Raw genomic sequence first — 121896 nt, 5'->3', positions numbered from 1 at the left:
ACTCAGCGCTTCTAACTTCTACGCTCTGAGTTGTTATAAACCATATTTTATATTTTTTGAAAATAAGATTAAATTATAGTTAGTTATACCTTTTTATTTCAGAGACATCTAGCTATCCCAGATTGAACTACTGAAACAGTGCTGTTTCAAGTTTCAAGTGTTTCAACCACAGAATTTCAACCCATTATTTCAACAATCTAGATATTTTGTGCGTATAAAATTCAAATTAAAACTGATAGAGGCCGTTTTCGTTTTTCTGAAGTAAGAGAAGGGCTCGACCAAATCAATTTTTTCGTGTATTCTCTCCATAAGAAACTTCCTTGAGCGTTAACAAGAACGTCAAAAAAATTAACAAAAAATATTAAAATAGTGATTTAACTTTTTGTCTCCATTTCATTTCTGATGCATTTGTCCAAATGATACTGAACTATCTTTCACTGGTATACCTAGTAAGGCAGTCTGTAGGCTGTAAGTTAAGTTAACAGTATCTTCAAAGAAACAACATACCTCCATTTTTTGCTCTCGAATTGAAAGGGCTTCTCTAAAAAAATGTGATTTATCAATAACGGAGTCAGAACAGGGGCTAGTAACATGTAGCATAGTCATAGAGTGATTACGAAAATCGATATAATATACTGTACAATTCATGATATCATCTGGTTAGTGAAGACTAAAAAGTACCACGTTTCTTCATGTTATATTTTTAGTTTTGAATCTACGATATTTGCAGAAGCGAGTGTGTGTCAGTGGAGCGCGGCCGTGAGACGGTCAGTGTGCCTAGTGCGAGTTTTCATCGAGTACGAAACGTTACTATCGCGTTTGCGTCACAGCCGAATTAGTATGGGAAATCGAACAGCGCCCCTAGCGGACGTATGGGGAAGCTTTGATTCCCCATACAAATTTCGCTGTGACGCAGACGCGATAGTACCTAACGTTTCGTACTCGATGAAAACTCGCACTAGGCACACAGATAAACAAACAAAATCACGGATGAGATGCTTTAGAAACAACCATTTTTTATAGGCACTACAAGGTTACAAATTAACTAGGGAACACGTCTTGTAAATAGAAACTTGGTATTTATTTGCTTAATAATTATAAATAAAAAATCACACATTTTATAAGCAACAAGACATTTTTAGATGGCAATAAAACATTTTCTTTAAATTATTTGAAGTACTTTCTCTTAACAACATAATATCTATTACAGAAATATTTTTTATCAACAAACATTTAGTCATTCAAGACCCAGTAGGTACTATATATTAAACGAAACACAAAATAATACATTATTAAGGTTATAATAGTGTTACCATACTGTACACAACTGCGTTACGCACTGGAGTCTATTTTCGGCTCAATGCTAGGTGAAGTCACAGCGGTTCTCAAACTTACGAACAATACTTCGACGTTGTCGTAGTAATAATAAAAAAGTAAATGAAACGTGATGTATTTCACTTTAAACTAAGCAGGTTTTTAACTTATATAAATTAACCGGATTTATAGTAAATGGAAGCCAATAAAAGTGATGAATGGTTCATAATATTTTATTTTATTTATTTATTTGGTTTACCAACGTTTCTTTACATCACAGATAAAACATCAAAGTTAAAATACAATTTTATATGATCAATGTAAAAAAACACTTATAAGTAAACACAGCATGCGTAAAGTAAGTTTAAAAGTATAGGTACAATGAATGAATCAACTAAAAGTATTAAGTATCTTAAACAATGAAAAAATTATAATATATATTATGCACTTATCTATTCTAATCGTTAAAAAGTGAATTAAAAATTTTGCGGAGTTTGTTGGGGGAATCTGTGAATATTATATGTTTTAAGATAATATAACTGGCCCTGCATCCGTACCTTTACGGTTTACCTATATATTTTTTTACATTTGTTTGCAAGGTCCAGGTGATCATGACAAAATATGAATAATTGAAGTTATTGGAGATCCGATAATTCATATAAAATGCGATTAAATTTATAAACCTACTAAAATGAGTTCTGCTCTTAATCTGCGATTATAATATAGCTGTGCATAACTTGTAAAATATCTATAATTTTGTTTATTTTATGTATAAATATTCAAAGAAATTAAAAAGTTAAAATAACTACAATATAAAACTTACTTTAGCCTCGCTTGATGCCGAGCGAAGATATAATGAACGGCTACTACAGAATTATTTAAATACTCTCCTAAAAATAAACCCTTTCAGTATCGAGAAAAACACAAATAACATTGATCGCTGGCTAGCACCAGACAATTTTAATATGCAATTAAGATAACTTATTCATCAGACTTCGTCAGTGTTCTCGCAAGGAATTCAGATTAATATACAGATCATTATACTTTAACGGCCTATTTTAACTCCATCTTAGATCACTGATAAGTAAATCTTATTAAGATATTCTTTGCACACACTACTTTTCTTGTAATACTAGTACATATCCTAACTTTACACCTGGCTAGCAAAATTTATTCTTAGGTACGAAATACATTATCATCATCACAACATAGTATAAAACAAAGTCGCTTTCTCTGTCCCTATGTCCCTTTGTATGCTTAAATCTTTAAAACTACGCGACAGATTTTGATACGGTTTTTTAATAGATAGAGTGATTCAAGAGGAAGGTTTTAGAATATTATTTATTAGGTTATAGACAAAGCGGGGGAAGCCGCGGGCGGTAGGCTAGTTTTGACTTAAAATTTGGACGAAAGCATAATATAACGTAAATGAGCTAAATTTGTTATGTTCACTTTCTCCAGTGATAGTTTAATAGCCTCATTGAATAAACAATATAAGGAGATTCTAAACTGTAATCTTAATATCTTCTTCACATCTTATATGCGTACCTAATTTAATTAGAGGTCAAACATGACTAGGCTACCATAAAACATATGTACATACATATTTCTATGCTAATTTAGATTTTATTACATAGCCATTAAAGTTCAAGAACATCCTTAATGATATTCATCAAACGTCCTAAATTAAGTGCGGGAAGTGAATTAAATAAGTACCCTTTAATAGCTCGATGATATTATGATAAGGCAGCCCACATGCTACTCGCACGCATCCTATATAAAACTGCGTACTCATAAGATGCATTATATTATTTATAAACTAGCTTCCGCCCGCGACTCCGTCCGCGCGGATGTCGGTCTTCGCGTGGATGGTTTATTTCTCCATTTTGAGTAACTCTGACAATGACATCTTATAAATATCTATTGTACCCAAATACGGCTAGGCCTATAATAATACGCAACGTGTGTTCGCAGTTCTACAGAACAACGTCTATGGATAAAACTAAAAATTAAGATTAATTTTTTTCTACGTATTTTTCCAGGATAAAAAGTATCCTATTTTACGCCCAGGATAATAAGGTATAATTATACCAAGTTTCATCGAAATCTAACCGTTAGTTTTCACGTGATGCCTTCACATACAGACAGACAGACAGACAGACAGACAAATTTTTTTTTAATCACATATTTGGGTTTGGTATCGATCCAGTAACACCCCCTGGTATTTATTTTTTCAATATTTTCAATGTACAGAATTGACCCTTCTACAGATTTATTATATGTATAGATAATGCAATTTAATGCACACTTGAATTAAGTCAATGGTATATTATACTTACAAACTTGCATCTAAGACTTTACAATCGAATTTATTGTATAGTATTCTCTTTGTCTTGAAAGTAAAACAGTTAACAAATGTTTTATCAAATTGAACAAAAAGATTGACAAATTGTACCTTATTATTTATTAATATATTCAAAGGAATTTTTAACAATAGTATTAAATCAAAAGGGGAATACTAAGTTTAATCAATTATTAGATTTAATTTGATATAGGAAAAGAAAATTCAATTATCCAACATGTGAGCACCCGCCCTACAAGTTTGAGATTCAGTGTACAAACGCATCAACGCGGGCGCAGTCACGATGCGCGCGCCGCCCGGCTCCGCGGGTCTCATGCTCCTCGCCATCTATACACCCCTGGTACTCGCCACTCAGGACACGGGGTATTACGCTGAAGACGGTTACCATGACGACGTGCTTGACGTGTGAGTTTTCAGCACAGTGATCGTGAAGTGCTTTTAACAAAAGTTGTGACAGAGGAAATTAAAAAAAAAAGTTAACCCTATAGAAAAATTAGTGTACCTATGTAAAAGTCAGGTAATCTAGGAATGGGTATAGGAGCTTAACTTTAATGACGTCACGCCACAGATAACATTTTGTGTAAAATACCTAAATATAAAAAATCGCATGTAATAAGTTGTACATTATTTTGTGATAACGAGTTTTTATTTAGTGCAACGTGCATTTTCAGTGATAATAGTTGAGGTCATTGGGCTTTTGTTTATCATTAAACTTTGAAATCATTTGTTAATTAATATCAACGAAAATATAGACATAAATTTATAGTCTTTCTTGTCTGTTTTCATTCAAGGTTTTAAAAACATGATCAAAAAGATAATCAGAAACAACTTCGTACCTTTTGCAAAACTGAAAAATTACAACATTTCGTGTGTAAAAGATTAACTTTGTTTCAAGATAAGTATTCTGTACCTACTGATTGGATTGAACGGGATTATAGGTACCTACCTACTCCTCTTTATTTGAACTCCAGCTGTATGTCCTATAATCACTGAATCACTGACATTAGATAATAATTATTACAACTATTACTTATTGGGTGGCTGATGGTGATCCCCATATTCCCCATCCCGTCGCGTCCCCATCATAGGTCAATTAATTGATACTTCGTAAGAATTATAACACATCTGAAACATTATCAAAGTGTTTACATTTTTACTGTAATAATATGGTCTGACATCCTGGCTGTAGTTAAAATGATATTCCGATATAAAGCCGAACCCAAATCAGGTTATATAGAAACAAGTAGATATAATAAGATTATAGGCGTAGGTAGTAGATAAAATATGTAATCACTAGCTGTGCCCGGTGCCCCGCAGTTTCACCCGCATTGCTCAGCTCCTGTAGGTCTTAGCGTCGTGATATATATAGCGTACAACCTTCCACGATAAAATATAGGCTATCTAACACCGAAAGAATTTTAATAGGACCATTAGTTCCTGAGATTAGCGCGTTCAAACGAAGAAAAAAACAAACTCTTCAGCTTAATAATAATATTAAATAAGTATAGATATCAAAAATTGTTACAATTTATACCCTTCAATAATATTGCTATAGTAATTCGCTGACTAGAGTTAGTAAAAGTCACCAGTCTCCACACTTGTTCTATCCAATGTAATGTGTTTTTACAGTTACGCCTCTTCCTATTACATTTTCTGTTTAAAACACAAATCGTTAAATTAATTTAATATACCATCTAATCCAGATGCCGATGTCATTTCCTCCCTTCGTAGGTAATTACTTCATATTATATTACTATGTGCGTCAGAGCGTAATATTTTATTAGCACCCAAATCTTCAAGATCATTTTAAATTGACAACTTTTCCCTTTACAGTACCGTCAGTACTCAGTACATTTATAATATATTATATATACTTATTTTTTATAGGCTGCAATAAAATTTTGAAAGACTTGATCATCTTGTTTCCGTCGTATACCTACCTCGAAATCCTAAACTTGTTATAACTTTATATTTCAGTAAACAATTGTCTGAGTGTCAATCTAGGTTATATTTCCTTATTTCAAAAGAAAATAAAAAATTTCAATGCATTCTGCAAGATTCACTAAGAGCAAGGCGTCCCTGATCCACAATTAACTATTTCTGCTCCATGTAAAAATACACTCTTAGTCATATTCTTTCTGTATTTTGATTGATGTCTCAGCGTCGTAATTTCCTTATCTATAAGTAATACATAATTATCATTTTCTCAAGCAGGAAAGACTTTCTCATCCGGTGACATCTTTAATGTATCTTACTAATATAATAACTAATGACTGATACTTAGGTCTTAATAAAACAGTTAAGGATGCCAACATCTTCTCTAACTTTTTATTTTTAAGGCGTTCGTTATTTATATCTAAAACTTAAATCAACATATATGTTTTTATAATAAAATAAAAACAGCAAGATTAATGTAGCAGCAGTGCAGTGTCTTGAAAAGTATTTTAGATTGATTGCAGTGGAGGTACTCCAACCAAAGTGAATCACTACATAGTATAAAACAAAGTCGCTTTCTCTGTCCCTATGTCCCTTTGAAACTACGCAGCGGATTTTGATGCGTTTTTTTTTAAATATAGTATAGATTGATTCAAGAGGTAGGTTTTAGTATATAATTTATTAGGTTTTAGACAAAGCGGGCGAAGCCGCGGGCGGTAAGCTAGTGAATAATAAAAGAAAATACTTAGGTATAAAGATTCTAAACGCAATAGTTTTGTTGAAAATTGAGGTATCTAATAATATAAGTAATCTGTGCAGTGTGCTATTGATTAGCGAGGGCAGAGTTGTGTTTGTTCAATTGATTAGTCACCTTCAGTAATTACACTGAAGTTTGTACCTATTTCTGACAAAAGCTTTTAATCAGACATAGGCGTAGCATATTATAGCAAACTAGCTTACCGGCCGCGGCTTCACCCGCTTTGTCTAAAACCTAATAAATTGTATACTAAAACCTTCCTCTTGAATCACTCTATCTATTAAAAAACCGCATCAAAATCCGTTGCGTAGTTTTAAAGATTTAAGCATACAAAGGGATATAGGGACGGAAAAGGCGACTTTGTTTTACTATGTAGTGAAGCGATACTAACGTAAAATTTTCGAAATTATTTTTTATGCTATCAACATACCTCGATAATAACTGATAACTACACGGAGATCATAACTGTCCGGAAGTAAATTAAGAGAACCGTTGTATAATGATGGACGTTATGAGTTGCATAACGCCATGGACTTCGGGGAAGCGAGATCAAAGTGTTATTTATATCCTTACTGGCTATACGAATATAGTTTATACTTTATAACAGGGCATTGTATGCAGACCGCCATCATAATTACTCTCACTCCAATTCACTGCAGTGCAGGTCGTTGAACCCTTGCACTTGTTTTACCATCTTTGGTATTGTTTTTAAAACTTGCAAGGGTCTTGGCAATCGCGTAAATGTTATGTGGGCCTGTATTGTGAACTTAGTATAGGCAGTAAGTTCAGTTTTTTAAGAATTTGACAAAATCAAATTATATTTAAATAACAGAGGAAACATATTAGGTACATTTTATACATTCGTATTAAATATTAAACCGTTAATTATTATGCTAACCCAAGCTGGAACAAATCCATGAAATTCAGAATCAAGAAAATCGATCTAATCGTTCTTGAATTAGGTAGATTATCTATAAATAGGAAATCATTGATTTTTTTCTATTGCAATAGTACTATTTTGTTTTACCAGGAAAAATATTACTTAAATTAACTATTTTGGCACAAATATATTAAAGTCCAAAAGTTAAATGGAATTACTCTGTCCTGATAAGTGGAACTGATGATTTCATATGAATTCGTTCTCGTAATTATGATAAGATAAAACTACGTCATTGTATGCGCGTTGTATATAATATTGTACTTTGTATACATAGTAAACTACTTACAGTCTTACACACTACTATGAATGATGAGTATAGTCTTTTAACAAATAAGCTGTAAATCCAGTCTATATCTCGACAGATTTAGTCTTAGCACAGATAATAATAAAGATAATAACCCCGCAGGGCACCTTGTGGCGAGGTGTCTGGGAGTAGCGACCCCGCGGGAACCGAGCGCTCCCGGGGGAGGTCCCTGTCCTCACCTCTGGGCTGTCCCGGTGGCAGTTCGGAGTGAACAATGACGAGGTTCAGGATCCCCTACCTCTGGCTTGCCTTTGTTGGCCGTCCAGAGTGGAGCCGCTAGAGCTATATGCTCGGGGGCGGAAGTGTCTAATGGCGTAATAGCGGGGAAACCCGCTCCGGGCCCGCGGGCCCGCGATGGTGAAACCGATGCCGCACCTCTCTACACCCCCAGCCGTTCAGCTGATGTTGCCCCCTTGTTGCCATTATCGGTAACCTCTTTGGGAGCCCATCGACCGAACTGGCGAGTCACCGTCTGCCATAATTTTCAATTTTTAATATTGAAAAGGCAGACGTCCATAGTCCCCATAGACCCAATATACCAGTCCATCTAACACCCCCTTCCATAACCCAGTTTTATTCATTTCCATTTTTCTGCAATAGTCCTACATTGGCCGCGGACTGCCCAGGGCTGTATCTCTGTAGTGCAGCCATGGGCAGGCTGCGGCTGGTGTCCCACAACACAAAAGGGCCTCTGCGTGTTGGACCTGTGTCCCCACGTAAGCCTTCCAAATGACCGGATATCATCCTTACGGCGATACCCGTGTATTATGGAAAGATAATAAACTTTTTTTTTCTAATTTTATTTATGGACTGAGTCAATATAATAAACTGGTTTGTATATTATGATGTCCTTAGTTATTTAAGGAGTTAAGTTCTGCGACCCATTATTTGCCAATAAGATGATGATGAACACGAAAATAATATATTAATTTTCATTAACATTTTGTTATTTTTATATCCGATGGTGCTTTTTATAGGGATTTTAATAATGGTACATATACAATAAATAAATTGGAACATGTAATTGCCAATGTCCATACCACGTTGAATACACCGGTTCTCGTCCGATCACCGAAGTTAAGCAACGTCGGGCGCGGTCAGTACTTGGATGGGTGACCGCCTGGGAACACCGCGTGATGTTGGCTTTTTGCTTTTTTACTGTATTTTATATTAATTTTTGTTCAATCGTTTTTCATTAGCTTTATCTTTTCTTATTATTCACTTTCTACATAAGTTCCAGGTACCTACTAAAATAAGCAATCCTATTGATTATTCCAGATGAACGGATTACGGACAGAAGGACAGACAAACAAAAAATATATTAAAAGGCTATTCTGTAAAACACAGTACACGTTTAAGAAAACCCATTTAAATAACTGACACATACCTACTTGAATTTGCTAAAAAGTAAAAACGTTCTTATATTTATTTTCTCTCAAAAAACTCTTGACCCCTTGCTACCATTTAATTTAAGAACCATGTCTATAAAATATCCTAACAATTAAAATAATCTTCATACTTTATGTTGCAGGATTGACAAAAGTGCAGAATGTCCTACTGACCGAGTCCTTCGATCGCGAGAGACTTGCAGGGTTGGCGGCGCTGATGTCCAGTGCATACAACTGCATTGCTGCGAAACGCACAATTATATCGCTGGCCGGTGAGAAATCATATTTTTTTTACTTGTAGTAATATTCTAATATTCAGTAGTCAATATTGAAACTGCGTCGGATCGCTGAACGACATTTGAACATCGTGCATAATTTAAAAAAAAATGATGAAAAGTTTTTTACAAATTATACATTACAACTTCAACTTATTTGGTGCAGACTCTGTGATTATTTATACATAGGACCGCTTAATTAATTTAAAAAAAAAATTCATTCTGTATCGCAATTGAGCAAATTGAAGTGAATAACCATATTTCCGGCTTCCCGGTTTAATTTAAAGTGCTTTTTGAAAATTTTTGGCATTTTAGCAACTTTAGGTAGGAACCGCGATACTTCTCATGATGTATAATATAGTAGTTTCAATAGTACTTAGTATATTTCTTCCAGATGTGTCCCAAAAACCGTGAACCCTTGTAGCTTGCGGCTGTGCGAACAGGCGTGTGAGGTGAAAGAGGACCGTATGTGGTGCACCTGCTACCAGGGGTTCAGCTTCAGCGAGGACCATTATAGGAGGAAGACGCAGCCCTATTGTATAGGTGGGTTATATATTTTGTTATATTTAATTCATACGTGTAAAAGATACGGACAATGGACATAATATTTGTTATCTAGAGGTGTCTAGAGATATTTTTGAAATTAGTGAAAAAATTCAGAACAAATTTGTGTAACACAAAACGTTCCCTAATTTTACATAAGAATATACCTAATAATTATAATAGATAATTATGCAAGATCTTTGTAAATTATAACGAACTGGCTGAGCCGACACGTTGTCTTCACATTTTATTAGTTTTATTTTAGTCGCATTTTTTTTTTGAGTTTTTCTATCGTAAGATCCTTCTCCTAACAATAACTAACACATCAAAATAAGAATTATCGAAATCGGTCCAGCCGTTCACACATAATGCCGCGTGACCAAGGGAAATAGGCATTCATTTTTATAGAGATTATTAAGATTATGTAGGTACATCACCAAAAAATATGATACAAAATTTCATTCAAGTAATCGCCAACGTCCATACCACGTTGAATACACCGGTTCTCGTCCGATCACCGAAGTTAAGCAACGTCGGGCGCGGTCAGTACTTGGATGGGTGACCGCCTGGGAACACCGCGTGATGTTGGCTTTTTGCATTTTTTTTTAATTTATTAAAACCTCGTATTCATTTTATTTAGGATTAAAAGAAATCAGTATTTGGCAATTTATTATTTTTATTTGTTTTTTTTTCAGACATAAACGAGTGTTTAGATAACAATGGTGGGTGCGACCAGAAGTGCGTCAACGACCCTGGTGGCCACCACTGCGAGTGTGTGCCGCCCTTTACCATCGCTGATGACGGCAGGAAGTGCATCCGCCCTGTGGTTACTGTGCCGGTGAGATATTATAATAAGGCTTCTAGAGAATATAGGAAAGAAAGAAAGGAATTTATTATTATTAACAACTTTATCATTATAGTTTACTCATTGTTTTCTTCTTACAAAACAACTGATTTCAATTGAAATTGAAGAAATTCATATTATAATCTAATTCATCGACATTATCAAGTTATAGTTGCTCAAAAATACTGAAAAAATTGAATGTCTTCTGCGGTATGAGGTCCCATTCTCTCTTCAACTGTTCGTAACGTTGTTGTTTCATGATCCAATCCAACACAAAAATATTGTTTTCATTCGAATTCAGTACTCCCTGAGTAGAACTTAACTGCTTTATAATGTCAGCTGTTAGTGTTACTAGTGATACTTCCTACTAATATTATAAATGCGAAAGTTTGTGAGGATGGATGTGTGTGTATGTGTGTATGTTTGTTACTCTTTCACGCAAATACTACTGTCTACTGAACCGATTACAATGAAATTTAGCACACATATAGAGGGTAACTTGGATTAACACGATAGGTTTTATCCCGGAAATCCCACGGGAACGGTCTCGGAACTATGCGGACTTTTCTTTGAAAACGAAAAAGCTAGTAATGTAATATATTATGGTGTTAGTAAATTATTGTAATGAACTAATGAATGCTTAGGAGCCGCTGCCGCTCGTCCGCGCGGCATCGCGTTGCTACGCGCCGATTGTAGTTAGTTATTATAATAATATTATCTGTGAAGGAATATTTCCAGGAGCCGTTGCCGCTCGTCCGCGCGGCGTCGCGTTGCTACGCGCCGTGCGACACCGTGTCGTGGCTCTCCCGCAAGGTGAAGCTGCTGAGTGACCAGCTGCACTCCACGCAGGCGGCGCTCAAGAAGCTGTTAGATAGCCCCGCGCTGAAGGGGGAAGGTGGGTTTAGGAAGGAATTGAGCAATTCCATTAGTAATACTAAGTAGTATATTATTATTAGTCTGTGGTAATACTAATATAGGTACCTAATACTGTAACTACTTTACAACACGCAGTCTTTAGCAAATAAATATTAATTTATTTAATGTAGGGGAAAGTGGTCACCATTCGTACGCGGGGCACATTCGTACAGTCAGTATAACAGAAATACTAAACGGCGCACAAACACGCCTTTGCCTGTGTGCGTAGACATATCGGTCGCCATGTTGCTAGCGGATTGACGCGCCACTCATACTACGGAGCATGAGCTGATAAGACGTGACGCATTTTCGCGCGCGGTGTGTAAAATTTTTACGTAAACTTCGTTGGAAATTGTAAGTAGAATTGTTATGTTTTTGATAAAATGGTGATGGTTCATTAATGATAACATTGTTTATTTTGAGCTTTAATTGTTATATTTATAAAAACAAATTGGAATTTGTATAAAGCTTTATTTTAATTTTGTGTAAAGGCGTGGGGTGCATTCGGACACCCAGACAGGGGGCACATTCGTACGCGTACGAATGCTTCAAAGTTGAAAATAGCGTTGAATAATTGGCGCATGTCGAATCCTGGCAAAACAATCAACATTTATAATATTCCTAAACTGGTAAAACTTGCATATTTTGAATCATTCACCGCAAAAAATATTACAAGTGGATTTGAAAAGCCAGGTATATGGCCGTTCAATGAAATGGCCTTCAGCGATGAAGATTTTGCTCCCATTAATGTAAAGAATTTAAAAGAATAGAACAGGAAAGGAAAGCCAGAGCCAAAGCAGTGAAACGTAGTTTAAAGGAACTTAATTCAGAACAAAAGAAAAAGAAAGCTAAGAAAATAGAAAGCAAAGATGATTCAAGTGAATCTGAAGGATCGCAATTTAGCTTGCGGGAGAGTTCAACATCTCCAGTTGATTTAGAAATGGACGAAGAGACTGATGATCGTAGTATCAATAACTATTTAAATGTGACACCAGAGAAAATCAAAGATAATTGTTATGTTTTGGTAAAATTTGAAAAAAAGACTTCTATTGTCTCTTGTCTCTATTATGTCGGAAAAGTTCTCTGTCATTATTCGGATACAGAGATGATATAAGTTATCTTCGGAAGAAACCGGGATTGTCATGGTCCTTCATTTTCCCTGATATAGAAGACATACATACTGTGTATATCAGCGATGTCGCCATGATTCTCCCTGATCCTCAACCACGAACGGGCTTACACTTTACAGTGAATTTAAATAAATATGTATAATATGCAATAAGTTCCAAAGAACGCATTTTAAGTTTAAATTGTCAAAGACTGTACAACGGTGTTATCCAATGATTGCAAACACCTCATTTTGACTGATTGTAAAGCGTCGATTGATTGTAAATCGTGTAAACTAAGGATGAACAATTTTATTTTTTGTTATTTTTCTAAAGAAAGATTTATCGACTATGAGTCAAGTCACAAGTAATTAAGTTAGTTCTTTGATAAATTAATATTTTTATAATAAATAATAAAAAAATTCACATCTTTAATTGGCTTTTTAATTTCCTGTATGAATCTACCCCATGCCGTATGAAGGTACCCCACCTACTGTACGAACGTACCCCGTACGTGGGGTACGTTCGTACAAATATCTTATCATTGATAAATGGCTATAACCCTTTAACCTTTTGACATATAAGTTCAGAACTTTTTTTATAACAAACTACAATATATTTGGTATACTTAGGTACATTAACTAGATAAATTCGACAATTAATCATAAAGTAAAAAAATAATATCTAAAAACTGTACGAATGGTAACCACTTCCCCCTACTTAATATATTAAATTGTCTTATATTAATAAAAATAAATATCTTCGGCAAACGACTTATCAATAGTAGAAACTAGAAACATTGTTAGAAAAACTAAAATAATAAAATGCGTTTTAAAATTTGTCAGAAAAAAAGGTATAGTTGATCGCAAATATTATGAAAGTCGTAAAAAAGCAGATTTCCAAATAATACATAAATTTTATTAAAAAAATAATCAAAAAGCCAACATCACGCGGTGTTCCCAGGCGGTCACCCATCCAAGTACTGACCGCGCCCGACGTTGCTTAACTTCGGTGATCGGACGAGAACCGGTGTATTCAACGTGGTATGGACGTTGGCGATAGTTGTAGAGAAAATGTTGAACCAAAGTTTCATGAATCACTGATAACGTTGCTGATAACTTATTCAATACTTTTTACATCCACACCAATTAACTTTTGTATTTTTTAACCCTAGAATACTAAACATCGCCTGACAGGCCGCGTGTGGTCAGTTTTTTCCGATTATTTCAAGTACGCATCCGCGAAGCATATTGTGCTTTCACGCCAATTCGGTATTCTCCGAGCCGCAGTAGCCAACGCAAGCGGGCCAGGCTCGGATGCTTTGTTTACGAAATATAAAGCACTCAGTCGCTTGGGAGGCGATCATTAGTATTTACGGTAAGTTTAATTTTTGGTAACTATTTTTTGTTTTGCGATTTTTTTAGCATGTAGCTATGTTATAACTTTCGAAATGTTTATTTTATTTTTAGATGGATCTCAACGACGAACAAATAGCCGATTTTTTACTAAATGAGAACTCTGACAGTGAAACTGAGGACCACCTGGAAATGGATCCTTATGACTCTGACGATGCGTGGCAGATCCTTCTTTCGTCGAATTTCGACGGGAAAAAGACTTAGAAAATATTGTACTAGATGACCAGAACCCCTGAACATATAATTACTAGTGATGCAACGAATACTACTTTTACGAATACGAATACGAATACGAATACGAATATCAAACCTACTATTCGGCGAATACGAATACGAATACGAATATCTAGCCTTGGTAATAAAAGACTTATTTATTTAATGAATGTTTACTCTTCTAATAATTAAAATTTACAATAGGCAAATTTTTATTTAAAAAACATAACATTCGTAGATTTTCTGGTTTTAGGCGATTTTTTTCAGTCTGGATGTTTCCAGGCGTTGAAAAAAGTCTTTCCGAAGCGACTGTACATGGCTTCAGTGAAAAATATTGTTGGGCGAGTTTTTTCTGACTGGAAAATGGACATCTTCTCGCCAAAAGGCCAGTGGATCAGCAGTCTCTGAACACGTCATATTTTTTCGCTCGATTTTTAAATTTGTAGTAAATAGAGTTGCGTAAAAAAATATTCGTTTTAAAAATTCGTATATTCGCCGAATACGAATATTCGGTAAATGTCTACTATTCGGCGAATACGAATATTCGTATTCGTATTCGTTGCATCACTAATAATTACATAGCCAGAACATAACAATAAAAATTACTGCTTGGAACATCGCTCTCCAAACTGCAGTTCCTGTGACAAAAAATATATCTGAGTTCAAATTAGTTTTTAGACAAAACTGTAATGTTGCCATAAGTTTTATTAAGATTTTTAAGAAGTTTATAAACTCAATAGTATAATGATGCCAAAAAAAAATAAGATGTAGAAGATTTTTTTTGTTTTAAGACTGTTCAAAGACTGTTATATTATAATAAAAAATGTTAATGACTTTAAGGTTTTAGTAAAAATTTTATTTTAAAGAAGAATGGTTCAGTTTAGTTTTTGCAAAGGTAGAGGTTTGCCTATTAATTTAGGTTACCTTTATAAATAAAAATAAGGAAAACTGATATAATTTACATATATTACACAGTTTTATATAAAAAGTAGCCTCCGGAGCGATCATTAGTATTAAGCTGTAGTAAATTTATATTAGTATTCTAGGGTTAAAGAACAGTCATGTTATCTTTTCCTATGTATTTAAGAATGCAAGCATTTCTATACATTAATAGTCAATACCTAGATTAGCAAATGGCACGATGATGATGAAAACAGCAACCAGAGTTTCTTGCCCGCTCTTCTTGTATTTAATAATTTTAATTTGCAGATATGATGCTGATCCAAAAGTTGTGAAATTGTCTGTAAATGTAATTTAAAGAGAAGTAGTATTATTTAGAGAGTAGTATTTGTATACGTAGTATATTATTATTAGTCTGTGGTAGTATTATTTAGAGCTGAGTAGCGACCCTTTTTAGCACCACACTGATTAGGAATAAGTTCTATTTTTTTTTCTTTTTTAATTTGTTGCTTTTGTTTTGTGTTTATTTTTTTTTCCTTTTATTATGTGTGTGGTGTTGAATAAACTTTTCTTCTTCTTCTTCTTCTTCTTCTAAAGACGTATTACTGAATTTATATATACATATATTAACATGAATTATTTACTAAAAATATTACTTACTTAGGTACTTTATTTTCAGGAGACGATCGCTTCGCGGAGGGCACGTATGCATATAGAGTGCTGGACGCCACGGCGCCGCTAGAGGGCGGCTACTGTAGGTGCGAGAGAGGGCCCAGGGTAAGGAAATTAATATTAAAATATAATGAAAAATGTATCACATACATCATCTACACAAATATGCGCTATTTGAAATGAATTACTCACTTCACCAGCAGAAAGTAAGTATGTACAATCATTTCTGAGAGACGTAGGCAATAATATTTTGTTTTGAATTATCCTCGGCTGACCCAACCGGAGCCGGGAGGCAGAACGAACTATTAGCGACTAGTCGTAAATAAAACGTTACAATATTTCACATTTATTTTAAGATAAAGTACAAGTATTATCAAGTCGGATACTTAATAGATAATTAAGTAGCCAATATGTTAAAAACGTCGTTTGGTAAAATAAATTAATAAATAAAATCTATGAATACAATCTATAGTTAAAGTCTTGCATTTCTTCAGGGTCCACCAGGGCCGCCAGGTATGGAGGGACCGAAAGGCGACACCGGGCCCCGAGGGCCGCGCGGGTCGAGAGGCCCCAACGGCTCTATGGACCTGATGCTGCTTCTGCTGGCTGATGTTAGACATGACATACGGAATTTGGAAGCACGAGTTTACAAGAATGGGGAAAAGTAATGAGTTTATTGTTTGCAATATTTAAAAACTAAAATACTTTTTTATGTAATGCACATCATATACTTTTCGTTAAAACACCGTCTTGCGCCAAAGATTCTCAATTTTCTAATAAATAATTATTAAATGATTTATTAGTGATACAATTTCTTTACAAATTATGATAGTTAACTTATATGTTAGGTAGTTACTTTATTCAATTAAAAAAAAACGGGAAAAGCCAAATTCGCTTTTTCAATTATTTTAAAATCTCTTAACGAAAAACAATGGAACCACAACTTATCCTACTTAGACCAGATTATCATTTAATCTACACGATTCATTTAATATCTGATTTCAGGCCAGAACGCTTCAACCTGCAAAAAGCATGGCGTGAACAGAAGAAGCAAGAAAAGCTGCAGCGCGGGAACAGTACGCGGCAAGAGCTGGAGGCCTACACCGCGCCGCCCGTCGAGGGGCCAGAGGAAGTGGAGATTAATACGCATGGTAAGTTAACTGTTATTATAAATGCATTTTGTTACTCATAATTACATAATATTATGCAGGGCTAGATTTAATTTTCCTATTGTGTAGAAATTTGATAGCAAATATTTTTTGTTTGATGGTTAATGCCTCGATTAATCCTAGTGTTAATCCGTCACTGTCGTCATATTTTTCACAATATTATAAATAATAGATGGCACTGAATGCGTGTCCCATATTACCACGTACTTAGGGTATAAAATACATAGTACATAATACATCTAATATATATTATAAAGGCGAAAGTTTGTATGAATGTATGAATGTTTGTTACTCTTTCACGTAAAAACTACTGAACCGATTACAATGAAATTTAGCACACATATAGAGGGTAACTTGGATTAACACATAGGATAGTTTTTATCCCGGAAATCCCACGGGAACGGGAACTATGCGGGTTTTCCTTTGCAAACGCGGGCGATGTCGCGGGAGGAAATCTAGTACATATATTATAATTGTGAAAAAAGCGTGGGGCGCCTTTCAAGAGCTGATTAAATACATGGCACCCCACGCTTTTTATGTATTGGTTATTTATTTTTTTATTTATTTATTTATTAATACTTTATTGCTCTTAAAAATTACAAATTGAGACTTAATCTAGGATACATTGTAACAAACGGCGGCCTTATCGCTAAATAGCGATTTCTTCCAGACAACCGGTTGTACAGAGAGAAATTAAATAAAGGATAGGAGTAGTTGTACAGAGAGTAATTAAATAAAGGATAGATAGTTATTGTTTAATTCCTAGAGTAGGTAATAATTATATTTTACTTTTTGGTGGTAGCTGTACCTACATATCCATCTTCAAAGCGTGTTTTTTAGTTTTTAAAAATATATATTTGTTATTTTCAGGCTTAACTGGTGAAATAACGCACGACACTACCACAGACTACTCATTCGCAAAGACCACCAACCCAGAAGTGACTGAACTCATAGAAATGGACGAGAAACTGCGTCAGTTCAGAAAACTCGCTGAGACTACTGCGGGTGATGACGACGTGGACACCGACTATGATTATAGCTTCTATTGATTGGAAATATATTACAGTTTTTGTTAAATTTCGTTTTATTTTTAATTTTAGCTACCTATAGTTTATGCGCTGCGTAATATTCATTGGTTAAATATTTATAGGAAAAGTTTGAAACGTTAAGTAGGTAGTAGGTTTAGTTTTGCAATTTTTTTTAAATGTAAGATACTTCATTCTATTGTTCCAATATTCAGCATTGGATAAATAAATTTTCAGCAACTTTATCAGTGACTAGCTTTCCGCCGGCGGCTCCGCCCGCGGTTTCAAAGAAACACTCGCATAGTTCCCGTTCCCGTGGAATTTCCGGGATAAAACCTACCCTATATTACTCGTGGATAATGTAGCTTTCGAATCGGTCCAGTAGTTTATGAGCCTATTTATTACAATCAAACAAACAAACAAAGTTTTCCTCTTTATAATTTATATTACCTAGTGTAGATGTAGATTAATATTTTAGTGTAGATTCATGAAAGTTTCGTTCAAAATTTTTATCAAAGCTATCGCCAACGTCCATACCACGTTGAATACACCGGTTCTCGTCCGATCACCGAAGTTAAGCAACGTCGGGCGCGGTCAGTACTTGGATGGGTGACCGCCTGGGAACACCGCGTGATGTTGGCTTTTTGCCGTTTTTTAATGTAAATTTTACGTATAATTTAATATTCATCTTGTGACATAATATTATTAGTTTATCAATCAATAACACAATATTACAGTAAATATGAAATTAGCACAGATCTAGATAATAGTTTAGGTCTAGGACTTTGAAAATTACTAAATATATTTAAGTACCACAGCTTATATAATATTTATTCTTTATCTGTACATAACAAGCTACAGAATGAATTAATTTTAATATTTTTACGTGGATACCTTTTGATATTTTTATCAGGTGAAGCTTATTAATTTTATAAATAAAACACACACTTCCGATAATACAATTTATTACATAGTTACATACAAACTACCCTACATTTAGCTAGCCACAGAGGGTTGGTATTGCGCAGTGAGACGCTTCAGTTCGTTCAGTTTGACGTTGTACTCGCGCGCGAACGGGTGTTCTGGGTGCGTGTCTAATAACTGCGCTATATAGCGGGATGATACCTGCAAATATAATTAAGGGGGGTTAGGCGGTCAGCGAAAATTCAGCTATTCGGTCCTGATGTAAGCGGTGAGGGGGTCCGCGTTTAGTATGGAATCAACGTGCTCGAAACTAAAAATCGTAAGCGCCATTCACATTTTTATCAAAAAGTGAATGAAAATATTTAGTATTTTCTAAATCTAAAACAGTCACGAAATCGACAAGGTAAATTATATATAATGATATATAATACCTATGTAGTTGTGATTTTATACGAATTATTATCGTAAAATACGGTTGTAATGAGCATTTATATGATACTAGATTTCCGCCCGCGGCTTCGCCCGCGTTTGCAAAGGAAAACCCGCATAGTTCCCGTTCCCGTGGGATTTCCGGGATAAAAACTATCCTATGTGTTAATCCAAGTTACCCTCTATATGTGTGCTAAATTTCATTGTAATCGGTTCAGTAGTTTTTACGTGAAAGAGTAACAAACATCCATACATCCATACTTACAAACTTTCGCCTTTATAATAGTATTAAGATTTCAGAGGTAACTTCAGGATTTTTTTTATCGAGCAAAATTTTTCCAATCGTGTTTTGGAAACAGTCATCCCATCACACATACGTTCTGTAATACATATTAAAAAAACTTCAATGTTTTCAATTATAGCTCATAGAAAACAGTCCATTTTGCCGTGTTCACCTACTAAGGCCCCTTAATAAAATTAACCTACCATTTACTAATACATACAAATTGCATATTTAAAAAAAGAGCGTGTGCTTCGCAGCACACGTGTCAGAAGTGAGACTTCTTTGGAAAAATTCAAAGATACCAATCGTCGCCTTACTCCATGACGTGACGGTATTGCCATGACGCGACCTTGAAATTTTGATCTCAACGCACTTTTCTTAAGTGCAGCAAAATTTCACTTAAAAAAAAAATTCAAGGCCAGTTAAAGGGCTTTAAGGCGGTTAAACCCGAAGAGGAAAGGGAGGGAAAAAAGTATGTATTTCTAGAACTTATGTGATATTCGAATACATATGGCATAAGCTCTAAAAATTCATACTTTTTTCATTGCCAAATATCATCAATAATCATTAAAAAGATCAGCCTTTAAACAAGCTCACTACTCTGCTATTTATTTAAAAATTATCACAATAATTTATGATTGTTTTTATTATTAATCCTTACATGCGTTCACCACTTATTATAATATTAGTATCATACAAAGAGAAATATAAATCTTATATATCTCATATTTCATACTACCTCTGGTGGTTTAGAGCTGTGTGCAGCGCTGACAGCCAGTCCCAGAAGCAGCTCCGGTTGTTGCGGGCAGCGGGCTTGTGCCTCTATTAACATTTGTTCAGCTTCCTCCCACATGCCTGAAAATAAATTATATTACTATTACATACCTACAAACACGGTATTACCACAAAACAATGTAAACACAGTCTAACTTTAAACAGGGATCTGTTAGTTTAATAGTTGTCTACATGAAATACGACAAACCAGATTAAAGCGAACCTGCGCTGAAAGTTAAACCCTGTCTAAAGTTTTAAGACAGAAAGTTTTCATTTGCAGGTAGAATAAAACCACTCGATGGCAGTTGTAAAAAAATACATCTTTATGTATTTCTCAATCAAATGCGTTAGCAACACATTTCCTTAATATTTTTAAAGTGAACATTTAGTTGTATATTGTATAACTACATACATTGAGCACTTTTTGGTAGGGGAAGATGTTATACGCTCGCGTCATTGACTTATATGTTTTCACTTCTATCTCTAGTCCTTTGACTACTTCCTTATTTTATCTATTTCATTATTTTCTACTATATAAGTCGGGTTTTCCTTTCTGACGCTATAACTCCAGAACGCACGAACCGATTTCCACGGTTTTGCATTCGTTGAAAAGGTCTCGGGCTCTGTGAGATTTATAGCAAAGAAAAGGTGTCTCAACGAGGTGGTAGCGAAACGGAGTAAGCTGGGTTTGCTAGTCTTCTATAATTCTATATAATAAAAACGAATCGCCAAGTGTGTAGCTAAGCGCGAAACGGCTAAATCGATTTCTTTTATTCTTTTTATATAACATTCCTCGAATTACGAGGATGGTTCTTATGGACACATGTACCACAGGAAAAGCCGGGGAGGACAGCTAGTTTTTAAATAAAACTAACTAACCTCTAGAAGCAGCAGCGGCCGCGCCCACAGCGGCTGGTCCGGCTCCAAGCGCTCCGAGCCTCTCCGCTAGCTCCATAATACTGTAGTGAGCGTCTTGCACTCCGGGACCACCCTGGAAATTAAAAATTATGATTAATATCTAATCAATCATTTATTTGTACTAATCATTTATTTATACTAATATTATAAAGCTGAAGAGTTTGTTTGTTTGTTTGAACAGACTAATCTCAGGAAGGCTAAATAGGCTATATTATGTAACAAAGACCAACAGGAGCGGAGCAATGCGGGTAAAACCGCGGGGCACAGTTAGTTAATAATAACCAATATACACAATCAAAAAAAAACGGAAACTTGTGCTTGTATGTCATTTTCAAAATTGTAATCAAAAGAAACAAATATCAAATCATAATCAAGTTTATAACTTTATGCTGTATTCACAAAACGTAACAGTAACATCTCAAGCTAGCTTTCAAAATAAAATCAATCATAACGGCATGAATTAAAGACAGATTTACGAAGCACTGAATCTGGATGGACTTTTTATCACGCATAGTGCATCTAGATTCTAGTTAATCGATCTCATTAATTTTAATATGTTAGTTTCACATAAAAGAAGTAGATTAGTTAGGTATACACATAAAGTTTCGGTAGTACGGTACTAGTACGGTTCTTAATTGTACCAATCATAATACAATTAAGTACCATACTAATTAATATGCTCATTGTATTAAAGCTAGGCACAATACCTATAGAATGTTGAAACATTTGTGTATACATTGCAAAACGCAAATTAATATAATTTGTTACTACCAAGCAATTATTTTCAGATAGCCTGTATTTACTTTCATTAAATTGTCCTAAAGAGCTAATTTATCTAAAAGTACCTGTGACAAATTCAGCCAAGCCTGTGCCAGCTGCGTCAAAGTGCCATCGTCTTCAATATCTTGCAACAACTTCAGTTGTTTGCGAGCTAGGTCCGGTCTGTTCATAGCGAGGAGACATTGTAGTGTGAACGCTCGTAGCTCGAGGGACTCGGCTCCGTGGAGGATCCTGGAATAGATATCAATTTTATGTACTTTCTTAGACTCGGAGCTCCTTGAAACTTGGCTCTGAGGAGTATCCTGGAAACGTTTTCTATGTAATGTAGTGTTGTAAAGGCTATATGATACTACTACACTACACTACCATAGTGTAGTGCCAAGATAGACAGAGTTCTGAATGTGAATAAAGAGTTTATGCACATAAATATGTATTTAAAATTACACCATTAATAATATGTTACCCATATCCATTATCCATCTTTATACAGTTTATGACTTACTTGAGTGCTGCCTCATAGTTGTCCTCATGGTAGTAAATAGTGGCGGCCACAATCAGGAATATGTCATTTGCCAGTTCTGTGCCCTTGGCCACCTGAAATGTACAAACAAGCTTAATAATTGAAAAATTCACTACAAAATAGTCCATTTTATATTCTGTACAGTAATTATACCATGTTTTTTACTAACAAATAAAAAATTCATCATTCTTAAAACCAGGAAAATTAAAAAAGTTGTCCATCATATTTTTAATAATGGTTTGCATCATAGATAGTAGTATTGCAATAACTATGACTTCATAAAAGTAAATTGAACATAAATATATCTTATTGCATCATTACTTTCATAACATCAATTTTTTTTATTTTCTTTAATAGTGATCTACTATTGTTTTATTTATTGTAAAAGCAATGTATACCCTAGCATCAACATCAGCAACAATAGCCGGTTTATTGGCACCCGGAGACAGGTAATCAACCAACGTCTTCAGCGGCTGCAGCAGAGGGTCCGCAGTCTTCAGCTCTTGCAGAACAATCCGGAAGTTCCCTTGCGCTATATATGAGCGGTACAGGAATGTGTCTCGCTGTAGTGCTATTAGTGGGGAGGAGGGCTGGAAATAGGTGGAAATTATTTATATTAATGTTTTGAAATTATGTAAGTAATTCTTTGTAAACAGACAACAAACCATACATTTTAAAGTGAGACACAGAAACAATTTATTTAAAAGTAAAACAGACATTTAATAAAAATTGTCAAATAGTAATTTAAAATCCAACAGAGAAAAGAAACTAGAAAGAAGACATTAAGGTGCATAAAATATGATACTTTAGAACATAATGCTTGTAAGCTATAATTTCTAATTGGATTGTTCACATTGGAACATTTGGTTTGATTCCATAAAACACAATCCTTATGAAACTCAATATAATATGTAGATTTATATAAATTTATAAAGAATAGAAAAAATTCGATCACGAGGCGGGACTCGGACCCGCATCCTTCGCGCCATTCCGGGGCGGATGCCTAACCAACTCAGCTACTCGTGACCCGCCTGAGTACATTCTGTTTATAAATACATATTCGCCTTTATGTTAACTAAAACATTAGGTTGTTTAGAGATATGTTGTTTAGATAAGAGATATTATGAGGATTAGCCCTCAAGTATTTTATTAAATACACATGTTTTTTACTAGGGAACAATATTAATAAAGAACAATAATTGTACTTAGGCGTTACCTATGATAAAATAATTTAAAAACATAACATCAGCCTGACTGAAATGTCAACACGTCATCGGCGTTCAATACATGAAAATAACTCTGTTATAGAACGCTTTACACATGGAATTGAATAGTTTTAGTAATACTTACATTCACATTTTGTGCCTCGTTAATGGCTTGTTGATAATTTCCAACATAAAATGCATTTTTCACATCGAAAAGTTCATCAACATCCTGCTGACGTGCCATCTTGACAAGTTTTTAATTAATTCTGAGTTCTGACATTGACAGTTATTTTGAGCTGTTTATCTGATGATTGAGTTTTCGTTTGAAAATTCATCGTGCATAATATGTATCAATACAACAAGATTATTTACATATCATTTATTTTTTTTATTATTAAAATGGGTACATATTCATTTATTATTTTTTAAAATTAAAATAAAATGGGTAGTCAATTCGTGCAAGCCATAAAAATATTATAATTGAATAAAATATTCATCATAAAATATTAAGCAATCCTTTATGTAATGTTATTTCTTTTTATTTAATCTAGAATATAGATGAAAAAGGTGAATTTATTATGCATTATCAAACTGCTACCTATTGAGTTTTTCACTCTTAAATTATTAATTTTACGAGTGTAGCAAAAATACAAATATTTCGAATCATCATGCATATCCCGTATGGTCTAGTGGCTAGGATACCTGGCTTTCACCCAGGAGGCTCGGGTTCGATTCCCGGTACGGGAAATCCCTTTTTATTTCTTTGTTTATTTTTATTTCATTTAATTTGATGAGCATTGTATATTTTTTTAGCTGTTTATTTTACGTTTTTATAATCACATAAAATAATAATATAGTTACTTCGTTTATTTTCGTATTTTGTTTTTTTACTATTGTAATTAGGGATGCGCCGAATACCGAATACATATTCGGTATTCGGCATATTCGGCATCTTTTTCACTATTCGTATTCGGCCGAATTATTCGGTTTAGGTGCCGAATATATTCGGTATGAGTATTTCTACTTTCTTGGCTATAGAACGAAATAAATAACTTCATATTATGAATGATTTATGTCATACTATACACAAGTCAAAGAAATCCTATGAAGAATGATTGAACCTAAGGTATACAGGGTGTAATCGTTAAGTGTGCACAGGCGATTATTCCGTAACTATAACAGATATCAAAAAACCTTAAACTGATATTGAAAGTACTATACCTATAACCTAATGAGTAAAAAGACAATAATAATTTTTTAAAAATAAAACGAGAAATATCCAAAAATGTTACATGAAACGCTCCCATACATTGTCCCATACAATGTTCGAGACGACATCCTCGATTTGGAATACCATTGTATTCCACATCGAGCTCTATTTACAGTCTCTAAATGAACTTTCATTAAAATTTGCGAAATAATTATAGCACAAAATCAAATAACAAAGCAAAACCTTTCATATTAAATGTTTGAAATAGTCATATTTCATACTAAATGTATGGGAGCGAATGTTACATGAAATAACATTTTTGGATATTTCTCGTTTTATTTTTAAAAAGTTATTATTGTCATTTTACTCATTAGGTATAGTACTTTCAATATGAGTTAAAAGTTTTTTGATATCTGTAATAGTTATGGAATAATCGCCTGTGCACACTTAACGATTACACCCTGTATAAAATAAAACGATCATTACATTTCATTCCAACGTTTATTTTGTAAATTTACATCAACATAATTTAATCATGCTTATTATTAGAACTTAGTCAGTATTTAATATTTATAATACTTTAAATCCTGAAGTCTGAAGACAATGCTTTTAGTCCCAATAGAAAATGACATTACGTCCGCTCATATTGCAAACACTAACTTAAATTAAAAATATAAAATTTTTAAACAATTTAAAAATTTTAATATTTTGTGCGAAGTTTCAACACAACTGAGACGGCACGGAGTGCGCGGGCGATATACGCGGGTGGCGGGCGGTGAGGCAAGGCTCGCTCGCCACCGAGCCGGCAGCTACTTGCGACCCGTTAGAACCGGTTTACGCATCAAAACACGTCAAAACATTGAACCGAATAATTCGGCCGAATATTCGGTTCGGTAAGGTTCTAACCGAATAGTATTCGGTATTCGGTTATTCGGTGAAACCACTATTCGGCGCATCTCTAATTGTAATCTAATTGATGAACAAAAAATAATTCCATGATCTATTTATTTAGTACATAGACAAAGGTTTAAATAATAAAAATATTATATTAAATGTCATTACATTTATGATGTTTATTTTTTAACTATTAATATAATTAAATAAATAAATTCTTTATTTGACAACAGAAGAAATATACATGTACATGCAATTAGGTAGGTAAAAAAAAAGAGAAATTGAACTAAAAATAAAAGTTACTTTAGAAATACATAGATGATACCTACCTACCATATAATATTATGATACATACTGTAAGATAAGGTAGGTACATAAAGTGACTTCCTTCAACTCTAATATTTGAAACTACTGATTTTTTTTAAATTTGTGCGTGTAGTAAAATTGCTTCCAAAATAAACTACAACAACAACTAGGTACCTATATTATGTAGCGAAAATTCGTCCCGTAGAACCTTAATACCCATGTTACATCGTACCTACAAAATCAAAACATTGTACACAAAGATATTCCGTCATACATAATCTTAAGTTTGTTCAATGAGACTCAGGTAAAAAGCTGCAATTGTGAAAGTCTCATCTCGGCTTACATGAAAGAGTAAACAATACAACAATAAGACCAACATACCGTCAGGTAAAGTCCAGGTAAGTTGTAACAAATAATAATACGCACTTTAACCATTGAATTTGTTACGATACAAAACTTTTTTACACAAGGATTGTAGTGCAGGAGTAAATGCAACCTTTTACTAAATTTGTCTATTGAAATATACAGGGTGTCACACTTTTGGTATATATTAAGCTGATCGCGTAAAAAAAACTTAAACAAAAAATTATGTCAAAATTTTTTTGCTAATTTTTTCCTTAAAATCCATGTTTTCTTCTCTAACTTTTGCATCCGGCATATAAACCGCTTCGCTAATGTAAGCCTTTTTTCAATAAAAACATAATCTTAAAAGATAGCTAGTAAAGTTGGGCGGGCTGCTTGTTAGGGGTCTACACATAGAGTTATAAGAATTCATCTATTTGAAAAAAAAATGCGTCTGGAATTTTATAAGTATTTTTTACGTACTCAGCGTATGCAAAACTATAATCTCCTTTGAGCTTAGGATACCAACGGTGGGACACCCTGTATAGATTCTCAAAGATTAACAATATATAATCCTTCTTCGATAATAAAATGAAGAAAATATAATTTCACGATCTTAATCATATTAAAGGTAAGTATCTAAGAAAATCGGTATGAATTCAGGATATCAAACATCTTCCTTTTTGTTTAATTTAAACTCACAATTCACATTTGTATCTAACATAATGTAGAAGCACAGTATTACAATATTTCCTAAATAATATTGTTTAATACTGAGGTAGAAGTCAGTGTAAAAACCGTTGAATATAATCTTCATTATAACAATAAGCAGAGTGGCTATTTATACACACGTACCTACAAAAATGTAAACGAAAAAAATATGAAATGGAATCATCCAATATAAAAACAGGTTCAAATTATTATACTAAAAAAAATCATCTTAATTTGAGTTAAATAAAAAAAAATATTCATTCAAAAAATTGTCATAAAGATATAAATTTAAATAAGTAACCAAAAAAATGAACTATACAAAAAAGGTTGTATAAATAAATGTATTTGCTTTTATAAAGCTTATCTCGTCTAGTTTTTTTTAATTTATGATAGTTACGCATCCTAGATCCTCGGCTTTGGTATGTCGTAGTACTAACAAAAATTTACGTGTGACTACCTTTATAGGACGGTTTATCAAAAAGGAACGTACCAGTAGGTACGTTATAGCTTTATGATTGTTAAACAGATCAAGAAAGCTTATAAGTAGTTAAATTTTACACAAAATCGTTTTCTTACCTCATTCAATTTCAATTTGTATAATTCTGATTTTCATAGGCGCATATTATATTTTCTAATTAGGTTGTTAACAATAAAATTTTGTTTCTACTCGACAATAGTATCAAATAATATTTGATTGTTTAGTTCCGACTGAAGCTTGTTTGAAAGAGCGCTAATAAATTCCACAACATTAAAGCACACTTTAGACTTAGGTACTAACTTTACTAAGCATGAATGAAGAAACAGTCTATCAATGTAATCTTATCTTTCCCCCAATAAAATATTAACAGTTTTGTAAAACGATAAGCAAAAGCTTAATAGATATTTCCCAGTAATTCTTGCTATTAACAACGTACATTGTCTTCACAAATCTGCTTGATAATTCCAGGAAAATGTGTTATAGTTGATAATAAGATCTCATTCTCCTGGATTAATAGATAATACATACCTAGATACCTGTGATAATAGCATAGTATACTTATACAGTAAATATAACGACAATTTTGGGTTTTTAATGTTGTGAGAGTCTGTATGGATATTATATACTAGCTGTTGCCCGCGACTTCGTCCGCGATTAGGTCGTTTTTCGTCATTCGTCGTTTAAAAAAAATACGTGACACTTTATTTTAAAATTTTCTTAATTATTGTCTCATATAAAATTTAACTACATTAAAATTGAACACTCTGATAAGAAAATCTTAAAATCTGAAGAAAACATGAATGTGGTTTAAATTATACATTTACTTAGTATCAAATAATAATCTAAATTAAATGTAGATTAACAGTTTGAGTACACCATTATAGAATATGTACCTAAGTATTAAATTACGTTAGTTTACATAGTAACTTTACTAAAAACACGATGACTATCTTTCGCGCTCGATACCACAAACTAAGCATGTTTGTGGTACGTGGCCCGCGTCACTTGACCCCCCGCGAGTTCCCCTCCGTTGCTATGCGAAAATACATTCGTCGCCCTACTGTAGGAAAAATTGTAATACTGTGGCCTGGGCGTTATAACACGTCCAGGGAGTTCCTGAGTGCCGATATCACCATCTTGAGGAAAAGCTTCTAATGTCGATTTAAAACTGCATACATACGAATTAACCTGTTCTAAAACTGTGAAATGAGTTCAGTTTTAAATTTGAGAAATACTGATTTCTTGTATTCCACTATTCGTTGTAGTCGAATACAAAATATATTTAAACAAACTTAGCTTGGCCTTCAGGCAAAAGGGATCCTATCAAATGGTAAACTTGACCTTGTATCTTAAAAGTAAGCATGAACGGATCTTCTGATAATTATTGAGCACCAAAGGATCATTTGAAACGCACTAATATAAGAGCGAATATTGTCTAATAACAGTTTACATTGCACCACAGAATATACATAATATTAGCTAAACGCTAATTGCACAGTATGTTCCTCTAAAAGTAGTGATTTTGTGAAAGGTTCCGGTGTATCTTCAAACGAAAGCCGAATCGCCTTACTACACTTTAAAGCATTACAAAAAGAACATACTACGTTAATATCGCCTATACAGAAAATGATCTGTAATCAATTGTGAGGTTATAAGCAAACCCACTTTTATATTTGTCAGACCACACCACCGAATTCGTAGATTGTTTACCTCAAGACATTAAGACTATGACGAAATCTGTCTGCAGTAAGACGGGCCTCTCGCTATTCGTACGTTTCCAGAGACCGAATAGTTTCAATTCTTAATCTTTCATTAAACAAACTTATTAATCGTTCTTGTCTCATATAATTGTAATATTCGCGTCCCTACTCTAGTCATTGCTTATGCTCATGTTCATCTTATTATGATGCACCCTATCATTTGTCAAACGGTCTTCATATTGAGTAAAGTTTCAGATTCTCGAGATAAAATATGACTGTCGTGATCAGTAGTGAGACGAAATTCCCTCTCAGTGAGGGTTTCGGTCTCACGGGATAGTACAATATGCCGTTTGCGATCAGCTGTGTGATGTCATACCCTCTCAGTGAAGGTTCGGTCTCACGGGATAGTAGGGGAGACCGGGTTTGGTTGTCTCACGGGTTGGATGTCACAGCGGTCTTAATACAAAACTGAACTAACGAATAAGTCTGTTGACCAGCGTGGCTAGAGCGATACAGTGACAACGCTGTCCCCACTTCGCGTCAGACCGCCCCGATCTGCCGTGAGGGCCTCACACGTGTTTATTGTTTTCGCACAGATTTTTTATGATATGTGGACCGAATATGCTCCTTATAACATCACTTTTTGTGAACGAAACGACAGCGCGGTTTAATTCAATGCCAACACCATCAGAAAAAAGGATTATTTTAATTGTGAAAAAATGTATTATGATTTACACTACATATTAACACTCTTTTAACATTTAACATAAAATATAAGTCTGTGAGTGTGTAAAAATAAATCCAGCTAATTACATATTAAACTTATGTTTATAATTTGGTATACGACATGAAAATATATTAATTGTCAAGCAATAATAATACAGATAAATACTGAACATAAGTATAATAGATATTAAGTAGTATTAGTTAAAATATACTTTGACTACTTTGACTGTTAGTTAAAGTTTATTTTTACTAACAACATGTAAATGAAGAAGAAATAATAATTACCAACGAACTAACCTTTTCTATAATACTTAACACGGCACATTTTTCAAATTATCTTGCTCAACTCTACTAAAAAATTTGAGGGTTTTGTTGGAACTTTAATATGTAAAAACTATGATATATCTAAACTACGATACAACTTGCATGCGGAAATGCTCATTACAATTGTGAATCTAAAGAATAACTAACAACATACTGTTCAATTTTATTGAGCTGATGAATATCTTTTGCCTGGAAGAAATCACCGTCGCCTAACAAATATAATGTGTTTTCTTATAAAACCGTTACATAATTTATTTTATCTACTTAAATAATGAAAATGATATATTTATTAAATATAAAACATATTATGTAAAATGATTAAAAATAAATAAATGAAGCAACTACGATTCAAAGAAAACATCTTTTTCAGTGTGAAAATGCTCTAAGCAATCCTGGATGATGAACTGTATATCATGTACCTACTCTGATCCCAGTACGGTCGGTACGTCGATAGCCATAACGATAAATATTATAATCAGATAACCGCAAAGTCAAAATAAAAACATTACTTGTAAAGTTGTGAGTGCAAAATTTACGTTTCATTTGGCAATAAAATTTTTTTCGGTACTAAAACGTAGTAGTTTGATATGTGGTTGGCTGCCCCTCCTCTCCTTCCTGAAAAATATCCTCCAAAATTTCCCGAGATACTTCCAATGATTGAACCATTGGACGTTGGACATTAACTTCAGTCAAAAATTGACGAAGCGGATGATTACTAATTTCCACTTAATCCTCGATGCTTTATCATCAAATCATCAATTTTCAAGTGGTGTAGTAAAAATATCAGCAGAAATCGTCTTCCAAAGGCGATATAATTTTATTAGCATTGAATCTGTAAATAAAAAAATCAAAAGTTAACTGTAAATCTATAAAAAAAGCTACTTACAAATAAAATTTTATCAAAAACTTCTGTTCCCAATGCACCTCAAAATAATAAAAGAATCATTCATTTCATTTCAATAAATACCTGTAAGTAACAACTTACCTTTTGTGGGAACGCATGATGGTGAAAATTCACAAAACACGAAGATTGCATTTGATATTTTTGGTTTTATGGCATTCAATTGCTTTATAAATATCACTACATAGTATGAAAAAAGTCGCTTTCTGTGTCCCTATGTCCCTATGTCCCTTTGTATGCTTAAATCTTTAAAACTTCGCAACAGATTTTGATGCGGTTTTTTTAATAGATAGACTGATTCAAGAGGAAGGTTTTAGTACATAATTTATTAGGTTTTAGACAAAGCGGACGAAGCCGCGGGCGGTAAGCTAGTAAATTTATAAAACACGAAGATTTTTAAAATTGTAACTAATGAACACAACAATATATTAGTATACTCTTTGGAACACAATCATTAGATTAACTGTAGATAATGGTGTCTATTTTTACTTAAAATAATAAACATCTACCCTCACTTTAAAAAAATGTAGTTTATTATTTACACGAAATATATATCTTATAGGGAACGGAAGATATGGGTTAAAGAGTTAAATAAATAAATAACATAATTATATTTAAATTATTAATTTTTAACATTGTGTTCAGTAGTGTTAACATGTAAATTGATTTGATTTTTACGAAATCTCATAGATGGCGCTGTTACAAAATTAACATTATACAACTTACATTCTTTAAGCTATGTTTCTCTTCCCAAGTTACTTAAATGGCATAATTTTTATAGTGTCAATCTAGATATTGTCAAACAACATTTATATATGCGTCATTTGATTATTAATTTCCAATAGTTAACGTGTAAATTGATTTGATTTTTATAACATTCAATGGATGGCGCTGTTTCTAATTTGTCTTTATACTACTAAATTCATTAAACTGTTTCTCTGCCCAAATTACGTAAATGACATAGTTTTTATTTTGTAAAGCTAGATAATAGCATGGCTTACTCGAAACCAACATTTAAACATGAGTCTTTAGATTGTACGCTGTCGTAATACACGGAATACGTAAGAAAAATAAAGGTTCACAGCTCCTCCCCCGTAGGTGATAGCTTGATAATATGTAGCCTATAGCCTCACCCGACCTGTTAGTAATATTCATGCAAAATTTGAAGTCAATCTATGCAGTACCTTTCGAGATTAGCTCGGACAAACATACAGACAAACAGACAAACAGACAAACAGACAAACAGACAAACAGACAAACAGACAAAAATTCTAAAAACTATGTTTTTGGCTTCTATATCGATTATAGATCACGGCCCAGGTATTCTTTTAAAAAAATATTCAATGTACAGTTTTGACTTTCCTACGATTTTATTATATGTATAGATTATGTAGGTACTCTACATTCGATGCGATTTGACGATATAATATCAGTTGTAATTTTAATGTAGTACCTATACCTGCCTAGTGAATAATAAGATAAGACTATTTATCGAAAATAAAAAAAAAGTAACAACATAGGTATACTAATAAAAATATAAAAAAAGAAATTAAATAATTAGAATTGTACAACACAGAGCACACAACAAATATTTAATTTAAAAATTAAGTTCTTTATCTACATTCCACATGTACCTACATTTTGAAGATGTTTCATGTATTTCTAGATGTCAAATCAAAAGTTTCGAACGACATCGAGCTAAATCTAAATGTTTCAGGTAATAATACTTAACAATCCTCGCAGGTCGCTTGAAAGAACATGCGCAAAACACCAGGTTATTCTTATTATGAAAAGAAAAGCAAATGTACTTGAGATCAATTTACATAATACAAGTGGATTGCACGTGCTATTTCCTTGTTAATATAGTTTGTGCGGAAAATTTGTGCTTGATAATAACCTGATATGAAGTTTTCGCACGTGGAAGCACTCTATTGACTCTCCAGTTGGTCTCAAATTAAATGTACAGATATGCATAGGATTGTATGGACCAGAGTGCTATAGATTTTGCCGTATATATTGCTTATTTATATTCACTATAAATTGCAAATAATAAGCTTTCATAAATATACGATATTACTAACCAAAGAGCTTTTAAATTATTAAATAATCATTTTTTTTAATAATAAACATATTGCATTTAGATTGAATTCGTCAAATGTTTTATTGTTAATAAAAGGCGGGAAACTTTCAACGATCCCCTTTCGTTTTGGCGGCAATTTTCAATATTGTTAGTCATTTAAGTTATTGTAGGTAGGTAACATGCCTCCAGACTGTTTTGACCATAGTTTTGACACATATCGCGGGTCTCAAACCATAGGGGCGTATATGCAAAAATGCGATTTTTCGTTTTTAATGCCATTGGATTCTACTTTAAGCAATACATAACCTCAATTTTTCTTATAATTTAATACTGATTACTTTTTGTATAAAATGCAAAATATTATTTGCCGTAAGCTAGACAGTCTACAATTATTGTTAGGCCATATAGCCGTATAATAGACGTAAGAGCAATATTATTGCTTATTGAGGCAGTTTTGACATGCCTTATAGACGTATGCACATACGACTGTTTGTTTTATTTTAACCTGAAATCATTGTGTCGAGCTATATAGACGTATGCACATACGACCATCAATGTCAACATGATCCTGGGGATATTAAGTCATAACTGCGGACGTATGCACATACGTCTACATATTTAAGTATTGCTGTCTCAAGATTTCGTCACTAAGAGGACGTCACAGAGCAAGTTGGTGGACGTATCGTCATGTCAACAACACGGAAACACGATCATTCTGCAGTGAGATGCCAAAGCGAGTATATGTAATTCTAATGCGTGGAATAACACTAAAAACAAAATAATAAAATTCGCACACCATGTGCAGTTCGATCCAACTTGAGAGATAGGATAGTTTAAATTTCAAATCGTTTTAGAGAAAGCGGGCGAAGTCGCGGGCGGTAAGCTAGTTATTTTATAAAGAACATTTCATGGAGAATAATAAGGTTCCTATCTGCAAGATTTCATACAAAGAATTAATTCTGGAAAATAATATAGATTTTCACAAGCCGAGGATAGACCAATGTTGGTGTCATAAGTTTGAGCAGTTACCCAAAGAAGAACAGAAAGAAAAACAGGAGGAATATGAAAAACATGTTAATAGGAAAGAATATGCCAAAGAAGAAAAGAAGAAGATAAATTAAAGGCAATGGTTGACTCTACTCTTCTTGTCTGTACCTTTGATTTCGAAGCAGTATTATACTGTCCATTAGTTTTGGGTAAACCTATCTTTTATAAAAGGAAATTGGGCTTTATAAATATCACAATACATAATGCCACTGCATTATGTATTGTGATAGTAGCCCTGTTTGCTCACTAGCAAACAGGGCTACTGTTACTTTTGGCCAGAGTACGAGAGAAACAGAGGGGCAAATGAAGTCTCAACATGTTTGTATAGGTACTTATATCACCAAGCTTACCAATGTGGAACACCTGATTCTTTATTCTGATTGCTGCCCAGGACAAAATCGAAATTCAGTGGTAGCTTCAATGCTAAGATATTATGTAATGATGTCTTCAGCAAATCATGTAAAAATTAGGTTATCAATTTGGCCGGTATATTTTTTTTATTAATGCACACCGATTACTCCGAGGTTTCTGGACCGATTTATGTGATTCTTTTTTTGTTTGATGCGCAATGGTGTCGAATTGGTTTCATAAAAAAATTATTCGGATAGGCCTAGCAGTTTTTATTTTATGAGCATTTTTGTCTGATCTCGATGGCTTAATTGAAATCTAGCAAGTAACTTTGATACACTTCCCGGTAACCGATTAAGCTGAAATTTTGTATACGTATGTAAATAATTGGATAACGATGAAACATTATCATGACATAGAGCTGATTTGATGATGGAATCGGAAGGTGGTCATAGGAACTCAGTAATATATTGACTCAACTTTATCGAGCTTGGGCTCGTTTGATTCGTGTTGATAAATAAACTATAAAGTATTAAAAATAACTACGTTAAAAACAACCGACTTCAATAACGAATTAATAACATCAAATCTTTTTTTTATTTTTTACTTTTCCGTTACATATTGAAGTCGGTTGTTTTTAACGTAGTTATCAATGTTTGTGACTTTAGTCATTTAAAGTAGGTAAGTAACTATGTTCAGATTTATAAATAAATTTAATTTTTTATAGGTAAGTATGCTTATTTTTATTTTCATACAGAAAATATTGTGTAATTACTTCCATTTGTTTTTTTTGTCTAGATTGTAGAATAAAACTGGTTTATACCTCTACTTTGAATTCAAACGCCTCTCAATATAAATGCCAAGCCAAACAGGCGTAAGATTTTTAAAAACCGCGTAAATAACGTTAATTTCGATGGGTTCTCATTCCTAAATTACAATATTTTGAGTCACCGACTAGGTAAAAATAAATATAAGTATAAATATTAATAATTCAAGGAGAAGGGTTTTACGTCCATAAATTCCATACATTTATGGGGGAAATTTGACGGAGTTTTGCCGTCTATTTGCCATGACTCTCCTGAAAAGTAGGGGTTTTGTGGATACGCCCCTATGGTTTGAGACCCGCGATATGGAAACGATTCACTCGTCTTATGAAGGAAAAAGCATACAAAATATCTAAATTTTTAAACTCCGCAAATTTTTACCTATACTTAGGTTATAATGGGAACATTCGGAATCTAACATGGAATTAAAATATCCAAACGCAATCAAAACTTCTCAAACCAAGACCAGATTCGGATCAAGACCTCATTATCCGTACGAAATAAAACTAAATCAAATTCCCACTGCATAAATCGTCTCGATAAGTTTAAAATGAATGAAATTTTTGCATCGTTGTTGACCCTAAGGGCTTTGTAAGGGTCCTTTCTCAGGCTTTGCCAGCTGTCCTTGCACCGGGCCGCATTCAAGACGTTTACCGGCGGTTTTGTTGCCGCTATTTTTTAGACCCCATTTTTTAGGTTATGTTTTTGATTTTAGTGTAATTATATTTCAATTATGCTTTCGTTCGTTTGTTATACGGCTAATAAATAAAAATAATGCGTGTGCAACGTAACATGTAGGTAATTTACCTTTATGTTTTTGTTTTTAATGTTTAGTTAAAAATATTTCACTTTATAAATTTGCAGTTTGAATATTACAAAGATAGGTTTGATTATGAAATAGAATAGCGTACATTTTCTTTTGAAGAATCCATAAGCGAGTTACCTATTATGTGCACTAATTATCGTATCAGTAAAATAGATAATGAAATAATTGATTTGTTTTGAAGGTCCGCAATTTCTAATATGTAAATAATTTTTCCTCACTTAATGTTTTCTTATTATAGGTATATTAATGAATAGCTATTGAAATGATATGAAGCTATTAGGGGATGTGACTCCTACGCGTCTCATAATCATAAGTTCTTTCAGAAAATCCATGAAAATTGCCTGAAATATTTCAATTAAACCTGATTAGGGATGAAAACATGAATGAAACAAACCTATAGATTCAGAAATTATATCCAATTCACGGATTATTTTAAGTACATTCTTAAATATCTTATACGAGTTCTCCACGCGTCTTCGTTATAATGTTTTCAAAGAATTTTATTTTATTTTATGAACAAAAGCTTATTCACAAATAATTTGGAAAAGTTTTGTACACTTATCCGTTTAACATTAATCGCTTTATAAAAATAAGTTTTGTTTATTTTCGGATTCAATTTTAGCTAAATCTATGAAAACTTCATCAAATTCATTTAGCAGAGTAAAGAGTAACAGGTAAAACCACAAACAAACGCTCACATACAATGATCCAGTTATTTAAGTACTACCAAGATATATACCTTTTCGAAAACAAATATATTAAAAATACGAAAAAATAAATGAATGAAAGTTACCTCTATAATACTAATATTCATTCAGTTTTTAATAATAAGGTCTCAGCAAACAATTGAATCACAATGAATTAGTGAATTTTTGTTTGCAGTCCAAGGCGAAATTAGCGCGGAGGTCATTGAACTTACAAGGGTTGTCGTTCCGGCAGCCTCCCTTCAAGGGTTCTCAATAATTTTCACTTTTTTAATGCCTTTGATCCTTAAGCTTGAATTCTGTTTGTAATTTTCGGCAGAATTTGATCAAAACTCAAGTTTAACTTGTTAAAAATTAAAGAAGAGAATTTGACGTAAGTAGATGACGCAATATTAGTTTTATTTCGTCATGTTTCTAAACGTCTTCCCTCCTTCTAATTCAATGAAATAGCTTGCTTTATAATATTTTTATTCAACAAAATTAATTCATTTATTTTGGCACGTAAAAACGCTCCAAATATAAAGTAAATTCGCACAATAGAAAATTTACAGTTTGCAAAAACTTATTCATTTGTTTACTTAAAAATAAAATACAATTCTTCTGAGTTAAATCCTTTACAAAATACTTTCATATTTTGGTAATAACATATTCTAAAATAAAACTTCAAATTTATGTAATAATATATATTATCCCATAAATAAAATAAAACGAATCAGCAAGATATATTTTTTATCAAAATCAACAAAAAAAGAACAATAAAGTGTACAATATAATACTAACTCGGGCATTATTTAATAGATCACCCCATTAATCTACATCATAACACAATATTAACTAGAAATCCCCGAACTATATCACCGGAACCTGGCTTCCTACCTCTAACAAAAACTTCAGAAATTAAGGAAACTGTTTTGTTACATTAAGATCGATTCTCCATACGTCTTCACATCCGTTCAATCTTCATAAAGTGCAAAAAAAACTGTTCTACCGAGTACAATAGCCTGGCTTACATCTGCTATCCGTTTTATAAGCAGATGGTTTGAGCAAGAAAAAAAATTGTACCTGTAATGTTTTGTACACGACTGTACTTTGAACTCAAGACGAAGGGTGACGCTATGCGACACACGCGCGGGACTTTCTCACGAATTATTATTTAGGAAGTCTTGAATTGGGTTAATGGATAGGCTGGGGTGTGTGCAGCTTGCACTTCATTTGTTAAAGCTTGGTGGTAGTTTCGTGACGTTATGTGTGAATGATGACTTAAAATTTGATATCGTATCGATACATATTTTGATTGTTAGATATACGATTTTTAAAAGAGAGTGCGCTCAATTGTTTCATTAACTTCGCTACTAAATACCTATGCGCTTTTTATTTAGACTATAAAAAATAGATTTTAGTAAAATTTCATAATAATATTTTTAAAGTAACATATTTGAAATTTATTATAATACGTATTCCATTTATTATTGTAGATCCATTCCAGCAAATTCTCAATAATACAGAGATATAATGAGATAAGATAAGCTAGGATACAATTATCATAATTACTTACGTAATACGTATGCATTTCTTCCATACACGCATTTGTAATGAGGACATTGTGCACCAAAAAATTACGATATCTTTATTAAGTAAAAAACCTGCTATTAAATTCAAAACATTTTATATGAGCAATGAAAAACTGATGGAAGGATGGAATGATGTATGTTTATTATGTGTGTTACTTTTTCACGCGAAAACCACTAAACGGATTTGATTATAGATTTTTGGCCGTTATGTAGCAAACTTTGTAGCATATTACATGTATACCGGAATAACAATTTAACTTTGCTTACTTGTTTTTCCTGCAGGTTCGTCCGCTGGTGATACTGCGAAGCCGAAGCAGAGCTATTAATTAATACAATTAATGGAGAGATCCATTTAAAATTAAAATATCTTGTATTCTTATTTTTTGTTACCTAATTTCATAGCAAATTTTTAAAATCGAATATTTTTAAAAGTTCTGAATTAATCGTGGTCACCCCACTGTACAGTCTGATTCGAAAACCCAAAATCTTATATTTCTTTCTTCCTACATAATATTGTACGGAGTTTTGTTACTTTTATGCATTTTAATACTTAAATAATATTTTGATAATATATTTTTATATGTTTTTATAACGAAGAGTCAGATGAAACATGTCAATGCGTCATCGCACTTATGCGGGATCCTTTAAGAAAAGCCTTACATAAAAATACTTAAAATTGGGTTCAACTTATAACTAAATCAATTTTGGGATCTTAATGTACCGAAAAATTATTTTTTTAACGTTAACATAATATGTATTATGAACAACCAAGTAATTTATTCATCTTTCAACGTAATACATTTAAGATGAAAGCCACAGATCACAGAAACTAAAGGTAAACTAGATCTCTATGATGAAAGCAAACTATGCTTTTACAAGTTTTTTTCTGATATTTTTTTGGAGATATTTATATAAATAGTTATCTAACCTCACACATAATCTACTGTAATTTATATATAACTGGCATTTGCAATACTTTCATTACTTATTCATATTTTTAAGTCTTTCAATTTTCAAGTAAGCTCTCATTAAAAAGTAGTCTATTTAAAACATAATTAGCCAACACCGACTTGTCTTGCGTGTATGCATCAAGCCATTCACCATCTGTTTATTGTATTTTTTTTTATATTTTTATTGAAAAAAATATTCACGCACGACATAAGGACCACCTATAGGATTGGATCAAATTAACAAGAAATAATTGAGCATAATTATTTGCTCTTATTTAACCTGTTTTTGTTGTAACTAGTATTGATTTCTGATTTTTTTTAACAATTTATAATGTATTCAGTCGTGTAAGAACAAACTATAATATTAGAATATAAAGAAGTAAAAAATACGGTTAGTTGTAAATATAGGTATGACTTATGTTTGCTCAATAGTTTTTTATAATATCTATACTAATAATTAATATAAAGCTGAAGAGTTTGTTTGTTTGAACGCGCAAATCTAGCCCATTTATCGAGAAAGTGAAATATAATATCATCACGCAGCACGCTACGACCAAGGAGTGGAGCCACAGGGGTGAAACCGCGCGGAGCAGCTAGTAGGTAAATAAAACGTCAGATTAAATTTAAAACAAAAAGAAATAGTTTCTGTTACTTGCACATATTTAATAATTTATTCAGAATACTTAAAAGAATTAACCACTAAAACATTCGAAACGTTATTCTTTATCTTAAGCTTAAGCTAAGTAATTTCTTTCTGCAAATCCAAGATTTTACGGTAAATATTGGTTAATCCTAGAAATATATAAGAGGTTCTTTAGGTCTATATGTTAGGGTTGTCAATTAATTAAACTTAAAATTAATTTAATAATTAAGGTTAATTAGATAATTTGCACTAATTGAACTTTGCAATTGGGTATTGGGATAGGTTTCATTTAAATTAATTACATTTTTCTTATGTTAGGGCATTTTTTATTTCCCACATTCAAATTCCATATATTCTACTGTCTCATAGCAAAGAAAATAATAATAAATAATAATATATTTACTGAAAAATAAATAAGCAAGAATAAATTATAAAACTTTTCTATCATTTTCCATTTTTCATAGAAAAAAACGTCAAGTACTTTATGCACAACTAGCGGTCCGCCCCGGCTTCGCCCGTGGTACATATTAACGTTTTCTCTACATAAGAACCATCCTCGTACTTCAAGGAATATAATAAAAAAAGAATTATCGAAATCGGTTCAGCCGTTCTCGAGTTATGGAATTACAACGAAAAGTGGCATTGATTTTTATATATTAGAAGATAGGGTTGACAGCCCTAACCACAGTCTAGTGCTTATTTTGGGTTTGACATAAAATGTACTGACGTAGGACGAAAGTGTAGTAAAAACTTAAGCGTTTTTGCTTGCCTTGACCTGCCAATAGTTGAACTTACGAGCTGCGGGCCTCAAGGGAATGCTTTTTCTGTTAATGTTATGCGAAACCCAAACTAGCTACGGCCTGGCCTTACTGTAAGAAGGTATGACTATAGTATTATATTATCTGTGCTATTACTAAAGTTATATATCTTTTATTATATAAAAAGGCGATGGACTGATGTATCAACGCAAATACTAAATTACCTACTGCACCGATCTCGATAAAATTTGGCATGCCGATTGCCACTATGATGAGTCACTAAGAAAGGATTTTGATAAATACTCCCAGGGGAAAAAATAGCGAATAAAATTTAGTTTGACCAGGCGGGTGAAGCTGCGGGAAAGCTGCAGCTAGTTAGTATATTATAATATATATATAAGTATACAGCTTTGGTCAACAAATAGAAACTGATGATTATAGATTTGATTTAAAACGGTATTATAGGTATATTCGTAAAGTTACCATTAGGCATTATAGTAATATGATGATATTTTTCAAACTCAAAAATTTATTTATTCAATTAGACTTCTTCTAGAAGCACTCTTGAATCGTCATTATATATTTTTTTTTAATTTACCACAAAGATTTAGATTTAGAAGAAAGCAGTATTTACAAGAGATAAAATTGGAGACCAGAAAACCTTAAAATAATGTTTTTGTTAAATTAAAACCAAAAAATTGCTATTGCGTCGTTGTGATCTTTCACTAAATCCAATAAGAATTGAATACCATGAAGCAGTCAAGTTATCATTTTCTCAAAATATATAATTTACATCCTTGTCATTTACAACTTACAACACGTTTATGCAAACTGCACTTTAAACGATACAGCCATTTAAAAGCTTAACACCTCAGATAATATAACAACGCAGAGACATAAAATTCTCACCCTTCTTTTGAAAGGGGTAAAGCTGTTGCTAAATGATTTATACATTAATATAACTAAATGATAATTGTAATTAAAACCTTGTACCTATATATTTTAATAATAATAATTAATTCTCATTACATTTAAGTTTTAACCCAGGACAATAAACACGGTCGTCGCCGAACTCATAGCTTGTCATTTTTTTAGGCAAAATAATTAATTCTTAACGTTAGGTGAAAGAGTAACAAATATCATCACACGATTTAGAGCTTATTCTTATAAAAAGTTGAATGTACCTACGAACGAAACAGTATCGAAGCCCGTAGATGTGAGCTGTGGGTGTGAGTATTAAATTAAAAGATGCAAGAAGCATTTTATAAACAATTAAAAATATATAATTAGGTATAAGTTTAAGTACCTAAGTACGTACTTGTAATTTTTAATCAAATCTTAAATATAAAAAATGATGAAGTAAAATAAACTAGATATTATGTACCTTAAGTATTAAACTGATCTTTAACGTTATTGCTCGAAATAATATTCATTAACGATTCATAATATTGTGGTTTGAGGTATCTGACTCAAATATCAATAAAAAATCAATGTATTTTTTTTAATTCCTCAACATTCATAAAATTATTAAATCCCACCATATGTATATCCACATGTATATCGTAAAACCAACTAAAGAATTAGTTTGATGATACTCTTTTCAGACGCGTCCGCACTTCGATTTACTACAATTACAGTTCAACAGTTCACGGACAATCGTAAGCGAATGTAAGCAATTAATTAGGCATGTACTTATCGCAGTGCATAGTTACCTGCGAGCGCCGTCTGCTAGGCGGGCGGAAGCTGCATCCCGCGGCCGCCCGCTGCAGCCGGCCACCCCACCCCCCTCCCCTCAGAGCGCGTGCGCTACCCATGCCGAGCCGGCCGGCAACTCAGTCTACCGCCGCGCCGCGACACAGCCGCACGCACGTTACGCTACAAAACGCGGCATCCACACGATCGAACGTGCTTTTTTACCCAGTGACACTACGAGAGGGCAACCTCTCGCTACCGCCAAGATTGCTTCACAAGTGGAAATGCCGTCGAGCCTCTTCGGAGAGCTGGGAGGCGGGCTCGTCGAGGACCAGCGCGCGTTTCAGCTCGCTCTCGAGCTGAGCATGCTTAACTTCGGCGAAACTCTGCCGTCGTCCAACCCATTGGCCAGCCCGCTCGGCTTCGCGCCGCCGCCTGATGACCGCACCAAGAAATCGCAGAACATGACCGAGTGCGTCCCGGTGCCTTCTTCCGAACACGTCGCAGAGATCGTCGGCAGACAAGGTAGGTTGAGCTTTGAGGTTATGTCGCCGGCTGTTACCCTGTTCACTCCACCCTTATGTAAGGGCGCACGTGCGATATAGGTTATGTTCGATCTATCCACCGGCTCGGCGGAATCGCCAAACAGATAAACCGTCAGTTTTTGTTTGTTTACCCTCGCAAATATGTCGCGGTGTCGTGTCGCGTAGTGCGCATTTCGTAGATATTTACGTAGACGTACGTAGCTTATTGCACGTAGAATGCACTCGGCGTATAAATATTAATGTGTAAATAATTGCATGTCGCTAGTTCCCATGACTACCTATCTATGAGCGCCGTCGATACTTGTGTAGTGTGTATGAAAAAAGTAGAATCTTCTAATTAAAAGGTACCGTTAGCAAAAAATGGTCCCAAGGGATGTGGGTTTTTTTAAAGGGTCGGGGTGAAAAAATTCCGACAAAGCTCTCGACGCTGCCTTATCTGAGACTAATTTTTCTAAATGTGCATTAGATTTGAGCGAAAAAGTTAATTTCGTGGTTGACTTCAAAGTAAAATTATTCGTTTGAATGCAGGTATTTAGGTACGTAAGAAAAAAATTGGATCTACCCATGATTAGTGAAAAAATTGGAATAGATGAGCGTTATTTAATGGATGTTCTTTTGTATGAAATAACTTTGTATCGTTTTTTTTCAAAGTTCTAAAAATGAGTTTATTTACCTGTCAATCGAAATTTCGATATCATCCTTAGGTATGCCATGGTAGTTATTATTTGTGCTCAAATCGATATTTAATTCATTTTCAAGTAATTATATGTACATTATATTTATTATTTAAAATGCCCACAGATACTAATAAGTAGAAGCAATAAAGTATGCATGCAGTTCGTTGCGCGTGCGCATGTTGACAGTTTAATAATAGATGACTGCACGTAGGTATGTAATAACTAAACTAAATAATGGCTTAGCAATTTTAGTCTAGATTCTAATAAAAACCCAACAAATTATATATTTCGAAGAGGTAGGTATATAATTAATTATTACTTTTAGAACGTTTATTTTTTCTTATATTTGACCTCCAATGATTTATATTTAGGAGTTATTATTTTTTAAATATCTAAAAAATGTCAATAATAGGTATGTCTTCTCACGGTTTTATTAATAATATTGTGATGTGGTATAGATATTTGACTCTTGAATCAATAGGTATATAAAAATTATAACGATACCTACGTATTATGAATATCAATAGAATCTAATAGGTAGGTATTTTACTAATTAATGTTAATTAATAATTATGTATTAGGATGAAAATACACAAAAATTTACAATTGAAGAAACATTCGTTGAAGCTTTCTTGTAAGTCGAAACGCAAGCATTAAAAGTGAAAAAAAACGAATCGCACTTGCAACCATGTCGTTGTAAGTTCCACCACAATAATGCCTTAAAACACTCCCAACAACGTCCGCCCTTTGTTGTGACAAGGTTCCATGTACAGAAATATTAATGTAGGTTAGCCTATATTTAGATGGTAGTTTTAAATGTTTCAATGTTTCGCTTTCGTATGTTTTTTTGTTTCTTTTATGAAAGCGTATTTGATTTGTGATTGTGTGGAATTTCATGTTCATTCCTTTAGTTTTTTTCTGTCGTACATGATATGGACTTTAGACTAATGGTTTTATCATTTATGTATGTGCAGTCAATTTACATATTTCGACTTGAAATATAGTCAAGTTCTTTAAAGAAATAGTAAAAGGCAAGACAACTTTTACAGTATAAATAAAAAGAACATTTAATTTAAATTTTAAATAAAAACGCGCATCAATACCGCTCGGCGTACAACTTACAAGTTCTACATTATGTACAACTAAAGAAATTTTGAATGAAGTAATTTCTTGTACCCACTATCAGCAAAAAAATCTTTAGAATTCGTTCCTTTACTGCAATCCAACTGGCAGAAATTCAATACAACGAGCTCTTTCAACTGGAAGGGACTTTTATTAATCTCGAGTACCTGACAAGTACCTACAAGTTTATATTGCGTTAAATCTATTGTTATTATGATTGCATCAAAGACGTCTTACCATTTCTTTGTTGAATCTCAACATTTTTTTGTAACGCTATTGTTTGTACGTTTTTCTGAATTCAGTTGAAAGCTCAGACAGACCAGGGATGTTGCGAACATTCGCATCCGCATCCGCAAATGCGGAACTTCCGCATAAATTTGGACATCTGCATCTGCATCCGCATCCGCATTGATCAGTGCGGATGTTCATGCGGATGTGAAAATCATGCAAGTAGCGACAAGAAAGAAATTGAGCGGGCCCGACGTTTGGCACGTGCCGCTCGCACGTGACAATGACCAATGGGAGTGAAGGAATTAGTGACAAGTTTCGACACGTTTATTGTGGTGCATTTGTTTCTTGTGAATAAATCATTACGTGTTTGTTTGCGCTGTGTGTGGTCTACTTATCGTATAAATATATATGTTGTTGTGATACAGTGATCATTGTGTGTAGTGACCTTGCTGTGATATTAGATTCGTCGAGTGAAGACGAGAATACAGAAATGCCAGAATTAGGAAGCATTTAAGCTGTACTTAAAAAGGAATTACATACTTGCTTACCGCACTAAAAAAAAATGTGGGTGAAAATCCTCTAAATTGGTGGAGTGTTCATCGAGAGGAATTTAAGGTATTATCGCCGATAGTACGAAGATTTTTATCCTCTCCACCGGGCAGTGTTCCTAGCGGACAATTATTTAGTAGCGCGGGTTTAATTTACGAACCTTTGCGTAATTGCCTTGAATCAGAAAAGGCGGTAATACTACTGTTTATTGAGTATAATGCTCCTATTTTTAATTTTACTTACTAATATTACCAGTACCAGTAGGCGTTTAACATAAAAATAAGTACTTCTGTTTGATTTGATTACAATAAAAATGTTAATAATTAAGTTACCATTGTTTTAATTCTTCATTAATAGACTTTATTTTCATAATGAACATCCGCATCCGCATCCGCATCCGCGGATGTCAGCCTTCAAAACTCCGCATCCGCATTCGCATCCGCGGATGTGAAAAAATCAGCATCCGCAACATCCCTGAGACAGACAAACCGCCCAAGTACAAAATCGATTGTTATAAAGCATTATCAATTTTCCGGATTATACATTTCAATTGTGTTGGATATCTGCTATTTACATTCGAATCTTTTTTACATAATAAAAATTTCTAATATTGTTTGATTCATGACAAATGGTAAGTTACTTACAGTTTCAGAAACACGGGTTTAGATAAATTTATAATTACAGAAACGAATTGGAATTTTTAACTGTTTTAATATGCACTTTACGTAGCATATTATTAGCGTGCAGATTCATAAAAACAATAAAACGAAAATTGGCGCATACACAACGAATTAATTAAATAAGTCAGCCATGTGTTTGATTTCGCGAACAAAAGACGAAACCTTCGCCGTAAGACCGTTAAAATTCAACTCGACACGTAATTATGACCTTATAGCTACAAACTTTATTATGACATGAATATAAAATACATCCTTTGAATAATCCGAACATATTGAAATATAGTCTTTGATACGTAGATGATACGACGACAAAAACAATAAAAATGTCTATGTTTATACCGTTGACATGTGTTCAACGCAATATACCAAAAGGAGGTTGTTTAAAATTCTCAAGTTTACGCGCGGACACGGCGTGACGTCACGTCCGGTTGTCGATATCGAGTCTCGACTATCGATTGTCGATGTTCGATTGTCTCGAGTCGATCGGATCCTGTCGGCTCGTTTGTTGTTTTGATTTGTAGTGGCGCGCCGCCCGGTGTTTTGCATCTTGTAACTTGGGATATGTAGGGTAAGCGTGTTGTGCACGTCTCATTCAAGTTGTCGCATCACTTTAGAGTTGCGGTATTATTATGTACTGTAAGTTTCAATTTAGACAAAGTATATCCTCTGTTTCAATTCTTGCATATCTATTATATCATAATATAAAGCCTACTTATTACATAACAATATAATATAATGCATTAATCGGCGCATAAAGCTCAATAAATTTTCTTAATAACCTAACCACAGCGATTAGAAATCACGTCTGGTATTCAGAGTACCATCATAAAGTGCCTAAATGTTGTGACGATGAGTAATTCATCCCTGTCCGTCAACGCAAGCCGGTTCTAGCGAGGACCGGTTCCGCATCAATGACTGCCAACCCCTCGGCCCTCTACTCCCGATTTGATACATACCTTTTTATCGTACTCTCCATATTGACGTGTCAGCTATTTAATTATTCTTGTGAAGGGCAAAATTAAGAGAAGATCGTAAGCCCTATTTTTCGTTATTTGTTTCTACTACTAAAAGTCATTTTATATAGATGTAGATAATGTTATGAATTCTGAATATTTTATCATATTTACTAGCTTACCGCCCGCGGCTTCGCCCGCTTTCTCTAAAACGATTTGAGATTTAAACTATCCTATCTCCCAAGTTGGATCGAACTGCACATGGTGTGCGAATTTCATTATAATCGGTTAAGTGGTTTAGGAGTCCATTGAGGACAAACATTGTGACACGAGATTTATATATATTAAGATTTACCAAATAAAAATAATAACATGAAAGTATCAGTGTAATCGATGAAGTTGAAACACTATAGAACTCGTGTGAGTAGTGCATACTGCATGAAGACCACAACACTAGGCTATGCGGTGGGACTGCGAAAGGGACTCGGGATTTGCAGTGTAGCTCAGCGTGCGTTCCGGTCGACGCCACCGCAGTCAGGGTCAAGGCTTTAACTCCTGCACACTTCTGCACGCCTGGTACACGCGGGGCGTACTCGTTCTCTCCTCGCTTGAGCGGATATGGAGCGCTAAAAGCGAGTCTGATTGTCTGATTGGTACTCATTAATGCAGCTTCCCACGATACGCATACAGACTAGAAAGCCATATAATATTCTTCATAATTTTGAGAAATTAAAAATTGTCCTGTTAGCATAACTGATACCAAATTGATCCCTTTGTTTACAGAAAATAACCATTAATGTCAGATTTAATAAATACACTTAGAACTCAATAAATTGATTGTTAACAAAATGCTATTACTTTAACAAGATTACACAAATCTTATGCCGTTGACAATTTTTGAATGAAACTACTATGGTTAAAAAATAAACGAGCATGTGTCCCGGCACGGAGACGTCCCGAAATTCCATGGTCCCATTTTTTGTGTAACTTGACAGATGCATTCTGGGACGCCACTAACCGCATCTTGCATCCTTATCGCGCATTCGGAAATAAGATCTACGGATGCATTTAAGACGATGAATTTGAGGTTTATTTTAAGGTACATTGTCTATCTCTGTCACTCATGATGGCGCCAGTTTCTGGAACAAGTCGTGCTTCTGTTTGCGCAGTGTATTAGTGTAACATTTTTAACAAAAATATCTGTTAGTAGTACTGTATTGGCGATTATTGATACGACAATCTGTATTATTGTGGATGTTGATTGCGAAAGAAACGGCGTGACGACACAGTGCGACGGCACCCCCACGTCTGCAAAACTTAGGGACCCTAATGAATGACTTCCTAATTGCCGCGGCAGCACGAATAATCCGAGGCGAAAAGCCACTTCATCATTTAATTATGAACTTTCAGCCCTTTGGTATCTAAGTCTGAAATCGGTTGCCAGACATCCTACAGCATGTACTTGTGGACGCGTATGATTATTTATTATACAGTTATTGAGACTTAAACGTCAACATGTTGCTCGGGCAAATAAGATCGTATGTATTTAAATTTAAGATTGATTTCCCTTTAAATGTCGCGTATATAAAAACGTTTCAATCGTGTAGTATCTGTAAGCGTGTTATAAAGCGACAAGTCGATATGCTTCCCGCACTAATGTTGACAACAATCCATCTCAGGCTGTCAGGCGCCGCCGCGAATTAGACTCACTCCCATTTCGATTTACTCCGTAGATTGTAATAAGTGTCCATCTTCTAGGTTTCTTCATTATACAAGCGAATGCGACTATTTTCTTACAGAACTATAGTAATTTCTGCTGGTGATTAATCTATTTGTTGCGGACTATATTAAAGGAAAAAATGCTCGTTCGTTTTCTTGTGTACGTTTAATGACAGGATACGGTGTTAATGCCGTCGAGTCAAAGTCCCCAGAACGCAGATGTGCGAAAAGTTGCCGCTGGAAGAATGTGGCCTAGCTACAGCAACACATGTGTCTTGTGCGTGCTGATGTGCTCGAAGTCGTTCGTTCACAATTGATATTTAACAATACCTACCGCAAAACTAGTTTAAATAACGTGCCCTTATTATACGTAAGTATGGACCGCTGTAGTTCTCCAATAATGAGGATATATTTAAAAATATAAATGACAGCCTACAGAAATATAACTTACTATTAAATAATTTATTGACACTGAATAATTATGTCCATTAATCTTCTTACAAACGAACGCCGATAACGTCTTCAAATAAATTATCCTATGTAAATGGTGTTATAACAGTTAACGTAAAACGTATTATACGCGCTCAAATAGCTCTTATCGTGGTGTTAACTTCACCATCTGCTTGTAACCGTCGCCGCCGCGGAGTGGTGTCTTGCAACGGCCGCGCACACCTGCCACAGCTAACTGTCTTGCGTTTGGAAGAATTTATTGATAGCAGAATAATCGCAGGTATAATACGTCAATTGAATGTCACTTCACAAGACATCGACAGCGTAATTATATCTTTCGGCAAGTTTTTAATTGAACGGGTGATAAATTGATTTCTGATCGACAGCTTATTACGAACTTATACATGTTTTATTTATTTAATATGGTACGCCGTACACGACGAATTCGTGTAAATTTTTGTTGTTAAAAATGTGCTTGCTCGATTCAACTATAAGACAAAAAGTACAATTTTCTCGTTAAAATTGTAATCTTCCCAATTATTGGGTTGTAATAATTTTGTGGTTGCAAAAAATAATATTTTTAACATGGTCTCTACGGTACTAGGATACATTTTTCGCTTTTTATCTGAATAAACGAGTTGAACAGGTGAATCTGGAAACAAATAGTATTCGTAGTTTTGTTCGAGGGATACAACAAATTATTATTTCTTATTATTTAAGATACGAACCAACGTCATAATAAATCCAGTTAAATTTGTCGCATTCATATCTTATGCATATATATTTTATTTTTGAAATGCAAAGTTCAATGTACTGTGCTAGTAATGGTAATCAAATCGAAAGGATACTTCCTTATCCATTGACTTATTTGCTGTACCATGCTGACAAAAAAAAAACCTGGTGCCCTGTTATTACAAAACTTAATCCATTGTGAATTAAAGCGTAAATTAACGTGTAAATTACTTCCTACATACGTGCTTAAATTACAACATTGGGTTGTAAAAATATTTTTTCCGTCTGAATCGTTAAACATCGTTTAATTTGGCATATAGGTGTATGGAGGTAAAGGTGGAACTAACGATTTGTTAAGTCGTTTGATCGTCAACATGAAAGTAAGAGTAGTACAATTGGTGCGTGTACCCTAACGCCGTTCCCGTCGCCGCGCGCAACGTCGCGAGCGCCAGCTGCGCTTTACGTTTTTAACGTGCGTGAGCAACGGTCAACACCGAGTAGCTATTGTTGTACTAGTCAAGGAATTTTATTTGTTTGCGCGGGAATATAAACTACAAATTGACATTACGTACATATTAAGTTACCGGTTGTATTGTGTTGTTAATGCGCTATTTATTCGTGTCTGAACACAGAAGGGTTAAGAGAACGGACAAAGCGTCTGAAATTCTAGTCTCTTAAGTGCTTATAATGAGGCAAAGTTTTAAATCTACGATAAATTCACGTTATTAGTCCTTTAATAATGCTAATAATATATGGTATTTGCTATATATATCACCGATCACGTTCAATACTGTTTTCATAATTAAAGGGTCGAAACAAATAGGGACTAATAAACAGGACACGATTTATGTTTGAGTTAACGAAACTCCATTGCTACGGAAAATTACAATTTGTTTCTTCAGTTGCTTGGAGAACTTAAAATACCAAAGTCGTATCATTGAAGTAGTTTTTAATACCCTTCGTATATGGGACGTGAGAATCATAAAATTTTATCATCAAAAGGTTTATTGTTGATCATGATTAATTTAATTTAATTACTTTCACAATAATTGGTCATAAACATGTTTTATCAAAGGAACATTAATAATGAATTTTATACAAAGAAAGCGCATAATGATACAAATAAACAAATAATCATATGCATATAATTAACGTACACGATGTTTCCAAACATAAATTTCCCAAAACTCCTCAATAGTAATTGTTGGTATTTAATTTTTTAGTTTAATATAAATGGATATAACAAGACCACGTAGCTTCGTTTTTAGGTCATGACGACTGACGAGTAATTTGTTTGTGGTTCATATCACGAGTAAACAGCTGTCGAATTGTACGACCGTACGAGCTTTTTTACTACAAAAATTATTTAAAATGACTACAGATACAACACGTTTTATTTCGCAATATAATAATTAAATTATTGAAATAGCACTTTTTCAAGTGTTAGTATTTTTAGAGATAATTATAATGGCCGAGTATTGAAAGGGTAAAGCAAAATGGAAGATAGAATTAGAACGTTGAGTCACAATTATTCAAAATTGTCGCTAATTAATTTTCGTCTCATGGACATTCATAATTTTTATCTCTCGCGTACACGTGCATTCTGATTCATTACTAGCTTTATACCGTGCCGTAATCTTTTACGGACGTCAGGGTTATCACGCACCGGACGCAATACTGGGAATACTTAAGAAAATCGACCAAACAATTAACTGGCTACTCAATGAAGTGCCGATTTTAACGCATTTCTAAATTCACAAAAGAATTTATCTGTATTGTAAAAACACCTTTTGTGAGGCGAAAAGGTTCTGTTCAATCGCTCCGAGCTGTTATTAAGTTGGGTTTCGTTTCTTGTAAAAGCCTACCTGCAGTCGTTACCTGCACCTATCACTAAATTAAATGTACCACTCCACTGATATGAAGAGTGGATAGATTTATTATTTCACTTGTTTCGCTAATTGATTGTTTTTTTTATGACAAGCTAAGTATTAGGAGCAGATAACATTTTTATAAGATTCAAGTACTAAGACTGCAGTACTCTGCTGGAGGTAGACGTAAGGCGTAGTGGGTGGCGTTGTAAACTGATATTTCCCTCGTGAAAATGTTCAATGGTCGATATCGAGTTGCCGTTGAGTGCGTGTCGCCTTTAGATTTTCGTCTTGCATGCTGGTCCATTATTCCGCGTCATTAATTATTGAATACCCGTTTTTGCTGAAAAGCGCATACGCCACCTGCCGCACGATGTAATTAAAGATCGCGAGGAAAGGAGTCTGGCTCGTACAGGTTCACCTTCATAAAGACAACTGTATTTATAGACGATTAAAGAAACAAATATTCGACTCGGAGCAGCGGGTGGGACTTTCGTAGAGAGGCGGTCTTAACTTGGAATGTTCGTTCCAGTACATTGCGAAGGTGGCAGTTGGCGAGCGCGCCATCTGTCGGGCGGTGGCCGGAATTGCAATTTGTTTTGTTTTCCTCTCTTCTATTTCGAAACGGTTCAATCGTGACCGCTATGCAAATGCGATCGAACGTCACGAAACGTCACGACAGCTGTTGCGGTTGTGACACGTGCCGCCGTCACGAATAATGACGTCGTATTATTCGATCGCATTTAAAATTCGAACGTAAAACAATTTATAATTCATGAACGTTCAAAAATTCGGTTAACAAAATTTCCACCTGTCCAGTCCCCGACCTGTAATAACACCACTTTTTAATAATAGTACATATCTAATATTATGAAATATGAATAGGTATACGGTATACCTATTGTACACATTTTTTTCAAAATCAAATAGGTATTTGTCGATAGACAGAATGTTTAGATACCTACCTACTGTTGTAGTAAAAAACGTTTTAACCCTTAGCTGGTATCGCTAAACTTGGCCAACATAACTGGTATCGGGGGTAAAAAAGACCCCACGAGAAAATTAAAAAAAATTGTTATAAAAACAGGTTTTTTTACTTTTTAATCCTCTTTTATTAATAAAGTAACTCTTAAAGTAAGCATTTAACGACAATATAGTGCTCTATAAAGTAATGAACCATACTTATTTTTCAAATCAAATTATATCTTATTTTTGGTTTAATTTTAGTGATGTTCACTTTGAGATCCATAAATTCTACAAAAACTAAAAATTAACATAAAAAATATTCTAACTTTAGTTTTCTTATACAGTCTAAATAATAAAAAAATAAACTTTTATCAAAAAACATAGAAAACAAAAAAAATGACAACTTATATGAACCAGTAACAAAATTCTTAGTAAAATTTCTAACATTTAGAACATATGATCGCTGTTCGCCAGAGGTATGACTAGCTGCTTCTTCTTCATCATCATCTCCTTCGCTGCTACTATCAGAACTTGAAGTTGAGGAGTCAGCTTCTAACATACTCTTCTTCCTAACAATCACTTATTTGTTCATCATCACTTACAGAAGCAGCTGGTCTGTTGAAGGTTTCCGGTTCATTTTCTTCTATTTCGTCATCTAATAATTCAGCTATTTGATCGTCAGTCAAAAAACTCTCCATAATGATCGTTTATAACTCAAAAAATAAAGAAAATAATTTTAGAATAAATTCAGACAAACTTACACAAATGGTATCGGGGGTGATTTTTGACCCCAGCAGTGTACGTACCTCGGCTCCTTGTAACAGAAAAGTAACACTTGTATGTCGTCCATCTCACGCCCGAGATGTTATGAGATTAGCTAGATGAACAAGAGTATAAGTTATAACACTAAAGAGTTATGACCAAAATTTCGTTGTACTGGGGTGATTTTTGACCCCCGATACCAGCTAAGGGTTAAAAGTTATAGGCTTGCACATCTGTTGATCACATTCTTCAATCACTGTGGACAAAAGCTTAATTCAATAAACATATTGAATATTGAAATTTGAAACATATTATCGTTAAATGCGGCAGAGCTGAAAATCCACATACATACTTAGAATATAATGTTGGTTGATTTTACGAAATGCTTGAGACCGACATCTGCCGTTTGCACCTGCCGAAGCCGTCGCGAACTCCTGAGTTTTTACAGACTGATCACATCGCTCGATAACTCATGGGCCCCTGGTACATAAAATTATATTCGCCACGAAAGGAAACGTGCGTGTCGTCTCGTTTTCAATAACATAATTTAATACAGCTAAAATAACGCACCTCCTTACATCCATTACGCAGCAATTGACACCTCAGGCTGTGCGTACTCAAAAATAAAACAAGACGTTGGCACACGCATCTTGCACCGACCTGTAATTTCCGATTTGCAGGTAATTGAAAAAAAAATGCTCTATGATTGAATCGTATTTTAGCAAAATTACCTGAACGAATGACGAGCAATCGATTGCCAATAAACGACATCGATTATTTCCAAATGTCCAATATAAGTACATTTGAAATGGGCTTATTAAATTAAATAAACTATAAAACGATTATATCACGGGCAGAGGCCGCTGGGCGCTCGGAAAGCGAGAGCTGTAGAGCGGCATTCCACGGTAATAATCCTTAGAATCGGCCCGACCGACGCATCGTGAACATCGATCCTTTTGCGACAAGCGATTTGGTTTTAGCCAGTCCTCGAATCCCTTTTTTTAGAACGATATCCGATATCTTTTGGCCACTCAATTAGCGCTTAAATGACGTCAGATTGTCAAATGACAATAAAACTTGCCTTGTTTTTACAATGTGTCGCATTTATGAGGCAACGCTCGTGAAATATCCTTTGCGCCCTCCCGAGTGCAATTTATTTAAAAGTTTGATGTGATTTTGTTGAGATCTAAATATTATGTTAAATGGTTACTCCGCCGGCGGTATTGAACAACAATTTTATTATAATTGGCGACTCGGTCAACGCTTCTTGGAAATTGTTTTTTTTATTCGGAACTTTTAACCGATCTCGTTTTTGCGCGGACACCGCTCGCTTTGTTCTCCGCCATATTTGTTTTTAATGTTTAACGATTGGAAAATGACTGTCTGATGAAAACTAGTGAAAGTTCGCGTTGTAAAATACTCTTTTTTGGTTCTTATCCGGTATTTTAACTGGTATAAAAATTGTTGTTCAAAGAACACAGAACAGAACGGACGTGAAAAAATATAGTATAACTTAACCTAAATTTCAGTAGACTAGTAAGACACTTTTTTTGATCAAGTGTCGACACAGAAACACACTTCGCTTAATTGGTGGGGCGGTCCCGCGGGATATGACTAGTTGCTAAAATGTTTTGCGATATGCTAAAATTATTTCGAAAGTTTCTCAAATCGATGTAAATTCATTCTACTATTAATCATTTATCATTAGACTTATTTGAAACCAATATACCAACTACAATTAGTCTAAGAAATAAGAATGATAAAAAGATAAAGTACCTTCATATATCTATTTATCAAAATTTGATAAAATGTTTTTGAAGTGTTTCTTAAACGTATAGGTCCTTAGAATTCCTAGGGATAATATAAAATCTCGCATGGGCATTATGTAGTTGCGCACATATTTTTCGCCCGCATAGTTAGTGAGGTGATTCTGTTAGACAAACGGTCAATTAATTAAGACCACCTTGGGCAAATGCGAATAAATCACGATTTTAATATAAGAGGGCGTTCAACAAAGGCAATAAATATGCGATATCGATGTTCAAATATCGTACGTTTTGTCATTAAAATGCCGACAACATATTTTCTTATAAAAATCGTCGCAGAATCGACTAATTCCATATTCTACACGTAGGGCTGTCAACAAGGTGGATACAGATTTAAACATTATAATGATTTTATATAAATAGCATTAACATTGAGATAGCGTCAGTTGACTAATCAATTTTATACCTGCAGTTTGTCTTTGATCGCAAGCTCAATGCGGCATTGAAGCTCTTTTAATTCTTCGATACTAGCGATCGAATATAACGCTGAGGAAAAATACCGACAGAATAATTATTGTTATTAACACTATTTGTTGCTAAAAATAATATATTACGTAGCAAATGTGTGAAAGGGTTTAACTTGAAAGTTGAACAATTGCCACCCCTACGTTTTCCACAAATCGGGTTACTGACCGACTAACGTTGACCTCTCCTAACTCGCCCGCCGCCTCATACCTATTCTAGTTCTGACAACACTCGGGGTCACGTTGCACTGGTCCTGCCTTTGATGATACCGACTCAACTATTTATTTCACATAAACCGAACAATCAATTTAGATGTTTATCGTTTTAAGACGAAAAACTAATAACGCCATGCCTGAGATGAATAAAAAATGTAACAGTTCTGACCATGAAATTGTTAAGTGGCCTCGTTTTTAATTTCTCGCTAAAGCCATAAATGTCAGTGTTCACATCACTAGCTTTGTATGATTAAAATTTTTAAGTCAAAGTTCGAACGACATATCGAGGTTAGGTTAGAATTATTACCTGGCTCATAATTATTTTACGTTAGATTTCACAAACTCAAAAGTCTGTAGTTGGCGTTTGAAGTTATTGCGGCATTATTGGGGGCAAACTTTAGATCTAATCTTTGAAATATTAAAAAACTGAATATAATCACTAATATATTGTTGAATCGATCAACTAGAATAACTTCTTTCTGAATTTATCTGTGATGCTTTATAGTTTAGTATAATTTTTAATACTTGAAACAACAATAATTACATACCCATTTGTTAATGGAAAATTCTCATAAAGTATCGAGAAATTATTTATTTTTAATAAATAAATAACGATAAGGATCGTATTATCCGGGTGATTAGTCAGGTTTGGCGGTCACTGCGCTGTAGATCAAAGCTCGACCGCCGGTTGACAGATATTTTGATATTTTGCATACATGCTCTAAAATAATGTTCACACCGATGACTTTTAGACTAAGAGCCAGCGATCGATTTGTTCAATGAAACGAATAATGGCAAAGTTAATGAGAAATTTTAGAATATAAAATGATACCTTAATATCATTATACAATACAAATATAAAATGTTCAAACTTCAAATATAAATTAAAAGTTTTCACATAACAGCAATTCTTTAACTTCATAAAGTTTCTTATTTTTTCTTATCCTATATTAAACATTAAATGTTCCCATCGATTCAATTCAATGCCAGCTTTAAATCGATTCTAAAGTATGTAATTTATAAATTTATAAAGAATAGTAGGTATATAATTTTCTAATACATAATACCAGACTCTTAGCCTACGTTCTCCGGTGGCCTGTTTTTTAACAATGTGACTTGTAAGTCACCGCGGACGCAGTGAGGTGGTCCCACATAGCCAAAGTAAAATGCCAATTATATAAACTTCACGCTTCGATAACTTAATTGAGATCTCACATGTTAAATATGTAATTTAGATTAACTTGAAAAATTATATTTTTTGTGCCAATAGCTCGGCGAGCTCGGATGACGTATCTTATCTTATTATATACTCCTGGTGATTATTACAAGACCATAATTTAAATATATATTAGAGGTCATAGTTATTTTTAGGTTACCTAATCCATGATCATAGGCGAATAAATTACTAAATGGAACATAATATTAAATACATTTACATTAAGAATTAACTGACGTAACCATTAATTACATGTGATTGTAATTACAAAAATACAATCAATCCGTCATAATAGATAGGCGCATACGTAACAGCATTCCTCGCCGCACTGACCTACGGTGGCGTCATCGGCGCAATTTATCATTTGAAGTTCATTGGAAAGTTTAAGATCAACTTGAAGCTATTGTGCATTTATGTTCACCTAGTACGTCCGCGTCGTCGTATTGTTATTAACAAAATATTATGTTAGTTTGATTCAGTGTTGGTTGTTTGTTGTTGTGATATTGTGAAACTCTTATTATGCCATAGGTAACTTAATAACTACTTATATATAAAAAAAAACGTATATACAAGTAGGATATGATAATCTTTTGTAGCCATTTATCAAAGGTAATTAGGTAGTATCTTTACTTTACATTAATAATAGTTACGAACCTTTTGATTTATGTTAGCCAAATAAAAAATGTCCATGTTATTAAAAAAGTTGACAAATAGCACTTGTATTTTTTATGAACTTGTTAATATGACGAAATCATTAAGAGTGTTCACGTGGCGAACATTCAAATAATAATTGTTTACGATTCGATTAGGTGGTTTGGTCGCGCCCTCCGTGCTGCCATCCAAAAGCGGTCAATTCCCAGTGCATTGCACTCTGTTACAAAATAACTTAATGTCGCCGTCATCCATCGCTTTTTTGCGTTATTTGTAACAATTAAATCTGCATTCGAAAATCGAATCTTATTATGATGCGCTCCTAATTAATTTTAAATCAAATTTATTGGGACGATAATATATTAAATGTGTCCAAATATACAATAACGATCTACAATTGTGTACACTAATTGACGAAAAAGGACGAAATCGAAATCATAAATTTTATTATAATAAATATTTGGTAGGTATGGAGAACACACAAGATGTTTTTAAATATTACGGCGACCGTTCCGGGTCATTCTGGTGACCTAACGACGACCTATTGCAAACAAAAATAAAGCTGTTCATTCACGATCGCGACATGTAAAATAACCTTGAACTAGTTAACTGGGCGGGAATAAATCAAAGACCAGACACGGCAACATCGTTGGGGGAAAAAAACGCGCCAATTCGCTGTATCGCTTAGCCAGACGTATCATTATCTTATTATTCTAATACGTTTGTTTCGATACTCGTTGATTGTGTTCTGTTTAATCTGTATGCGTTATTTCTATTGTCTGTGCATTATACATTCGTATTAGAATCGCAATTTTAATCTGTGTAACTGTCAAAACATGACAAATGAGTGATGCGAATATGAGTGATTTTGCCAAGAAGCTTATATCTAATGATTTTGCAAACTAAAACACCTTTGTATGATATATGAATTTTAACGTTTCATAAGCGGGTTAAGCGAATTTAATGAGCAAACTGAAAAAATTAAAAGTAGGTATGTAATTATCACCAAACTATATTTTAAGTATTGTTTAAAAGTTTTAATTAGGTGACATTAGTATCACACCCCAAGTCGATTAATGAAGCAATGAATAACATGGGCGGTATTATAACTGCAAAATGATTTCATTGCGTCATTGCATCTGCATTGGGTCACACGCGAGGGTCTTAATGATCTCAAACCATAATCACCGGGTTGGATCAATAGCAAAAAATATCGATATTAATCTTAATTCTCCGTTAGCGAATAACATTTTTTAGTTTCGAAATTTGGCGATGATATACCTATAAACCTACCTTTTGGGTAATTTACGGTTCAATAAATTACCTTCAAATTCTCAATGGTTCAGTGATTGATGTTATTTAAATAAACGTATAGTTTGTTTTTTAATATTTTAATCACTTTTATCCTTAACTTGTTGAGTTTTATTATGAAGGTGGGACCATGGGAAATTACAAATTAGTTGCGTTTTTTATCCTTGTTAAATTAATTCACTTTAAATAAAACATACATACATATATAAATTATAAGATAAATAAAATACAAGGGTATTTAATATAGATAGGTAGGTATAATCGATAAAATTGCACCTAATTTTACAGCTATGTACGTATATATAAAAAAAAAAGTACTATTATGACCAGTTTATAGCAGAGACTACGATTAGCGTTAATTTGATTTTTAACAGGTAATCTATTTATTATATTAGCATAATATTTAGATTGGTTGTATATAAGTAATTATTTGTATAAGTTAATGACAGGTTGTATGATTGGTTAGATATGTAATTATGAGTCATTGAGTTAAAACTGCCAAAAGCTAAGCTGTTAGCAATTAACCTATCAGTTGTGAAGGTCGATATAAATAGGTTTTGTTAAAAAACGTATATTATCTTACTAGCTGTGCCGCGCGGTTTCACCCGCGTGGCTTCGCTCCTGTTGGTCTTAGCGTGATGATATATAGCCTATAGCCTTCCTCGATAAATGGGCTATCTAACACTGAAAGAATTTTTCAAATCGGACCAGTAGTTCCCGAGATTTGCGCGTTCAAACAAACAAACAAACAAACTCTTCAGCTTTATAATATTAGTATAGATATGGTATCCTATCCTTCCTATGAAACTGATTTCAGGTAAATAACGTATTATAATAATGTATTATTTTATGTAGATATATATTATAATATGTTTCATACATGTTTGAATGATGAAACGTCTTTATTTTTCTGTTTTTCTTGCTAAGTACTATTATTATTATTATTTTTTTTTTTTTTTTCTCTGTTCTCGTCCCGCCTTTTTAGTGACCTCTTTGCTTGTTACCTTTTACCGTGGTTGCCTGGTAGAGATCACTACTTAGTGATAAGGCCGCCAAGTTAATTGTACTCTGTTTTTAGATGTAATTAATACTAAGGTTTCCTATTTGTACAATTAATTAAGTGTAAAAATAAAAATAAAATAAATAAATAACCCAACAAATAAAAAAATTGTGTTCATAGAATAAGCTTTTCATTTATTATTTAGTTATTAGTTATTATATCATATATGTTATACCTATGTTACATAACGAAATCAATTTTATTATTATAATTTGAACTGCGAATAGTTATTATCGAATACATTTAAGGATTAACTATGTACAATCTAAGTTATAAAGATTAATATTATATATAGTGGGATTTTGCATACACTAAAACAATGCAATTCAAATACAACGAGATATATGCGATACGCGTCGGAAAGTTACCATATCGCGTGATCGAATTTGAAACTTGTATTCTATACATATAATAAAATCGTAGGAAAGTCAAAACTGTACATTGAATATTTTTTTAAAAGAATACTTGGGCCGTGATCTATAATCGATATAGAAGCCAAAAACATAGTTTTTAGAATTTTTGTCTGTTTGTCTGTTTGTCTGTTTGTCTGTTTGTCTGTTTGTCTGTATGTTTGTCTGGGCTAATCTCGAAAAGTACTGCATAGATTGACTTCAAATTTTGCATGAATATTACTAACAGGTCGGGTGAGGCTATAGGCTACATATTATCAAGCTATCACCTACGGGGGAGGAGCTGTGAACCTTTATTTTTCTTACATATTCCGTGTACTACGACAGCGTACAATCTAAAGACTCATGTTTAAATGTTGTTTTTGAGTAAGCCATGCTATTATCTACCTTTACACTATAAAAACTACGTCATTTATGTAATTTTGGCAGAGAAACAGTTAAATGAATCTTAGCAGTATAAAGACAAATTTGAATCAGCGCCATCTATAGCCAGTGTTATAAAAATCAAACACACATTAACTATTGGAAATAAATAATTAAATGACGCATATATAAATGTTGTTTGACAATATCTAGATTGAAACTATAAAAACTATGCCATTTAAGTAACTTGGGAAGAGAAACATAGTTTAAAGAATGTAAGTTGTATAATGTTAATTTTGTAACAGCGCCATCTATGAGATTTCGTAAAAATCAAATCAATTTACATGTTAACACTACTGGGGCCTTAGACAAAGTATCAATTACAAAACGATAACGAAGTTAGAAATCGCAAAAATGTATGGGATTGACATACGCCGCGTTAGATCACGTGGTCTATCTAATGACAATCCCATACATTTTTGCGATTTCTAACTTCGTTATCGTTTTGTAATTGTTACTTTGTCTAAATACACTGTTGAAAATTAATAATTTAAATATAATCATGTTATTTATTTAACTCTTTAACCCATATCTTCCCTTCCCTATAAGGTATATTTCGTGTAAATAATAAATATACTACATTTTTTTAAAGTGAGGGTAGATGTTTATTATTTTAAGTAAAACTAGACACCATTATCTACAGTAATTAATCTAATATTGATTGTGTTCATTAGTTACAATTTTAAAAATCTTCGTGTTTTATAAATTTACTAGCTTACCGCCCGCGGCTTCGCCCGCTTTGTCTAAAACCTAATAAATTATATACTAAAACCTTGCTCTTGAATTAGTCTATCTATTTAAAAAACCGCATCAAAATCCGTTGCGTAGTTTTAAAGATTTAAGCATACAAAGGGACATAGGGACATAGAAATCGACTTTTGACTATTGAATGCCATAAAACCAAAAATATCAAATGCAATCTTAGTGTTTTGTGAATTTTCAGCATCATGCGTTCCCACTAAAGGTAAGTTGTTACATACAGGTATTCATTTTTTTATAATGATAGCAATTCATGTGTTTTGTTGATATTATATTATTACACTTTTTGAATGAAATAATAAAATGATGAATTGATGAATTCTTTTATATATGACTTTTACAAGATTTTGAGGTGCATTGGGAACAGTAGTTTTTGATAAAATTTTATTTGTAAGTAGCTTTTTTTATAGATTTACAGTTAACTTTTGATTTTTTTATTTACAGATTCAATGCTCATAAAATTATATCGCCTTTGGAAGACGATTTCTGCTGAAAATTTTACAACACCACTTGAAAATTGATGATTTGATGATAAAGATAGTGGCAGCGAGGATTAAGTGGAAATTAGTAATCATCCGCTTCGTTAATTTTTGACTGAAGTTAATGTCCAACGTCCAATGGTTCAATCATTGATCAATATCAATAATAGTGTTAATCATAATGGTTCAATCATTGGAAGTATCTCGGGAAAGTTTGGAGGATATTTTTCAGGAAAGAGAAGAGGGGCAGCCAGCCACATATCAAACTACTACGTTTTAGTACCGAAAAAATGTTATTGCCAAATGAAACGTAAATTTTGCACTCACAACTGTACAAGTAATGTTTTTATTTTGACTTTGCGGTTATCTGATTATAATATTTATCGTTATGGCTATCGAGGTACCGACCGTACTGGGATCAGAGTACATGATATACAGTTCATCATCCAGGATTGCTAAGAGCATTTTCACACTGAAAAAGATGTTTTCTTTGAATCGTAGTTGCTTCATTTATTTATTTTTAATCATTTTACATAACTAATATGTTTTATATTTTATAAATATATCATTTTCATTATTTATAAATAAAATGGATCCAACATAACTTTGTTGTGTATCATTTCTCTATTAATAACCCATAGGCATATTTTCCGAGCGCCCCATTTAAGTTGCGGTCCTGAAATTATAAAAAAATTATGTATACTTTTGCCAAATATGTATAAGCTCATTGCTCAAGCTCATTTTTACATAAAAATAACAAAAACTAAACTACTAAATAAAATAAATTATGTAAAGATTTTATAAGAAAACACAGTATATTTATTAGGAGACGGTGATCTCTTCCAGGCAAAAGATATTCATCAGCTCAATAAAATTGAATAGTATGTTGTTAGTTATTCTTTAGATTCACAATTGTAATGAGCATTTCCGCATGCAAGTTATTTCAAGTAGTATCGTAGTTTAGATATATCATAGTTTTGACACATTAAAGTTCCAACAAAACCCTCAAATTTTTGAGCAGAGTTGAGCAAGATAATTTGAAAAATGTGCCGTGTTAAGTATTATAGAAAAGGTTAGTTCGTTGGTAATTATTATTTCTTCTTCATTTACATGTTGTTAGTAAAAATAAACTTTGACTAACAGTCAAAGTATATTTTAACTAATACTACTTAATACTAACTATTATACTTATGTTCAGTATTTATCTGTATTATTATTGCTTGGTAATTAATATATTTTCATGTCGTATACCTAATTATAAACATAAGTTTGATGTGTTATTAGCTGGATTTATTGAAGTGAAAACTTTTTTAGCGGCGTTGGGTATAAAATCTTAATCTCGCGTCAGGACACGTGACCATCGAAAAAGCGTAAGACGGATGTTAGTTTTTTTAGCCCTTATATTCCATGCGTAAGACCTACCATTCCAAAATATCAAACATGCTGAACGTTAATAATCAAGTTTTCACTTCTGCCGGCACTCCCGGAGTGCAACCCGTCTTTTTTTTTACACACTCACAGACTTATAATATTTTATGTTAAAATAGTGTTAATCATATTAATATTTTTTCACAATTAAAAATATTTCCTTTTTTCTGATGGTGATGTTATGAGGACCATATTCGGTCCTCATATCATTAAAAATCTGTGCGAAAACTATAAACACTTGTGAGGCCCTCACGGCAGTCACGGATGAATTCTACACATACCCGTGGCCCTGTCGTTGATGCGGCTCGACGGAACACAGTGGGGTTTTGGTCGGTAGGAATCCGACATAACCCACGGCCTCTTCCCCGGAGGCCGTGGGTATCTATGCAAGATTTCCCCACTAAAAAAAAAAAGGCCCTCACGGCAGATCGGGGCGGTCTGACGCGAAGTGGGGACAGCGTTGTCACTGTATCGCTTTTGCCACGCTGCGCTGTTCAACAGACTTATTCGATAGTTCAGTTTTGTGTTAAGACCGCTGTGACAACCAACCCGTGAGACAAACAAACCCGGTTTCCCCTATTATCCCGTTAGACCGAAACCCTCACTGAGAGGGAATTACGTCTCACTACTGATCACTACAGTCATATTTTATCTCGAGAATCTGAAACTTTACTCAATATGAAGACCGTTTGACAAATGATAGGGTGCATCATAATATTATTCGATCTCTTGAAGATGAACATGAGCATAAGCAATGACTAGACGGGACGCGAATATTACAATTATTTGAGACAAGAACGATTAATATTTGTTTAATGAAAGATTAAGAATTGAAATTATTCGGTCTCTGAAAACGGACGAATTGCGAGAGGCCCGTCTTACTGCAGACGATTTCGTCATAGTCTTGATGACTTAGAGGTAAACAATCTACGAATTCGGTGGTGTGGTCCGACAAAATATATAAAAGTGGGTTTGCTTATAACCTCACAATTTATTACAGATCATCTTCTGTATAGGCGATATTAACGTAGTATGTTCTTTGCATGCTTTACATGCTTTAAAGTGGAGTAAGGAGACGGCTTTCGTTTGAAGGAACCTTTGAAATCACTACTTTTAGAGGAACATACTGTGCAATCTAAACTGTTATTAGACAATATTCGCTCTTATAGTAGTGCGTTTCAAATGATCCTTTGGTGCTCAATAATTATCAGAAGGTCCTTTCATGCTTACTTTTAAGATACAAGGTCAAGTTTACCATTTGATAGGATCCCTTTTGCCTGAAGGCCAACCTAAGTTTGTTTAAATATATTTTGTATTCGACTACAACGAATAGTGGAATACAAGAAATCAATATTTCTCAAATTTAAAACTGAACTCATTTCACAATTATTTTAGAACAGGTTAATTCGTATGTATGCAGTTTTAAATCGACATTAGAAGCTTTTCCTCAAGATGGTGATATCGGCACTCAGGAACTCCCTGGACGTGTTATAACGCCCAGGCCACAGTATTACAATTTTTCCTACAGTAGAGCAACGAATGTATTTTCGCATAGCAACGGAGGGGAACTCGCGGGGGGTCAAGTGACGCGGGCCACGTACCACAAACATGCTTAGTTTGTGGTACCGAGCGCGAAAGAAAGTCATCGTGTTTTTAGTAAAGTTACTATGTATACTGACGTAATTTAATACTTAGGTACATATTCTATAATGGTGCGCTCAAACTGTTAATCTACATTTAATTTAGATTATTATTTGAAATACTAAGTAATGTAGAATTTAAATCACATTCATTCATGTTGTCTTTAGATTTTAAGATTTTCTTATCAGTGTTCAATTTTAATGTAGTTAAATTTTATAAGAGACAATAATTAAGAACATTCAAAAATAAAGTGTCACGTATTTTTTTTTAAACGACGAATGACGAAAAACGACGTAATCGCGGACGAAGTCGCGGGCAACAGCTAGTTATTTATAAAAGAATGGTATCCGTTCATTCTCGAAATTACCATCGAACAATGATGTTCCATGGTGTTTCTTTTACAACGCAAAAAATGACTGTTTTGACATATGCCGATGCTTTTATTACAAGCAATTTGGGCGCAGCAAAATAATATGAGCCGATATTACTGACAAAAGAACATTAAATATTCCGTGTTTCTTTAAAATTTTCGAAAGTATTTTTTAAATGCTGGCAATTATTCAGTAAAATTATAATAATGACTACATGACATTCGATAGCTTACCGGCAACGTAAAAAGAAAACAAATGAAATTGAGTCTTGGTATCAGAATAGATAAACCTGCTACGCTCCCACACATTCATGGCTTCCCTAGTTCTGCGGTAACGAGCCGTGATAGACCGCTTCATTTGATACCTCTGATGTTATAATGTTCTCCTGGTGCTTGCATATACTGTTTATATGGCTTGTCTTATGTATGTAGCTCGTCGATGCCGTATCAAAATAATTTTTCTTTTTCATTTACATGAATATACCAGACATCGCCACAAGCTAGCACTAGTATCCAATAAATGTATAAACAGAGTCGATCTGCGTATTACGTGCATCCGGCGAGCTTTCGTCCGGCGCATACGCATTGTCCGCCGGATGTCTTGCGGTCGCACGCAATTTCACAACCTCTGCACTCTCATGCTGCTCTTGTATATATTTCGTTTATTTTGCAATAAATACGAGGCTCACTTGTTTAATATTTTCTTTATTTACTGACTTATTTACTCTTTAAATATTTTTTCAAGTTATGAAGTTGATTTAAAAGTAGTAAACATTTGAAAAAAAAAATGAATAGTATGAAGTAGTAAACCAAACAAATGAACTTAACAAAAAATACAGGACGATAACAAGGTGTGTTATAAATAATGTAGAGGTCGAATCGAGCTTACTTGTTTAAATATTAAGCTGATTATGTAGTCCGTAATGGAGTCTAAGCGGTTATGACCTCTAAGCAAACGAATGGACGAAAACAATACACGTCTGCAAGGACGGGGCGCTTGATTGCACCGCATCAATCATTTCTCACTGATGTTTCAATAACACTTCGGAAATTAGGCACTCTAATTAGCTGCTAGAAATCTGCCGAAATCAAGATCCACCCTGAATACGACACGAAGCTCTCAACTTTTAGCGCGCTGATGCGAGTATAAATAACTTTATCTCCCTTATTTATAACCCTGTCAAGAATTATTGACCAACAATAAAATATATCGACGTTAATAGAATGCAAGATATTATTTTTAAAAGAAAGCCTTGTGAACGATTGCGTAATCGATTAATCATATTATTTACATAATCATTTTTAACTGTGAGCATCTCTTTAACTCGCGAAGTGACTTATTATTCCCCGGGAGGTTCAATATGTCACTCTTTAACGATATCGCGGCGATCGATGTCAATACGCAACGATTTCTGTATTTATTTAATCTTATTGCCATGACGATTATTCTTTCTTCGCAATCGACCGATGAAACAGCTTTGCTCTTTAAGCTTTATTGTGATTCGTTTTGATTTAGTCGCTTTGTAGCTTCAACGAACTCGATCCCCTTATTCGCTCCCGTTGGGGCCCTAACGACCTCGAATTTAAATCAAGAAAGGGCAAGAAAGGAGTCGCACAACTGGATATTTGACCCTAACGCCCTTCGCTCGTTTTTACCTTTTACAAGTCTCGCTAGGTTTTGTAACGGTAAAGCGGTGTCACATTCGGCGCTGCAACCCCGCGCCCCTGTCATTTCGGCGACTAATAACCGCCGGAGTTCATAATTTATAAGGCGGTGCATGTGACCGCTTTTTACCTCTCGCCGTCGCCGACGTCTGGGAATCCGCAACAAAGCCCCAGCGAGATTCCGCTTTGCATTCCGCGAGTATTCTTGTGCGTCGTCTGCCTGCGAATCCGCCGTTTCGAAATCAACATTTGCACTCAATCGATCCGCTGGCGATCCGCATAAGTAAAATGTATGTCGCAATCTATTTCTCGCAAATAGCGCGTTTAGAAGTACTGCCGCTCGTCGGCGAGCTTTTGTTTTATATCTGTTATGGGCGTCGCGTCGTCTCCGGCGAAGCCAATCGAAGCGAGCGTCGAACGCGCCTGACCTACATTTGCGACAATAAAGCACCCCGTCAAATTTTGTTTCAGACTCCACGTTAACTCTGTTTTTTAGCAACTCCGAACCCGTTGCATTCCCGAGTTTACGATCATCTCGGCTGACCGACGGCTGACAGAGCGATCGTAAAAGATCAGATTTTATTTCTTATTGTTCACCTTTCGCGAAATCTAATTGAAGTCGGCGAGCAACGTTGCCTTTACGCGTTTTTAATTTTACTGCTGCGCGCGCTGAGTTATACCCTTGCGATAATGACAACTGGCGTGAATTCGTTCATTACTTTTTATCACATATTAAAAGGTTTAATCAGTTCGCGTGAAAATGACGCCGTCTGATGTCGCACCGCGCCGAAAGTCTGAGAATGGCCAGCGCGCCCTTGCAGCTGCTTTTTTGCTTTATAATTCCAATAATTCCAACATAAATCAATATATCGAGAAGAATGGGCTCTATATCGTTGCAATAAGACAACATGATCTACGTAAATAAGGCTCGCGTGGTATTTGCTTCATTTAACTTCAGACTCGTTTTGGAGGTTGTCAACTTTACCTACGTTATTTTGCTATCTGCTTCATCGGTAGGAATCAATTTATTATTCATTGAAATTGATAAATTAATTTAATTTTTACGTGTTTTTGAGAGGGTATTAATCTCGAAACGCTTAATACCTACCTACCTACCTACTGAGTACTGGTCCATGTGAAATAATGCGAAAAGTATTTTAGATTTCAATGGACATGTTTGCAGCGAGTTTATAGCGAATTGTTCAATGTTCAGCCCTCACATCACGTAATAAAATAAGATGTACAGAAATAGCCGCGACAAATATGAATAGAATGTTCCAGCAATAGGCCTACAATTTAATGTTGACCCGGGCTCATATCGTGAGTCACTTTGTATTCGCCACGCACTGCGCTGCGTCACATGCTATCGGAAACGCTAACTGCTGCGACGGGTATAAACGACTTGTTCTTCTAAATCATTCATCATATTCACAGCTTTTTGCATGAAATATCTTGTAGGTAAAACTTATTGTGCATTCTGTTGGTACGCTCGAGCGATATGTCTGCGCTCTTGAGGAAAATAATTCGCATCATTTTAATTTTTAATGTTGCGAATTAGTCCAGTCCATTTTTTTTAAATACATGTGCGTCATAGGTTACATAATAAGTTGTTATTTAATAAGAAATATATAATCCATGTATTATTTGATCCTTGTGATAGGAAAGTTACATTCCTGTCGTATAAAAGAAAAAAACGTTAAATTCTTCGAACAATGTTAGCGTCAATAAAAGAATCGTTTACGCATTTCACATTTGTAACAATCGAGATACCACTGGGAGTAAACAAATTCGTATTTTGTAAATACCAAATACTGTTTATGTCATAAAGGTTATATAGAGATTAAAATGCAGCTTTATTTTTATTGCGACGGCATTAAAATGTAACTTGAATGGTTTTATAGTTGAGATGTAGTTATTAATGTGTTTTTTCTTTATTTTCAGGTAAATACACTTACGAAGGCTGTTTTACAATAGACAGGTATTTTAAATATACAGTCGTTGCAATTGAGATTTAATTGTGATTTGTGATGACTTTAAATTTAAATACCAGTCGCTCTGTACTCGCAAGTGTAGTGTGAGTAATGCGTACCAGGTAATCATAATTGAAAGGCGTCGAGTTGGACATGCACTGACCTATGCCACGCGAAGTACTTTCTTCTAAACTCAAAATGTAACCGTAACTATGAGGCGGGCATCGTTTCCGGCGCCTGTGACGTCACACCCGTCTCGCCGGTCGCCGCCCCTACCACGTAACCTTGGCGCAGATGCGCTCACGATCGCACAACGCTTTCGTTTTCATAGCTTCATAGGATCTTTAATGAGATTTCGCATTACCTGTCGTTTTTTCTTAGAGCTCTATTACGAAACATCTTAGCTTAGGTTAGTGATGGGAGAACGCTGCGCGAAACGGTTTTGTCTTAAAATAGGGATAAACATTTCGAAATGCAGTGGATGCTATGTATTTTTATCGTTATCGGTTAAAGTTTCAGCTCGGCTGTAAAAATAAAGTAATAAAATAAATTAGTAACGTAATATAACCGAGGAGTACGTGCACCGGGCTCCGCTGCATTTTCGAAGTTCGATCGAACGGATGCAGAAATTATACAAATCGAATTCCACTTATTGAGAAATAAGAGCAAAATCTCTTGTAATTTTTCACACGATACACAAGAGAATAGTTGCCCTAAGCGCGCCGTGCTGAGGTGATCGAACTCGCAGCCTGTAATTTTGGACCGCAAAAGGAATAAAACGTATTGCGATCGGTGATTAAAAACCTTTGTCGGTTCTACTAATATTTATATTTTCGCAATGCGGCCGACATCTAATTGGCCGCTCATATATTTGACGCGGGTGAGCGGCGCCGGCCAACAGTGACCACCTCGGCTTCATTAGTTTTCCTGGTAGTCGAATCATAAACCACTCACAATTTTTTACGTGCAGTCGTATATGTCAAAACGTGACCCGGGCGGGCCGCCGACAAAGCGACGGAAAAATACATTTCCCTTCCAAACTGTAATTGTTTCGATTGGTCGTCCATTATGATACGCTAAAAATACTCGATATTATAAACGATCGCAGGTGGTAGGTATGGGCGACTAGTTTCAACTGCCCGTTGGTACTCTCGATCGGCCCAAGGTCTGGGATATTGAACCTGGCCGGTGCAACAGCACCGCAAGGTCCGCCGCGAAAGAGACGGCTGCACTATCACTCATTGTTATGGGGGAAATGTCGCGACCACACGCGCGCTATCGATTCTTTTCGTCGGCCCAGCTTGCGCCTTCTAATCGCGTGTACGCAAAGCTGCAATTGTCCAGTCCCGTAAGCAGTGCACTTCCTCAAAGTGTGATCCGGAGGAACGAGACAGGAAACTGGAATGCAGCTCCCGCCTCCGGAGCGACAGAGACGGCTATACTCAGGCGATTGCGTCGCAGACCGACAGGAGTGCATTGCGCTGACGCATCGCGATCGTCTGCGTGCATTCGTCTTTTTTGTTGACGCTACCCCCGCAGCTTTCGTTGTTCACGTTAGTGACAAAGGTTTCGGTCGCTTTTTACATCAATATCAATCGAGAACAATTAAATTCACCGGTCGGACCGGTCTTGCTATTTGGCATTTATTCGTTCCCACGCGGTTGATGTTATTTTAATTATGAATGGCCTTCGGGGCAGGGTGCGGGTCCACTGACCCACTGCCTGTGACCGGATTCCCGGCGCGGGCGCTTTTCGCTGTGTCAGCGTCGTACGCACTCTCGATTGAAGCACTATCGCTTACAAATAAAGCCGATCGAACAGGAAGCGTCGCAATATTTATGTAGAAGCAGAGCGAAGGTTAACGTCTTTAGCGTTCATTGGCATAATTAAAAATAAATAATATTTCTTTAGGAATGTATTCGGTGCGTCCTCTCGCCCTCCTGCTGAGAGCGCGTGAACTTTTTATCGGCCGAGTACATCTCATTTAGTGGATTAAGAGTCCAACAGTACAGCACCGCCAAACATTTATCACATGTGGTATCGAGAAGTGACGTCGTACTCTGATATATTACGCCCGCGCTTCGATTACCACGTGTGTTGTTATCTCACAACATACTTCTAATACGTAGTAGTGTGGTTCTCACGAAGCCACCGCCGAGTACGTTCACACCTATACCTACGATTCGGACCCGCGCACGATCGCGCCGCGCTGCTTATTTGTGTTCAGCAAACATTCCTCCAGATAAGCTATGAACGAGTCGCCTGTACTTCCCACATCTGCTCCGACCTTGGCTCCTTCAGCCCGTTGTGTAACCTCCTTATCAGTCACGCTCCCCTGGTGCCTCGCTTACCGAATCATTCCAAGTTTTCCGGTCTTGATAACTTTATCTTTCTTATAAAATAGATGCGATTCTATCACCCACATAATTTGACATTAAAATCTAATATCTGTGATAAAACAGTGAACCCGTTGTAGTCTTTTAATCTCCCGATAAAACATATTATACAGAAGCCACGTGGGCTAAGTCGTTAACATAATTACAGTTTTCAAGTGGCCCGACTCGTTTCGGTGCTTCATCTTAAGCTATAATAGATTCTAAACGTTGCGAAACCGAAAGTGTCTCCGGCCCCCGCCTAACAATAATAATACAAATCGTCAAAACATCGAGTCTGGTGTCTGCGACAGCGCGCAGAACAGGTTCTGAGCGGTTATAAAAAGTGAAAAACTCGTCTATAGAAGCTCAGTCGGAGAGCGTTTTGTTGACATTTCAGTTATGACTTATGGGGTTAGCGAGAGCGATGAGGCGGGCCTTCCGTGAGCTTTTATTATTCCGGTTATAAATTAAACTGTGCTCGTTAATCGGCCCTTTAATCCGTCTGGGCGTTGACTCCGCGGCCGGCCGCTCAATGGCTCACTCATCCACAGGACAACCGCCGCAGTAAACTCTAAATAGCTCCTCTTTCCGCGATGTTTATGCATCGGGAGAAAAACTTACAATGGTGGTGGCCGATGACCGGCGACTCATCCTTGTGGAATGTCGCAGCTCGCCTCCTCGCGCGCTCGGATCCGCCGCTCCCGTGATGCACCCTCGCCTATCGACGGATCCGGAACGGTCAAACACTAGATATCGACGTGAGATAATTTCGTCGGTTTGATTTTTTGCGCGTTATTGTTAGCCTCGAATGATACACTGGTTGAATATTTAGCGATATCCGCTGACTTCACCGCTTATAAAAAATGGCGAATAATTAGTCAATAAAAATTCCGCCGATTATATACAGAGTTGTTACACGGGTGTTACGTAAGTGGAGTAAACGACCTAAGAGTTGGTGGTCCGAAGGTCTTGGACCACGTGGGGGAAGCATGTGGCTTCGTTTGCGTTACCGACCGACTAATTGTTGAAGATTAATGTAGTCTATTTCATTATGGTGTAAATTAGATTACACGAATGAGGAAACTTCCTGAACTCCTTTATCGGGAGTAATAATAAGTTACATTATTATAATATTACACATACGCCGCGACGGCTGTACTAAAAACAATCAGTAAGGTAATAATGAATGGTTGTGAGAATTTTTACGTGTATCGACATCATTGTGTCTCGAATTCGACGGAGGATATTTTCGGCGCGTATTCACCGAGCGATGGATGCCGCCCTTGACCGAGGAGTCGCGTCGGGCGGTGTAAACAAATTGAATGAATCGCGTAGTATACATTCATGTGTGTGCCGTTAACGCACGATAATTCAAGCAGTCGTGTTAACAGCCGGACGCACTGCGGCCGCGGATGACGCATCACGTAACGAACAAGACGCCTAACAATTTAAGTGCGCGTAATCTTGAATGAACTAGTTATCATTCAATTGTACGTCTTACTACATATGGCCAAACTCCTCCCCTTTTTGCAAGGAGAGTTACACTCTACGATCATTAAACATTAAAAAAGGGAAAAGATAACCGCGCAAATAATACAAGACACATAACGCATTACTACATGATTAATGAAATAGATAGGTACCACTACCACATAATCATCACTATTGTTTTTTTTTAATAATAATTTTTTAATAATAATTTATAATTTTTATAAATAATAAGTGGCAACTATTGCTCTTATAGTCTTATCCACTAATCATGAACGAGCAAGCGTGTCATTTTCCATAACAGTGTGTACAGATAAACGGAAACGAAGCGGCCGTCACGGCTGGCGAGGCGCCCCTCAAGACGACGATACCGCGGCAAACACTGTTCCATCTCATTACAAGTCATTTCCTTCGCGACCATACGCCGCGCTCCCCGAGTGTGGACACACCACTAATTCCCTTATTGTTAGTTGTAACCACTGCTTATTTGTTGTCTATAGTTATGGTTCAATACACACATAAAAATAATAGTACTTGGTGACGATACGTTTAGGACAAGTGTGGTCTTACCATTACAGTTATATCTAATAAAATAAAAGAATAGTGATTAGTTATTATTGTAATTCGTTTTTACTTTGATATCATATTTATTTTCTCAAAGAGCTCATAAATTTTCGATAAAACCTTTTTATTATTCTATAATATACCTAGTTTCAACTTTCAATCAATTTAATTACTTTTTATTTACAATTGCAACTCTAGAGAATGAATTCTAAAACATTTTCTCATTACTTACAAACCGACTAGGCACAGACGTGAATAACGCAAGCATTAATAAAACAATAACAAATGAGTTGATTAATACAATTGTTAAAATACAAAGAATGCAGGAATAAGAAAATAATATTTCTATTCATCAATAAATTTGTACCAGGCGAACTGGAAGTGAAGGAGGTGTGATATACACAAGGATATTGTATTTTTAATAAATAAATAGCGCAGTAGTTGTATTATAATAGGTGTTTTTTTGTCTATATTTCTACCTAGATAAGGAAACTAATTTGCGAAGCCGAGCGCGGGGTCGTTGGCCGGCCGCGCGTCCGATCGCCGAAGGTCAAGGCTTCCCACATCCTACTAGTGTCGGACGAAAGAAAAAGTGACAGAACAAACCTGAATAGAATCGGAGGACGAATAAAAATGAAAGCTACATGCTTACTTTCATTGGAAAATTCGCTTTAACCAGCCGAATTATAACTTTCGGGAGTAATACCGTCGTTGTAAAACTAACTAAAAATTATTTAAAAACCTACTATGGCTGAAAATATCGTGAGGTGGAATACTGAATATTGATGCATATGTATTTCTAACACTGATAAATGTATTGCGTGCTAAATGTCTAGATTTACTACCAGATATCCTAGGCGTAGGTGATTCGCGGTCAGGGACCTCCCTTTATTACTTGATCAAAACATGATTAAGCTATTTGCTTTAATTTATTGCCAATCAATCAATCATTTAACGACATTTGGTGTTAAAATTATTGATTTATTTCGAAATGCACACGAGTGATTAATGTGGGTAAGTGAAGTACCTCTGACCTTTGTGACAACGACTATAATAAGAAACTACGATATACAATATTGCTGAATGATAATTTTAATTTCTTAAATTGATTACTGACCCGCAGACATCCGGCCGTTAAACATATAACATGACACAAAAACATTCTGCATACGAATCAATTAATGTACCACAGTCCACAATATGTTATGTTCATATATCGTATTGCGCAGTAGTGATCCGAACTAACCTACCTAACATTTTAATAAGTATGCACCAGACGGGGGCTCTGAACTTACGGCACGATTTAACAAGGATTAGCAATAAATAGAAATAAACAATCAAAAATGCGAATCACAAACAAGAAAACCAGATTAAAAAACCAATAAATCTTATATCGTGTCTGCAAAAGAATTAGACTATATAAATAATATTAATGACATAAGAAAAACACATTATCATTGAAAAAGTAATCAGGACTGCAGAAAGGTTAAAGTGGTACTAATTGCCAGCAGCCGAGCGGACTCGAAGTAAAGAAGTTGCTTTTTACTCAAGCTCAGGCTTATTTATGAACGACTATTATAAGTTCAGATGTGCAGGAATAAAAATGCAACACAATAATGGATATGCCTACGTTATGTAACATCAACTCTGACCTTTAAAATATTTTCTTTAGCCGTTCTACACATAATTTGATGTTATGAAACTAGAAATTTAAGGGTTCAGCACAAGAGATATCGTATTAGTATTTTCAAACTAGAAATACGAAGATTTTCATTATAGCACACAACGTCGTATGTACAAAATATACGATAGATTAATTTTAAAGGTTAAAACACTAAACAGAATACGTCATACGTGATACGACTGAAGGGTTGTAGTTGTCAGATGAGCATTGAAGAAAATTTTACCTACATATGAATTTCTAACATGGAATAGATATTCTTTTACCCTGATGGCCTATTTGATTTTCCTGAAGGTAAAATGTTATATTGTCGAGAGGAAAAATCATGAACTAAGCGTTGATATATCCGCGGGCACCATCTAGTAGCATACATTTAAAATGACGCAAGCTTTTGCTTTTATATCAGTTTTATACGGGTCGCGATGCTTCGAACCGAGCCAGTTTTTTACCCAACGCTTTGTCTGGTGAAACTGTATCGCATTATGTCCGAAGCCCTAATTAAAATGTTTGCAATCGGATATCGTGCGGGCCACGTCGTGATCTCTATCAATTTTGCTTAATGGTGCATTCTCAGCCGATTCTAAACCTGCATCCAAGGTCAGGTCGCTTTGACCTACAAACTTCTCAGTAAACTCTCTTTTTAATTTATTATAATCATGCTTGTTAGGAAACTATATGCAGAGCTAGTGAGAATAGAATGTCTCGTGCGAAGTTTCGAAACTTCAATCTTACAGCTCTAGTTCTTCAACTTTTTACTGTTCCCTATGTGCTTCGATACACGTATCATAATTCATGTAAAGTATTGGATATCCTTGCTTGTTTTAGAACGCCAGGCGTTTATGGAAAAACGTTAAAACGTACTGAGAACAAAGATTATAATGTTGAGATCGTGCGTTTATTTAATAACGACGATCAGACCAATTTTTTTCACAGTATAATCTAATTTGTTGCGCGTCACGCTCAAATCGATACTTATGTGTTAAAACCCAGCTTTTGTAACGTATCAATATGAGTTTTAATTGGTTTTGTTTCGGCATTAGTAACTTCCCTTTTGATGTGTGGAATTTCGAATGGCAAAGAGAAAGTGACGCATTATTCTTTATCTCTATTCACGAATTATATAGTGGTTGAACAGCGGTATGTTCAATATTTGATAGTAGTCGGATGCACCTAGCGCGAGTAAATGTCACTCGGTGAGACGCCACATTTAGTCGCTCCGAAATAGATCGCCCGCGTTCATCAACCCCTCACATTCGTCATCGCCCCTACTTCGCTCAGCTGACTTTTTACATCGACAACTTTACACACAACACTTATTTTACAATCAACGGCATCCAGTAATGGACAGGTTATAAGGCGAAAATCACCCGATACTGATGAGGCAACGTATTATTTTTCGTTCATATGTTGCTTATTACTTTTTATAGTATCGATAGCTTTAGATATGCATATAGCGATTATCTTTGTGTAATTTGGTGCTGTCAAATCGCAACCAAAATTAATTGAGTGTTCGTTTCAAACGGACCCAAACCGCAGCGATACTGCAATTTCGACCCGTCATTATATTATGACGGAGCAGCAAAAAACATGACACCTAAAACCTATTATTTAATTTCGAAATACCATCTCAGTATGTACCTAGATGTATACGTTAACGGCGAAAGAAAAGTCAAAGCTCGAATAATGTAATAAACTTTGAACTCGAAACGTTCATGAAACCCCTCTGATTGTTTGTAAACAACGTCGAACATTTTACAGTTTTTACGTGGCGTTAATCCAACCAGCTGGCTTTTATTGCGCAACCTAGATCGTATTTTTATTACTTTGTGCGGGAATAGATGATTTTTCTCATTAAGATCAGTCAATACATTAGTATCAGCCGCCAATATGTCACAAAGATTGGACATCGACGTCTCTACTGGTTCAGCTATTTATAGCATCAGCGACTCCAATATAGACTAGATACAGGGCTCATCTGCAATCAGGTATGTTATTTGTGGATTACTCTCCTTATTCAAGTCCTTAAGATTACTATTTACGAATATACAAAGTCAAAAGTTATCGTGATGGTCATAATAACTTCACTGTTTGGTATGCAAATCGATTTTTAACATTAGTTTATTAGTGAATACTATTACAATGATAATAATGTTACATTACAATCGAGATTTATTTTAACTGTATTTTTACGTAAACTCGACACCGTAAAAAATGTCCACCATTAAAATGTTCCACGTTTTGTATTGATGAAATGAGACTTTAAGAAGTTCAATTAGCGAGCAGCTGGTTTCTGAACAAACTCTTCAAATATAACGTTGAATTTAAGAGACATTTTTACACAAACCGGGACTTTGTGCGCAGTAGATGAAGCCGATAATCGAGATGTTAAGCTCAAGTTACAAGATGTAAATTCACAGCGTGTGTCTCCCTCCACACAAGATCACTACCGACCTCGCGTTTCGCTAATCTTATTTATCTTTTCATTTCTGAAATATTATCCTGCTGAAGTTGACCTTTAAGATGTTAATGCGAATAAAAAATGGGTAACATTAATAAATGTATGGTTGGTGGTATTCTGTTCGCTATAATAGTTAACTAGTTTCAGTTGTTTTAAAACTTTACTTTTAAACATTCAACTTATAACTTTTAAAAAGGGATTTTCTTAGATGTTGTACAGATATTTTAATGTTTAAATTTCCAATTACTGTTTTTTTTATTTTTGGTTTTCAAGCCATCATTGCCTTATCTTGAAAAATATTCGTTATACATTAATAAGTAGTTTCACCTATTTCATACACGAATTATCATACTATAATATAACTTACACAACGATAAAAAAACAACATGTTATTCACGACATCGAATCCTAGACTTTCAATTCTATTTATAAATCGCAAAAATAACTGTTAAAACCAATAAGCACAGTAAGTTACAACCGAACAAATAAACTATAAGGACCATCTGAGCGCATGAAGTTAATTATACGAATTAATCAATTTAAAGGCGACTTCGGATATTTATCACGCTCACATACCGAAGGAATAAAGGTGCAAGATATAAGATCAGCGGTCAGTGGCACGGGATGTGCAAGTTCCATTGTAGACTCGAGAATAAATAATTGGGTGTGTTTTTATTGGTTGCGACAATTCACTTTTATATCTATTTTTATCTTGAACGATACTTGTAATATGAAAAACTTGTCGCAAAAAGTATTTAACATGTGGTTAATTGTAATATGTTCGATTTAATTATCAATAAATGGATTAAACGGTTCCATAAAGGTCAAAATAAAGTACCGTCTATACTTGAAAGTATTTCTATGAGAAACATCTGTTCATTTGGTAGTACGGTTATAGGATTAAAAAAAGAAATACAATTCGTGTCTACGTTCTTATACAGCCTATAGTTGTAACTTGTATAACTTCGATGAAGCGTTTCTTTAAATCGCGTCTCAAGGCCCTTCGCTAACTCATATTATTTATAAAGACGTTACAAGTAAGCATGTTCGGTTTCGTATTCTTGGTATGTGCCGAATGTGCCGGTACCGTGTCACACGTGTTTGCGGGGGCGCCGCTCGACGTCTTTGTTCCCATTTAATAATATTTGCAAATTACTGTGTGGCCCTCGCTTTCGACAATCCTTCATACATATTCGACCTGATATTTTAAGTTCATAAACTTACCTTTCCAATTCTTAGAAGAAATGACGCGCGAACATTTTGTTGTTGGAAAGGGGTCGCACTTTCGATAGTTTACGATAGTTTTATTTAGATATTAGATTTTTGAAATGAAGATTATGTTCATGAAAATTGTATTGTAGGAGCTAAATTCTTATCGATTTTCAAAGGACTTGAGATAATAATCCATTACGATCACAGCATAACAACTAGAATCACAACAAATAAAGCATTAACGGCGCACGCTTAATATACTTGAAAGAATGCTGATTTCGAAACGAGATCTCAATCTTATTATTTTTTATCATACAGTAGACGCATTATGGCTGATTGAAGTTTTATCCCCAGGCTAGCTATAGGTTATTCAGGGTCTAACAAAAAGCTCAGCATTGGTTCCGCAACGAATGGATTTCGTCCCTAGGGATAGAATTACCTGTATGAATAGCCTGCTCCTGCCATCTTATAAAAGACATTCTCAGTTCTAGATCCTACCTTTTCATTATGTTTTTATAAACTGGACTCACCTCATCAAAGCCAATTGTATGGTTTTTATTCACTTTGTATGTTTATATCGAAAAAGTTTCTATATGTTTAACCTACAGATGTCTTGATTTGGCCGATAAAAACGCTTTTGTGTAGTGAATAGTGATCAATAATATAAATAATAAATGGTATTTCATTATGTTCGCTGAGCACGGACACACGTTTTTTGTTCGTCAATTAAATAATCATTACATTTCACCGCAACTATAAAATTGTTTAATTTCCTTCAACCTTCAACTTAATTAAATCGTTCGGCGGAAACTGATCTGGTTTTTCTTTTATTTTGTTATAATTATGGTGTACGGTCGGACAGAAAATAATTTTCGTCATTGCGCTTGTGCCTTACCTTGGTTAATGGTTTTAAATGTCTCGGTCCGTGAACCGGCAGTGAAGTGTGTTGAGTTTGCACAATACATACACGCGACACCTCATTGTGCGACTCATCTTGAGTTATATCCGATTGTGTGATAAATATCCTTCATAATTTTTGAGCTTTTTTTATTAAACATCTTATTTCATACTTTTTATTTATTGAAGTGAAACTTCTTTATCGGGGTTGGAAATTTTTTTTAACATTTTTACGTTACGCGTGACATTTTTCCGTTACTCGCCATCTTTTTCTTATCCCTACCACGCGTGATTCAACGTATTTCTGTAAAGTTGCATATAGTAAATTATTTTTTGAAAAAATAAGGTCATAAAGAAGTTTCACTTCTGACGTGTGTACACTAGTACACGCACACATTTTTTTTCATTATAAATATCAACTAGCACATATACTAAATTTCTTAATTTAACATTTATTTTACAATCAATTTTGAGATAATTCATAATTCATGATAAGATCACGTTGTTTTTCTAAAAGAGAAACATTGATGTGATTTTGATGTACTGGTTTAAACGTATGACATGTTAGCTTTACTGTCGTTAATAATAATAAACTGATCAAGCATGCATATTGAAAGCAGATAAATTCATTCCCATATTAGACGTGAACGCCCAACAAATTAATCTGAGTTGCTCACAAAGTAAGACGTCTCTGGACTCTTACAGCATTTTTATTTGCATAATATTGGCATTATTTTTACAATTTTATATCAAGCTAACCTTTAAAGGTTTAATGTCTCGATCTTAGTACGTTTTGCAAATATTTTTTACTACGATATTCAAGTAAATTGTCACGTATTCAACTATTTAAAGACTTATCATAGGAATCGTTGATGATTAGATCTTTAATAGAATTATATATCCTCAATATAAATTAGCGTAACATGCGGAAATTTGTAGATAAAACCATAACCCATTATGTTACACAAGTAATGTATGTCAGATATACTTTTTAGTTATTATACGCTTTATAGCAAACTTGAACTAGGCATAACGTACGCATTCAGGGTCATTGCCGAACCTCAAGGCCGAGACAATCTCGCTATTGCTATTATGATACCTACGATTTATGTTGTCCTGGTGATTGCCGAGAATTTGCGATGTATTTGCGACTATTTGTTATCCTATGTCCTTCGCAGCTGGGACGTGGACGGGGTTTCCTCTTGGAGATTACATAGTGGTACTTACTTCGTGTTCAATGTATTATTATGTAGGCAATGTACTAAGGACCTTTGTTATTTTGGCCATGGATTTTTTTAAACATAACAAGGTTAATAATTAATAATTTATTTTATTTAACATAATAATTTTGTAACATTTGCCTACACATTAAATTAATATCTGTTTTCTCAAATTTATATTTGGTCGTCTGTGAACATGTTACTAAATTAAAACTTGTTATTGTACAAAATCAAATAATCTTAAATCTAAATAGATCCAAAAAAAAAACCTTGATAAAAAAAATTAATGAAAATTTTAGTTTCGCAAAAGTAACCGACGATAATTCTTATTATACAATCAACGTATATTTGATGTTTTATTCGCCGAAAAGCTGGCATTGTAAGTCAATTTCCTGTGTCTAAGCGAAATAGAGCCGTGACAAGCAAATATTACGCAACTCTTTGACCTCACGTCGTAGCGGAAACGAGTCTAAACGCTCGCCAATGGGTCACACGCGGGAATTTTATCGAGATCTAAGTGTAGCATCTTCAAGGCAATTTATGGTGGTCACAAACATTCGTAAGACAGGATCATTTTATGCTAAAAAATTTCCAAAAACAAAACCCAAAAATATTTCGCAATCAAAGGCAATAAGAGAACTTAAATGCGATATGTCTAAATCACACCCTCGTGTACTCGCCTAATTATAAAAGGTCTGTCAGGTATACGAGATAGTTGGGGTTGATCAACCGATAAGCTTTATCACTCAAATGTACCTCGGAAGTAACACAAAAAAAGGCAAATATTGCACAATCTATCACGACACTTTTTTCTTTGCGATTTAATAAAAATATCATCAATACACTAAAGAGGAAATTTTATGATGAAAACAGAACATAACTTTAACATGCAATTGTTTTACTAGTACCAGGCGTTTATAAGCTATCAGGAGCTTAACAGCTAACAGACGCTGGGCTGATTAGTGGCGTTTACCGTGAGAGTTGGCGGAGAGCCAATCGGGCCACGACGGTGCGTTCACCCACCATACACCTCGTAAAGATAATTAACGACTGTTTTAATATTACAAATGTTTAAAACTAGATGGGTTACGTTTGCATGTATTCTGTTTAGAGTCATATAACATGTTCTTCTACGTAAGCTAGATACGACATTCTCGTCAACACCTTCAAGTTCTTATATTTTTTAGAAGATCGGAACCCTCGAAATTTAATAAATATATTATTTTAAATTTATTGATAGCTCGCTCGGCTTACGTATTTGAAATACATAAAAATTATATAAAATATACAAGTATATTTTATATATTAATTACTAGGGAAACATGAAGTGACTGAAATTCGATATTACAATTTTGAATGTCGTCCGTCATCATCATCATCATCATCATCAGCCCATATACGTTTTCCACTGCTGGGACACGGGCCTCCTATGAGGGTACAGGCCATAATCCACCACGCTGGCCAAGTGCGGGTTGGCGGATGACACATGTCGTCGAACTTTTTAATTCTTCGACATGTCGGTTTCCTCACGATGTTTTCCTTCACCGTTCGAGCAGTGGTGATGTTACAACATGCGCAGATAAATTGAAAAATCAATTTATTTCCTGCGCGCTCGCCTGGTCTCGAACCACGGACTTATCGATTCGAAGTCCGAGGTCTCACCACTGAGCCACCACTGCTGTATGTCGTCCGTATGTGGACATTTTTACTGTTTTTGAACGTACGTTGTACCGTTCGCGTTGCCTTGATTGCATAGGTAGGTATTGACTTTTCAATCCGTCATCTTCTGTTTGATTTATTGGAAACATTATAATAAACAGCCGAATTTAAATGCAGTATGCATGTATTTATGCAGGTCGTTTAGATTTGTTGTCATGTTCGCTAAATGTTATTACCTCTTAAATTGTTTAGAATATTTTTTGCTCGTCTATGCCATCAGAATGCCGGTGACTTTCGGCCGCCTCGCACCGACCTTGTAATTAACATTTTTATCAACGTAATAAATTTAAATGTCGATTTATTTGTTCAAAATGTTAGGTATACATAATACTAGTTTTTTCGCCTGATTCGTCATTATATTTATTGATAAATTAAATAATCGATACTTGCTTGTTGAAGGTTGTATGTAATAAGTAAAACAAAATCTATGCAAATATGCTAATTGTCACAATCGATTGACACAATATTCCCAATAATTAATTAGTTTTAGGGTGTAGCTTCAGTCTATCAAACTCCTCATACTTAAATTTTATACGCGAAACGGTAAGAGCTAATCTTGGTTTCCGAGAACATAAACACTTCGAAAATAATGTTATTTCGAATCTTGCACAATTTTCTCAATAAAACGATAATTTGCATACTACGTACACATCTCCCGACCTACGTCACGCTGGCCACGTGTTTACATAAATTGTTCACAGCAATCTGGCAGTTATGTAAAGTAATTACAGCACAAATTCACGTGCAGGTAATGAGGTTAATAAATCGTTTACGTACATTTTACACCTGAACTCCGGTCAGCCAGTGCGTTGAACCATGTTTGGCACTGATCTTAGTTTAGTTTCCGTCGCTTTAAATATCATCTCTATTTATGACATCAATTAAAAAATTGAATCTTCGTATATACACGCAAGACATTTTCAAGGAAACAAATACTCGTACATAGTTAATGAACAATATGAATACGCAAATAAAAACTAGAGTAAAAAGTATTTTATCTTACAACAATGTTTTCTGTTTAAACTCGCAATTAATATACTATTCAGGTGCTCTTAAGTAGGACAGCAGCTAGGTGGTTATGCGCCCCAGGCTAATTTAGCCCTTATGAATAATCCTCATCTCCATCAACTGCTAACCTTGACACAAGTCTGCAAGGTTTGGACACTTTACCAAAAACTAAGAATGCTTCTACTGTATATAATAACTATTGATTCATTAATTTGTTTGGATCTAATCGCAATGATTGCTGATAGTTTAGTTCTAGTAAGAATTAAGATGTTATGCTATCTAATTTGTGACTGGTATATTCCTAACGTTGGATAATAAAGTATTCCAGAACATACATACGTATATGATTGTCCTCCCAGTACCTATAATTCGTCTAATAATTCCGGTTACATTAGGTCACTATGTACGTGTTTTTCATACATATGCTCAAGTAACTAGTTATGTCGGTTCCTACAAATGATTCTTATCATATTTATCATGATGTTCATCAAATAATTTAAAAAACGTGGAAATATCTAAGCGTATTTTTGGTCAGTGCACCTTTGTCCTTAATTTTTGCTTAACATATTAATCTATACTAATATTATAAAGCTGAAGAGTTTGTTTGTTTGAACTTGCTAATCTCGGGAATGACTGGTCCGATTTGAAAAATTCTTTCGGTGTTAGATAGCCCATTTATCGAGGAAGGCTAGGCTATATATTATTATTATCACGCTAAGACCAACAGGAGCGGAGCCACGCGGGTGAAACGGCGGGGCACAGCTAGTTGCAAATAAAACTTGCAATATTATGATCTATTATTACACTAAAATTTGCTCATATTTATAATTCAATTTTTAAAACATTAAAACAGACTATAAATTCACCAACCAATGACGGTTCACGGTTCGTACAGTATTATACGTTCTTATATTTACGATTATCATTAATTTTAAACTTAAATTGAGCGTAGATGTTAAAAGGAAAATAAAAAGTATGATCTTACTGTGAAGAGATGAGTCAGATGGTTAAAATGTATCAAGTTTTTCATCAGTTAGTCATCAGCTCGGGTCTCACGGTATCAAAATTATGTTGGGACAATATTGATTAATATCTATAATTTTTATAGTTAACAATGCGTTATATGATTCTTAATCCTTTACTATATTATAATTATTCATATACATATTTCAAAAAAATGAAAATACAAAGGATATAATATTATTTTTATAACGCCTATGCCAGTTTTAACAATATGCAAATAAATATCGCATAATATCTGTTTTTTAATGTTGGAAGACCACATTCGCATAATGTATTAGCAATTATTTTTAGTTAATTACCCATTAAGGTTTTATGATGTGTTAACAACACAACAGACGAAATGTCGCCGATATGTGGTCATTTCGTTTATGATACTGATAAATAAGAATTATTTGCAACTTCTTACTTGATCATAAACCAATTGGATTTATTATATTGTCTCAGAAATTCCCTAAAATACAACACAAATTTAAAAGTCGGAGACATTCTTAACTTTACAATATAAGCAACGAAAATACAACTTTATTCTGTCGTTGGAAGATATTTAATTGGATTTTAAGCTTTTTAAAGCAGAATTGATAACCTAGAAACGATGGCAATGATATAATTTAACATTTAAAATTGGATTAACAAAATGTAGCCTTGTTTATCAAACCGGTAATGTTTGCGTTAAATTATTATATTATCTAGGATGTATTTTTCCAGTAAATTATTTATTAAACTCCTTAACCTTTGTAATCACTTTAAATACATTTAGGGCCGATTTTTCAATCCTCGGTTAAAACTTATTTTTTGAATAACGTATTAAACTACCATTTAAAAAATGTATTCTAATTTGACAGTGTACAGGTGACATTTTAATATTATCGTATAAAACTTTATTGGACGGATAAGTTTTAACCAAGGATTGAAAAATCGGCCCTAAATGGAATAAACAAAATAATAATTTATTAATCTTAGCCTTAAACTTAATAGGTACGTAAATGTTGAAATGTTTGTGGTATTAGAAATTAACGCTCATTAAAGCAAGGATTTTTTGTTTATTTTCCTCGAAAAACATACATATCTTAAGAATGTCGACAGAATCCTATACATATAATATATATTTGTTCATAATAATATCTGCACTGGCAATAAAAATCAAAAGTAGGATGTGCAACGCCATCTATTAGCGTACATCTGAAACATAAACTATAACAATTTTTCCCTAACGAACTCTTTTATTAATGTGTATTTTTTTATTTTTCCAGGTAATTATCAACGGATCTTCTATCAACTAAGGCTAAGTAGAATAAAAAATCTTTAGCTATAGACGGTTTTGGGGAAAGTAACGAATAAATAAAGCATTAACAATTCCAAAAGAATCAGTTCATATATTCGATTCCAATAATTATTGAAGCATAACGTCCCTTACAAAATGGGACATAAAGTCGGAAAAAGTACCAAAATAACTCGTCATACATTTCCTAAGAAACATGTCCAACTGAAGCCAGAGGGAGAGAGATCACATATTATCTTTCTCTCTCTTACACTACTCCGCAGACGCCACGTGACTGTCCCTAAGTCCATAATGTTTTATATCAATTTAAATGTTTACATTTCAATTTGATATTTATTACCTTGGAATAAGGTTTGTATTGTAAAAAAACATCAGCCACCCATAGAGTATAAACTGAATTTTTTTGTCTTGAATATCAATAGAATAAAAAAATCGTAATTATCTTCTAATTATTTTATTTTCCTTAAAATTTTATTTTAATTCATGTATCCAATTTGCTTCACTAATTGCTGCCTATTAATTTAATTATAATCGAGTATACTTATTCAGGACATTGAACGGGTCCTATTTCAGTACGATCAACCCCGACCACCTTAAACACTATTAATCACATCGCGGCAAACATATCCAAGCATTTATTGAATAGAAGTTTTATTTTAAAAGGAATAAGGCATATTTTACTCTAGCCGACGTTATGCGTAAGCCTCTCGTTCACCTCTGAACCCCTGGTATTATATAAGCGGAGTGCAATGGCCGCGGAAAAGTGCTTAGCAGAAATTTCCGCGGGTAAATCTTAATTTTTCAGTCTTGTGTAAAAAATGATGATTCGCGTTTTCGCCACTAAGTTGCTCGGTATAATTTTATTAATAAAGTTTTTCGTTTATCCAAATCTTTTGTTTTTACTCATTTATGGATAAAAGAAATTCAAGTCTACGGTTATTCATTCTTTGGAAATAATTATTAAACGTTGTGGTTGAAATGATCTTGATACTTTCACAAAACAATTTAATATCATTTTAGTCCAATAGTGTCCAATTAGCGTAATGCGATACTCTTATAAATCAAACAGCCTCTTTTTTCAAACTTTAATGTATGATGCTATACAAAAAGGAGTTTTTAAAAATAACATTAATGAAACATATGATTGATAAAAATAACGACTCAAAATGATTAACGAACGTTTTATAACCGTATTCCACTACCTTCTCAATTCGCCCGGTACATTCTTTTATAGTAATCCATGTGTGTAATTATCGTGGCGTGGTAGCGTAGAATGTGGGTTAAACTCGTGGCAGGGGTTGCCAATGCACCGGCCGCGGGTCGTTGACCGGTATCGACCGCCGCCCGCCCCTGCGGCGCACCCCGCCCGCCGCACCCCCGCACACCCCCGCACACCCTCGCACGATGAAACACCGCATGCGACATTTCATATGCTTTGCGTAAAGAAAACAAGATTTCCGAATAATTGGGTCAATGAGCCTTTTTTACTTTTTAATTGTTTTAGTTGCTTATAATTCGCTTTTAACCTTAATAAGTTTCATTAAAATAATACGCCAACTTTAAAGCGGGTTTAAAAAATATTAAAATATTGCTTTACAAACAGCGACTTATAAATTATTTCGTTAATTTTTAACTACAATATCTACAAATTACGTAGAACGTTCATAGAAATAATTTTGATATCTCGAAGCACAATATCCCATCGTTCATTCGACTTGGGAACACCAAGTGCGACGTACTGGCTGCCAGCCAAACTTATTATGATTGAAGGGTTACTTCAAATATCATAAACATCGGTCAACAATCGTCGTTATTTTTCTCTACTAGATATCAAGATATTTATTTTATTGTATTTGATATGGTCCCATGCCAAATTAATCTATACTTATATATTATAAAGCTGAAGAGTTTGTTTGTTTGTTTTTTTGAACGCGCTAATCTCGGGAAATACTGGTCCGATTTGAAAAATTCTTTCGGTGTTAGATAGCCCATTTATCGAGGAAGGCTATAGGCTATAATATATGATCACGCTAAGACCAACAGGAGTGGGGCTACGCGGATGAAACCGCGCGGAGCAGCTAGTGTGTAATATTTTGGTTATTCCAAATAAGTATTTCGTATAACGTGAAAGTAAATCAGTTTTAGCCAAAGTAATTCTTATTAAGTTGTTACAGCCGTAAAGGTCATATTTTATATCCGTTTTTAGATACAGATATTCCCGCTTTCCTTCCTGTCGGGAATAAGGATGATAATACGTTCATAGCATCCCTAAACATAACATATAGAATTGTATAGAGTAACAGCTGTAGTAGGGTGCGCGGGAAAATTACGAGCGGGGGACTGAGCTAGCCAACCCTGGCCACCGTTGTTATGACAACGTCTTATGATTTTTGTTTGCCCGGTCTTGGCCTGGTCTAACCTTCTCATTTATTACAACGTTATGTCACACAATCACCATTGAGTTTTATAATTTCATCAAACAATCCTTTATATATATTAAATAAATGTTTTTAATATTAATAAATAGTAAAAGCTTTTATAATTTTTAATTATTTCAACGTATTCATATAAAAGTCTAATATCCATAGTAATACCAGTCAGCTATGAGCATCGAATATTGATGCTTCAAGTCTGAAAGAAATGTCGCCTTTTATTACGGAGAATATTTACTAAGGCGTCATGCTCTTGATGTGTTTCCGATCCAGTAAAATATATCCGACAAACATCAATAACAGAATTTAAGAGCTTGATGCGAAGAGCGCGACAGTTTTAATCAAAAGAAAAGCTGTCTTGTAATTGCTGTGATAAATGTCAAATTTGCATATTCCATTATGTAGTGTTTTGATGAATACTTTAGGTATAGATGCCTTCAGCTTTCAAGATGTGGGTGAAGTACACTCGGACAGGTATCGATCACTTCTCCCCCTATGGACGCCTGGTACCTCGTTCCCAAATAAGTGTTATTATTTCTTGGTCGATCTGATTCCCTAGTACGAATGTAATCCCATTTACATAAAATATTCAATTACCTCTTGAAGTTTACGAATGCTATAAAACTTTTTGGCATTACAAGCTCAGTAAAATACATCTTGCGATCTCATATTCGTAGAGATATTTACCACAATATCAAAATTGCAACTTAAATATATTTTTTCTGTTCTACTTAACAATTGTATAATTTTTTCTCATTTATAGAGTTTATGAAATACTAAGTTTAACTCTCAAAAGCAACACCGAAATTTTAAATAAGTATAATTCATATATAATTGCCCCAAAAAATGTTTAATTCTGTAAAGTATCAACGCTGTCGAATCGATATATATTTAGCATAGAGGGAAAGGGACAACTGATTGGGAGAAAGAGATACCACCCTGGGGGTTTGTTTTTATTATTCAAGACATCTCCAAAATTCCGGAAGGTGCCACTAATATCGAATTTTGCCTTAAGCTAATGGCAAGCTTTTGTTTGTTTATTAATAATACTGAGTGCGAAATAATTTCAAAGCAATTGACTATACTGTCACAAGCATTTAAAAATAAAACTACAATTCTTCGATAAACATAAAGCTTATTTCTCTTCATTTTGTATAATACTAATAAGCGACCAGCCGGCTGACGTCAAAAATGTTATTTTTTATTTGAACGCGATGCAACTAACGAGCACTCAACTTAATGATTATCACCATACATATATCGAATGGCAACCGAAATAAAAATATCCACATAAAAGTTAGCAAATGTGAAAAAAATATCCGCGTAAAAGTGGCGAATATATCCGTAATATTATAAAGTCGCTACGTAGCGGGTGGGTGACCCGGTTGCTACGCCGTAGAGTGCAGTGCCCGCTACGAGCTACGAGCGTAGCGAATGTAGGTGAGTGAAGCCAGTCGACAAGACACTCGAGGAATATCTCGACTTTTTTCACTACTGCCGTTCTCTAGATATTTCTGTTTTGTATAATCTTAATATATATAAATCTCGTGTCACAATGTTTGTCCTCAATGGACTCCTAAACCACTTAACTGATTATAATAAAATTCGCACACCATGCGCAGTTCGGTCTAACTTGAGAGATAGGATAGTTTAAACATGTAGACCACGGGCGAAGCCGGGGCGGACCACTATCTTAATATATATAAATCTCGTGTCACAATGTTTGTCCTCAATGGACTCCTAAACCACTTAACTGATTATAATAAAATTCGCACACCATGTGCAGTTCGGTCTAACTTGAGAGATAGGATAGTTTAAACATGTAGACCACGGGCGAAGCCGGGGCGGACCACTAGTTACTTATAAGTTATAAGGAACTTCATATCTTATCTCTTACTAGCTGTTCCCCGTGGTTTCACCCGCATTGCTCCGCTCCTGTTGGTCTTAGCGTGATGATATCTAACACCGAAATAATTTTTCAAATCGAACCAGTAGTTCCTGAGATTAGCGCGTTCAAACAAACGAACAAACTCTTCAGGTCTATAATATTAGTATAGATAACTGAATTGATAATACAATTTAATTCTCTCCCATTAATAATCTGTGGAAGTATTCAATAAATATAAAATTAAAAGCCTCGTACAACCGTGACGTATACAAGGTATATGTCGTGTAGGCTCACATTAATCTCGCGCGTTTGAATAATAAAACGTGGACGCTTTGTATATTTAATGTTCAACCTCTGTGCTGAATTTTTGTTTGAAAAATAAATTTCATTTCAATACAAATAGAGAACAAAGAAATAGTTCTTTGATTAGTATTTTCCTTTAAAACATAACTGGTGGTATTCTGCAATGTGTTTCGGTATGAATAGCATTGAAACGTTCATAAGTACATAATATCTTCTTAATATATATAAATCTCGTGTCACAATGTTTGTCCTCAATGGATTCCTAAACCACTTAACCGATTATAATAAAATTCACACACCATGTGCAGTTCGATCCAACTTGAGAGATAGGATAGGTTTTATCCCGAAAATCCCACGGGAAAAGGAACTATGCGGGGTTTTCTCTGAAAACGCGGGCGAAGCCGCGGGCGGAAAGCTAGTACTATATAGTTTATTAGCAGGTTAAATGTTGTATTTTAAAATCAAAGTCACTGTATTGTTTACAGTTTCATTTGTTTGAATAATAAAAATAGACTTCCAGATGATTTGATATTTATGCAACTATTAAATTTGAATATGCCAAAGTTAGCATACATAGAATTCCGATAAAGATCAAAATGACACCGTTTTCCACTAAATGTGAAATGTCATACAAGACAAGTATCCAAAAGTTAGCAAAACAAGAGTTCTAATCGCAGACGGTTTCGGCTTTCGCAAATCGCAAGTCATTTAGTATAGCACTAGTTTGTCCCGCAGGCTGTAGTTTCGTTAATTTGTCGGTACAATATCGCTGGCCAAGCGCCAAAGAGCTGTATTGTGCGGCTTAAATCTTCACTGCTTTGGCCATTGCACTCTGTTGACTATCTTTAATGATCTCTGTTTTCAACTTCATACTGTTTTTATTTATTTTACTGAGCCCTGTGTCCCTAGATAGTCCCCATTCAGAAATCATATTTTTTATTGAATTACTATATTATGTCTCAAAATTCTAAGGAATAATGTGAATTTGTTTCTCCCAAACGTGACAATGAATAAACAAATACATAATTTGTATACTTAAGTCGATGATTCATAAAAACTACCCTCCATTAGCTCAGGCTTTTCCCATTTATAACTGAGGGGATGCGTATTTATCCGCAAGGAGGAATTTATTGCTTTCAAGATATTCAACATAGTATAACGAGCATTGATTTATACACCCGTCACAAACAAATTACGAAGTTGCATTTTCCCCATTCCTATGTCTCTCGTAGAAATATATTTTCCTCGTGCTCTATTTCAATTGTCTGGACGTATAATAAATATATAAGCATTTCCACATTCATACAGAAAAGTAAATTAAAAATAAATACTACAATGATTCTGCAGAGTAAAAATCTTAAGAAAACAATCGTATTGATTGTGGCCTGCGTATCCAAGCGACAGGCCTCACGCCACGTTGTTTTTGCCGCATTGGGGTCACGAGCGAGATGGAGATATGTGCTAACCAGCATGCTCGTAAGAGATGCAAGCCACTAGGGAATTAGACGAGCTTTTAATATCTAATGGAATTCGGAATGAATTGCATACTTTCGTATATGAAATTGCACTATTCGAAACATGCGGAATAATAATATGTACATATCCAATAATTGACAAGGCATTTGCGGGTGGATATGTCAATGACTATTTTATTCAATCAGAGCACGTCCGTTTCACAAGGCGATCCGGCGCCAAGTGACGTACTCCAGTAACCGCATGACGGAAAGGGGGTGAGGCGACGTCTGGCATCGCGCGCCGGTTTACAGACCTCTGGCAAACTCTAACCGGAGCGAACGACGGCCTTTAACTCTGCGAAACCTGCAAATGGCCGTTATGTCCTTGAATATTATGACGATTCCGCATTTCTATGAATGACAATACGCGTGCACACATTTTAATTTCCTTTTCTTTTGTTTCAGGATGCAAGATCAAAGCTCTACGCGCAAAGACAAACACCTACATCAAGACACCGGTGCGCGGTGAGGAGCCCGTGTTCGTAGTCACGGGACGCAAGGAGGACGTCGCGCGTGCTAAACGCGAGATCCTCTCCGCCGCCGAGCACTTCTCACAGATCCGCGCGTCCCGCAAGTGCGGCGCCGCCCCGCCGCCGCCCGCCGGCGCGCCCGGCCACGTCACTGCACAAGTGCGTGTGCCCTACCGTGTCGTCGGCCTCGTAGTCGGCCCTAAAGGAGCTACCATCAAGCGCATCCAGCATACGACACACACATACATTGTGACACCTTCGCGTGAACGCGAGCCGGTATTCGAGGTTACCGGGCTGCCAGAGAGTGTGGAAGCGGCCCGCAAAGAGATCGAAGCGCACATCGCTTTACGCACTGGAGCAGCCGGAGGTGCGGCGACGGGCACCGGCGCGCCCGGGAGCGAGGGGGAGCCCCTCGCGCAGTTATATCGTGCGGGTTTAGCCTCGCTGCTGCGCCCTGAGCAAGAGGCCGCGTTTTCGTCGGCCGGATCCTGCTCTTCAGGCGGCTCCTCTGGCAGGCTCGGCGATCTGCTAGGCATCTGGTCATCCACGGAGCGTGACGAAGGGCTCGGCGAGTCGCCGTCTTTCGAGTCGCCCGGGGCGGGCGGCGTGTGGGCGTGGGGCCCACCCAGGCCATCGCCGGCCGCGTCTCCCGCGCGCACGTGTGCCGTGTGCGGCGAGCGCGGGGTGGCGGCGGCGCTAGTGCCGTGCGGCCACAATCTGTTCTGCCTGGAGTGCGCGCAGAGACTCGCCGCGACGGCCGCGCCGTGCCCCGCCTGCGCTGCGCCAGCGCATCAAGCCATTCGCATACTCTCGTAAATCAGTGCGGCGCGCCGCATTCCCGTCATCGCGGGCTCGATTTTTTTACTTAAATCGTTACGAAAATAATAAAAAAAAAATCGCGTAATCGAAATCCTGGTGCCAAAAGTCGGCGCCTCGCCGGCACGGCCCGTCCGCCGCGCCGTACCTATCGTAAGTCGGCAGAGTTACTCACGATATATTTTCTTATTATGAACGTTTTTTATTATGGCGTCGAGCGACCGCAACGCTCGTCGCCACAGAGAGAGTCGAGGTACGTTACGATAGAATTTCGAAAAAAAATGCATAAAATTTAAAAAAAGTTGTATAATTATTATTATTATTGATAGCATAAATGAGAAATCGAAAATTTATAAAGCTTACCTAACGTAGTAGCGTAAAATATTAAGATATCGTAATATAATTAAAGCGAGGGACGGGCGGCGCGGGGAGCGAGCCGCGCGGAGCGGCCTTAGCCAATGTGTTGTTGATAGGTAATGAGTGCAGGGGTGTTGACGTGTTGTTGTGCGACTGTGGGTAGTTAAGCGTAGTGAAATGGCCGCCGCGCGCGCCGGGCCGCGCCCGCTAGGGGCCCGCGCCCGCGCAGCACCGCGCCGCCCGCACCGCTCCCCCGCGACCCATGCTCATTATTTTGACTATACGATTATTCGCTTAAATGATATTATACATACGTACACACTATGATTATGATAATATTAATATAATGTTTGTTTTAAGTGTGTTTTAATGTTTAGATTTTTATTGTAATGTTTTTATGAATGATTTTTATCTGTACGATTATTATTATTGATTATTATTTTATGTGTTGACGATGTTTTTTTGTGATTATGTGCGCCCGCGCAAGCGTTGCGCGGACCGAGGCTGCCGTGTGCTCGTTTAGTGGTTAATATCGACTAATAAATTTAAAGTAATAAATAATAAAGAAATAATACGACTCATTCATTATTATTATTATTATAAAATATAGTAGTTTGTAGCACGACATTGACTAACCATTACCTATTGATACTTATTAAGTATTATTATTATTATATTGAATAAATTTAATAAATGCATAATTATATTTCATAGGAATCATTATTCTGTATAACTCTAGTTAAATATAACGATAATAAATATTATTGTATTTGTATGGGACGGTATTGTTATTTCGTTCAACGGGGGGCTGGTTTTATGAATTCATATTTTTTTATTTTTTTACCGTTATTAGTTTTTGACTTACTCATGTAAAGATACGCGAGGATTAAAAACTGCCTATTAGATTATATTTTAAAAAATAAAGGTTACGTAAAATCAGCCCCCATCGTACGTAGATCCAGTTATTTCGATAATTTTATTTTCATATTAAAATGGGTAGACGCTTTAGGTTCAAATAACGTTGTGAAAATTTGTGAAATTTTGTAGACTACATATCTTATTATAAATCTAATATAAACTATAAATTTCGAACTGAATCTTTTATTTTACCCTCTACAGACATCCTGAAACCCTAAAATCATATCCGAAATTTCATTAGATACCTATGTACTAAATACACACAAAAGCACAACTTAAAAGTGCATACTGTACAGGCAAACATCTGTCTCATGAATACTTGATTATTTAAGTTTTATACACAACTAGATGAAATTATGTTAAAAATCAACATAAACATTATTATAAATATTACTAGCTTACCGCCCGCGGCTTCGCCCGCTTTCTCTAAAACGATTTGAGATTTAAACTATCCTATCTCTCAAGTTGGATCGAAATGCACATGGTGTGCGAATTTTATTATAATCGGTTAAGTGGTTTAGGAGTCCATTGAGGACAAACATTGTGACACGAGATTTATATATATTAAGAAGATGTACAAGTAAAAAAAACTACGAGTTTGAAAGATTAGTATGCTCACTGACAGATTCACAAGACAATAACTCGAGAAACAATTCACACATAAAGAAAGGAACACATTGTTATAAATTAAAACCTGTTACAATAAGTTAAAGTAGTACTTGCACAAGACAAATCAATTCTCCATAAAAAGTGTAGCAACAAATACTAGTAAAGGTATTTATTAAATGTACAAAATATAGGAAATTATACATTTACATATAGATAAAACATTAAAGTTAATTCAAATGTAGGAGGGAGGAGGACTGTGAGGAACACAACATCAATGTCACAAAGAGATCAAGACATCACTTTCTACTGATAAGCAAATGTTATACTAAATAATATGTAATCTACTAGGGTATATTTTTCTTGTTAATTTTGAAAGACCTCATCTTTCAACGAATAAATTAATCAATACATAGCATTCTAAGCATAAAGTAGTTTCTGAGCCTATTTACTATTAAGCTGAAAATGTAAATACAAGAAACATATTATCAGCAAGGAATAATTCACATATAACACCTAAGGAACACAGGTTTATTTATTAAAACACTAGCTTTCCACCCGCGGCATCGCCCGCACAGTAAAAGAAAAACCCGCATATAGTTTCCATTCGCGTGGGATTTCCGGGATAAAACCTATTCTATGTCCTTTTTCGGGTATCAAAATATCTCTATACCAAATTTCATGCAAATTGGTTCAGTATAGTTAAGGCGTGATTGAGTAACAGACAGAGTTAATTTCGCATTTATAATATTACTACGTATGGATGTTATAATGACTATTGTCAATGCGCCTCCATTTATCAAACCTATAACAGGACCAGTGTCTAAATTGGTTCAATTAGTCTAAACAGCAATGAGCTACATAAATTACACCTATCTGTTTAGTAACATAGCTTACCTAGATTAAGGGGATAGTGAAAATGTTTATTGGAAACCCAACCCTCTATTATTATAGTATTAGAAGTAAAAGATACACTAGGGGTAAAGTGTGATTGAACGTAATAAAACAGTGAATCTATAAAATGAGTCAATCACAAAAGTTAGTCAATAAAATTATTAACTAAATGAGGGTAGTTTTATTTTCGATTAAACAACATTTGCGTTCTAAGCATAGTTGATTAATGCAAGCTAATGCAGATATTTCTATGTCAATTTTGCGTTAAGCCACATGTAAACACTAGTCATTCTAATCTCTTCAGACTACATAATATAGATAGGACCATATTATGTTATTAAATACCGTAGTGGAAATCATCTTATCTTATAATTACTAATATTATAAAGCTAAAGAGTATGTTTGTTTGTTTGAACGCGCTAATCTCGGGAACTACTTTCATCGAAAAATTCTTTCGGTGTTAGATTTATCGAGGAAGGCTGTATATTATCATCACGCTACGACCAACAGGAGTGGAGCCACGGGGGTGAAACCGCGCGGAGCAGCTAGTAATTTATAAAAGACATGATTCAAAGAGTAAAGACTAAGCTCTCAATTCATTTAACACTTTGTGACAAACGAACAGATCTATCTCAGTTTGCCAGTTTCCGACCGGAATTACGAATTACCTAAAACAATTGAACCGTTTGGAAATTATAGGCTTGGAACGATCGGCGTGGAACTTAACAGCCTTGAGGATAGATCAAAAACAGAAACCTATCACATTCAAATATTCGATCTTACTAATTTAAGAAACAGAGAACTGCTGCTTATCTGTAACCTGTTAATAAAAGTATACAAGGCACATGCCAAATATACAAGGCACTTTACATAAAGTGGGTTCGAATCCCGTGCAGTGATAGTTTTTTTTGTAATATTACAAATTGATTAATTACTAATAATATAATCATTATATAGGTCCATGTCATAACTTGGACTTATCGATAAAATTATTTCAGTGTTTGATATATATGTACATTGTACGTGATCCATGCTATTAATGAATGTAGGTACCATAGGCGAAGCCGGGGCGGATCTAGTCAAAAATAAACTACGTAAACACTACTCGAAAGTATGTTTGTTACTTCTTCGGTATACATAAAAGCTGTACGAATAAGCGTGAAATTTTCAACAAAGCTAATATGTATAAACTATACCTATATATAATTAATCGTAAGTATAAGTTTCAAACATGAACTTACACCATTTCTCCGAAAGCTACACGTGCGGAATGCTATCTTAATAAAATAATAAATAGCAAAGAAATATATTACTTATTTGATGTAAAAGTTCAGCTGAGAAACAAGATGTCACTGAAAAGTTGACCTGGATCGTTGAATGCTGGTTATTGCTCTCTATTTAGTATTTAATAAATTTCTTCTGATTTAGATGACCTGAGTGGTGCTTGAAACATAAAACTCACAGTACTACGAGTTTTACATTAAATAAGTTATATATTTCAGTGATGAAATAGAATATAGGAAGCATTTGATTAAATATGACTATTATGTCTTCGGGAATATAATTGATAATTTAAGAAATCTCGAAGTATGTGTGTCCTGGATATCTTATGTTTCATCCCAGTTGAAACATAGCGAAGCCGGGATGACTGGCTTATGAAGTTATGACTACAATAAGTATGAGAGAATAAAATTTGAATCATGTGTGAAAATAAATAATGTTATAATGATTTTATTAACGCAGAACATATTTACATAGGCAAATGCCAGCCGGCCAAGCCAGTATAAACCGAACTACAAGTTATTTTTCACAAAAAGCTTTCGTATTAAAAAAAAGTTAATTATTTTTTTAATCGATGTGTCGTTTCATAACATTACAAGCCGATTACAAGAAATCGACTTTATTACCAAAACTCCTGGGATATCTGGTTGCTAGGCAACCAGGAGCGTTACACGTGCTGAATCCAAGGTCCTGTTTTATAAAACATTTATGTACCGTTCTTATTATTTAGTGTTTACATCATTGAGATAATAGTATTACGTATGGAGGAGACACCACGAACAAAATCTGTGCGCCATTTTTTTGCTCTAACTAAGTTTTAAAAATTATTATCTAGTTAGGTACTTACCGATGAAAGGAGAATGGCGAAATTGGGCCTAACATAAATAAGGCCTTACAGAAATGATAATAAATTTAAAATTCATTATGTTATTTTTAATAATTCTTGGTAAAATATTGACTTCTGATTCTATGGGAAAACAAATGTTTGAAAAAAAAGATAATATGTTCACTAACGGCATTGTTATTTAGATTTCTATGACTACCGGTCTTATCAAGCAGAGATTGTCAGTGCTGTCAGGAGTAAAATAGTCGATATATCGATTAAAACGAATGAATATTTATTTTCATTTTTAGTTTTATACAAAATTCAAATGCTTTATGAATCAGAAATATAAGTTGACTGCGTTACATATTTTATTTTTAACTTTTTAGCACGCTATTTATTTAGGTAATCCGTAATTCTATACATTTTTACTCATGGCGGCCGCACTTTGTAAGAATATTTCTGAAATGTAGCTGGCCGCTTCAATTTTAATTACAATGTCATGTTTGTCGTTTGACTTTTGACATTTGATTGAGGATTTTCGTTACGTTACATTCGACTTTGTGCTTGTGGTTAACTTATTTTCTTCATCTTTATCGACTTTCGCTACGTATTACGGACACTGACGATCTCTGTTATTACTACCAACCAACGCTTGCACACCGGACTTTGATTACCTGCCTTTACGACTCACTACTGCTACCCTACCTGGACACCGACTTTGCATCCGATTTTTCATTTACAATTAATATGAACTGCATCAACTGTGGTATTAAGGACGTATTTACAAATTGACGCGCATCAATTTTAGGTATTGAGTCTTACTACTACACGTGCACGGCTCACACACACATCGAAATGCGCGAAGCGGCGAAATTATGAGTAAACTGACACGACTTGATAATTGAGCTTATTTTTATTGCTATGTTTTTTTTAACTTTACTTTGATTTGTAAAGTTTGTAACGTTGAATGGTCACAAAAGTAGATACCATTTATCTAATTTCATTGGACAGTGATTGTTTGGTAAACAAGTACTTGCCAAAGTGTACTTCGAAGACTGGTACTGGAACTCATAGACGAGTGGAGCTAGGTGTGCCGAGTTTGGGCTCGTTTTGTTAAAAAAATTATACTGCGTCCGTATAACAGGTATACCTGTTATCTATGGACGCAGTATAATTTTTTTTTAATTGTACCGATTTCGTACAAAATCGATATCTCAGGATCCTTAGGATCACAAAACAGGAAACTGTTACCAAAATTTAAAAAAGTCAACGCCATTTTGATTTTTTTTGTTATTGTACCGATTTCGTTCCAAATCGATATCTGAGGATCTCTAGGATCGCAAAACAGGAAACTGTTACAAAAATTTGAAAAAGTCAACGCCATTTTGAAATTTTCTGTTATTGTACCGATTTCGTTCAAAATCGATATCTGAGGCTCCCTGGGATCGCAAAACAGGAAACTGGTACCAAAATTTTAAAAAGTCAGCGCCATTTTGAAATTCTTTGTTATTGTAGCGATTTCGTTCAAAATCGATATCTGAGGATCCTTAGGATCACAAAACAGGAAACTGTTACCAAAATTGAAAAAAAGTCAACGCCATTTTGAAATTTTCTGTTATTGTACCGATTTCGTTCAAAATCGATATCTGAGGCTCCCTGGGATCGCAAAACAGGAAACTGTTACAAAAATTTGAAAAAGTCAACGCCATTTTGAAATTTTCTGTTATTGTACCGATTTCGTTCAAAATCGATATCTGAGGCTCCCTGGGATCGCAAAACAGGAAACTGGTACCAAAATTTTAAAAAGTCAGCGCCATTTTGAAATTCTTTGTTATTGTACCGATTTCGTGATCCTAAGGATCCTCAGATATCGATTTTGAACGAAATCGGTACAATAACAAAGAATTTCAAAATGGCGCTGACTTTTTAAAATTTTGGTACCAGTTTCCTGTTTTGCGATCCCAGGGAGTCTCAGATATCGATTTTGAGCGAAATCGGTACAATAACAACGAATTTCAAAATGGCGCTGGCTTTTTAAAATATTGGTACCAGTTACCTGTTTTGCGATCCTAGGGATCCTTAGATATTGATTTTGAACGAAATCGGTACAATAACAAAGAATTTCAAAATGGCGCTGACTTTTAAAAATTTTGGTACCAGTTTCCTGTTTTGCGATCCCAGGGAGCCTCAGATATCGATTTTGAACGAAATCGGTACAATAACAAAGAATTTCAAAATGGCGCTGACTTTTTAAAATTTTGGTACCAGTTTCCTGTTTTGCGATCCCAGGGAGCCTCAGATATCGATTTTGAACGAAATCGGTACAATAACAGAAAATTTCAAAATGGCGTTGACTTTTTTTCAATTTTGGTAACAGTTTCCTGTTTTGTGATCCTAAGGATCCTCAGATATCGATTTTGAACGAAATCGGTACAATAACAAAGAATTTCAAAATGGCGCTGACTTTTTAAAATTTTGGTACCAGTTTCCTGTTTTGCGATCCCAGGGAGCCTCAGATATCGATTTTGAACGAAATCGGTACTATAACAGAAAATTTCAAAATGGCGTTGACTTTTTTTCAATTTTGGTAACAGTTTCCTGTTTTGTGATCCTAAGGATCCTCAGATATCGATTTTGAACGAAATCGGTACAATAACAAAGAATTTCAAAATGGCGCTGACTTTTTAAAATTTTGGTACCAGTTTCCTGTTTTGCGATCCCAGGGAGCCTCAGATATCGATTTTGAACGAAATCGGTACAATAACAGAAAATTTCAAAATGGCGTTGACTTTTTCAAATTTTTGTAACAGTTTCCTGTTTTGTGATCCTAAGGATCCTCAGATATCGATTTTGAACGAAATCGGTCAATTAACAAAGAATTTCAAAATGGCGCCGAATTTGGGTTAAATTTAAAAATGATGCAGGCGAAGCTGCCGGCAAACCTGTAGTATTTTTATAAGTCGACAAACTCAAACTCAAACTCAAACATTTATTTATTCAATTAGACTTCTTCGAGAAGCACTTTTGAAACGTCAATACATATTTTTATCATTTACCACCGATACGGAAAGCAGTATCTATGGAGAAGAATCGGCAAGAAACTCCATAGTTGCTCTTTTAAATCATTTCAGTATTACAATTTAATTTTACAAAATATGTAAGTAACCGTACGTATACTACGACACTATATTATTACATTAATTAATAAAACATATTTTGTAAATGCACCTGCAGGTCACTCCATCAAGTCCGGAGGTAAGGTCTCAACATAACTAACAAAATGAGCCCAAACTCGGCACACCTAGCTCTAACCATCTTTTAGTTCCAGTAGCAGTCTTCGAAGTACACCTGCAGGTCACTCCATCAAGTCCGGAGGTAAGGTCTCAACATAACTAACAAAACGAGCCCAAACTCGGCATACCTAGCTCTACTCGTCTATTAGTTCCAGTAGCAGTCTTCGAACTTTCGAAGTACACATGCAGGTCACTCCATCAAGTCAGAAACTAAATATGAAATTTATAATCCCATAAGTATGAAAAACTATAAATAAAATCTTTCCTTGGTGTGCCTTGGTTGTCGGTGCAGAATGCGTCAATGATCAAGTTTATTAGGTCAAATACTTTGTATACGTACAGCGATCTTTTCGTAAACGAGGAACTGCTTACAAGCGTCACAGCGTCTACTCACAAAGGCGTCCGAGCGCCGACTAAATTACTAAAATATTTCATTACAAATTTTATCAAGATAGTGACAAATAAAATAACCCTTATTTCAATGTAATAAGTATCACGCGTTACAGCTAAATATGTGAAAAAATAAGATTTGATTTTAATTTTTTTCTCAGCCTATTTGTAACATTTTGATAGTTTTATCTAGTACCTTTTTGAGTTAGACATGTCTACTTACTTAAAATATTTTTAAATAAATCAATTTGTTTTATTAAATACAAGAAAAATGCTCGTTTATTCAGCACGATATTGTCAATTTTGTGTGAAGAGGCAACGGAAATTATTTTTTTCAATATTATAAACCAAAATTTCCGACTTAAAAATTAGTACCACTTAAAGATTAAGGAGTAATCTATTTATGGTAATTATTAGTTAAATTTGGTTTTGTACTATTTCGCCGCAAAATGCACCGAAAAACTGCTTATTTTAGTCAGATTCGTAAACGCGTCCTTAATGCTAATCGTAACAATGCTATACGTATGCATTTGTTACAAGATAACGCAATATTATCAATTATACAAGGGTGGGCTGCTCCTCTAACGGTTAGTGGATTAGTATTATCTAAGGTATTTAGTACTAGCTATTGAAATCAAACAAAAATGTAAACACACATTGTTTTATATATATATATATATATACTAGCGGTCCACCCCGGCTTCGCCCGTGGTACCTACATGTTTAAACTATCCTATCTCTCAAGTTGGATCGAACTCCACAAGTTGTGCGAATTTTATTATAATCGGTTAAGTGGTTTAGGAGTCCATTGAGGACAAACATTGTGACACGAGATTTATATATATTCACTTTCTTTTGTCCAATTGTAATATTAATTCTTTATTTGTAGATCACTCACTCTGATCACATATTATTTGATGCATGCTGGAAACTTGCAAATGATTCTTTGAGGATTGAAAATCATGAAGATGACAATGCAGTTGGTTTCCTTAGGTTCATATCAAATTAAGCAAGCAAGGTCCTATTATGGTGAGCACATAAGAAACGATGGCAAATATGTTATAGAAGTGTGCCGTGAATCAGACAGCGACATACAGAGAGCACTGTCGACATCAAGTACTACATGGCTTTTAAGAGGTCGCATTCAATCCAGGCATAGAAGTAGTAAAACTTATTTTACTTATATTTTAGTCGACAGTGCTCTCATAGAGTCTATTATTGTAATTGTTTAGTAGGAAGAAGAACTGTAGGTTGCTGCTGTCACGTTATGTCCATAATATGGTACCTTAGCTGGGCAAGGTATCAACCAGATTTAATGCCACCAGCACAGTTTCTGGATGATGTGTTAATTGTTTATGATGATAATGATGAATAAACGATTTATGAAAAAACGTGTTTTATTTTATATACTTATAAGTACCTACGGTGTTTTGGTAGGTACTCTAAAAGAATAAAAGTTCGATCCAATATCTCTATTACCTAACTGTTCTTCTGTTACACTCTATCTAAATAATATATATTATAGGATATATACTTACCTCTACTTAGAAAGAAACAAAGCTATTCATTGAACTCGAGCAAACATAACCTCAATTTTAGTGACGTTACATGCTCAATATCTCTGCTATCCCATAGAACAGATCTTTAATTGTTATATTTATAGAATCTGTATATTTTTATCTATTTAACCCCACATAAATCATCAGTGTAACGATCAGGCCCAAAGTCCTATGGGAGTTCGCCATTCTCCTTTATTCCTTTGCATTTTTCCGTATTATTTGTATATTTGTTGTATATTGTATGTATATTTGTGCAATATCGTAACACACACGAAGGTATATTTGATGCGTTTCACTTTGAAACAAATAAAAAATGAGCGTGCAGTTACGCCATATGGCGTGTGTTGAGCGGAACATAAGTGATCTAGGCGGTGTCGTCTCCATATGTATATCTCAATGGTTTACATGAGCTACTCGAATCTACCCGGCTACTTATTGAAATAATAATACACCGTTGGTACTAAGTGATGGAACGCAAAAATAGAACTGATACGAAACCTTATTAATAATTGTTCTGGAACATTCTATAGAGACTTTAATTATATACTTCATGGAATATTAAGTATTAACACATCATTACTGTTTGATCAATGCTATTCTTAGTCTGTATCATTAATAAGATGACATTTTCGTAAAATGTCTTTCCTCGTAGGGAGTGTTATTAGAATTGGGGATAAATTCTTTGTGTGAGATAATGTTACGTAATAATGAAATAACTTCCTTACTACAAAAATATACGCAATCTGACATCAATCATATTTAAATTAAATTCATAAGTACATTATGATAAATTTACGAGATTAGTTCTAATTTATTTAGTACAAAACTTTATGATGATTACGTTGAGTACACGCTTCAACATAGTTGTTGAATTCTTAGAAAAGTACTTATAAATTGTTAAATCATTCATTTTCACTGCTATTCAAGCAACTTAACTTTATCATATTTGATTAATTACGATATAAACTGGCTATTTGAGATACTATTTAGTATTTATAAGCTAGCTTTGCCATGCGGTTTCATCTGCGACATCACTACGGGAAAAAAAATGTGTGCGTGTACTAGAGTACCTACACACGTAAGAAGTGAAACTTAGGGATAAGAAAAAGTTGGCGCGTAACGCAAAAATGTCACGCCTACAGCGTAACGCAAAAATGTTACACAAAATTTTTGTCCAACCCCGATAAAGAAATTTCACTTCAAAAACTATCATGTCCTATCTGTGTCTACACAATTTGATCAGTGCTATATATATAAGCGAATATGGAAGTGATTCAAACAGTTTTAAGTTCGTTTAAAGAAACATACCTACATATTGATTTTACACGGAAACACGAACCAATTTGACCATGATCTGCAAAGTATAGATAACATCAGATTCCAGAAGCCAGAAGTAACTGTGTTGTAAAAAAACTTTTAATAATGCACTAAGATTTATTTAAAAAAATGTGTGCGTGTACTAGTGTACACACAAAAGAAGTGAAACTTCTTTATGACCTTATTTTTCAAAAAATAATTTACTTTATGCAACTTTACAGAAATACGTCGAATCACGCGTGGTAGGGATAAGAAAAAGATGGCGCGTAACGGAAAATTGTCACGCGTAACGAAAAAAATATGTTACACTAAATTTTTTTCCAAACCCTATAAAGAAGTTTCACTTCAAGGTGTCAATAGCCATCATCGACGCTACGATCTTAGCAGTGTTGTCAAAACGTCATCTATTTAACCACAAAGGTGTTAGAGGTATCGACACCTGACCAACCCCCAGCGACCAGGGGTCAACCGCCTCATTAGCAGGATTATCTTGTCATTCATTAACGAGGGTTGGCCAACCCGGCCAGAATCTCTATGGCTAGCCGAGATTTAGACGAGCTTTAAAAAACCTAGTTATAAATTAATAATTTTTATTTAAAATAGAGTTAATAGATAAAATTTATGTAAAATTACTAGCTGTGTCCCGTGATTTTCCCATGGTAAAGCCTACAACATTGCCGAGTTTCATCAAATGTGAATCAATTTTTTCGTTTTGGCGCCATTGAGTAACCTAACAAGTACAAATGTTTCAATAGCTATTAAATTTTCATACTTTCTTTAATTTTATGCGCAGGTTTTTTGATGTTTTGTTTCATAAGATTATTTTCTTGATAATAACGAACACATGAAAATAAGGATGATAAAAATCGGTATAGCTGTTCACGCGTGATGCCGTGACCAATGAAAATAGGGATTCATTTTTATATATATAGAGATTATATAATAACTAAACATAAAGGTATAACAGATCCCTTTTATTGAGTAAATAACGCCTACGACTTCGTGCCTGCGGAGTGTGGACAAATACGTATCCACAAATATAATAATTTTATTGATAGCACTTTAATTCGCTCCGAATATTTCCCGGGTTATTTATCGGATACCTTCTCATATTTCTATTAATAAAATCATTCAGAAATATGTGTAAATTTTACATTGATATGAATTACAGTTAGTTACTCTGTCTGTAAATTAGCCCTGAACTCAAAAATTGGTTTAGTTATTACAGTGTGACCCTCACATATGTATGATACACGTACTATGATAGCAATCTTTACTTCTAAAATTTAATAAATTTTATTTTATTTAACAGCTCATTAACGTGAAATTTAAATGCCACTAGCTCGTGTACATAATGTTCTGTTCAAAATGTGTTGTTAATCACTAGTCACTTGCAACTTCCACAGATTAGCGAACACAAGTGTTCACATGATTTGCTCCCTTTCTAGTGACACACCTGCCTCCTCAAAAATAGATCACATCCTTGAAAATAGAAAAAAACGTGTTCAAGTAGAGATCAGGCTGCGCAGATGGGTCCATCTATCCATTCAACCTTCAACCTTATCCCCTTAGAATAAGAGTGTGTTATTTGTCAACAAAACAGTGTCAGGTTTCAGACTTCCTGTGAGATATTGTTGATAGAAAGTTAAATGTTATTGTGGATATCTAATGCGGGCGTATTTAAAAGACTTTACATTGTATTCTTACACCCGGCGCGTTACATTTTAGTGAAACGAAAAGAGAAAATGACCGTAAAATATAAATAATTTGTTATAGAGTGAAGCAGTGACCTCTTACGGTTTCATATGAAACTTGTTAACAGAATTTCATGCTCTGGATATGGAAAATGTACAGATAATAAAATATACAATGAAAACAAAAACAGAAACATAGTAAGGTTAGTAATAATGTTGAGTTAATAATCTCAACACTCATCACGCAAAAGAACGTCGGATATTCGCTTAAAAAGATTACTTCTACACTTAAAATTTAGAACTTTTAAACAGTAAATAAATAAATAAATAAAATAAAAAACACTTTATTGTACAATGCACAGATATAAAATACAATAACATACAAAAGGAATCTTCACCGAACAAATTGGCGGCCTTATCGCTTTGAAGCGATTTAAACTATTTTAAAAAACCTTACCATTGTTTTTATGAAAACAGCAAGCAACATGTAATACACAGAAATTTACTAAAACAAACAAATTATTAACTTAATTGTAATAACAGACTAAGCTCCTACTAGGTAATCATCCATCGATAGATATCTCGTTCTATATATAGAGAAACTATTTCTAACATCGATCATTAGCCTTATTTTTCAAGTACTTCGTCAGATTTATAATAATGAAGGAAAAGATCCTTTTGTCACCGAAATAATACCTTCATATTATAATGTACAAAAGTTCAATTAAAAATTTCATTAAGTTTTGCATTGAAATAAATACAATATATTTAATTATTATGTTAGTAACCGATTTGTGAAGTCATTCTACGAAATATCTTCATAGGTAGGGCTATTTGTAATTTGACAACATTCAAAGTTAAATAAGAAAAACAATTAATTCTGAAACTGACACTGAAATCAAGCAAAAAAAATCGCTCTCTACATGCATAAAATTGGAATTTCACATAAATTCAGATTCAAATTTTCAGTCCCCGTAACTTGCAGACAAATTCGTATGAACTGACGGTCAAATATTTACCCCAAATCAAACTTTATGCAACTCAAATTTTGGATATAACTGAAATGCGTTACTATAAATACGTTAGGGTACATACCATTTATCTATATTATATTATATTTTATACTATGTTTATCCAGATAATTTAGGCACTCATAATTTTCATAATTTTTTGCATTTACCTAAAACTTAAGATTTTATCTCATAATGATTACGTGTATTTAATATTCATTACTAAATCGGTTATACCTGATAATCTAAACTTCATGTATACTTGTGTTAAAGAGTTAAAAGCAACTAGCTGTGCCCTGCGGTTTTACCCGCAGTACTCCGCTCCTGTTGGTTTTAGCGTGATGATATCTAGCTTATATTTACCCCAAATCAAACGCTTTCCTCGATAAATGGGCTATCTAACACCGAAATATTTTTTCAAATCGGATCAGTAGTTCCTGAAATAAGCGCGTTCAAACAAACAAACAAACTCTTCAGCTTTATATTATTAGTATAGATGACTACATGATGAATACGATTACTTAAAGCTCTTCCTAAAATAACACAAATCTCAATATCTAGTTTAAGTCTGAATGTGGTTATTTTATAAATACTTGAACCTTGGTCTTCTACCAAGATAGTGCTGTCGATAGCTTCTAATAGTAGAACGGCGGTCGGCGTCTTACGAAACAATTGTTTCGTCTTCTGTTCTATTTTCCATCGTGTATAATGATTTGTTTATCAATACTGAAACCGCTAGTCTACCTCACTTAGGTAATCACGTTATAAAACTAGCTGCTTCTCCCGGACTCGTCCAGATTGCCTCGAGATGATAAAAATAAAGCCAATCCTATCCTTAGCTTATCTGAAGACTGGATTTCTAGAGGCAGTTTAAAATCGTTTTATTTCTAAGTTTAATCGTGACAAATAAACGGACATATAGCAAAAAATAAAGTCTTTTCCCTATATTAATCCATACTAATATTATAAATGCGAAAGTAACTCTGTCTGTCTGTCTGTCTGTTACTCAATCACGCCAAAACTACTGAACCAATTTTCATGAAATTTGGTATGGATATATTTTAATACCCGAGAAAGGACATAGGATACTTTTTACCCCGGGAAATAGGATAGGTTTTATCCAGGAAATTCCACGGGAACGGGAACTATTCGGGTTTTTCTTTGACTGCGCGGGCGAAGCTGCGGGTGGAAAGCTAGTAAGTAATAAATGTAGAATTAGCAATTTACAATTTCCTTCTTTCTCCTTAATTCTTATAATATTATATATGTGACTTCAAAAAAGCTATAATCATAGAGGCATCAGGAAATTTTGTGTCCTTCTAATGACACTATTTTAGGAGAATAATTATTGTGACTATAGTTTTGAGATTATAGAATATATTCATTAATAAACAAAGAAAAAAAATATTAGAATTTTAATGATATAAACATCCTCTTAACAGTTTGAAAATAAGCTTAAACATATACTTTTCCAATAGAATGTTACACGCGTAATTTCTACGAAGGCTACTTGAAAAGTAAATATTTCCATGGATACATATAAAGTTGAAACGAATGTTTCCACGTGTATTTTTTCCAAGACAATCATATTTTTTTATTTAAACGTAAACATATTCTTGCAACATTACTGTACTAAGTCAAGCGTTTTAGTTGTTTACATTTACCCGGTAGAGGTATAATAAACAATTTAAAAGTCAGTCGTGGAGTTTTCTTGTTGTGGAATTTTTAAAATCGTACTTTTAACATAAATCGTAACGAACAAATATTAATTAAAGGTTACAGATTTTAAAACGAATACAGCTTCCTTAAAATGTTGCTTTGTACTTTAAATAGCCTTCATGAACTAAATCAATCTCATTCATCTCGGAGGTGAAAAAGTTGGTCCATGGGAACGGTGGGAAAAAATAAAGGTTGTAATACGAGGACCGGAAGCCGACGATCGGATGTGACCACCGCATACAGCCTACATCTGGCAAACGGGATTGTGGGCCATGAGATTTATTAATTTTTCTTTATTTTCGATGTTGTTGCGTTGTTTAAATTGGATAAGCGGATTATAGAATTAATAACGGAAATTGTTTGCTTTTGATATACGTATTTACAGCCTTAAAAAGGAGATTCGGAATTCGACTGTATTTTTTCCGACCGATTTTGATGATTCTTTTTTTATTTGAAAGCTGGTTGGTTTTTGGCCTTCTGGTTAGTTAAAAATTGTCCAGTTCTCACAATTTGAAGGAGGCTTAGTGCTGTATTAAAAAATAATTCATTCTGTTTTGCTTTTTAATTCTAATTTCTATATAAACTTAGCGATATATGCTATGTTGAACCATTCATCATGTCCAATCCAAACACACGGCTTCACTTAAAGATAGATAGGTACTAAAGGTATATTTCTCTTTCATTGATAAGGGCCAACTGCGAGCTAAGCTAACATCACAACCTCATCCAACATTTTGAAGATGACATATATAAGATGACATACGTACCTGTCCCTTAATATACCAATTTAATTTTGTCCACTTTATAATAAAGATACAAGTTATTATTTAAGAGTAATTGTATGAAAACTAATATGAAAACCTAATATTTTTCAACGTTAGTCCAATAAGATTTTTCTGCAATGAGTCTTGGTGCGGATTTTAAATGCGGCATTAGTATTTGTGAACTAGATGTAGTATACTCTCAGGTAATTAAATATGTTTACAATTAAATTAAATACTGCATGGAAGATTTGGCTGTGTCATGTGTATTTCATTTTTTTTAAATAATCCTTCTTTACTTTATTAATTGTTCTATATAAGGTGTATTAAATTACTACTCATAATTTTCATAAAACATAGATTAAAAGTCAGATACTTTACATGTTTATATACGTTCCAACTTCCAAAAATATAAATTTTCAGCTATTCTAGTATACAATAGTGTTATGTGATAATGGCCTGTAAAGGTGGGTCGGCCGATCTCTAAATTATGCATAGTCTCATGACCGGAGGCTTCTTACAGACATGGGACGTCTCGACGACTTGTTAGAGGTTTTATCACATCATAGTATCTTGAATATATAGAATAAAGTTAATTTGTTAAGCAATTTTCTTGAATATTTATGAAAATATCTATACATATAGTATGTGATTATCAACTCGTAAGGATCGCAGAAACGGTTCGTCAATCGTCATTTTTGAGTCAATTCTTAAAAAAATGCCAACCAACTCTATCATGAAATATAGAGTCTTGCTAAAATGTCTATTTTTTGTTACTTATTTATTTTTTTCAAAACAATCACGTAACATTTTTTAAATTACCAAATAAAATCAATTTCATTGCTTATAGTTCGTACACTAATAGTTTATTTTACACTAGGAATCCGCCCGCGGCTTCGCCCACGCAGTCAAAGAAAAACCCGCATAGTCCCCCTTCCCGTGGGATTTCCGGGATTGCGTCATTTTCCCGGGATAAAAATTAGCCTATGTCCTTTCTCGGGTATCAAAATATCTCCATACCAAATTTCATGAAAATTTGTTCAGTAGTTTAGGCGTGATTGAGTAACAGACAGACAGACAGACAGAGTTACTTTCGCATTTATAATATTAGTATGGATAATATATTGTAAAATGAACTTTGTAATATTGTTACAGTCTAAGTAAAAACTAATGAACGGGAAATCCTCTCGCTTAGTCAGCGGGTTTCCCTCCACACTGACGTTTCAACAAGCCTTGAAAGCCTTCGAGGAAATGCCTATTAATCAATACTAGAGTTAGACTGTAAAAACCTGACCTGGAATTGTGCTGTAGTTTTAAAAAGCCAAGTTTGTAGGTTGTACTGATCTATATTTTAAAGAACGTCCTCGGTACCAATGTTTGTACTAGACGACAAAGACAAATAAGGGTTAGGTTTGACATGTGTTTTAGAATAACTTCTAAATCACGTATCATCAATTTCATAGATGAAGGGTCGTTATTAGTTTTATCACAGAAGACAGTATCGTCTTCTGTGTATGAACTAGTCCTTGAGCCATAATTTTAAACTTTTTAAGCTGAATGTATAGCTTTAGTTGCTTCGTAAATTATAATTTTGAGCTATCAAATATTTATGATGACTTATAATTAGTTAATTTAAATAAAATTGAGCCATGCGATTATTACTACATAGTATAAAACAAAGTCGCTTTCTCTGTCCCTATGTCCCTTTGTATGCTTCAATCTTTGAAAACTACGCAACAGATTTTAAGGTAGATAGAGTGATTCAAGAGGAAGGTTTTAGTAATATAATTTATTAGGTTTTAGACAAAGCGGGTGAAGCCGTGGCCCGCGGGCGGTAAGCTAGTAAACAATAAGTAATAAAATAATTATAACATAAGAATTAAATTTTAAGAAAAAATATGTTTATTATATTCTATTTTATTAATAAGCTTAAAGTTTTTTTACTCACTGGCTACACTTTAATAAGAAGTTTTGAGCATAATTACACAGATTACTAAATATAGTATACCTATTGCATTTCAATCAAAAGCTCTCTAATGCACATTACTCTGCATCTTTCAAACACAGATCAAAAGCAACAAAATGAGCAACCGTAACGAGCCCAAACCCTTCGCGAACAATGGGCTAGGAGTGAAAATGCATGTAGTCGAGTGATTGCAATTAAAGTTTTGAAAAATTAACAGCGTTCAATGTATGACGCACCGTCGCGCCCCGTCGCATTGCTGCCCTGCCCTGTGAGAGATGCTATAGATACTGGAAGAGACATAAATAGGTTATTTTTAAATAAGTATAAACATATTTTTTATGGCAGTGATTTTGCGTGGTTTGTATTTATTGGTTATGTAATTTTGAGAATGTATGAAGTATTGTATATGTTTATAATTATTAAGATAGTGGTAGTTTTTAAGAAGAAATGTTGTATTTCATGCATACATTCATACATATATAATAATCATTTGTGAGTTTCTCAATTTTATTTGCTTTTATAATAACAGCCCAAATAACAATAAATTTATCACCAAATAGGTAATGTACAAATTAGCCCAATAAATATCTTCATAATATGTATGATGATCGACTCGATAATCGAATGACCCAATACCTGGGTACTGGTCATTCTCTCTGCAGTATAAACTTCACATCCTTCAATTATTTTAATTAAAATTTATAATATTCGGTCCTTCAACAGGTAAATTAAACGAAATAAAATCACATCCAGTCAACATATACCATCGATATTACCCTCCAATGAGAATTTAAAATTAAGGCCTTGGACCGCTAATTACGGTATAGTGTAGTTAGTTTATACAGTTCAACATTTGTTTATATTTACCAAGTTAACTATTTGACATAATATTATCAAGTTTTTATTGATTGGTTGTGTAGAGAAATTGATATATGTACCTATTTAACACTTAATGTAAACAAAATATTATCAATTCTATGGAAATCGAACAGATTTCCAATCTCAACAGCCAGCGAGGAAACACATGCCGCAAGTTCTCTGTAATAATAAAGGAAAATACTTGAAAAAAAAGAAAACATTCACACATTAAGCTAATATTTCAGTGGTTACATAAATAAAGAAATGTTTGAAGATAAAATCAACAGAAGACAAACTTCAACGCTTAATTTCAAGTCCTATAAAATACCTAATTCAATATTATCCTAGTCATCAAAATATTGTCAATACCTTGTTCAATTATGTGCAAATATAAACTTAATGTGAGAGTCCATAAAGCCTCATATTGCGCAATAAGGTTTTTTATTTAAGAAATTCTCCCCTTGTTTACTGAACACGCTAATCCTACGAGAAACCCTCTAGAGGCACGTCCCATCTGAATTTATTGTATTTTAATATGTGTTTTATATGGTAGCTTAAAACGTATATGAAACTAGTAAAGTTTAAAATGAAACAATGCCGTTTTGGAACAGTGCTATTGTATATCGTAATAACTGATCCAAAGAGATTATGTATTTTCATTTATTTAGGTATTATTATTTATTAAAAACTTAAACTTTTAAGAGATTCTATCGAGCATTTAGATTGATAAATTGTTTCTTGTTATCCACGATATTTTATCCCATTTTATAATAATTAATAATCATACGAAATTAACACCAATTTCATAATGACTTGAAGCTTTTAAGAGAGTTAATGCCGTTATAGACATTTTGAAAAAGGAAAGCTTTGGCGTAACTTTTTTAATTTGTCGAATGCATCACGCATAGGCATCGTTCACCGGCCAGTATCAAAACGATAACAAAACAAACACAAAAGCTGTCGGCGTTCCTGAACGCATACACAGATAACCAATTCACAAAGTTTCACAACGCTTCGAAAACGGAACGTAATGCTTACACAACGAACGCACACATAGATTTTAGCCGGGGAAAATTACGCACACGTATAGAGCGGCCACTTTGTGCTGAGCTACCGCGTTTTGCTCGGGCGGTGAAGTTTGGGCTCGTTTGGGGCCGATTGAGATCGTGTCGCAGTTCAAGTTATTCTGGTCGGGAGTAGAGCGAGATGGCGGCACGCGGTGCACACAGGCACAGCTAGATTTCCCGGGCTCCGGCGTAGTACTACAGACACATTGATCCACAGCGGTCGTCTGGGAGCATCGATTCTGCAGCTTCCTGCAACGGTTGCCGTGACAACCGCCCACCTTTGCACCCCGCCTTCTCTATTTAACTACATGTTATTAGAAATTCTTGTTTCCTACCCGCGACGAGTATTTTCTATTATGATAGAGACATCTTTTGTTTTATACACTCACTGCAAATGAAAGGACGGAGATGATTTTTAAAATTGAAAATACTACACACTTTTATAGTAATTTACTTAATGAAAAGAACATTATTATAGCTTTTTAATACATGTAGTTTATAGATAAAATAGTAACAATTCGAATGCATTCCCTTGCACAATATTTAAATACGTTCTTGTATCTTTTCATGCTTTGAAAAAACATTTTCTAGTCAAATAAATCAGGAAAACTGATATGGGCGATGACTCCTGCTTACGAAGTTCATTAAAATTTCCGTCGAAGGTACAAAAAATCTACAAAGCGTTATAATGGTCTTAAATTTCCTCGTTGCATTCTATTTTTTCCGTGTGGCAAGCCCATAAAATCATTAGCAAATCGCACTGAAGAGCCGCCTGCCGCGCAGTAATACCGTCGAGCGGGAAAACGAGCGGGGAAGCTTTGTTTTAATTTGCTGTGTTGCCATCATTTGATCTTTATTTCGCCAGATTATATCGTTAATTAGTTAGCTGCTCGTTGATATTAAAATGTATTTGTATTAAGTGTCTTTGATAGTATTCAATTTTTTAATAACGATATCTACATAAATGGTTTAAAAAAAATTGCTGATGCGTGATTTTAATAATAACACATTATGCACAATGCAAGAATCACTCCGAATGTTAGGTAGTTTATTATTTGATTAACTTTATCGCAACTTACTGATGATTAATTCTATGGAACTTTACTTATTAATAATAATAATGTTCCTTATTTGTAATAAAGATTTCGTAGTTCTTCGGATTTTCTATACTTATTATTTTCTACACTATTCTTTAATTACAAGCTTTTGTTGAACTTATTTTTAGTAAAAGTTTTCTTTGTGTAGAATACTGATTTAGTTACATTTTCTAAAGATTCATATGAGGGTTCTTCTAATGAAATGTACCCTTTGCAAGCAACCTAAAATAATAACAACCGATTCCACATTGCCTCTTGAAATTTATTTTTCAGTTCTAATATGTGCTAAATATAAGACAAAATTTGAAATGCTTATTATTATATAATGTCAAAATGATAAATAATACATGAGGCAGCCATCGTTATCACTAGCTGAGTAGCTAGCAGTGCTGTGTATCATCATTAGTGTTGTTTCGAGTAAAACTTGTAAAAATATCCTTCGTGCATATTTTTAATAAACATTTTTAGTGTCATGTTTAACTCAATTATCTTTTGGGATATGATTGTATATCTCTCAGTGGATACACACAATATTGACGTCAATTAGTAACTAGGTGATCAAACATAATGCATGGCATATATTAGTTTAATCACGCTATGCATTATAAACGGATATATGCATCACTAATGAACTATGTATCATATCATATACTATGTACCTTTTTGACTTTTATTTCAATAATCTCGAATGTACACTGGGTGGTTCATCAAGATCCATTCGTCAGTCTAACAGTCAATTTTTAAGTTACATTAATACATTAGTAGTAACTGACTTTATGATTAGTAAATATGTATACACTTGTCAATAAGACGTAATTGATCATCTCCACCATTTAGAGGCATTAAATTTCTCTTTTAATTATAACATCACTACATAGTATAAATCAAAGTCGCTTTTTCTGTCCCTATGTCTCTTTCTTCTTTTTTTGTCGGTTTTTTTAAATAGATAGAATGATTCAAGAGGAAAGTTTTAGTATATAATTTAACAAAGCGGGCGAAGCCGCGGGCGGTAAGCTAGTGATCGATAAATGATGGTGATTTTGTTGCTTTTTTAGTTTATAATATTATATAACTTGTTACAATTTATTACGTCACAATTAGCAATAAGATAAAATCAATATTCGCTCCGAAAGAATCATTATTGGAATTCAATAAAAGTATATCCGATATCCTATTAGAGATGATACCTACTATGTTTTATTTATTATTTATTTATTTATTCTTCACTGTATAGGAAATACAAAATAAAGACTACACAAAATAAAAGATACAATCGGTATACAGTGGGCGGCCTTATGGCTATAAGCCATTTCTATGTTATGATATACATTTTTAATAAATTAATATACATAATATACTAGCATAAAATCACAATTATTCGCAAGCTCTATTTCTCAAGTAGCTTGAAACAATTTCTAAATAATTTCTCAATAAACACAAGGGTACGGTAACCTACTAACGTCTAGAAACGCCCACGTTCTGGAATTCAGAGCTTTTCTTCGATATAATGCCACTTCATAGAGTACGAACATTTACTTGTTAAACTATTGATTACTCTATATTATGGTGATCAAATTCTTTAAATTAATAAGGTAGTAAAAGACGGCACAGCAAACTTTATCTACATTGTGGGTTTGCATTCAAATTGTTGTTTTCATAATTGTATGCTCGTTTCTTTAAGGATCTTTCATACTGATAAATTATTTGAAGTTAAAAAATGCAAAGACTTATCAAATACCTACATCCATCTTCCCACATCACACATTCGTAAAAAAAATATCCTTATAACTATGTCAATTTCAAATTATAGACTTCCCATCATAATATAATATTCAAATAATATAAATTTTGCATAAAATTACGTGTTTCCTGTATATCAATGGAAAATTCAAGAACATTAATTGTGTTATGAGTTTTATTGCGTTATTTATGTAAACACCATTATTGTAGCAATATGCAGATGTTATACGAGACCACATCCATTATTCGTACGAAAAACAATTACTTACAATTTAAATTTTTAACTTAAATTGTATAATTTTATTCTGATTTCGTTTGAAATAAAATGACTGGTATTTGGTACTACTTAAACTTATTTATTTTGGTAGTTTGTTATGAAAAAAAATAATGCGTAGGCAATGTTTTTCTATAAACGTATTTAGGTTGATAAATAACTAGGGAAATTCCTGATAAATAACTAGGGATAATAGAGATTTAAATAGCTCCGCCGCGTCTTTACTCGCGTAGAGTACAAAATTTTATACTTCGTAGATGTTCACAGAGATATAATTTTTTATAAATTAAGATGCTATTTATCTCGTCAACCCTTTATTTTAGCAAAATAGTGACTAGGTATTTAAATGTATTTTGTCTCAAAATCTGTGCAGTTGATTCAAACTCCAGATAAAAAAAAATACTTACCCGTTTTTGGGTTCTATAAATTATCCTTAATGTATTTACATAGACTACAACATACAATTAGACGTTTAAAAAATATTCAACGTACATAAATGGTCTGGTTACTTTTTAATTTTCTGTAGAGATAATAATATAATATTAATAATTGAAGAAGACTAACTACAGAACTGACAGCTTTGAGCTTACCCTGACCTCTACAAGTAGCAGGTCTAAAACGGATAGCTCACCCTGACCTCCACAGGTAGCGGTCTAAAATTCTAAGGTCTACAATTTTTTCGTAATTGAGCAAAAAACATAAACCTGCACATTTAAACTTACATACAGACGCAACTATATACCAGCACTACGAGTGTTCTCAAGCCAAGCACAAAATTGCAGTCTAGTTTCTGAAAGAATTTCTTAGAGGTATTGTTTCCTGCACACAATGCCGATCTGGCCGACTGCTTTATGAATGTTTCATATTTAAACCTTTTTAAAATATCTTGCGCACTTTTAATTATGCACCTGTATCTGGGGACTTACTTATAATATGCTGTTCTTTGGATGAGGATAGGTGTTTTATGAATTAAGTAGCTAGTAACACCCACCAAGAAACGAGGAGAAATTATTGAACTCTTGTTATATAAGCACAAAGTTAGTCAAGTCAGTCAGTCAGTTCAACAGACGTACAATTATTAAACCAGGTAATATGTAGAGGAGTTGCAAATTCATAAGTTTATAAGTGATGTGAAGTTAATATCTGGATGAACCCTTCCACAAATTTTCTTTCATCTAGAATCAAAAATTAATATTAATAATTTACATACTAGAAATATTACAAAATAATCGATTTTTACTTACAATGAAGGAAATACAAACGTATTGCACTCATTCATAACAATTACTATACTATTGGGTGTACAATAATTGAGCATAATATATTATCTATAAATTAAATCATAATAGAAAATCCTTTGAAATATTATTTTGTATCATAGAGGTACAAAAGATACGAATAAATGCTAAACTATGTACCTAGCATAAGGTGCGAGTTTTTCATAAGCTTTAGTAACAATAGGAAATATATTATAGTTATTTTACGATCAAAAATATTTTGAAAAAAGCTATTTAGAAGTATTAAGAATTAAGAAATAATTAATGATTCTAGATAAAAAGATTATTTACGTCAAATCGTTAATAAATAAATCAGTAACAAATTTATAGACGAATCCTGTAAAAAATCGTTCTGAAAATAAAATTATTACAAAAAAGTTATACAAAACTATCAGTTTCAAGAGCATCTCAAATAAGATATTCGGATGTCATTATAAATAATTGGATGTGAACTTCAAAACGGAAAAACATTGACGACACCCAGACGAAGGCATTATTACATTTATCATTATTTTTTAAATTTAGTTTTTGGAGCAAACATATTGCTGATCTTTATATATCTTTATTTTACACGTCGGTTTAATTATTATTTTATATATAATTATTAAATCCACATACCAATAAAATCAAGACATTCTTATAAGTCGCAACTGCACTGTAGTCATCTTGAAAGTTAATCTTAACAAATTTTTAACATGACTTTTAGCAAACTACATGTTAAATTAGAACTTTTTTTTAATTAACTTACAATTTCATGACAAACTGTTTATTGTTATTCTAATACCCGCTCTCTACTAGATACTTATTTCCATATCAACAACTTCCTAAAATATATTCTAAGGACATGTCCATCATGCGTCCAATTAACGCGAACAATACAGACAATTAGTTCGATTTCACTCTCCACCATTCCATGTTATTCACAATAAAACATGTCTACGGGTTTGATTTTCAGACACAGCCATAACTGCATTTATCTCATGCGTCAGACGCGATCGAAATCGCTAGACTGCACCATACGCACACATAACTAGCGTAAAAGCCTTCTATACCACCACCGCTGTTCGAAAAACCACCCTAAACTAATAAACTAGAGTTCAATTTTACGTAACAATAATATTTTGTTACGTATTAATTGGTGAAAGGATATTAGTAAGCAAAGAGGTTGTGGATATGATTTTATGGAACGACGTAGTTTTATGAAATTTACGTTCTTATCCTATTGACTTTATTATTTAAATTTGATTATGAAAATAGCAAAAAGAAAGTGCTTGCATATTTTCCTATCATGCCAACACTATTGAAGATGTAATAGAACATACTTATCAGAAGCAATACATCATAACTGAATTAATTTTCAATTTCTGTTTCATCAATTAAAATAAATAGTTATATGCGAGCCACTTAACCATTCTTTCAAGTACTAGGCTACACACATCAAAACAAGTCACTATATTCCTAGCATCGCAAACTAACCGCCCTTTTGGGTTTGTTTTCTTTGGGGAGCTATAATTCGCTGGCAACCTCAACCATTGCATCCGTGGCTGGCTACTTCCAAACACACTCCCACAAAACTCCCTATACATTGCTCGTTTTTACAACACTCCATTCTTAGCAGCGTAACTCACCCAGCAATGTATATCATACATAGCGGTATAGTAAGAAGTGCTCGATCGTGGTGAAGGTCTTGTCTCGACTCCACGCGACCTACCCCAAGGCCTTATAGCTTGTCCGACTGCAGTGGGGTGCATTCAATGAGGAAACGTCAACAAAAGAAAATGGATATCCAACTGTCGCGGTTTTTTCCACGCTTTGTGTGAACGCAATGACACTCGCATTATTCACGAATGAATTGTACAAGCTTAATTTGTTTCAATGGAAATACTTAACAAAAGTTGTATTTATTCTTCCATTATTAACGCATTTCTTTGGTTTTATCTCTTGTCTATCAATTTATTTATATTATTTGGGCTTTATAACTTTAAATTATATATATATTCAGACTAAACAAATGATTTCAAAGACATTGATGAAAATATTTATCTATAGGTAAAAATTAAAATACACATTTTCAAAGTAATCGCTATGTATTATTCCCTTGCAATTAAATAAGGTACTTACTTACATGTTAGCAACTAATGTACTTCTCTTCACACCGTTATCTAGCACACCCTTTTATTCATAGACGTACCTACTTTTATTCTCTTTTCTGTGTATCTAACATTATTTTATTTTAAAGTTAATATTACAGCCGTAAAAATCACAAACATATAGGCATATCATAAACATATATACATATCATAAACATATATACTTCCTAATTATACATGCAAGCAGAAAACACCAACTTCCATCTAATCAAGCATACATACAGAAAGCAATATACACACAAAGTCACGTGTAAACTAGTCTTCGACTACGTAACAAGTCTAGACGACTGACTAATACAGTTTCAACTTCATAATCTGTGCTCTAAATATTAAAAATTATTACACTTTTCAAAGCTTTTTTGTTACGCAATTCGGGAAAGTAATTAGTATATACTTTAACAGCCTTA

General features: G+C 34.3%; 3 protein-coding genes and 5 non-coding genes across 8 annotated transcripts; 6 read left to right on the top strand and 2 right to left on the bottom strand.

Annotated features, from left to right (window-relative positions):
- The first annotated feature begins 3945 nt into the window (after positions 1–3945).
- Positions 3946–18129, top strand: LOC123698649 (collagen and calcium-binding EGF domain-containing protein 1-like). The gene is made up of 9 exons (XM_045645387.1): positions 3946–4081; positions 9144–9272; positions 9670–9818; positions 10514–10656; positions 11401–11557; positions 15891–15988; positions 16378–16547; positions 16889–17034; positions 17923–18129. Exons 1-9 carry the CDS (start codon positions 3960–3962, stop codon positions 18099–18101), a joined length of 1293 nt encoding a protein of 430 aa, XP_045501343.1. The 5' UTR covers positions 3946–3959; the 3' UTR covers positions 18102–18129.
- LOC123698789 lies at positions 8639–8757 on the top strand. The gene has a single exon (XR_006752456.1). It is a non-coding gene; the product is annotated as a 5S ribosomal RNA (ribosomal RNA).
- LOC123698798 lies at positions 10291–10409 on the top strand. Its single transcript, XR_006752464.1, has one exon. It is a non-coding gene; the product is annotated as a 5S ribosomal RNA (ribosomal RNA).
- Positions 13622–13740, bottom strand: LOC123698797. Its single transcript, XR_006752463.1, has one exon. It is a non-coding gene; the product is annotated as a 5S ribosomal RNA (ribosomal RNA).
- A 471-nt stretch (positions 18130–18600) lies between the features above and the next one.
- Positions 18601–18719, top strand: LOC123698790. The gene has a single exon (XR_006752457.1). It is a non-coding gene; the product is annotated as a 5S ribosomal RNA (ribosomal RNA).
- Positions 18720–19025: 306 nt separating this feature from the next.
- On the bottom strand, positions 19026–24165 carry LOC123698472 (coatomer subunit epsilon). Its single transcript, XM_045645110.1, has 7 exons — positions 24056–24165; positions 23104–23295; positions 22688–22779; positions 22251–22416; positions 21367–21478; positions 20453–20568; positions 19026–19202 (listed from the first exon to the last, which is right to left on the bottom strand). The coding sequence occupies exons 1-7, from the start codon at positions 24152–24154 to the stop codon at positions 19074–19076; spliced, it is 906 nt and encodes a 301-aa protein (XP_045501066.1). The 5' UTR covers positions 24155–24165; the 3' UTR covers positions 19026–19073.
- Positions 24166–24585: 420 nt separating this feature from the next.
- On the top strand, positions 24586–24657 carry Trnae-uuc. Its single transcript has one exon. It is a non-coding gene; the product is annotated as a tRNA-Glu (tRNA).
- Positions 24658–43103: 18446 nt separating this feature from the next.
- Positions 43104–95884, top strand: LOC123698622 (RNA-binding protein MEX3B). The gene is made up of 2 exons (XM_045645350.1): positions 43104–43470; positions 93555–95884. Exons 1-2 carry the CDS (start codon positions 43230–43232, stop codon positions 94433–94435), a joined length of 1122 nt encoding a protein of 373 aa, XP_045501306.1. The 5' UTR covers positions 43104–43229; the 3' UTR covers positions 94436–95884.
- The last annotated feature ends 26012 nt before the right edge of the window (positions 95885–121896 follow it).

The sequence above is a fragment of the Colias croceus genome, chromosome 16 (genome assembly GCF_905220415.1).
Source record: "Colias croceus chromosome 16, ilColCroc2.1".
NCBI lineage: Eukaryota > Metazoa > Arthropoda > Insecta > Lepidoptera > Pieridae > Colias > Colias croceus.
Note: the sequence above shows the minus strand (reverse complement) of the source record. Positions and strands in the feature narration are given on the sequence as shown.

Excerpts from the sequence above, each read along its gene's own strand:
- LOC123698649 (XM_045645387.1), top strand. The coding sequence starts at position 3,960 with ATGCGCGCGCCGCCCGGCTCCGCGGGTCTCATGCTCCTCGCCATCTAT. Across the intron at positions 9,273-9,669 it reads CACAATTATATCGCTGGCCG|ATGTGTCCCAAAAACCGTGA; the intron begins GTGAGAAATCAT and ends TATTTCTTCCAG. Across the intron at positions 9,819-10,513 it reads GACGCAGCCCTATTGTATAG|ACATAAACGAGTGTTTAGAT; the intron begins GTGGGTTATATA and ends TTTTTTTTTCAG.
- LOC123698472 (XM_045645110.1), bottom strand. The coding sequence starts at position 24,154 with ATGGCACGTCAGCAGGATGTTGATGAACTTTTCGATGTGAAAAATGCA. Across the intron at positions 22,780-23,103 it reads TTGCTGATGTTGATGCTAGG|GTGGCCAAGGGCACAGAACT; the intron begins GTATACATTGCT and ends TGTACATTTCAG. Across the intron at positions 19,203-20,452 it reads ACAGCTCTAAACCACCAGAG|GTATCATCCCGCTATATAGC; the intron begins GTAGTATGAAAT and ends TTATATTTGCAG.
- LOC123698622 (XM_045645350.1), top strand. The coding sequence starts at position 43,230 with ATGCCGTCGAGCCTCTTCGGAGAGCTGGGAGGCGGGCTCGTCGAGGAC. Across the intron at positions 43,471-93,554 it reads AGAGATCGTCGGCAGACAAG|GATGCAAGATCAAAGCTCTA; the intron begins GTAGGTTGAGCT and ends CTTTTGTTTCAG.